The sequence below is a fragment of the Melanaphis sacchari genome, unplaced genomic scaffold, assembly GCF_002803265.2.
Source record: "Melanaphis sacchari strain LSU unplaced genomic scaffold, SCAv2.0 Contig0_pilon_pilon, whole genome shotgun sequence".
NCBI classification, from domain to species: Eukaryota; Metazoa; Arthropoda; class Insecta; order Hemiptera; family Aphididae; genus Melanaphis; species Melanaphis sacchari.
This window is the reverse complement of record NW_020270366.1, coordinates 7,252,745-7,396,923: the sequence shown is the minus strand read 5'-3', so window position 1 is coordinate 7,396,923 and position 144,179 is coordinate 7,252,745. Positions and strand designations below refer to the sequence as shown.

Here is a 144,179-nt window from a genome sequence, read left to right as displayed (position 1 = left end):
ATATGAATTAATAACATACTTGATATTAACTGTTGCATTATGTATTGTTGTATAATTTATTTCGGATTCGGCAGCAAAATAGATTGCCTGTAAACAACGGACACGTGTGTTGTGAGTTTTTTCAGAATCAATAGTCACTCCTGATCGTTATGATTTATCGGGATCATCAAAATAATGGATTCATTTGTAAGACGTGTTAATGACCTATGAATATTATTTTTATTTAAGTTTCAATCGCGTATCGTATATTTAACAGATATAATGCGTAAACCTTGTGGACATTCGTTTCTTGCATACCTATCATACGATATACGAGGACAGCACAGTAAATAACACACGCGTCATCATCGGCCATTTTAAACATACGAGTATTATAATCACGTACACCAGGGTTCGGCAACCCGCGGCCCGCGGGCCGCATGCGGCCCACAAAGCAATTTTTAATGGCCCGCACAAAGGTAGTTAATTTTTGTGTTTTACTTTTGTTCAATAACATTTTTCATATAATTTTTAATATTATATAATTCTTTTTCCTTTATAAATAAAATCTAATCTAACCGTTTCATAATAGCAATACAATTATAAGTATATTATATCATAATATGCAATTTTTTTTTTTAATGTGGCCCTTGATGAACAATTGAAAAAAAAATGGTCCGTGTGGTTAAAAAGGTTGCCGACCCCTGACGTACACGATATAATTATTTTATGCATATTGTGAACATTTCATCTCTTTTCTAGAGTTCATTAAGATATTTGTAATTTTTTTCTGTTTTTATCATTTTATAAAATACCCATATTTTTATGGGTATCGAGTTCATTACGTCACAATTTAAAAAATATTCTATTACCAACAAATGCATTTTATAACAAAATACATTTATAAATACAGAAAATATTTATATAATGCTTATCAATATGTTTTTATTTTTTTAATCTTGATTTTTCTATAATTAGTTTAATTATCTTCATACCTTTTAAAATATTTCCTATCAAAATGAAAAATATTCAATATGATTAAATAATTTATTTTATTCACGTGTCACTCTTTACATTTTTTTTTTTTTGCATATCTAATATTTTATAGTAAAATAGTATCAATAAATGCATATTTTAATGGTTAAATATCATGTTAACTTTTTTGTATAAAAAATAAATAACAATTCTAAGATAAAAAAGTAGTTAACTAGACAACTAGTACTACGTATTCTTAACATTTACAGAAGTTAATATCTAAACAGTCCGGTATACATATGTTTTTAATAAAAAAAAGGTAAAATGAACTTTATGTTCTTAATTTTCACTTGGAATAAAAAATATGTCCCTAAGAATATTTATTTTTAATTTAAGAAATGTACTAAGATTGTTATTAAAAATTGAATTACGTATTATTTACATTGCATAATCAACTTGAACTTATCAATTTAAGTATTTCTAATAGTATTTAGGTTAACGCCAATCACAGTTAAATTTATAGTGAATGTAAAATACACATGTTGTTAAAACCCCATTTCATCATCAATACATATTAAAAATTATTTGACATACATTATTATTTTTAATATGTCCGGTTTTTTCTTTGTTATAACTTATATTGTTAAATTTGTACGTAACTATGAAGTTATGATTTTTTTTTTTTTTAAATCAAAAATATGTTCTTTGATCTAATATGCATAGTTGTATTAATTATTAAGAAATTTTGCTTAAATTAAACATTAAATTTAACATTTTATACAAGCGATTTTGCCTTTAAAACCAAACCGAATCGTTAACATATCATAATATGTTAAACGCAAGCAGTTATATTACAATAGGCCCTAATTATTGTTCTTCAATCAATTATAAAATAATTTAATTCCAAATTTATGTCAAACCAATGTTTATATTACCATATTTTTAAATAATAATAATATAATCTAGAAAATTTAGATATATCTTTAGTAGTTGATTTAATTGAACTATCGAAATATTGATTACATTATTTGGATGGAAATTTATCACGCATTTAATGAATAAATAATATTTTAGTTATAAGTTATAACTATTCAAGTTATAATTTATATTGTATTGTGTTTATAAAATATTATATAAAACATGAACAATATTGTGTTAGAAGTTGTTTAACTAGTTTATTTTATAAATTGAAATTTTCCTTGAACATACAGGTATAAAGTATCATAGTGATGAAATAAAAATGTGTTCATAGTGAATTATTATATAAATTAAGGTGTCTTATATCTACAATATTAATTTTTTTACCAAACCGATAAATACTTGTATAAAATATAAGTAGAGGTAAAAACAAGTAAAATTAAATTAAAATATAACTTTAACATTTATGTAATTTGTTATACACCTAAAATTATTTTACTTTAATAGTTTTGTTAAATTATATTTTGGATGGTTATATTTTGTATTAATTACATGCAATAAATAATGATATAACAAGTGAATGACGAATGTTGTTTAGTTTTAATTTTTAAAGGTCATAATAATATTAAAATACTTTATTATATAATAAAAATTATAAAATGACAATATTTATTAAATATTTATTTAAATAGTTAAAATTTTATCATAATAGAATTCAAATAATTTCATCTCTTGTTATTTTATTTATAATCTTTGTTTTTTCAAAGAAACAATCAGCTAAAAATGTATTCGATTTTTAAATCCTATGTTTCATATTTTTTCAAGGTTTATTATGTCTGACTATCCAAAAATAGAACTCTTCGAACAGTACCGTTAAATAAAATAGTCACGGTCTCTAAAAGTAATCTGTAAGTCTGTAAAGTACTTAATTATACTTACCTAATTATTTACTAAAAAAAAAATAATTAGTTTTATAAATACTATAAAATTTGATGATATAGGCTACACAGTAACAACTGTTTTATTAACTATTTATACATTTTTCATATATTTTTTTAAATTCTTTAATATGATATTTAATGATAATAATAAAAGTACTAAATTTTAAAATAACTTAAATAATAAAAATATAAAGTAGATATACTACAATAAATTAGAATATCTAGTTAATCTAGTTAATGATTGTAATATTCAACGTCTCAACAAACAATTATTAGAATTATTAGAATTCAAGAAGTTCAATTAAAATAATTATTTATATGTTGTCATTTTTAAGTATGTGATAGTTTGAACTTATTTTATTTTGACATAATTAAAATAACTTTACGCTTTTTATTCAAATGGTTATAATATACGATATACATTCCAAACTATAATGGTTAATGTATTTAAAAAAGAAAAAATTACAATATTTTCACAAAGAATACAAAAATAACCTTGTTATTCTGTTAAAATTATACATTGAATTAACAACTTAATAGTTTGTTTCATTTGTAAGGAAAATTTTACTGTCATAAATACCTACTGCTATTATTGAACTTTTTCTGATTATAAAAAATATAATTTTTCTACATACATTTAAAGTACAAAATAGTAAGATTACTCACAATTAAATACTTGACTATGGATAAAACTCGGTGTGCCACAATATGATTTTAATCAACAACAGTTTATAAAATTATAAAACTCGGTAACAAACGTCTACACTTGGTCAACAAGACTCGTGATATAGAACTACAATAAAAATTTAACATTAAAAAAAAAATATTCTTATCGCAGTATCGCACTTAGGTCAATTTATGTGGAACGATTAAAGTAAAAATTAATTCTGAATAGTTTAGATTTTGTATTTATCATTCTCTGTCCACCATAAACAGCTATAGATTATAGACGACTTCGAAACGACTGAATAATATTCTATACAGATCAAAATACAAAGTGGTTCTTAACCTTCAATTCTTATTTACTTAAAATACCATAAAAATAAATTATTTTCTTCGATAACCTAGTCATTGTTGTTTATTTACTTATATGAAAACTTTTTTTCTACGTTTAAGTTATATGTTTATGGATGTGTTAGTTAAAACCCGTATGACTGCATATTCAATTAGACTATTGTATAGATACAACTATAAACTATAGCTAATGACTATGCATACATAAATATTTACATAATATTTAACTCGAGAAAACAACCTATTTGTAATAAGAACATTTTTTTGATTAATAAAAACAAAAATTACAACTAAAAAAAAACCAAAACTGCAAATTTTACAACTCATTACTCAAATGTCAGTAATTTTAGAATCACAATTCACTAATTAAAGTATAAAACCATAAAATCGTTAATTGCAATTTTATAATTATTTTAAAAAATTTGTTGGTTTATCATTTATTTTTTTGTTATTAGTAAGCATGAAAAAAATATTTAAAATTTCAAAGTGGTGGTCAAATAATTGTTTTAAAAATTGTATATTACAAAATAACTATACACTTTCTTGCTGTAGTACAAATATTTATAATACTCAAAATAAATTATACTACAATTTTTTAAAAAAAATAAAAATAAAATAACGTACTATTTCATAGTATATTAACTGTGCACAAAGACGCAAAGAGACTTTTTATACTCGATAAACAATTTTGTAAAAATATACAATCCGATACCGTACTGAGTATTCATTTATAAACACAATAATAATGGATACCTATTACAATAACATCAATATAAAATGCAAATTCATAGTTACTAGGTACCTATTACCTACTTTCACATTAAAATGGAAAAATGTCTGATAATATAATAGCATAACCTAATAGACTATATAAATATATTTATATGTATATAATAATTTATAGGCATTCTTCGTACTTATATTTAATTGCCATTTATCATTATTATTTACAGTTTATTTTAACACTTGTGTTGTATGTGAATTAACTTTAATTAGAAACAATTATATAAGAACACTGGTTTCAAATTAAAATGTTATTCAAGTACAAATATTAATACATTTGATAATAACATTTCTATAAATATAAAACATTTAATTTTTCTATAAGAATTTAGTAAGTATTTTGTTTTAAAAATACATTTTTTTTTATATAAAACGCAATTTAAAATAATTTAGGTATTTAAGTATCTATATTAAAATAATTTGATATTATTGGAGCAAAAATAAATAATAAGTTACTATTTTAATATTTTATATTGTTATTGTTATCATAATTTTTATTATATTTTTATTTCAATGTATATTACTACCTATTACTCCATATTTGTTTTTATACTTTAAATCATTTACACTATTTATAAATTGTATAATAAAAAAAAATTTAACCATTTCTAAAAACAATATAAATATATAAATTAATTTTATATTTGGTTATAACTTATAACTTATAGCCATAATATGTTTTTTACCAAGGAAGTAAATTTAAATATTAGGGGTCCTTGAAATTTGTCCCCGCACATAAGTGATACCAACCAGGCACCAGCTATAGTAGGTATACTCGCTCTATTTACCCCAAGTTTTTAAGGATTAAAAAAACATATCTCCATCACAATATTATATAGGTAGTGACTGTATAGATTTTAAGTCCTTGAAGATAGACAGTAAAGTTGTTTATATTATCTTCACACTTAATAAATTTCACAATCCAGGAAGTTATAGGAAATATAATTGTCACTTTTATAAATACGCACTATGTATTCAAATGCTTATAATGCTTATATTTATGTTTATATTTTAATCAATATAAAAGATAATAATACATAAAACTATGTTATTCCTCTTTTAAATGTATTTAAGTATTATTTGTAGAAAAATATTTATACTTAAATTTTATTTTATAAATTTATTTACTGAAAAATACCTACCAGTTATTTAATTTATTATTATTTCCAAGACCTAAAATTCAAATATATATGAAAATCCCTAAATAATTTTACAATGAATTTTAATAATTTATATGAGTATTACGGTTATTAACTATTAACAATATAAGTTTTAAAAATTTCCAATAATGCTGATTTCTGAACGTGACAAACATGTGTATTTTTTAAAATTGTAAACATCAATCAATTCGAATAGGCCAAGTATTGACCAACCGAGTTTTAGGACTTATAATGTTTGATTACAGTTAAAGCTACTATACGATTTAATTAATCGATTCAATTATATTTTCTACTAATATTCTTACTAATTTGTCATCATAATAAAAAAAAAAATAAAACTACTACCAAACACTCATAATTAGTCCATTCTTTGAGCGGCCCAACCAGATTTTCTCGGTAACTCAACATCCCCATTTGGATATGTTCAATGCGCTTAAACTCTCTAACATTAAACTAATATATAAAGCTAAATTAAACATCATGATTGGTTCTACTGATAACAAATTTGTTATGTTACGCGCGTGAGTCAGAGAAAAAAACACAGTGCACACACATCATTTTACAATAAATATAAATCCGAGTATGTTTATAGAATGTGAGTAGGCATTATTTTTAAATGTCCTCTTAAGAAATATGCTTTTATATCTTAAGTTAAATTGAAATAAACTTTTAACTCGTGTCCTTCTTAGTTGTGAATATTAAAATGATTACCACTAAATAATATATTTTAAAATAAAATAGAATATTCAAATAATGTGTATATTCAAAATGTACTTATTTCTTTGCGTTAATATATTTTTTAAGTATAAAATCTGTTAGGTTAGATTATTTATTTTTTAATTATACCAGTATAGTTGAAAGCTCCTTTATTGTTAAATAAGTAAATTAAATATAGTCAACGGTCAAATATAAAAGATATTAAATACTTAAAAACAGTAAATAAATAAAAACCAAGTATACTTATTAGTTATTATTAGGTATTTAAATTGTATACTTTAGCATACCTTAATATTCATAATTGAATTCGGGCTGTGTTGGACGTCGATCGGACACTGTTCGGTTAGACTGCAGTTTTCAACGACACTGCCTGTACAGATACAAGCTAGTCAGAAGGCCACCGGGTCAATTTCCTGCCACTGTTAAACTGTTAATTGGTGTTGAACTCATAATTTCGTCGAGAATCTAAATAGGTGATTTGAATTCCGTTAAATAGATTCAATGGGAATAGTACCCAAACGACGAATTATAAGTAATGGCAACTTGGGCAAAACCTCAAAGATTAAGGTAGGCATTAGAGGATTAGCCAGAACCATTATAGTGGTATACCACATTGCTGACTGCAGTAACCACCAGTAAGCCATCTTCCAGCACGATTCTATAAAAAAGAATAAATTATTTAATAGTAATATAAATATGAGAACATACTAACATATCAAAATAATTAGAAACTTCGCAGCTTATGTGTACATTGAACTAGGTAGCTATATTATATGAAAACTGTAAAATTACACATATAATAATACTTATTAACCATTAAAAAAATATATACATTATACACATAGGTATTATTTAATAATTCCCATAATTATATTATTACACAAAATATATAACCACGATTGCGGATTAATCGACTTCTTAGATACTTAGTAACCATTGTAATCTAAAATTCATTAATTTTACTGTATAAATTGTTAAATTTGGTCACATAACAATTTAACAAACATAGTGCAGTCATAAAAAAAATATTATCATTTTACTTAATATTTATCTAAAAAAATTAACATGATAAAATTTAAAGATAATTAAATTATTATATCTATTTGGTTTAATTTTAAACATTTCAATTTAATTTTATCGCAAATTCACTAATAATAATGAGTAGGTACACAAAACTAATAATTAATCACAAGTTTAAATTAAAATTATTATTAATTAAATACAAATAATACAAATATAAGTAGATACTGGGTAGTATGAGTTTAATAATTAAATATCAAAGTACCTAAATGTGATAAAAAAAAAAGAAAATACATTTTATCAATTCAGTATACCTTTTCCAATGAAATATAATTTATAATCATAGGTGACCATTATAACTCCTATACAATTTCAGTGGTTATACATTTATTACTAGGTGAATACATTTTTAAATGAAACACTTATATACCTAATTATGTTTTCAATTTAAAAACTAATATAAATGTATTTAAAAAAAGTTAGGAATATGTGCATAGTGACCATGCCATAAACCTGGAAATCCAGACAAAACCGAACCATTGGTAATGCTAGGTACATATAATGATTATTATTATAGCAAAGTATTTTAAACCTTATGATGATGCGTCTTTAACCCATTGAATATCAGTACAGACTCATTTTACAATATATCATTATGTATCTATATGTAATAGGTACGTTTATTCGTTTAAATATTAAATGATTTCTACATTTATAATGTTTAGGACGTCTAAAATTCAGCTCTGTATAGCTAGATACCAAATGCAATATTTAAACGTAGGTACAAAATAAATACAGCCTCTTCATTAACTTTACAAATACTATTAAGATTCATTAGTCATCATTACTAGACACTATAAGATTCTAAATATTGACATCAACAGTAATTATAACCAACATCGAGCAACACAATTTAAATGTGTAAAGCGTGCAATCGAAGTATAATTCGTTCAATTGAGAGAACCAGAAAATTGAATAACGTGATGGGATACCCGCGTGATTATATTTTGTTCATCCCCATTCAATTTAGACAAGTTCTTATACAGAGTCAAATTTAAGGTAGTTCAATAGTTTTGTATTTCTCTAGTAGTAATTTCAAAGGTGTGGCCAACCTTAAATTATCGAATACATTTCAATAGTTAGTCCTATTAAACTAAATTGTGTTTTATCTATGAGTATTAAAAATATTATGTAAATATAATTTTTTAAATAAATATATTCAACATACGTATAATACAAAAACATAATTTTATCAAGAATTGTTTTTTTGAGGGGATGACTTAATTTTGCGTTTCCCGGGAGATGGGAAAAGTCTACCACTATTATACCAAGCTATAAATGTATATGTACATGGTCTAAAAACTACGAGAAGTTATGTCATATACGCGTGTCGGTGACCTGGATTACACCAGACCGTCAAGATATTAAGCAATAAAAGTGGTAAATTAGGTATTATTATTAATCCGGTCAGGCGGCGGCCGTCGTAAGTTGATCGTGGTAAAAGTGAAAGACTGCAGCGCGTATAATAATATAATATTATATAGGTATACCTTCTACAATATAATAGCTACCAACAACAGTTCAAGGACACATGAAACTAGTCCTTGTCATGGGAGGATTGTCTGCCAATATAGACGTCATCATATTATCAGATATCCCCTCTACTCGCAAAAATTAAAAATTTAAACGCATAAGACGATGGACAAAAAATATTATGCCTATCAAGTTGGGTTGTTTTTACAATACCGGTTAATAATTTAGAAAAACACGAAAATGCATCTTTTATACTAACACGAGTATGTGTGAACATTCAATAAGTACTTACCGCTTACAGTATAATACGTGGTCTGTGTGATCGAACGTCGTGCAGTTCAGACGACGGCGGCGGCGGCAGAAGAGCGCGCCCGGTGCGTTTGGGCCAAAGTCTGCTGAGATACTGTGCCGACCGCATGTACCACGCGATGTTACCTCCTATCTGACAAGTCTCGCCGGCTCCGACCACAATACTTTTTTATGTTGCAATTATTAAAATAATAAACCTACATATTAGTATTATTGTTAATATTATATTATATTATCAATATAATAATAATAAAATTTTTACAGTCATCGGAGACTGTATGGTAGGAAAATTTGTCATTTTTATTCATAATCCACATATTATTATTGTTATAATTCAAAGTTTAAGATATTCATTGTCACGGTATAATATTGTCGAAAATAACGATTACGTGCTTGCAAATACTTCATTTGCAAAAAGTTTACTTGTTTCGTTCGTTAACAAAATTAGAATTAAAAATATAAATAAATAAATACATTTTAAGTATTATCATGTTATACAAAATTTTTTATAATTCCTTAAATTCAAAATAACTCATAAACGTAGAATCCAATTTCTAAATTCTTAATAATATAAAATAGGTTACATAAGTGGTATGATTCCCGAAATATTTTGTAATTTTTATTACTTATTAATTTGTTTGCGAATTGTCGTATTTAAATAAATGTATAAATGTATTATATTATACACTAATAATTGAAATATTTTACTTTTTTTAAATGAATACATCAGAGGTCATAGATTGGCAAGTACTATAGGACATAGGTAACAAATTATCTAAAACATAATGATAAATCAATTATATTATATTAAATTTGAAGAATTGTGTAAAAAGCCAAGTGATTAGCTTTTTGTTTGTTGTAGGTCTAAGCATAAACTACTTAAAATATAGTACAAAGTACATTTAAATATTTACATTTATAAAACGTGATTACGGTAAGCTGAATTTAATAGCAGAATTGAATGTAGTTTAAAGTATGAACCATTATAATTTGTTACTAACAAATACATTTGTTCTAGTTAAATTATTTTAATGATTTAGATGCAGATTTCTTTTAAATACAAAATGCTAACAGTAAAATGTTTAAGTATTTTTGTATGTTATTAAATTTTCGCTGTTAATAATATTTATTTTATTTTTAAGCAGATAATCGTAAAAACTCAATTATCGACATCTCATCGTCGACTTCCGCAAACTCGTTATAGTGATTAGTTTTTATCATACGGTTTGTTTATTTTTAGTGTGATTACATTGATTATTCAATAACAAACATAATAATTATTGTTGCACGGTTGGTGTCGACGAATATCGTTATCCTTCGCACACGTACACACATAATTTGCTTTGGCTTGTTGTCCTCCGACGGTAGCTGTAACAACACTAAAACAGTAACGGAATGACGGTCACGGGTCTGTATAGAGCCTGTAATCGAAATTAGGAACGACCGACGGCATACAGGAGGTGATGAGACAGCCGCCGACAAGCGATCGCCATAGGACGCGAGCTGACCGCGGTCAGTGACGACTAGGACGCCAAATAAATTAGCTTACTGCGTGCGGTAACCGCCGAGACTGGGCCGTGGTCATGAAACGTCCCGTGCTATTAGCGGCTAGTTCTGCTCTGCAAAAGGTATATTCGCGCAGATATGCGTTCGAGTGACCGGCCACCAGCACCTGCAGTCGGTGCAGTGTCATGCTGTGAAGACTGGCATTTAGTGTCATTTACCTGTCGTCCGACGCGCCGCTGACACCATTCGCTATCCATCGCATTTTACTGTCGCCCCGCACAGCCCGGCGGTGGCGTTCGAGCACTGACGACTGTCCGCCGAACAGGTTTCCAATCGCTCTGACCAGTACCGAGTACGACGAAGATCAGCGGCAACGGGAGTCGGAACAGTAACACACAGAAGCGGCCGTTATCTGCAAGACGGCGTCTAAACGGGCGTTGAAGCTTACGTGTGGTAGCCGTCGTCGACTTCTGTCCGGACGGAAGAAGATCCGATATCGTCATTATACGTCTGCGATGCCCTGCGAACACGCGTTTCCGATAGACTTGAACTGCCGTGTCGCACTGAACATGTGCTATATCGTTTATTTTCATATCGCTAAAAATGGACCTGCGGCCTTCAGCTCTGGGAAAATACGAAAAAATGAAATATTTAAAAAATCCAAACCTTCCAAAATATTGCTCTTAGAAAACTAATGAATACTCCACCCTACAAGTCAAATCATACTCTACACACAGATTGAAAACTTAAATCAATAAATTATGAAGCAAAAATCTATTATAAAAAATTCTACAACCGATTAACAGTAATCATCCAAATCAATTAATAAAAAACTTGGCCACTCTCACAATACCTGAAAATCCTCCGAGACGTAAAAACTCCCTAAGCGGAAGTGGTGTCGCGATCTTTAAATTAAATTAAATAACAAGCTAAGTGTCATCAATGGGTGGCTTCTTTCTTCAAAAACTCGTGACCTGTCAACTGGTTCTACATGAAAAGTAGTATATAAAATAACATAAAAATATAATATATTTGATGCATAAATAAGTATATAGATTATTTGCTGGTGTGGTGTTAGAAAAATACATACAGATAATACAGGCGAATAGCTTGTAAAGAGATTTATTCATAAACTATAATTATTATTTTTTTTATATTCGTAATAACTAAAGGCAGGTACACACCGGAGCATTTAGATTTAATGTAACGCCGTAATTATGTAACTATAATGCTCTAGTGTATACGCTGTTCATAGGCGCACATAGAGGGGTGCTTGGGAGTGCTTAGCACCCCCAGGCTTCAAATCGGCACCCCCAGTTTCCTGTAAAATTTATTTCAGTATTTTATCAATCATTTGAAAATTATTTCGATTCATTGAGTTGAAATTTTTTTTCCATTACAAATAGACAATATTATGTAGCTTATGAATTCACGATTAATAATGTATTGATTGTATTGTATGAATGCACATTGCACTGTTCCAGTTTTCGTCTAAACGTTGAACATTAACAACAATCATATAATAAAAATTTGCATTATCTAACAGAAAATTAAATCTTGTTTAAAATTAATTAGTGATTAGATATTATTATTATTATTATTATTATTATTATTATTATATATATAATATAAATACATTTTAATATTAATTATAATAATTAAAAATGATTAGAATGCAGTTCACTATGGTATTAGGGGGGTGTGGGGTGCAGCCCCCCATGGATCTGTTTACTGTAAATTATTCCAGCACCCCCTAAATTCATACCCAATGTGCGCTTATGACGGTGTTACTGTATCATTCGTGGGTGCGCGGCTCGCGAAATCGTCAATCCACTCGAGCGTCGGTATTTTGACGAATATCAAAGGAATATTACATTACGATACGACACTAATGTGTACGGTAAACCAGTTGCTCACAGTGAATCACCCTGATCGCTTTACCTCTCTACAGAGCTCTTTTAATAAAAATTGTTTTTTTGTATTAATTTAATTTAAATTTAAAAAATGGATTGGAACAATAAAAAAGTGTTAAAACTCATTGAGTGCTATAAAAATAAATCAGTACTATAATGGTTCCTAAAGGACCCAAAGTACTACAACAACACCGTCGCACACAGAGCACTGATGCTTGTTTGCACTTATCACAAATAGCAAAAATAATGTTGTAATGTAACATAGTCCCGTGTTTTATTTTATTTGTTTGCGTTAAATGAAACTATACTATTATAGCTTATAGGAAAAATCAGGAAAATTAGTGTTGTTATGAAAAAAAACCTAAAAATGTAAAAACAAAATTAAAACCAAGTTAATTTTAATAGGTATAGGTACTACATTAAAATATCCCCATCTATAAAATAATATGTTATATGAGTAATGTGTATATTTATCATTTATGTCTATATTAAACGTTGAAAGTATTATTTTTAAATAATAAAGGTTTGTTTTATCATTATTATATTTTTAACATATTCATGACCAAATTATTTGTCCCCTGTTGGTCTGACAAAAAAAAAAATGTTTGGCCTAAAATATCGACCCAGTTCGCCCAAGGCAGTTACACCATCCCTCAACATTGATCAACACTGCAAAATAGTCGGCAGACACACGAATAGCAATATTAAATTAGGCTTACAACGGTAAGCGACCGTTGTACATTCCGGTCAATGACAGCGTGACGGGATCGCGGGTGTCGTTTACTCAGGTGCAGCCGCACTCGATACATCACTGCGGTGCGATGACTTGGGGTACAGTCACGATGGACAACAGTACTATAGGGCCGTTAACGATACGGATGCAGATAACTGCGAGGCCCTCGGTTTAACGATGAGGGCGATGACCACTTATTAGTGACTAAAAATTGCACAAAATGTGTTTTGTTAGGAAAAAATGTAGATACCCGACCCCTGAACGCTATTTATAATTTAGCTCTATCTGCAGAAATCGAAAATCTTTAAATTATTTTATGGTATTGGGTAATTGGCTTACTAATTTTCACTAAATTTAACTATTGAGTAGACAAGATGAACAAACACTTATTTAAAAAAATGTTGTTTAACTATAGATAGGTACTTATGTATTTTTTAAGTAGACAACTTACACTTGTGGATTAACATATAGATTGATAATAATTAGGGCTAAGAACTTCTAGTTTTTTTATATTTTTTTTAGAAAGATCGTAAAAAAATTCTAGTGATCAATAAATGTGTTTCATAACACCGGGAGATTAAATTTAAAATTTTATTTTGCATATTTTTGTATATTTTGTCATTATTACATATAAATACATATTTGAGTATATTAGAAAAATTAAGAACATATTTGGCAATTTTGGCAATTAGTAACATTTTCCATTTAAAAATAATATTTTTATTATTGACGTTAGATAATTTTTACTAACTGACCGATTAAGTCGATAAAACCAAAACGCGTATAGGTAGTGAACTTCAGTTGTCCGTCATATTTTTATTTCAAAATGAAGGAGATGAAAACAAAGAAAAAAAACAAAAAGATCAAGACAACGAAAAAGTGAAATTTCAAGTACTTATTAATAAACTTATCATAATGTAATTTTATTAATTTTTTTTTATATAAATATTATAATTAAACAAAATAATAAAATAAAATAATTTTTTTAGAGCATATTTTTTGATTTTTAAATGTATAAATGCATGCATGTTTTTAGATTTTTAATTACTAGAAGTAGTCCTCAGCCCTATTAATAATTAATGAGTTATGATATCATTACCAAATTGTATACGTACAAATATTCAAAAATGCATATAATAAACAGAGTTAAAATGGACCACTCTCCCATTAATATTCATTTGCTCACCCTAAGAAATTCCGCGCTTTTCATCTGATACCTCTTAAAAGCTGTAGTGCGGATGCGGTAACCTACCTACTACAATAAGTTTTTTTTTTATTTTAGAGATTTATAAACATGTACATAAAAAAATCAAATAATTTAAAGATATCTCAAGTCACAATTACTAAAGAAGTATCGAACTGTATTGATTTCATACTAAGTGATACTTTTTATTGTAAGTATCTATTAACGTTAATTACAAAAAATATGTACTATAAATACATAGATATAAAATAAAACTAGATTAGTATGGCTCCCCTTGAGAAAATATATAGTTACAATTATATGTAGGTAGATAGGTACTTAACTAAAATACGAATAATTAATATTCCGAACTTCCGACGAATGAACCGAACCAACATCCAAATTGGTAATTCGACTTGTGTGTTAATGAGAAGACGAGATGTGCAATGTGCCATTGTGTTGTAATTTGTAATATCTTGTCTCGACAAAATTTGATTTAAAAAAAAATAAAAAAATAAAAATCCAAACGAAAGACGATTTCAACCAATATGGCACTGTTTGTTTTCCATGAAAAGAGCGCAAAATAATAAGTTGGTCTGACACCGTGGCATCACCATTTATTATCACAGAATAAAATATATTATACTCGTTTTTTGTACGATTATCCTGTGATTATGACTGGCGATTGTCGTGTACTCGTGTGATGCGTGGCCGCCGTGGTGACTGATAAGACGACACTATCTGTGATTTGTGTAAACAATAATAATAAAGTATTGTATGTTTGCATGTATAACAGAAAACAGATTTCCTACTTATGTATTTTATTAGCTCACACTGTTTGGTAGTTAGTGTTCATTTTATTGCACATCATTAATTGTTTGAAAAACGCTGGAGTGGAAATTTGTTATTTCGTTGAACGTTCAGTATCAGAATAGGTATTGTTATCGGTGAACATTTGAAATTACAAATAGTTTCAAATATCGACTGTCTACTGTTTGAGCTATGCGAATCATTGTTGAACGAAATACCACGCTTAGTTTTACTCGATGTCAACGTGCAACGTGACCACCAATGCACTTTAGATGAAAATATTTTCTCAATTTATAGTGCTAGAAGACATATTCTTAAAACCGACAAAATGAGGAGTTAACATTTACTTGATTCCTTCTGGATTTCACCATGTATTTTACCAATTTAAGAATACTGAAGGTACTCTCGTTATACAAGTTTCGCTTGTGTATTGCATTTATTGTTGTACTCAGTTTTTGGCAAATATTTAGAGCTATAACAAACAGTAATAAACAGGTAAATTAATAAGCACAAATATATATTATTTTAATAATTGTCAATATTTGAGATTTTTTTCCTTCTGTTAATATAATACATTATTCATATCTTCTAAAAGATATTATTTGAATTGCAATTTCTCTATTATAGTTACATTAAACTTAATAAATATCTGACATTTTAATATCTTAATAGTTTTGCTGTATTTTAATGATAATATAATATTTTGTGATTTTCAGAAACTAGTTCATTCTCCACGTATTCTGAACAACGACAACTCTTTAATGGAAAACAGTGTTAAAGATTTAACATATCTTCCAGTTGGTATATACTATGAAGCATTGTGCCCAGATTCGAGAAATTTTATACTTCAGCATTTAGTTCCATCTTTTAATAAAGCACCTAACAGTTTTGATATTGAGTTTGTTCCTTATGGGAAAGCCAAGGTAATTATTGAATGATAGTTAATTGGTTGGTTACATAATTATAATTTATGGCAATATAAATAATATTAAAAACACAACAAAAAAAGACATTTTAAATATTTATAATAAAAATTAATATTTGAAAAAATTAAAATGTCGGTTGATTGCAAACTAATGTAAAATCAACCTCTCTAAAATACCATGACTACTTAGGTAGTATTGGCACTTTAATGAACTCTTAATAAATTAATGTTGACAAATACTTAATTGATACATCTATCAACATTAATAAAACATACACGTTTAGTTTCTAGTAATTACTAGCAATGTTAAATATATCATCAAAAATACATCTTCTTCATAACTCTTATACCATAATTTGTGTGCAAATTTATTATAAAAAATTGAAAATTTAATACAATAAATTAGAAAAGAAAACTAAAATTCAAAAATTAAAATAAGCAATGAAATGAAATTAAATACATCTGAGTATAATTAATCTTTTTATAATATTCCAAAAGAAGCGTTTACTTTAAAGTCTAAATACTATTTATTAATAATAAAAATGTTATTATTTAGACACATGAAAATTCTGATGGATCAATCACATTTGCTTGTCAACATGGACCAATCGAATGCCATGCAAATAAAATTCATTCGTGTGCCACTCAACATATAAAAGATAAAATTATTTTAGTCAAGTATGTATCATGTATGATCGATAATAATTATGATCCAGAAATGATTGGAATGTTAGTAAGTAAAAATAAAACTTTATGTTCAATAAAACAAAATTAAAATTAATTAATCTTAATTTGTCTTTTTTAGTGTGCCAAGAAATACAATGTGAATTGGAATAAAATTTATGCTTGTTCAGAAGGAAAAGAAGGTGAACTATTATTAAAGTTAAATGGTGAAGCAACGGATAAACTGTCGCCTCAAGTTTCATTTATCCCAACAATTTTGATTAACCATGTAATTACAATTATTTTCTTAATCAATTATATTAATTGGTGATTAATATTTTATAATTTATCATTAGGAACAACCTAGACAAGCTTCTGTCTTAAAAGATTTTTGGGGTGTTGCTTGCAGTTATTTCCCTCCAGTAAGTTCTTTATAAATTTACCTAATAATTTAAAAATAAAATGTTTAAACTATAACTAAAATTGTCTATTGATGATTTATTTTTAGGAATCAAAACCTGTTGCTTGTTAAATATTGATAACCACCAATTTTTTTTATTGACAATTGAAGGGCTACATTCCAAAACGCACTATTGCCATTTTTATCGAAATCGGGTTAGATATCGATTCTTATGGTAAATATGCTGAGAAATATGAATTTGGAATTGTTTTTTCGATATCACGATTATTTTTTCAGTGGTATCGATCTTAAATTCGGTATTTGTTTCAAAACGTGCTATCGCCTATATTATTAGTTTTCAAAACGTTCTATTGCCACTTTGTTCCATAACGTGCTATTGCCCATAATATAAATATAGAACTCAACTAGTTGTTACGTCAAAACGTCCCATTGCCATATATTATTCCAAAACGCGTTATTGCCAATCTCAAAGCAAAACGTACTATTTCCCATACTAATTACATAGGACATAAATTCTCTATTTTCCAAAACGCGCTATTACTTTTTGATAATTTTAACATAAAATTAATTTCGATTTTACTTTGTTTAAATAAATTTGAGTATTAAATTTGTAAATACGATTAATTCCAATTTTATGTTCATAACTTTATCAACTCGATGAAAAAAAAAAATCATTCCTAACTTCATTTGATGATAAAAAAAAAGTGTTGTTAATTTGGCTGTTTACCGCCAAAAGTTCATTGATAACGTATTATGCATAATATTGCATTAACTTATCACAAAGGATAAAAAACTGATGAAAAATAATTTATTAGTTTTTGAAATACCTTTAAATAAAGAAAAAGATTTTCAAAATGAATCGTCGCTCCAAAAAACTTGTACTTGCTGCTATAAGTGTAAGTATTTTTTCATTATTACATATTATATCTATGAATATAATAAAGTTTGTCATCAACCTATTATCATAATAAAATGTTTTGTTATTGTCAGTAACTACAGTATTTAATTATAAAAAATATTGTTATAATACATTACTAATAAAAAATTGTATATCATATTTTTTTTTGTATCTGGTTAATATTAATAACAGACAATATACTTGTATTTTTCAAACAATAAAATTTTCATAATATTTATTAAATCTAGTATAGTGCGTTTTGAATTAATAATGATTCCATGTATTACAAAATGGACTATTGCCCGACTCAGTCCAAAACGTACTATGTGTTGGCAATAGTTCGTTTTGACACAAGAGATAAATTTAAAACCTTAATTAATTAACTTAAAACTTGATAAACATGAATTTTGACAATTCAAAGCTATTTCTTTTCTTATAATATATTGATAAAAATCATCAATGTAAACTCATACATAGAATTTATACCAAAAACAGTTTTTCTTCTTTCCTGAAAAGTTTGAATTTTGGCAATAGTGCGTTTTGAAATGTCGCCCTTCAATTAAGGTAAACAGTATTTTATTATAAATTATTAACTTATTGTAAGTGAATCTTGTGATATTTAAATTAAACTTAATACTTTTTTTTTTGTTAATTTTTATTTGAATCATAATATTTGTTGTGACCATAATTGATGTATTATATGTACTATATGATATAAACTAAGTATACTATATAAATAAATAATACTACATTATGTACATTTAATATGATAATTATACTGTGCTTAAACTTTTTCACTAAGTATTATATTATAAAATATATTTTATTTGCTCTACAAATTTTCTGTGTAATTTATTTAATAATATATCAGTTTTTTCTTCTAATTTTACTTTTTATATTATTATTTAAATTTCAAATAATTATTAAAAATACTTGACATGATAATATTTAAAAAAAAAAAATCATATTTATGGTCTATTTTTTTTTAACCATATTTTTGATATGTGTATTCTATATCTATCTTAGAAATTCTAATCATAAAAAAAATTATTTATAAATTTTAGTTAACTAGCAAATATATTTAAATTTCAGAGTTAAAATAGTTGTCAGTATCAAATTAAAAAATATATTTAAAAAAAAATTAAGATGTTATTCAGTTATTGACTGAATAAAATTAATGCATTGAATTATCTATCATTTATTTAGTAATTTAAATTAATATTTTCTTATAGAGGATACTATAATAGTTTAAATACATATTTACAAATTTTTTTTTCCGCGTTTATCTTTGGCTTCAGGTCTTAAAGATAAGTCGCACTGTATTGTGGTATTATACTCTAGGATACATATATTCCATCCTCTATTTTTAAACCATACATTATTTGCTACACGATCACACTCCTGTTTCCAAAATTTCTTATCATGTATACCCTTGTTAGACGAATACATACTCTTGGACTTACATTTTTAAATGATTTATTACTAAGAAAAGTAGACTCCTTATTTCCTAAATCTAATTAACTTCAGAATACTACATTGAAACTTGATAAATATTACTCCTTTTTAAATTATGCCATGCATCTCTAATTATTTAATGAATAAACCAGTGGTTTTCAACCGGTGTGCCGCGAACGCCTTTGAAGTACATAATAATATGCTGCGATAAATCTATTAATGGAGTTAATTTTGTATATATATATATATATATGTATTATATGAATTTGTATGCCGCAAAAATGTTGTAGAAGAAGTGTGCTACATTGTTTAAAAGGTTGAAAACCACTGGAATAAATCAATCAGAAGCCTAACGTATCTTGCCAATGTTGACGCTTCCTTCTTTTATTAAAATTTTTACTAACTTATATGCATACTCGTTTATTCATAACTTGTAATACATTTTTATATGTATTTCGTAACTATAATTTAATTGTAATATCTGTACATATTTAATGTTTTCTTTAAAAAAAGCTAGTTCCATAAATATGATAATAAATAAAGGTTTAAATATTTAAAAAATGGCATTACATTCAGTCTTTTTTCTTTGTAATGGTTGAAATATGATAATTTTTAATAAATAAATTTAATTTTTATTTCTTTAACTATATATTTAATTCTTGTTAACTGAATTATCATACATGCATAATAATAACAGTATTGAAAAAAATAATTAAATTTTTAAAGGTATAAAAATTTCAGTTTACTAATTAAGTGATAAAATTATATCATTTTTGGTAAAAATAAAGATTTTTTAGTATTTATAACTTTATATATACACTTAACATAAACTGTTATTATAGATTCCTATATATACCAGTTTGTGGCAGATATTTATATATCATAACTTTTACTATAATATGCATTGCATTATTAATACTTATAATAATACTTTTATAGACATTGAGTGATTTGTATATTTTTATTAAAGTGCCTCTGTGAAAACGAAATACAATGCAATGCATGGAAATAAGAATAAATATTAACTGTTTAAATGTATGAAATATATTAAAACAATTCCAACTCTTCCCATTTTAAAGTATTTCAAAACATATTTGTATACAAAAATAATATTATACCGAAGCATTGTGTTTAATATGTAGCTTATACAGTGTTGGGACTTGTGATGTACTTAAATAAGTTATTAATATATAGGTACCATATTTTACTTTTATTCTTGAATACTCAATTAATTATTAAAATATTCAAGTATTAATTAAACAATTTATGTGGTCAGCTAATATTTTATCATTAAAATAAAACATCTCTGTTAAATTGGGTATATATTAGTTTCCTAGAAAATTTAAGCATTCATTTCACAATTATTTTCTTTGACCGCTATATGAATATAAAGGTACTATAATTGTCCAAATATTAAACACACATTTTAATTTGTAGATTTACTTAGTTTATTTGTAATTGAAATGTATAGATAATCAACATAAATATAGTCAAGTAATATTAATTAATAATTATTTCCCAACAAATATGTATATTGTTTATGATATATCTACCTGTTCCAACAGAATATTTTCTATGCTATTAGGTACTTTGTATTTAAATATAATATTTACTTAGTTGAATGAGAATAATATTTCACTATTAATCTTTTAAAGACTGATTAAATTTATGTTCACAATATTCTCGTGTTATAGACATAATTATAATACAATGTATTATTTATAATATAAACTAACTAAAATTCAAAATAAAGTAGATGGTTAGTAGTTAAAATAATATCAGCATAATTAATATTTATTTTAATTTTTATCTATACAAATATATTGTATAGTATAATAAATTTGTTTTTATATAAGTATATTCATTTATAATATAGGTTGATTCTAAAGTATAATTTTAATGATATAAGAAAAATGAATAACAGTTTTTATACCACTTATGTAACAAAACATATCCGATTTTCACCAAATTCAATCCTTAAGCTAGGTGCAGTATATATAAATAACATACTATACTTAACATGGAAGTTTAAAATTCCTCTAAAAATAAACATATTAAATTTTGAAAACAATACTATTAAATAATAACCATCTCTCATTATATAAATATATATATAGCACCCCTTACTTTACATATTATTTATTATTTTTAATAGAAAATATATGTTTAAAAATAATAAATCGTTATTTGTGAAAATTTAAATAACAATGATTAATTATACAATACAATTTTTAATCTACTAATTTGAAACTTTTTGGCAAACACCAATTATAAATGCAATTGGAAACACAAGTAGTAACTAATTAATTTAGGGATACTTGTATTTGAGTATTGAAGTTTATAATTTCTGTATTATGTGATGATTGTGATAATGTGAGATAATAAATTAATAAGAAATAAAATTAAGTAATAAGTATTTACTAATTTCCTCAAATATTTCTACATTATATTAAAATTCTTCTAATGTGCACTCTGACGTAATTCATTTTTTTTTATTTTTAACTAAAATTTGATAAGCATTTAGTTATAGAAAATTATTTATGATAGGTATATTTGATACAAAAATAGGTAAATATAAAGAAATTAATATCCTGTTTCAGTGAAGTATCAAGTTAAAATATAACCATCATACAATTTATAATTTATTAAAAATTTTTGTCAAGTAGGTACAATATTGCGATATTATGTTTAATATCATATTACTATATAAATAGGTAGTTTAATCTTTATTATAAATTCCCTTTATATTTTAACATGCTATATCTCTAAATAAAAAAAAAAAAATTTGAATTCAAAACATTGTAATTATAATAATTTCTAATAGTTTAACTTAACCACTGTGCTATAAGAATCATTCAATATACAATACTAAATTGGTAGTATAAGTAATAGTTATACATTAATTAATTTATTATAAGATATATAGTATATTTATTTAATATAATATGACAATTAAGTTAAACCACAATTTTTTTGAATAAACATAAATTGGAATGTTACCTACTAATAAATATTTAAATTCATTCAAATTATACTGTAGTTATTATTAATTGTATTTAGTTCCTTTGTAAAATTAATAATTGATTACTTACAGTGTCAGTCCATTGAAATGTATTACCCTTACATTATAATCATTCATCACATACCAAATATTTATAAATTATAATGTACAAATTATAGTTTTAAATAAAAATTTAAATATAGAGCTGGTTGGCTAAGTATTGTTGCAGTAGAGTTAATTTTAACGTAATATAATACATTTAGATTATATTAACTCAAGTTAATATTTAATATTATATATATAAATTAATTAATAAGCACAGTAATTAGTTTACTTTATGAATTCCTAGATCTAATCAATTGTACTAAAAAATAAAACCTAGTACAAGATTGGTTTTTGTTCTTTGGGTTTAAAATAATTTACAAAAATATTTAATTATATTATAATTATTTTTTGTATATTCAATGGTTAGAGTTTATAAATTAACTAATGTATGCTTATTTTACACTTGTCCAACTTCATTAAGTTTACACTAAATGCATTAGATATTAGTATTTTATAGTTTTATTAATAAGACTAAACTATTTGTAACTACAACATATTTTATAAATTTAAAATCTTCTTTTTTTAATATTAAAATATAGTTTGTGTACAAACATACTACTAAAATTTTGAAAATATTTTAATAAATTTATATGTAAGATAGGTGGACGAAGAAACTTCTACATAGATGATTTGATTTGATTTACAATATTTAATTAGTATTTTTGTACTGGGGCCCAGTAGTCTTTTGTATAAAATAAAACAAATGATTGATTTTAAAATTAGGTATTATTAGCTGTAGCCTGTAGGTAATATAGTGTAATTCGTGTAAGTTAAATATTTATAATAGATACTTAACTGATATTATCTATGTTATAATATTCTATAGTATAGTTTAATTAAAATTAAAAAATTGACTGGATAATGTCATCAACATGTAATAATAAATGGTAGATACACTTGTTGATACCATAGCTATTCAATTCATGAAAATTTATTCGATACACCCTATGCGTTTAGGTACAGCACCACAATCAAAACATTAATACTGATTATCCCATCTTTGGTCGACAGTTTATATAATTTATGTAATAATAAAATAATATAAATTAGGTAACTCAATTATAAAATAATAATAATAATAATAATTATAATAAATAACAATAAATTATATTAAAATAAAAAAGGAATATTGGTATTGGGATGTGTACCTATCATAGATAGGTAAGTACTCATAAATAAAATATAGGTACCGAGATATCTGACAACCAAAACGAGAATCATTAATTATTTGTGTTAACTAGTGTTTATAAGATCGACGCTTCTTCGTCCGGTATGTTCGTCAGATACGGATCGCTGTACCAATAATACCGCGGAGATCCTTCCGACACGCAGATCTGTTGTTCCAAAGGTCCAGTCCCCTCTACCCAGTACATCACGTAAAAATTGCACATTTCGTCGTCGCTCGTCGCGCTGTGAACAAATTAAATAATCGTCGGAAAATTAACCACAATGACTGGAATTTTATTTAATGAGTCGTGTCAATCTTACCCAATTCTAGTAACGGTGTTTCGCCTGCTTTCCATTGTGCACCTGGCAGCCTATAGATAATACACATCGAAGGTTTAAATTATACATATATATAATATATAAGATAGACTATAGTCATATTAGCGCCTAGCGGTAGGTAATAGCTGGAATCAAACGGTACTTTTCTTGCCAAGATATATTGTTATGGTACCACGAAATTCAAATCCTAATCATTCGAAATTTTGATGGTAAAATATTTACTAAGCGAATTTTAAGATTATTGCAATACCTACAGTAAAATCGGAAATTATTCAAAACCATATTATTTTTAGGCATCAATAAGAGACTGCGCGGTTATACAGTAATAGAGTTAAATAGACAATCGTCAATAAAAAAAAATACTTACCAATATATCACCAAACTTGACGGTGATATTGTTCTCTATTGGGTAAAACATTTGTGGCGTCATGGGGTCTCTTTTTCCTAGTAGATCCCATTTTTGTACACCATTATTATTTTTTACTCTGTAACCAGCTACAACTTTACCTATTTAAAAAAAAAATCGATTATTATTCTAATGTAGGTATATATGTATTTTTAACATAAAAACAAAATGTATACCAAGCACACACTGTCCTCATATAATACATACGACTTACCAAGTTCATGAGTGTGGACCCTGTACGCAAACGGATGAATGACTTTCCCAGTCTCGTAGAGAGGACACGATGTTTCCATGTGTTCGATTGAATTCGGAGGTATTCTTCCGTTTGTAGCTAGTAAGTATACTCCAGCTTGTTTATCTAATCTATAAAATAAAATTAAAAAATAAAAATACAGTATAATAAAATAATTTAAAATAATTATGATAACCGATAGTGGTTATAAGTCGTTAATATTAAATAAGATAAAATTATAAGAACAATAGATAGCACACGTACACACGCACACACACACAGGATATTAGTTATAAAAAGGCCGGTCACCGCCGGTCAAACAACAGTGTTCTTACCATTTCTTTGTATAGACAATCACAAGCGAGAGTAAAAGACTACGCAGATCGGGTATACAATAAGACGTAAGTGTTGAAGTTGTTCATAGTTAAAATTAAATATATATTAAATAATTCATGTATTGAAAAATTGTAATTAAGTTAATAATTCTACTTAAATAAAGAAAGTTTTGTAATTATTTAATACACACTGTTTACCTTACAACATACTCAAAACATCAATAGAAAAGTCGCTGTCAGAAGAAGAAAGGTAATATACTGATTTGTGATTAATTTAAAGGCTTATAATTGAACCCCGGATATATAAAATATAACATCCTTTTAAATTATTACACATAGTATCTGTAATATATGCACTTATAATAATTAAAAGTAAGAGGAGGGTTCCTATACTTTAGTTTTATGAGCCTAAATGTTATTAAGTATTACTCCTTTAGCAATAAGCACTAAGTTGTAATTTATAACTTATAAATAAAGGTAACCTATTTTTTTAATGTATAATATAGTACTTAAGATATGTTATACAGAATTAAATTAGATTAACGTAAATTAAAATATAATAGATTATCTTACTGTTGTTCTGTGTAATGCAAATATATCCCAGAGTTATCCGTTTCGTCATCTGTAATAAATTGTACATGAAGATTATTTAATTATATATTATTGCAGTGACGTATAATTTAGGACAAATATCTGAGATTTCAAATATTTAGAATTGAGCTCATATTGAATTATGGGTGTGTAATATGAAAAAAATTGAGAGGTTATAAATTCTGTATTACACATATTTAATACTAACCATCAAACATTCTGTGGTAGTGAACCTGTAAAACTAAATAATTGATCTGCGAATCACCTCCGACTTTGAATCCAACACCATCTGGAAGTTTCAAAGTTGGTGCATCACGAGCCCAAGCATACATTATCTGATAAAATTATAAATTATAATGTTAATAATAATAGATAGGTATATTATTCAGTTAAAATAGTGAACACAAACATTAGATCCTGACTTGCATGGGGTGGGATGCATATACGGCTTATGTGTATTTGATGCCATTTGCATTTCTCCACAATTCCTTAAAATTAAAATAAATAAAATAAATTTCGATAGAAATTATTTAAAACAAGCTTGGAGGATGTTGCTTACCAAACGGGATCTTCGCTTCCAGGATCTGAACATCCATAAAGTAACATATGGTGCGATGTATGACCGTGAGCTTTTGGCTCGAAACCGACTGTAAACATTTAAAAAATTGATTGTACAGAAGACACACAAAACAATAATAACTTTAAAATTTTTAAGCTTCAGAAAAATATTTTTTAAATGTTTTCTAACGTAATCGAAATTCTAAATACTAAGTAGTTATAGTTATATTATAACATATGGTACCTATTGTTAGGTTAGTTTACAGATGTATAGAAATAATCCGTATTTGACAATATCAATTAACTAATAAAGGAATACAAGTACTTTTTTTCATGCAAACGAGTAAAATCAAACTAAATACAACTATTATTTCTTACTAAAACTGTTATATACTTACCAATAAAGTAAGACTTGCTTGGGTCTATTCTAATAGGAGTGCACAAATACAAATCCATCTACAAACATTTAAAATAACTGTTAATTTATTATATTTATTAAATTTAGTATATTATTATAAAATAATACTAATTTAGATACATTTACATTTTTTTATAAAATTAATAAAACTAAAAACTAATATAAAATTCGATAATAGATTCAACGTCATAATATTTTAAATTATTAAATAAGGTAATACATTTTTAAATCATTTATTATTTTTATATACAATATGAAAAATTCGGGGACTTAAATTATTTTGTCTGAATTATGCACGTGGTATCAAGTTTAAATATTTATAACTTAAAACCAAAATATATTATACTTTTATTGTCTACATCGTCTACAATATTATAACTTATGAGGGTTTTGTTTGCTCAAGTAAAAATACTGTGTTCAATACTACAATATAACAATATACTATATATTTTAATACTACACTTAACATGTCTATATGAGGGTATAACAACATAAACATAAGTAACAAGATACAAAAATATTTAATGTAATCGATCGTTATAGCTTTTTACTTAATAAAGTAGAAAAATGAATATCGTTAAATATTTCATAGGTTTCATTTCTGAAATTAACATTTATTTAAAGTTAAATAAATTGATCAGTTAACTTACAAAACATTAATGAAAAAATATTCTTTACACCAATTCACCAAGGAAACAATAAAAAATATAAATAAAATCCCGTTATGTTTTGGTCTTGAATTTTTGAATGTTAAATTAGCCAAAGAATATTCAAGAACCTGTGACATTCGACGATCAATCGTCACGCCTAGGATGAAAAAATACAAAATAAATACTTCAAATATCTCAGTAATATTAAATCTTTATAACATTAGTTTAAATTATATTTTTGAAATGATTCGTTTTTTAAATATTTGAAAATTAATTGAATTTATAAGCTAACATTAATTTAAAAAAAATCTAAAATAAATGAGCACGGAAGTAATAATGCGATGTATTAAAACAATGTAAATTCTAATTTTAGTATCTAAGTACGCAATACATTTACAAGTATTGAACAATGAATATAAAAATTAAAATTATAGGTAAATATATCATAATATATTAAATAATACGATATAGTGTGATTAATTCATAGCAATATGTATTTCAACATTGGCGTGCATGCATATATATATAACTTTATTAAAAATGTTACTATTTTTGTTGTTTGTTGGATATAATCTAGCACCTCCCCTAAAAATTCAACTAAATTTCCACCCATGACACGGATTATTACAATTTATTGTAAAATATAAAAAAAAAACTTAGTAGATAGATGGGTATCTTAGTAATAATGAAGATTGGATTAAAACATTGATTGAACAATTTAAATAAAAAAGTGTTTAAAAAATATTTTATGTCTTTTTAAACAGGTTTCTACTGATTAATGATTTGTCAATTATATGTATTCTGGACTAAAATTTGTATTGTTATTTGTTAAGTTGAATTAAATTCCTATTTTTATTTCGACATTTAAATATTTTTTAACTGTGTGAAAACATACAATCGACGTATTCTAGGACTTTTTTAATACTTTTAAGTATAAAATCAGAAATTTAGTATTTAAATATATTTCATACACTTATCAAGTATGACAATATAATTTAGGTAATAAACAATAGCGTGTATAGTGTAATATATTATATTATAAATATACAATATGCCATCTCGAAAATGCGGATAAGATGAGTCGTACTAAATTAACCCAAACACGACGCGGTCGAATCGTACAGGTTCCCGGTCACACGCATCAGCTATAATAGCACCTATGTTATTATATTGTATAATGTAATAATATATTCGTACCGCAACGTATATATATAAACAATATATGTATGCGGCAATAGAAATGTGTTATGGCCGGTTTGCGTGCGGTGTCACGCGTATACTCGGAGCACCTACAATGCGGGTCCCCTCCCCCCACGAAAAACCGCAAAACTAACTATATAATATTATCGTTCTATAATAATTGAAGTACAACGGTGAAAATAATTAAATAGGTACAAAGCTGACCATAAAAAAATCGACAGTGCGACGAAATGCTGTAAAAATAAAATATGTAATGCAACTGGTTTTATTCGACAACAAATAGATACCCATAGTTGAATCTAAACTATTTTATGAGTAGACTCATTATTTTTATATTGGTCATACATTTTAGTATTAAAAATATTATGTTTATTATTATTTATTATACAATTAATTGAATACATTTGGTATTTGATACATACCATACTAATATACTCTAAACATATTTAATGAATACATTTAGTTGGCAGTTGTATTGGTCAGAGAAGCATGAAATTCCAAGGGAGTTATTCTCTTTCCCTCCCTCTGGAGTATACCTGTATTCAACACCATCTTAGTTTATAACTTTAAAGTATGCAATATTTAATTTTTTTGTTATAATAATATTATAAAGTATACATGGTCCGGACAAAAAAAAAAGTCGTACAAGAAAAATTAACGAGGGCCATTTCCCTGCCCACCCCTCAAATACCAACCCAAAAAAAAAAACACCATCCACAGCACTACCCACTCGATTCTTTTTTTTTACATAATTATAGTGCAGCAATATTTATATACAATATACTACTGCAGCCTTGCAAGTCTTCTATTCTGCATAATTACGTAGTGGTGTGACACATTGTCATGTATTTCGTTGAACGTTGAGTAATAGAGAGTATCTGACCGCCATTCTCAAAAACTGTGTAATTAATAATTACGAAGACTGAAAACGAAGTATCATAAATAGATCAATCCCCAGAAAACCGACCAACCGTCGGTTATTTAACTGTTTCACATTATTGAACGTTAATCGTTATTGATAAATGTTGGATCACACAGGATCATGTGTTTTCATAACAGGTTGTACGAGGTCGCACTTATTACGGACGATTTATTATTTTCGCAAACAACTGCAGTCGTTACTGCATTATAACCCTATTGCTTGTGTGCAGAGTAGGTATGTCTCGTAATTCGTAAACATACTTGAGTATTTATCATAGGAATACTAATGAACCAATGACGGAATACTACAATTTACCATACATAGTATTAAGTATTACGATTTTCGTAATTAAAGTGAAATCGTATGATTTATAATTACCGTGGTCTGTGATACTCTAATATTAGTACTAACAATAATAATAGCCATTCGAGTAAACAATCATATCACAAAGTTAGATTAATACTGTGATGTCGTTTATTTTGTCTTTCGTCGACCGACGTAAAGAACATTCTCGCGGAACTAATGCCGTAGAGGCGCACTCACTTACCTTTTTGGGCTGCACATTGGGCATGAGCAGCGAGTACTTGTCCACGCGATACGACTCGGCGGACGGCCATATGGTAGCGACGGAGACGACCGCCAGCAAGACCAGAGATGCCGAGTACTCGACCGACGACGGCATGTCGCTGACGCGCAACAGTGGCGTTAACGTACTAACGGGCGTGACCGGAGCGCGAGCACGCCGGGTGCAAAATACGGTCGCGAAGACCGGTTGTCCGCGGACGACTGCGGAGGACGGCGACGCGCGCTATTTCTACGATGTTGTGCACGGATCCGCCGCCGCACGCCTACGAGACGGTGACCGCGCCACTCACGCGCGCATGACAATCACCTGTATACACCACATCACCGGCACCACTACTACCACCACCGTGGTGGACGGCGACGATGCGAACGGCGTGTCACCCGTCCGTCCACACCGGAACCGCAAGACTGGGGCCGATTTATTAATAATATATATATATATATATTATATTTCGAACAGTCTTCGATATTATTTTTTACAAAAATGACTACGGTGACGATTTATCACAGTGACAATGGTGTTAATGAGACGGAGGTCAGGGCGGCAACGCGACAATAACACACGCGCAAACCGTCGTGGTGTAAAACACACTGTTTTTTTTTTTTTCGTTATATTTTGGCGCGCACTTCGGCTGCACTATACTCTCTCGGGGCCAACGCACCTGAACCACGACCGGTGTACGGGCCAACACTATGGAAACCTCTCTCGCGCGCGCCCGTATTTGCCTGTGTGCGCGCGCGCGAGCGCGCGTGTGTGTGTGTAATTATTTTTTCGGAACACCTACCGCGCTCGACAGCGGTCCCCCCCTCACTTGACTCGTTCGCCACCGCCAACGTCGTCTCCGCCGTCGTCGCCGCCGCCGCATCAGCCCGTCCGCATAATTTTAAGAGACGCAACATGCTCCGTCCAGTCCGTCCATCAGTGGCGGCCTCGCTGATTTACCGCCCGCTATCGATTTTCCCGGTTGCGCGAATCCAACAGTTGTGCGTGGGCGCCATCCCACCGACCGACACGCGCCCTTGCTCGAGATCCGAAAGTGAGACAGCGCCGCTGCCGCCACCGCCAACACCCACAACCCACAAACGGGGAGAGACCCGTACCCCTCTAGCCCTTCCTCAATCGTGACGGGGTGTTCGCAGATCAGCCCTCAGCAGCCGACCTACATTCATGTTGCATACTCAACGGGTACTTCTGCGGCGTAGACGTTTATTACGCGTTTTAACTGATTGAAGCCGCCCCGTTCTAGTTGGTTTCCTGCGAACAGTGACACATTTCCATCGACGGACTAAACGGTAAGTCATCGTCTGACAAAAATACGATGTTCTGAGCATATTTTTATTATCTCTGTGTGTATAATATATATATATATATTAATATTATATTTATTACTGCGATTATATGTTAATATATTATGCTGAGCGCAATCCTCCGTTGACGTCTAAACTGTGATGTATATTATGATTATGCCATCATATTGTGCACTTATCATTTACGCATCATTATTCAAATTTTATCGTTAGGTCCAATACATATAATATCATATTATACATTAAACCGTCTATTGTATATTTATGCAACGTTCGAAAAGTTAGCGGATACCGAATATGATGGCTTTAAAATTTCCATTGTATACTCGCCACAAACAGTGGCGCCCAGACAGGTTAGCAAGGGGTGCAACTGCATGTGCTTTCGTGATGGGTAGGTGGGTAGGTGGGTGGATAGGTATAGTCCCTAGTCCCTATGGTTATAGGTACCTAAATAAAGTATAGGAGTAAAGTATAACAATGCTACACGACAACTCATATGATGTTACAAGTTACTTATAGTTACAAGTTACAACATATTAAATGATAAAGTAATAGAAAAATCATCTGAATCAAGAATAATACAATATTCGAATATTAATGTTGTACGCTGTTTAGCTGATACGCTCGTATATTTAATATTATGAATTATTATATTTTTGTATACAAATCAAAATAACAATACGGGTATTGCTACATGGTGATAAGATACCAATAACATCGTATATTAGGTATTTATTTTTAGAAATGTGTTTCCCTGTTCCCTCAATATAACTAGCCAGCAACCACCCTACCCGGCCAATCCATTGGCTACACGATAATTATTTATTATTATGACCGATAATCGGTTAGTAAATTCCAGTATTCGGTATTCCACACTTTCCACTAGATATTTTAGTGAATTTGTGTTGTTCGTCTGTTGACTGTTTGATCTACGAACTTCAAATAATTTTGTATGCGTCTATGGCAATTTTTTATTGGTGAAATTAACTATCACTTATTATTATTCAATTTTCACAGTTATTTATTAAAATATTACATTACGTTCAATAAAATAACATTTTGTTTTTAAATAAAAAAAATGGGTGGGTGGGTGGGTAACTTTGGATAGTTGCATGTGCTCTCAAAATACCTCTGTGCGCCACTGGCCACAAACATCCTGAAATGCGTAGGTATCATTAATTCTGTACGATATTGATCTGAACGTCAAATATCATACATAATATAATATATATAAAACAAAATATTGTTGTAAGTTTTATCGAAAATAAATTCTATATAAAAACCGGAACGGCGCTTTCTATTTGTATATATATATAACCATACATAACAACAGCGAGTTGTACATCGTACCCGTTATAAACCGAAAATCAGACTCAAAATTCCTATATCCCCGCTACTCTCCCTGTCCATTTACTACCGGTATAATCTACTTAGATTCAATATAGTATGCATACGCACGCACAAACACACAAAATGATATACCAAAGTCTAACGTTATAATATGCCTACACTTTACTCTTTGAAAAAGTCACATCACCATTTTCATATCAAAATTGATGAAATCAAAACTAATTTTTTTAAAGTTATTGTCAATAATAATGAATAAAACTGTATTGACGTATTGTATAATAATTGTATCCTACAGCATATTACCTAAATTACATATACATTGTGTGAACTTTGTACATATGTTAGTTTTTGGAGAGTGTCCAATCGATTATTATATTCTGTGGTCCAATGTTCAAACATCTGTTTATCTGAAATACGTGGATAACCTACAAGGCTACAACTCGAATACTAATAGGGAAGGCGGAAATGAACATCGGGGATATTTTCCTTCCCCTTACAAAAATTCATTAAACCAGGATACACAATTATTTCTAAGTAATTGAATTATTTTCTAAACACTTTTTATCTATATATATATAGATACTACATTGTTAAATGGTTATAGTGTTTTTTCGTTTTACTGATTGATAATTTAGATCAACTTACGGTAATATTCAGTAGCGCCGAGTTATATAAATTTAAGTGAAGCAAAATCAAAATATTTACACACCTACCCACTCACCACTGAGGATATTGTCTACCTCTAATAACTAATAACTTGAGTTATTTATTTAATTATTTAGTATAGGTATTATGTAACGTAAAAACAAAAACACCTACAAATAAAACCACCCACCCTCTTTATTACACGAAGCAGTCGCTTCAGTTCATGTATAGGTTCAGCGCCACTTGTAATACTAATGGTAAAACGAAATGCTTAAATAAAAATAGCAAAAAAAACATATCATGAAATGTACTTATGATACAGACTAACAGATTATTTTTGCTTAGAATCGTTTTTTGTGTAAAATGATGTATAATTAAATTCAAATTTAACATATTAATTGAAATGAACCACTCCACGCTTAATGTACTACAACAAAGCGGTAACAACTTTTCCGTATTTTTTATATTTAAATTTGAAATATGCTCACTTAATAATTATTGATATTGTGTTTAGAATTTCAAATTTTAGTAATTAAATATAATATATTTAACTTTTCTATGGTATATTTATTTTTAAATTAAATAATTAGTTCCATCAGAATAGGGTAGTCACGTATTCAATCATTATACAGTGGCTCAGATTGAGATTGTTTAGTTCTTTAAAATGTATCCAGACCAGTCAGGAATAGAAAGAATACACTGTTACCGCTATGCGTACGCTTATAACCCCTATTAGGTTGGATAAGTCAATAACTTATTTTTATTAACTACTGCATATTTAATGGGAGGCAATATAAAATAATATGTATTAAATATTAATATTATATTAAACGAATGTGTCAAATTACTTAACATAAAGTTATAGTAAAAATAAATTCTTTGTTAATATAATACACGAGTATCTGTAATTATTATTAATTTTTACTAAAATAATTATTGTTCTAGAAGAGTTTAGCAAAAACAAAATTCCCTTTAAGGGGAAGCAATAGTGTAAATATTTCCATGAATATGTGTATGAGTATGACGTTCTACGTAGGCAGTTAAAATGTTTCAACTATTTCAAAACTTCATTCACTTAAAATGCTTAGACAAAGGGTTCACAATATACATCATAAATCATAACTATTAAATTATTACTTTTCTAGGTAATATCTGAAAACCGATACATTTTATAAAATGTCAGTAGTTAGCATGGACTATAGTAAGTTCGAGCAATGTCAACACTACCATTCATCATTTACAAAACTAAATGAACTTCTCAAGTAAGATGATGTAGAAATTAAGTAGTTAGAATTGCATAACATGGTAATTTGTTTATTTAGAGAAGAAACATCGTGTGATATTATTTTAAAGACAACAAACGGAAATGAAATACATGCTCACAAATATGTGTTGTCAAGTTGTAGTGAATATTTTGAAAGAATGTTTATTGGGGGATTTGTAGAGAGCACTAAAGATATTATCCACATTAAAGATATCGACTATAAAATCTTGAAATATTTAGTCGATTATATGTATACTGGTAAACTGATAAAAATCACTAAAAACAATGTTGAAGTAATGATTTGTTATTCATCTAAATGCAGATTCGGTCTTAGGCAGCAGCGGGGCCTCTTCTCTAGGCTTCGCGCTTTTGTATAACATTTTGAGCCTTGCTTTAATGAAATTATACATTACTTTATATTATAAAAAAAGATTTTTACTATAGACGCCTCAATCTATAAAAAATTGGCCCAGGCCTCGCTCCAACCTAAGACCGACTCAGTCTGAATGAATATAATTCTAATATTGTAATGCTATACATTTTATTTTTAAAGGCAATATTGAACGGAGCTGATATTTTTCAAATTAAAAAAGTTCAACGTCGATGCGTTAAATTCTTATCGAAGACATTACGTGACGATAATTGTTTGATGATTAAAAATATAGCTGATTTAAGATTGATCACTGATTTGTCTGATTATTGTTTAAAATATACTCTAAAAAATTTTCTGTTAGTTGAAGTATTATGGTTGTGTATTTTATTTAGGGCATGGATTTTAATTCACAAAAAGTATGACAAATTTCTTAAAAAACTATTTAATAAATTAAAACTGCTATAAATACTTTTATATTTAAAATGTATTTATTTAATTAAATAATGTAGTTCTATTTATAGAGATTTTTTATAACAAAATAATTTAACGTGTTGAACTCGTCGATACGAGTGACAATGAGAATATTTTAGTCTATCTTCTCGATTTCTATTTCTGTACAATATAATTGAGATTATTAATTTTTCCTATAAAATTGATATAACAGCACGACAATCGACCATGAGAATACATTTAGAATGTACATGTATAGTTTATAAAATTTATGAAAAATGATTAAAAATTTTTGAAAAAAATCAAATTTATAAAACAAATTTGTTCATGGAAAACAATATTTTACAGCATTTGAACAAAATTATTATTACATATTTTATTTGCGCAACCGTGCCCTAATTATTATATTACATATTTATATTAATGTATACAATTTAAAAATATTAATGTAAATTTATTTGGTAGATTTATATCCGAACATATATCTTTTATGGGTATAGACATAACATATCTGAAACAATTGTTAGAAAGCGATGATTTGAGTGCTAAATATGAAGAAGATGTTAGTATACTATTATTTAAATAAATCAATCTTATATTATATAGGCGGCATTTGTGGTATGGGGTTAGAGCTACCAGCTACCATCATATACAATAATCTGGAGTTACAATTTTATCAATCTGCTACATTTAAATCAAACAAAATAATTAATACCTACCAACTATACTATCTTTGTTCTAAATAGATACTTACATTAATGTTATGAAATAAAAATAAATCATTTTTAATTTTTTAAAATCATAGATTAATTTTTAATATGATAAACATACTTATTTCAGGTTGTTACACGAACTATCACTAAAGTCCCTTAAACATGATTACTGATTAGTCCATTTATTTTTATTGAATTATTGAATTAATCAATTTTTTTGCGACCCAGCATTAATATTTTTTTTTTTTTGAAAAAAACATTAATCTAAAAATAAATTATCTAATATGGTGAAAATGGTTTGAGGGATACATCACACATAAACTACATGTTAAATATACACCAAATGCCGTGTATAACAACATTATTAATACTTATATTTTTATTACAACTATACGTAATTTAATAGTTTAATGGCTTGGAAAAACTTAACTTTTTTAGGTGTATGAAGTTGTCATAAAATGGGTAAAGCATGATGAAAATGACCGAAAACATTCATTACCAGAACTATTGAATCTTGTTAGGCTGGCATTAATTCAAGAACATATTTTGGAACAAGAAATTAAATCAGAACCACTTATTTATTCGAATCCTGAATGTAAGTTCAAGATGATTTAAAACGATTTAAAAAATTATAACATATAATAAATTGTTTATGAAATATAAACGGTTATATTAACTACTTAGGCTTGAAGATTGTCACAAAAGTAATTGATCATTTTAATTTTAAAAATGGAGATTCATTATCAAAGATAATAAAAAATGTGAAACCAAGGATCGACAGCAAGGTAATTTTATTTAAATATTACATGAATTACTCGACTGACTAACTGAGTGAAACGTACAATGTAATGTAATTTTCTAATAATTTAAAGACAAATTAGAAAACTATTTTAACATATGAATCTATTTTGTGTTTTTAAGCTATAGATATACATATTTCTTTCCAACCGTTACAAATTTCCTTTACAACCAATAAGCAATAAGCAATAACAATGTTGAAATTACAATGTTATTATAACGTTAAAATGCTGCATTATAGTACCATATAGATATAGGTTACCCCTAGCCACTAATGAATAATATAATTTCGTTATCATAGCAACCAAAAAAGAACAAACCCGCAAATCTGAATAACATTTTTTTTTTTATATATATGTTACCGGCATTATGGATAATTCAGGTATTTTGCAAAATGACTAGGTATTATGCATATTGCCGACCGGTTTTAGTCAATGTAAATAAAACTTAGGATTTTCAATATTATTTTATATATAACCTAGGTATTTTTTTAAATACCTAGGCATTATGTAAAATGCCAATTTTTTTTTTGGGCAAAGTAAAAAACAAATTATTTAATGTTATTATATTGTGTATATATATTATTATTATAGCTACTTATTACAACATGTTGTTGAAAAATGACATTTTGATGTGTATAAAACGTTATTTTTTAAGACAAATGCACTTTTTATTTTGAAACTTAGTCTTACAAACGCATTTTAAAAATTCTTGGCCAGTTCCTGTCGACTGTTCTTTTGCGACTGTTCGTAACGCCACTTTTGTGTCTGTTGGGACTTCGTCAATTTGTAGTAGCTTTTTTTGACATACTGTAAACTGACTTCTGGTGTACAACTGGCATACGTTTTAAATACGGCTCAAATATTTACATTTTATATGGTCACCTCTTCTTTAGGCAGTTCTCAACAATTATTGGTATATATTCTTTTTGGTGGTGTAGTCATCGAGACCGACCACTTAAATAGTAGAAGCCTCGTGACTAAACAAGGTGGTACCCAATTTTGTTTATTTTTATCATATTTCTTAATTGACGTTTGGCATTATACGTTATGCCTAAGCAAAGCTTGTATTATATATATTGTCGAGTGATTTTTAGCATTTTACATAATGTCTAGGCATTTAAAAAATACCGGATTATCCATATTGCCGGTAACATATATAATATTCGGAAATCTTGTAAGATTGTCCATTACATTAAATTATTAATATAATTGCGTTATCTTAAAAGTCTCGTTGAAACATTCTTTTAATCATTATTTTAAAAACATTTTTATGATTTAATGCTTTTCTATGCAGTGAAATATCGAGTAGCATGCTACGTGTTTTATCTGTATATATACCTCTTAAAGTCTTATATATAATCTTATGTATGTCAAATATTTTTATTAAATATTGGGTAAATTTTTAAAATGTCATCTGTTGAATTTTTTTTTTTAAATTTTGTATGAATTATAAAATATACTACTACCACATCTTGTACATAATAAAATAATAAAATATTTTATCAAGTCCTCCTCCTTCCCATTGAATATTTCTGAGTGTATCTCTGCTCTACTCCTACCATACATCAAAACTACCCCGATTTTTAAAAACCTTTATAAATATAGATTTTATTATTTATTTATTTATCTAATACATTTTTTATTGTTAATTAAATAGAAATTCAGGAACAAATTTAGGAATCGATCAGAGGTTGTGTGTAAGATACCAGATAGTGAACATAGAAGTGCAATAAATCTTCTTGCTTATTTCGATAACCGCGTTAGTAATAATACTGATATCTCAAAAGTTGAATGGGACAAGAAAATGAATGAAATTAATTTTCTTGAAAATTGGAATGAAAAATGGGAAGATTTGTGTAGTACTGATGAAGAAAGTGACGATGACTAATATGAATATTCAATAAATAAACACAAGTATTTTATGTTCAATTTGAAATTTTGATTAATTAATTATTGTTATACAATACATTAATACAATACAGTGGCGTATTGAGGTTTTTGTCATGGGGATATAATTTTATAAGACAATTACCAATTCGAGGGGGGCTACGCCCCACTCACCTCCCTAAATTTCCAGAAATTATAATAGCTTTCTATAATAAATTAATAGCTATTAAATATACATTCTATGTTTAAATATGTTGCCAAAATTATAATATATAACACATTACTTGAGATTAAATGTTTTATTGATACAAAATCGAATGCTTAAATAAATATGAATAATATGATGACTATAATTATTTGTGTGTGTATATACCCTAAGGGGGGTATTTATCCCCTTGATCACCCCATAAATACGCCACTGATATAATGTAATATACGACTACAAAATGTGTGATAAATAGGAAGTTTAATAGACTTTATGCACTTATCGTATCTATATCTAAGTAAATTTTACTATATTTATAATAGCACTAAATGAGACACCGTTGTACCTCTTCTCGCGTAGGTTATAAATTCATTTATATTGACAATTCAAATAATTTAATATACTTATTACTTACAATTACCTACTAAACATAATTGTTTTTATACTTCAGAAATTACATAAATATATGAATCAAAAATGTTAATCACATAGTATACGTACCTATAGTGATGTTCTAAAATTCAAAAATATTACAAAATTATCTACACAAGAAACTTTTTATAATTTTAGTTAATATTAAATTTAAAATTAAATATTAAGAAGCAAATTATTATTATTTGTTCAGTTATTTCTGATAAATTATTTATCCAGCAAAGATTAATAATAAATTAGTATTTTAAGTTTAAAGTACTTTAAACGCATTTAAACTTTAAACTTAGTGTTCACGATTTATATAATATAAATATACATTAACAATTCTATTGTCATAGCAAATGTTTTTATTTTGTTAAGTTTTAAAATCATATTATATATATAATACATTTATGTTACTATTATAATCAAAAATATTTTCTTTTAATATAATTATTAATTATTAATTATTAATTAATATACTTAATCTTCATTACATTAAAACATTAATGTTTTTTAAGATATACGATATACCTACTATGGGAATATCACTTATTAATTATAATTATACATATACAGTGGTCGCCGCTTATTATAATTACGGTTAATGTTATCAATCGTTTATTGTTATCGAAAAATGTAAGTACGGGCCGGATCTATACTTATATGTGTACATTTTGTCGGTTTTTGTAATTAATACGCCGCATAATATTATCAGTTTGAGTTCATAAAATCATAATTTTGTAACATACTATGAAATTTTTCGTCGAATGTCTCATAATAAAGATAAAATTTGTAATAAAGATATAAATGTTAGTGGTGTACATACATATTATACATATTTATTTATTTACATTTAATTTTTTTTTTTAATTTTAAATTTCCAATTTATACCTACATATTATGTACTTTATTTATAAATAAATAATAATAAATAAAAAAATTATATTTTTATTAACTATGTATTTAACGTAGATTTTATTACTTTTTATAACTTTTTTAACTTTCGTTTAATGTTATCAATCGGATTATATTATCAGTTATGTCCCGTACCAAATAAATTACATTAAGCGGCGACCACTGTATATATTTTTTTTTTATCTGCACTATAGTTAATAAGTGAATACAAATTATATCTTAATTACGTTGCATTATTGTGTAAGGTACTTAAGTACCTATTAATTATATGTATGAAAAAAATGTTGCATTTACTATTATTAAATTATAAAAATACGACTACATCACATCTGTTTATGAATTTTATTATTTTTTTGTAGGTATTCTGTATGAGTTTTATTACGATACATCAGAAACTACGTATCTACCTATATTAAACCTAATTCCTAACATACCTATAACCTACTACACCTAATTTATAAGTATTTATGGTTTATACTTTATATTAAACGATTTATTTAAAATCCAATAACATTATTCTGAACGCCAATATTGTTAAGATTTTCTACACTTTTATGCAAGTCATAACATCTTAAAGGTAAGTACTTACTCCAAACAACATCAAAATAATAATAAAAAAAAAACAGGTAATGCTTTTAGTAAACAATATGTTCACTATAAATACATATCCTAACTAGTTATTTTATCCCTAAATGGATTCATCAAAAAAATGTATACAAAATGCATATATACTTAATGTTACATAGTTACACGAACAAAAATAATATATTACTCGCTTGTTACAATAAGTGGACAAGATAAATAAAATGTATTGATCTGTGTGTACTACTTACACTTTTAATATGGCTACTCAAAATAAGTTTTATATGTTATATTAATATGACTATAGATACATAATAAGTATATAGTACCTACATTATAAAAATAAGAATAATAATATTATATTGTATAATAATAAATAAAATATTATAAAAATTAACATTGGTTCATAATTTTTGGTTATTTAATTGGAATTTTGTACCGAATATATTTTAAATTTTATTTACATAAATATGTGAATATTTTTTAAATTTTGTTTGAAAATTTTACAATTTTTTTTTATTATTGTATTATAAAAATACAATCTGTATACTATATATATAATACGAATTTGTAGTAGGACTAGTAGGTATATTTTTTTTTTACAATTTTTAAGCGGAAAATCTATCAGTTTTGGATGTTTTGATAGGTACTTTCACGTTTTTAGATACATTCACATTCTACTCGTCCGTCCATTTGTACTTCGTAATCAGTAGTCACTGTGTAATAACTGATACATAGTTAGGTACCTAGGTGGGCTAGGTGTTAATTTAGTTATTGGTTGTCAAAGAGATAGATATTATTTTTAATATTTGTACTGATTGATGATAAAAAATGAAAAAAAAACTATTATTACTATTATTATTAATCAAAGCTGATTAACTAATTAAAAACTTAACTAATTAGATTTAATGCATATTGACTTTTTAACTTAACTAGTTGAATTTTAAGTGTAAAATAATCTAATCTAACTCATTAAAACCAATAATAGTAACTAGTTATTTTTGAATTTTATTTTCAAGTTATAATTTATTAATAAATATGATTATTATTGAGTATTTTTAATTTTTAATTTTATGACATATTTTTCGTCATTATTTCTTATCAATTATTTTCATTAGTATTTTCTATCTACTTGAAAATCTTATCAATATTAGCTGTTTAATTTAATTTTTAATTTATCTTCAATAGTTCAAATTTGTTACCCATCTTCTTTATAACTAATTTATGAAATACATTAAATATAAAAAAACTGGTTTTAAAAATTTATATTTTAAATAAAAATTAAATTAACTTAAAACTAACTAAATTAAAAATTTTATAAATTTTAGAAACCAACTTCTATTTTAACTTAGTTCTTGTATTAAAATAATTTAACTTTAACTAGTTGAAAAAAATGACTTGACCAGCTTTATTAATAATATTAAAAACTATAAAACCAACAAGTTTTTTAATGTTTGAACGCACTATAATAATATCATAAGTAACTACAGAAACGTTTTCAATAAAAGTTATGTATAAATTAAGATTCTTTAAGATTTGAAAGAGGGTGTTTTAAATTTATTTTTTGAACCTCTATATATTGATACTATTGATAGGTTTGAAATAAAATTTTGCTTGCGAAAATCGAATATTTTTTTGTTTATTTAAATGGTTGCCATTATTAGTTACGTCATGTCATATAACTATTGTACCTCGTAATTCATAGACTTATGCCATATACAAATGTTTATAAATATGTTTCAAAAAATCAAAAAAATCAAATACTTATGAACACAATTATTACAATGATTCTTTTCATGATTTGTAATTTTTAAACTTTGGATATATTTTAAAAAACAATTCAAGACAAATATCAATCTGAAATTTAGAACAATAATGAATTTAAGTCAGATTTTAAACATTTGTTAAATCTGTCTCCAGTTTTTTGTGTTTACATGAAAAATATATTATCCAGAACCAGAGAAGTCTTGGTTTATTAACGATAATTGATCATTTTTAAATACTAAAAGTCCTCAACCCAAAAATATTATATAAATATAGTAATAATAATAAATGTTTTATAATAGATAGTCAAATGTAATATTTTGAATTAAAATATAATATAGTGTACAAATTATTTTCAAATGCGGTATTATTTTAGGGTGGCATTTTTATGATTATGAGTTAGCACTAGACGGCGAAATGACTAGCTCTGGTACAACATATTACATACATTTTTTTTTCAAACTACACGTATGACGCGTGTAGAATGCATAGAAAAAGATGTACACACCGTCTGTGAATGGTGACGTTATGATTTTTGATTTACTTTTCCAGATGATTAATAAATACCAAACAATAAATAAATAAAACAAATAAAACATTTGAAACTATTTCATATTATTTAATATTTTTAGGCATAATATGTAATTTAAAAAATTTAGTAAAAAAGTAATTTTAATATAATGTAAAGGTTAAGTATAAAAAAAAAAGAATATTATTTTATGACAATATTGATCATTGATCAACATAGGCATTCACCTTCCATAACGCCTTCATCAATTAGTATTTAGTACCATTTACATTTCACGTACCCCTTTAATGCCTAATAATTATTGGAAAACATTTACATACACCTGTATTGACGTTTTGACCAAATATATTCGAGTGTTCATCAATTTATTGTAATTATCTTTTTATACGTTACACATTAACAAAACACACACAATTATTGTCCATATACTCTTATAAAATTTAAATTAATAATATTTTAATTGTTACAGATAAATTTATATAAAATAAAATATATTATAAATTTATTTTATTTTATATAAAATTTAATTTTTTAACTTTGATCAAATGTCAAATCTTTTAAGTAATGAAAAAAAAATATTTCTTATTTAAATGTATTAAATACATACAACTTGGTAATAAGTAAAAAAATAAAAGTACTACTAAAAATGGATATTTTATGGTTTACTTAAACATTGTTATTTTACCAAATAAAATTTATGACAGTACGCATTATAAGAAACCAACATTTAACTTAAAAACTGTAAAAATTACTCTTAAAAATAATCCAGAAAGATGAATAATAATAATCTTGTGGAAGAAAATAATATCCGTATAAACAATTTTTGTTTTACACATAGCCTTAAAGTTTATTTTAGAGCAGAATATAGTAATATCATTACTATTATATTGAAGGAAATTTTCGTTTCTATTAGTAAAACATTGGGTTTCATTTAAAAAATTATGAACGCCTAAAAAACTTTTAGGTATTTTTGGTATTGTTTTTCTCCTAGCATTATATACATTTTTTTGGCATAATTTACATCTCTAAACTGTATTTGGCTATTACATCCATCCAATAAATTTTCTTCCAACGCGAGTTTAATTATTTTTCTCAGTGTTTTACAAGTATCCCCTGTCGTCTTTCGTTTAGCACCAGTACTTAATACTTGCCGTTGAATTATATTTTTGGTTAATGCTTCGTGATTATGTAGTGTTCGTTGGAACGTTATTGTTCTATAAATTAATCATTTTTAAAACGGCAGAGCACTTTTTCTTTTCACACCGCCATTTTTCTTCACCAGGCTTTAAAATTATTTGTTTATTAAATTTGAAATTATTTAAATAAGTCATGAGTGTGCCGCGTTCACTAATTATTTCGGTTAATATGTTTATCTTGAAATCAACAGACGAACTATAATGTGTCTTTGAAAATACTTTATCAAACGCGTTTCTTGCACGATATGACTATACCTATTACATGATATTTATCTTCAGTCACGCCTTGATATGTCGTTTAGATAAAACAATCGACAGTTAATGTGTAGCTATACTAAAAAATAGTTTTAATGTGCGGGTTTTACCATCGGTGGAATTTACATGTTTTAAATTTAACCCAAAAATCGACTACCTATAAATCGATGGAATTACAATCACCAAATCAAACATGACTATACTTTAATCCGTTAAAAATAGTTTACCACAATTCAATTTCTTTTCCCCGATTCATCAAGTCACCAAATCGAAACTTAGCAATTCGTCGAATAACTTGCAAATTCACAATGGTAAAATAATATAAACTAAAATCATTCTGCTCGCCTATAATTTTTTTGCTGAGGAGAACAGTGCAGAATTTTACAACACTTCATTTTAATTATTCGTAGTTCGTGGACTGTGGATAAAAAACAACCCGCTTCCCTAAGGAAATGGTTAACTTCCGTACTCCGTCAATCTATATTAAAAATAGGTAACTAATTAATAATTTTCTAAAAACACGCGCGATTACTACTCAAATGTAGGTATTTTAAACTTTTACAATTCCATGTGCAAGTTGACACTTTCATTTTCATTTTTATTTTCTTTCCTCGCAAATTTTTATAAGCTAATATTATGTTATTATAAATCACGTATTGTCAATAAAAAAAGTTAGGACACATTTTTTTCATAGACATTAGGATCCTAGAGTTTTATCGCGATACTTTCATAATCTCATTAACGATATAATGATATTACAGAGGCTCTATAGCAGGAGTGGCCTACATGAATAGGTTCACAGGCCACATAGATAAATACAATGATACCAAAAGCTAAAATATTTATACATAAATACCATATGATTTAATAATTTTTTATAAGTTAATCCCTAAAAAATTAAAATTCATAATAATATTAAGTTTATTTTGATTTTGTAAATATGACACGAACTTCGTCTGACAATGATGAGAGCCACATATGTCATATGTGGCTCGTGAGCTGCAAGTGGCCACCTATGCTCTATAGTGGCCTAGTGTAATAATTGATCCATTCTATTCAACGTGTACGCAGTATGACTCGTGAACTTAAAAACGGTCGTCCGCGTAACTTCTTTTTTTCCATTGTCTTAATATAAATATAATATAAGTACTAATTAGTATCTAGTAAATTTTCAATATATACTTCTATACTATACACAACAAAATATAAACACACCTATAATTAATTGTTTTGATCTTTACCCGCAGTTCGCTATTCAGCGTTTAAGTTGTTATTTGTAATTTCGTATTATTATTTTTTAATGGTATAGGTATAAAAATAAATTGCTTCATCATAAATATATATTTCTATAAAACTCAGATATTTCTAAAGGTACTTTATTTAAAGCCTTAAAGTAGGGGTGTTTACTTTGAAATTTATAATTTTTGTATCATATTATATAAGCATATATATATATATATCAATTTTTTAACATATTGACACAGTTTATGTTAATGTTAAAAACATATAGTCCAGTTTTAAATCATTTAATAATGTTATTGTAAAAAATGTATACATTTTACTTTATAGAAATAATAACAAATAAATAGATTAGATATAAATAAATTATATGAATTTTTTGATTGTTTCGTTTCAAAAAAATAAAATCTAGTTACTCTAACGATCCACCTTAGTATTACAATTAGTATATACCTACTTATCAGTTTTACTTTAAAATCACGTGTTGTGCAATTAAAAAATGTTTCATTTTATTATAGGTGATGACTACTGACTGCCCGATTGGTATAATAATAGGTAGGTTAATCATTTGCAAACATATACAAATTTAATTCATAAATTAAATCAGTCGCTAACATTTACCTCACTGATTTTTTTTTCAAATTATTCGTGTTGATTTTTTTTGCTATTAGACTGCCTACCTATCTATACTATCAAGATATTTTGTATACACCTATTTATACAGCTATGAAATAAAATAAAACTATTACAAAAGCTATATTTTTATTAAATATTATAGATTAAAATGTATGATTGTATTTTAATTCAATAAATTATATTGAAAGGATGTAAAACTTGCATGTCGATAATTTTCTTTTGGAATTTAACAGCTGTTGTTTATTTTTTATTAATTTATTATTTTAATAATATGTATTCTATTTGGTTAGTATGTAATATTGTAACACAAACTAGTAACGATACAAAAATTAACATAAACTAATAAAATATATTTATTTTAATTAATACTAAATTATGTTTCTCGACAAAACCGAGTTTACTTGCGCTTTATTTTTAATAGCTGGTGCTGTAGCTGGATGGTACATGACGGAAAGTCGCCAAAATGATGTGAGTGATTGCTGGATTGGATATAATATTTAACATAATAATCGTCTGAAAATAATTATGATAATAATAATAATTATTATAATTGTTACGGTATATATAAAATAAGTGAATGATTTAATACACAGAAAATGAGATGTGATGAAGACGTGATCCTTATTATAGAAGACTATGAAGTTGCCATAATTACATCATGTGTTTTAATTCCTATTTTCTTCATAATCGAATAGTCCCAACTGGTTATTTTCGGATTAATTCAGACAGCTATATTATATTCTATTTTATAAACCCAGAAAAAGAAAAATTGTAAAATTTCTAATGATTTTAACGTTCAAATGGTATACGATTAAGGTCAATTATATAAATTAAGGTTGTAAATTTCGATTTGGTAGAACTTTTTACTCATGAAAAATAACTACAAAATTATGATAAAATATTTTTAATGGTTAACCACACTCTAAATCAATCTAAAATTAATTATATTTCTTTAATTTTAAAAGTGTAAAGAAGGGGATTCTGATGACCTACCCACAACCCCCAGCTACAGTTGTGTAAAATTTTATCTAGATAATTATATGAATAAATATATATCTGAATAAAAAATTATTCGACCAAATTTCAAAGATAGTTATTCGAAAAATAAATATATCTAACCTTTCTTTTATTGATATATATTTGTTTTATTTATAATATCTGAATTTATTCTGCAAAAAATACCATTTACAACTGTGTAACTTAAAATAAAATGTCAGTTATTGTTTTTAATATGTTTTTTTTTTAAATTATCAACCATGTTTATTCAAATAATTTTTATTCGAATAATTTATTGTAAACAAAATCATTCGAATAAAATGTTATCTAAATAATCATCTACATAAAATTTTATTCGAACAACGCCATTCTCTACCCCCAACCGATAGTATACTCGCTCAGCCCTCAGTCTGCCGCAGCCGCTACCACCACCACCACCATTACCACCAAAACCACTACTACCCTCCTCCAAATACCATCACCGCCGCCGCAACCATCACCACTACCAATTATTACTTGTTGGTGAAACTATTGAAGTACTGTTGCATGTTGGTCACACCGTAACACTGCCCGCGTTTTCAACACCAACTATAAAATATTGATTAAGCCGTGTTCACACTATACCGTGTCGTGTTGTGTCGTGAAATAATACCATTCTCTTATTGGTCCAACCATGCGGTATAATATAGTTAATACTACTATTTTTACGGTTTCAACTACGGTTACCACGAGATAACCTCATATACCGTGAAGTTGAATTTATCCAACTTTTCAACGTGTGGTTACTGTTTTTAATAGTGATAATAAATTATCACATATAATTATATTCAAAAAAAGATTAATTGGGAATTTGGGAATTACGATATAAGTAAAATATTTAATAATACATCAGTATTCAGTACATCCTAATCATTATTCATTAATCAAATGTTCATATGTACTAAACTACCAAGTTAATACTGAAGTACTGAACACTAAGTAGATACTTTTCACGATATTACCATTTTTTATAAATTTATTTTAAATAGTTAGTACTAATTAATTAGTTTTATAATAATTATAATATTATACTAATTATTATTATTTTATGAATAAATATTTTAGAATATAAATAGTGCAATAACATATTTATTATTCATAATCATTATTTACTGAAAAGGCCTAATTACTCTATTTAACTATGTCATTTGTAACAGTAAGTGCCTAATTTTTTATAGTACCTAGCTATTACTATAGCATTGATCTTTTCACAACTTTTACTTATTACCAAAAAATTTACTAACACTGAACATCGTCTATTTTCTTTATATTATTATATTATATTAATTATAAATTATTTAATTTCATTGTATTAAAAGGGACGATTGTGCAATCAATGTAAAAAGTTTGTAATGAATGATGGCAAAGAACACATTTGCTTAGAAGGTATAATAAGTATATCTAAATATTCCTTAATTTACTAATTTATAAATTTTTACCACAGGCAAATATTATATTTACGGAGATACCAAAAAGAATTGTTTCTAAGAAAAGTTTATTTGATGATCTTTTAAATGAAGATTCTATAGTAAAAACGTCTATTAAATCTGGTTAGGTTAATCAATTAATTGATTATTATAGTTAAAATTGAATTTATTAGTGGTTTATTCTTTGTAATTACCTATTTATTATTATTAGTATAATTTATTAATATAGATAAACTTAATACTTCAAGTAGTACAAACGCCACTAAAAATTATGGAGTTGGTAAAGAAGATATTTCAAAATTAATTGCTATGATAGAAACTAGTAGACCACTTTGGGATCATAGATTATCACTCGGTGAAAGATCAGATAATATAAAAAATAATATGTGGAATGAAGTTTTTAGCCAATTTAATAGTAAAATAGTTGAATAAAATAAATTACAACACTACTTTCCCTACTTTTATTAATATAATGTATTTAATAATTATTAAATATTCTCTTTAAATATAATATTATATTTATAGGTAAATATGCTTTAAAAAATTTAAAAAGTACCTGAAAATACATTAAAGAAAGGTATACAAGGGAAAAAAATCAAGTGCAGGTGGTAACAAAAAACTTTGGGAACATTTTAAAAGCTTACAATTTTTAGATGATGTATTATTGGTTCAAAAACGGTATGTATTTTATGTTTTATTAAAATAATAATCTGCTCATATCAACATTTTAAATATTATATTTTTCATAGCACTACAGATAACATTAGTCCAGCATCAACTAGTTCAATAAATGAATCAATTCCTCCACTAAAACAGTCTAAAAGTAATTTGTTTTTATCAAAAAAATATTCTTGGTAATAATTTGTAAAATTGTAACTTTAACAGAAATTACAATTGAAAATTACATGGGATCTCTGCTTGATGAATTGAAACATAATAGACCCATTATTCCAACTGAATCAAAGAATTTGGCCCGTGAACTCGAAACTACTGATGATCATAAATTTAGTTCATATTTAGCAAGTATCATGTCAGAAATACCAAGACCACAAAAAATAAAATTACATGGAAATATTATAGCCATGGTCATTGAAGAACTAAATAAAATTAATTAAATATACTTATTATTATATATTTATAAATCTACATCCAAAGAAAGAAACTTATGAACTGATTAGACTAAGTACCTGTACATATGTTAAAAATAAATGAAATATTTATTTTAACTGTTATTAAAAGTTGTTTTAATTTTATCTACAGTAACTATAAGCTTTTAGTTGTATATTAAAAAATATGTTATTACATTCTAAACTATTAAACTTAAATGTTCAAGTATTGAAATGCCACAGAACCTTCCGTTGAAAAATAATCAGTTAACTGTGACCGTATCTCTCTGGCATCTCTATCGTAGAAGTTAGATCCCATTTGTCCAACAGGAACTAAACATAATTTAGAACTATTAACCCTTTGGTGTTGGTTTTCATCTGGATGTACATAATATGAATGTATACCTGCAATATATGTATATTTATTATTTAATGTAAAGTTAAAATATTTTAAATATAGGACATAGATACAACATATATACATAAATATATAATATAGGTAATAAAAATCCTATAATAGAGGTGTAGTGCTTGCAACACCTTTAATTAGAGGTGGGTGAGTTGAGTTGTCTATGTAATTTTTTGTACACAAATAATATAGAATTATACTTTGGAATGTTTTAATTGTATAGGTAATAGTAATTCTTATTTTTTAACATGTTGAATAAAGTATTTAATAGATAGAATGTTATATAGATGAATATTATTGAAGGTAGGTTCTTATGTTTTACTACAGCTAACTGATTAAATTGTAATATTTGAAAATAAATAAATAAAATTAATACATAAAAAAGATTAAAAAAATATATGCATATAATTTTCATTATATATTTACACTATCAAAAAAATACAATTTACAAATTAAATCGTATCTAGTTATATTATTAGGTACCTACAACATATTTTACTACCTGTCTGTAATATGTTTTTTTTTTTTAATAATTTGATTTATTATTTATTATTTATTAATCATTATATATTTAACCTGAATCAGTTTCTCTATTTTTGACAAAATTATGCAACACCACAGTAGCTTTAATTATACTATCTATAGTATTTTCACTAGCAATTATAACTCTTTTATATATTCTCCACCTAGAGACTAGAATACCAAATGTATTTTCAATGCAATGACGTGCTCTACTCAATCTGAAATAAAATATTTTTTTGCATTTAATAGAATTTACATAATATATTTCATACTTTATTTAATATTATATATTTAAATGAAATTATTATATAATATATATTATACATAAAATACCTGTAGTTAAAAATTGCTTCTTTCATAGGAAGTTTTGATTTTCCACGTCTTGGATAAGTATGAAGTGGAAATGCTTCATCTGCCACAATATAATAGGGTATACTGGTATAATTCACACTAATAGCAGATAATTTAGGAAAATTCAATGTGTTGTTCAAAATTTTCTTGCCCATTTCACTAGCTTTAAACACTTCACCATCACTACATCTACCTGGCATTCCAATATTGACACAGGTAAAATTACAATTAGCATCACATAGTGCCATAAGAATAGTACTATGGCTCCCCTTATGATTAAAATTAACAGAACCACTTTTTGAAAATGCCTAAAATACATGTCATATTATAGTTAAAACAGATAATATAAACTTTCAAATTATTACATACTTAATGTATTACATGCTTCCCATCTAAAGTTCCAACACAATGAGGCATTTGCCATTTAGATTCAAATTCTTTGGAAATTTTTAACCAGCCATCTACATTTGGTTTAAATAATACCTAAAATGAAAATTCAATAAACCTCATTATAATACAAAACATAATTATTTATAATATAAAAATGTATTTGTTATGCTACCTCATCTTTTAATTTATCCCAAATAGCAGTACAACAATCAAATACTAATTTAGAAATTGTTGATTTTTCAATCCGAAAGTTGAACATAATATCAACCATACTTTCACCAGTGGCTAAATATCTGTAATTAAACAAAAATATATAATATTGTAAAACTTTTATACATAAAAAACTACTTATTAAAATTCTATAAGCATTATAACAATCAACCTTAATGTGGGACCAACAATTTTTCCAACAGATAAAATATCGGCCTTGAAGGTGAACGTTGAAGACTAGAACCCACTATTATTAAAAGATCTTCAAAAGTTGAGGATGACATTCTCGTAAAATAAAAAAATAAAAAAGAATTTGAAAGCTGATGTTCTTTTAACATTGTGTTAAAATGGCCAAGATTTGAACGTTCACATAGCATTGGCCGTACATACCATCTTTAATAAATACAAATGTGTTAATTAACCAATATTATACATCATATAATTATCAACTTACTTTTTCTCAGATTTTAAACTATTTTCCAAAAGATATATAAAACTGGAAATAATACAAATTCGCCTCTTATGTACTCAATGACGTCATCTAAATACGACGTCTTTTAAGTATCTGGTTCATTTTTAGTTAAAACTTAAAACTTAAAAACAAAGAGAATTTGTACATTTTATTAAATTTAAATTTAATATTAATTTCATATCTGATAAAAAAAAACCGCGAAGATTATACCTAGTTTTGATAACAATTGAAGACAGAATTTATTCGTGGTATATAATGGTAGTCCATGATACAACACGACACTGTGCGGTAAAATATGGGTAAAATACACGACACGGTATAGTGTGAACCTAGTTATTGTATGGTTATAGTGATCCGATCAACTGCAACCATGGTTATTATGGAAAAGATCTGAATAATTTATCTTGTGATAACCGATAGGACTTACTCAACACGCTGATCTTCAACAACTTTACTTTTCAGTTTACATTGACCACGTGATTGACTCTCATAACTTGATAACGTAAGAACTAAAAAGTAAAGTGTGAACAATAAGCAAAACAAGTTAGGATAATACTTTTTGTACCTTTATAATATCGAAGCTTGAAAATAAATCTTCAAAATGCTTTTGAGATATTATCGCAGTGAAGAAGGTACTCGGGTTTACACTTTAAAGGTAGCGTATATGTTTCTATTTTGATAATGAATTAGATTTAATTATACTTAATAGTCGGTGGATAGGCTGGTCGTAATTGTGGAAATATTTATTTTTTCAAACCTTATGGTTATGAATTATTTGAATAATACAGCATAAATAATTTACCTAGTCTTACGACTTGATTTACGTAAAACATGGCATACTATTTTTTTATAACCCTTTTACAATTAATACGTTTTCATTTAATTCTAGAAAGTGGATCCTGCTGGCAACCAAACTTTAAGCGCTCATCCAGGTAAATCTTTTATCATTATTATTTTTATTAAAAATTATGTTTAATAAAAATCCTTTAAATTGTATTAGCCCGATTTACACCAACTGATCAACATTCTAAAGAACGGATTCGAATTAAGGAAAGATTTGGACTTCTGCCTACACAAAAACCAGCACCAGTATACTAAGATCATACATCAACACCAAAGAAAATAGTAAAAAAAAAAAATAAAAATGAATTGAATACCCAATTTGTCAACTTTTATTTAATAAAATAAATAATTTTTTATCATATAACATTATCACAGTTTGTTTACAATTAAACCTATAACACACAAGAAATGTAAACATAAATATAACAAATGCTTTAAAGTTTTAAATTAACAATAACCAAAGTTTAAGATAACAATAAGTATACTTAAACTATTAAAAGTTATAAATTTCAGAAAACTTTTGAATTGATTTGGCATTAAGTTTATGAGTAACATCTAAAATGAGGCTGAAAGCTTTTAAATACCTTAATCTATTAAAGATAGGTGTTAATGTGATATTTTTATTTTTTTCTCTGTATACAAGACCTCTGCGGTACGATTGAAGTGATTTTGAAATGTTTGCGTCACAGTCAAGTTTAATATCTCGAAGACAGTAATGCAGTTGTTTATTGTAATCCTAAAAAAACATAAATAATATAATACCTACTTCATATATTTAAATTAATTCAATACTACTTCAGATGAATTCCATACTGAACATAAACCAACCATAGCTTGTAACCGAGTTTCTAGTAATAGATTAGATAGAATAAACTGAGACAAGTTATTTGATGTCAATTCAGTATTATATGGAAATACATAACTTTCAGCTTTCCTAAATAAACCAAAAAATAAAATGTATTAAAAGTTTTTTCTAATGAAAATAAGATGACTAATAATACTTTTTAGCAGGAAAAATTATAATTGAAGGATATGTTTGTACAGTCAAATGCCAACTTAAATCATTATCGCTAGCATTGAAACGAAAAAATTTGAGATCTTTGACATTTCGCATTAAACGAGCAACACTTAGTAACACATGTGCAACAACTTGACAATACGCACAAAATGGAGTGTAAAAGTACACTACAACATTCTATAAAAGAAAAAAAAATATAACAATTTATTTGAATATAAATATTATAAATAATTAGTAAATATTACGTCAGTGTTGTTAAAAACAGCATCATTAAATGTTTCAGAATTTAATGTTTTAATGTATATTGTTTCTTTGTCTTCCCCTTTTCCTTGATACAAATGAAAATTAATATCAAGGTCAGCGGATGATCGTAAATGTCGTTTAGCCCGGTTTTCAAGAAAATCTATTAATAATTTAGCCATTGTATCTTTTGTAACATGACTAGATTTTGGTAATGTATGAACCATTTCTGACTAGAAAAACAAACATTAAAAAAAATTTAAGTCACTTAGTTATTAAAAATTAAGGCATATTATTATTATTATTATTTTAAATCTATAGAAAAAATGCAAAATAAGCTATAATATATACTAAGAATAAGTAAGACATTGAAGGGACTTTTAAGAAATTGCTTATAAGTAACGCTCAATGAAACACTTATTTAAAAATAACGTATTAGATAAGTGACAAAATAAGATACAAAATATATTACACATTACGAACATAATTAATTTTTAAAATCAAATAAAATGATTTACTAATAGTAAATATTGAATATAATATAACTATAAGATTGAAGTTTCTGTATAAAAATATTATTTGAATTGTTTCATAGTTTTTTGATTAATACTGATTGAGTAGTTATAAGTATATAAAGATTTCTTGCAATTACAATATCTATTCTATTCTTAAAAATATAACTCAGATAAAAATCAGTTTTACGTAGTCCCTCTCTAACAAGTAACAACATAAAATATTGAGATAGGAATAAAGAAAATTTTTTTTTATTAAAAATCTATCCACGGAATCTAAAATCATTAGAGATTTTTAAATCATTGTTAAACACACCATACTTCCATTTAGAAATGTAAATAATTTTCTTGTTATATATGATAAAGAAAAAACTAACATTCTAATAAATATGGAGAAAACGTCCAAATCAATAGTACATGGTCATAAACAATGAATAATCCTATTCAATAGAAAACTTAATAAACCAACCTTTTCCAATGTTTTGCTCAGCTAATCATACAACTTCTGAAATAATATTTATAAGTAAATAATTACTTTACAAAAAAGTACTTGGACATAACTTGTCTTAAAAAACCTACTAAAAAAGACATATTTATAAAGTTATTCCAAGACTCATTGTATTTGATCTTAATTAGAAAAAAACCTAATATACTTCCGATTTTAAGACCAAATTTCTTACTTTCTATAAACTATATTATCTCATAAACCTCACACTATTCAAAAAATAGGGAAAAATCATTCTTAAAAAGAATCTACCTTATTCTAATACAAAATCATCTTATTAATCACTGAGTTAGTTTTAAAATAAATAAATTAAAATCATCCCACACAAAGAAAATAAAAGGGTTTTAGTTTTTTTTTTACTAGTTCAAAAAAAAACCTTAATTATAGTTTTATTTCTATCATTTTTAATGTTTATTTGAAGCTTAAATCAGTTCTTGTGTACTAATTATATGAATAAACATACTAGTAGTAATTTTGTTTTTTAATTTTTACAAAAAATTGAAATTAAATATAAATAAAACATGGGTTTGTAGTACTTATTATTAAAGCTCATTGGTCATTCATATTACAGCAATATAAACATTATTAATAATAATTAATAAACATATCTTAAAAACTGATTTTACTGTTAATAAACTAATTTAAGGGTAATAATTTTTTTTTTTTTTTTTAATACTTTAGTTTTATTTTCTTATTTAAGATTAAAAAAACCATATTTAATTAGTTATATAGTTAGTTATACATAACTACATTTTAATATGGATGTTTAGAAAATATTATATTTACTAACAGACAGACATATTATGTGAAAGTTATTAATCTCTTTTATTTTCAATATTGATATAAATAAATGTTATTATTAATTTAATTATTTATTAATATCTCAATAAAAGAACTAAATATATTTAAACATATTGTAGTGGTATAAGAAGTTATAATAAAAGTGGAACTTACTATTATATTAAAAACTGTTTTCATCACTTTATTAATCATATTCAGACATGTTGGGTATGTAGTGATATAAAATTTGTAAGAAATTCTAAGTACAAAGCCTAGTTTTTACAATACTAAAACTAATTTTGAAGTGATTGACAATTTTTAGTTATTTTTCCTTAGTTTTAAAGAAATTATAACAACTCTTTTCAATTTATAAAGTTGTAATGAATTCCTACCAAAAATAATACCATCAATAAACCAATACATTTCTCTTTTTAGTTTTAAATTTTATTTTTGTATCTACACTAAAACCTATTATAACAAATATCATCCTATAGCAGATAGTTTTCACAAATTTTGAATGAGAAAATGCACAAATAGTGGAACATATATATAGTAATAAAAAAACGATAACTATAATTAAATCAATAAAATTATGAAATAACAATTATTTCACATGAGAAAAAAATTAATTAATCTCAACTTAAATACATTCTAAGTAACTCTCACATTTACTTGAACTGGAAATCAGAAACTATCAATACAAAATTAGAGATCATATGTTCTAGAGAAAATTCATGTTGGGACATATTTTAAGCACAAACAATTTGTTGTATATTTAATTTTTCAATATAATATATCAAAAAATACCTTCATATCATAAATCACAACTGCAGTTTTTTCACGATAATGGTTTAAGTTTATGCCAAAAACTTTTGCAGTATGATAATGATGATTTGAATCCAAAGCTAGAAATGTCATACTTTTGTTTACTAAGCACGCTGATCTTAATGCATCAGTAGTGTTATATATAAAAGCTTCATCAGGTCTGGAAAATCTATAGATGAATACATACATTAAAATTAAAACATAATTATATTTTTATAATTTAAAATTATAAATAAGTTTGCATATAAAATATATATTATCATTGATACTTGCCTAAAATATTTGTTAGCAAGTAAATTTCTGTAACATTTGGTTTCTTTTAATTGTTCAACAAAGTTCTCTGTACTCATGTGATTTGATAAGTTAATTTTAGCTCTAATCAAAAACAAAAATTAAAGGTGATTGTCTATATTTAAAAAAATAGAACATCTTACATTTTCTTACTAGACTTATCCAAATCATTTGAACAATAACTTATTTTATGATCAAAAAATATACTTTTAGACATTTTACATAGAGCTTTATTAAAATAATTAACTTCTGTGCTTGTATCAAAGTTAAAATTATCTTGATTTTCTACTTTAATTGTAGCGTTATGTTTTTTAAGAATACTGGCCATCTTATCAGGATACTTATTCATTATTATCTCTTGACATTGTTTCACATATGCTGGTCGCTTATTATAAAATGCTAAAAAATATAATCTTTAGTTTAATAATTAAATTACATCAAAACCTAAGATATCTATTTTAAGTAATAGAATTATTTACGAACATTTTATTTCTTTTATTAAATATTTTGTGATATAGCTTGCTGGTATAGAAACTTTCTGACAGTTGAAGTATTCAATACTCAGTAATTGAAGCTAAAACATAAAATTTGCTTTACTATTAATCTCCATACAACCAAAACAATATTGATTACCATTGAATAAATTGGGTTAAAATCCAAATAAGGGTTATGGGGTGTAAACAATAACATGGTTGGACCACTTTTAAAACTATTATCTAGTATAAGAGATCTACTGCGTGCAATAGAAGGTACCCATTGTGTTGTTAATCTGGTCTCTTGTATTACCCATTTTCCAAGTGTTTCATGATTGACAAATGATTCATTAAAAGCCTTAACAAATTTAAAAACAATTTATATTTTATTTAAAACATCTGTCCTATTTTAAAATGTTATTTAGTATATTTACCAACGTATAGTTCCATAGAAGTAACTTAATCAATGGTTCTTTACTACTTAATGGCCAAGTAGCAACACACCATTTAACATACATTTGCAATGGATCTGTTTTTAAGTGGTTAATTGCTGCATCCAAAACAATTTTGTACAAATCCCATCCTTGAGTAATTTTAAAATCTACAGACGCCACTAAAACACTCTGTTAAACAAACATCACAATATATTAAGTAAAACTTAAATATTTTGATTAAATATACATTTAATAAATACTTACATGATATTGTTGATGGACTTTTAACAAATCTAATTTGTTATTCAATAATTTTACAGGGCGTTTCATATTATCTATAAAACGTGTTATATATGCTGCATCATTTGGAGGTCCTGTATAATAAATTCCTACTTTGGTGTAATCGTAAGCAACTATCATAGGATATACTTTATTGCCTTTAAGTACTTTACTGCAAACACTTTCTGGTTGCCAACAATTAATAGCAGCAAAATATACCTAAAATTAATAAATTTGATAATACACATTACACATTCAATTCATTGTTATATTAATTTATCTAAATTACTTCTTCTTTGTTGTTTTCACATGCCTCAATGAACGCTTCTTGGGAATCAATAGAATCAGCATCCCATGGTGCATAGAACATTACAACTGCTATATCGGACACAGTAGCTTTTTCTAATACAGCTTTTAAATTACCTGTGTAAAAATCTTTTACACACGAATTAGCAGGGAAAAATGGTTTTGGTTTTGGGTATTTGATACCGTAATCATTTTGTCTACATTAATGAAAATAAAAAAAAAGGATTTTATAATAAATATAAATGAATTTAAAGACTCTATAATTATCAAGCTTACATATTTATTATTGTTGCATATGTAGTGCACGTAACAAACAGTGCAAACAGCAACTCTTTCCCCAGCCCTTTGATAAACATTTTTAATTGTTTGTACCAATTCAACGGTTGTCGCCTAGCCTCACCCGGCTGTTCCTTGATGGCTTCTTCTTCCACTACAGTTTTCATTATTTAACCTCATTGGATCCGGTGGATTTCAAGACTGTCACTTAACACACCGAGCCGTCAATGCTAGTCGACACTAGGTCTCTTGATTCGATTACAACAATAACTACGAATACTTAGATGGATTTCAGCCGTAGGTGTAGTTGGTGAACAACATTAGGTCAAATGATATTTATGATAAATTACGGAACTAAATACTAATTCAAAATTTAAATCATTGAATACAGTATCGTATAATATGTAAATATGTAATACGTGTATCTTAATTCGTAACGTAACTGGAGCGGCAGAGCTAAACACTGAACAACCGATAGCACAACTATAGCAATGATAATTTTGTCGTACGTTAGCTAACTGTGATAATACTGTATGGTATAATGATAAATATTAACGGTTAACTGATAAGCAATGGTCGTTGACCGCCACGATTAAAGACAATATTATGATATTTTATTGTACTTTAGAGTTTCGTCTACTATAATGTACACATCTAATGTGAAATGTTTATAGTCTACAATAAACATTTATACCTTATAAAAATATGAAACGTTTAACATACTTAGAAGTTAGAACTAAACGGACGTATAAATTGTGCGCAAATATTTAATTTGAGTCTCAAGAATAGCTTAATTATAACTTATGGTATATATTTTTGTATCAAAAGACAGATATTTCACGAATATATTGCGTTCAATAAACATTAATATTACTATTGCCTACACATTTTTTGATTTATTGATCCTAAATTAGGGTGACCATATTAAGAAAATAAAAAAACGGGACATCTGAAACGTCTAATGTAGATTGTAGGTAGTTACAAATATTTGCCAATGAATATTTTTGGTACAAAACCATTATTCCAATAATTATGATTATTTAAAACAGCAATGTAAATAAAAGTGACGAAGAATGTCTTATTGTTCTTTCAAAACTTGTTATTTCACAAACATCAACATAAAACCTTCCAAGTGTTATTGGCTTACAACATTGTAATGTGATGATGATTATAAATGTATAATACGATGAACGAATCGGTTTGTTACAATATTTACGCCTTACGGACTTACGGTACTAAGCTAAGCTCGTTAACAGTACCTTAATAAACTCGCTAAGACTAACTGATACTTTATTATATAAGTATCTAAACCTGTGGTTACTGGTTATACACCTTTTATATCATTTTTTAGGTTTATATTAAATTTAAATGACAACTGGCGGCAGTATCAGAGTGTCTATCAGCTTGAGTCATTCCCACTTTTGCCTATATTCACAATTCACATTCCACGCTTATCATCACATTAATAGTAAATTACTACCTGCAAGGCTGCAAATCGTACTATACAGACAAACATTATAAATTTAGTTATAAAATATTTTGGGTATTTATTACATTAACTTGACTACCAGGTCAAAAATCCAAACAAGGAAAGCGGCCCACTAGGTGGAACTAGGTAGGGAAGTTCAGTGGTCTTAAATTGAAACTTGAAAGATTTAATGTTATATGGTCATATTTATAGTTAACTTAATTTCAATAGACCAATAATTGATTGGAAATAATAAAATAAGTTAATTAAAGAAACTTTATAAACTATATAGGTAATTATTTTCAGCAGGATAAAAAAAATAAAAAAATACGTACTTACACAAGCACAATACCTACATAAATACGTTTAAAATTCATAATTCACGAGTACCTGTTTATAATATTATAAATTAATAAATTAGAATATTATACAATATATTACAAAATGGCTAAAAAAAAATCAATGATGTATTATCTAATGTATTATAGTAAATTAGTAGGTATAATAGTATCTCACCTCCTGTCACGGATTCAGAGGAGTGAATTGATAGGGGTGCCTCTCATTGACGTATCAAAACGTGTTATTTAATATTTAATGTCGTTAATAATATCACATTACAATAGTTTGTATTACCCTAAGACCTAAGTATTGTTATACCATTATTTAAAGTTCTAAATTTTTGTCTTTTATTTTTATTGCATAAAAAATGAATAGATTGTCGAAAATATTATTATTGTGACCAACTAAGCGACGACAACTGTCGCGGATGACTATTCGACTACCAGTCGGCTCGCGGCGATTCGTAGAATTTTGTCCTAAAAATATCTTCCATATTCGTCAAAAATATATCTATATTAATTATTAATTGCTTTTCAGTTCACGGAAGCCGCACAATAGTAAAATAGTTGTGTTTACTGTCGACCACTGAAATACAGGATACCCATAATGCTGTCGACATTGTGTCATTCGACAACCGTCAATACACACGTCGTATATATTATAATACATATTTATAAATAATTATGATTCATCCATCCAGTTAATGTATGATGGATCCGCTCCCGATCAATTATCTATAATATTACATCGAAATCAATGTATAATCATGTAGAGTGGCTCTACAAGTGGTCGGCATGACAGCAGATTATATGGTACCTTAAACATTTTAATAAATAGAATTGGGATTTTAAAGCCTTTAAAAAAATGCATTAAAATAATTATCTTAAACATCAAAAACAAAAGACAAATTTCTCGAGTACTTTCAAAATTTCAGTTTTTGATATCGATGTTTAAAAATAAAAAAAAGTTGTAGATTTATTAATACACTATGATTATTAGAAAAAAAAGTAACAAAAAAATGTGGAACGCTTCACGATTTTGCGTGTCATCCTTGCGCAGGGGCCATGCTAATCTTCTCTGTATCGTTCCAATTTTAGTATATGTACTGCCGAAGCAAGTACATTTGCTTAGTACATTTTATTTGTATATATACTACACACTTTGTTAATACAACCACTAGTGAGAGTCAGTTGCAATTGTTCTGTAAATACCGAATTGTATATTGGTGTACGCACCGCACTAAAGCAATCTTACCGACAGATTGCAGCACCATGATATTCCTTTTTTATCAGTTGCTTAATTATTTCTAGATCTACGATATCGTTAGCGTAGCTCGTAAGTCGATTTGAACGTTTGTGAATAATATTAAATTTGCCGTAACAATGTAACTTTGGCAAATAAACGTTAAACTTAGGATTTCTTATATTTATCAGAGGTCCAGGCTTAAAAAGTTTAAAACAGAGATCGGCAAGCTTCAAATACTTGATTAGTTGTTTTTATATTGTTCTACTGTAATTACGATATTAATACTATTAATTTATCAGTTTATTTTTAATTTTTATTATATATTTTCATATTATTGCACCAAGACCGAAGTATTACAGATTTATCAGATTTACAAGCTTACATGCATGTTAAGGCAATTTCAAGATGCAAAGAAAATATAAATAATAAGATACATAATGTTTACTGCTCAGATGTTTTTTAAAATGATGAATACAAGATGTATTTTGATAAGCTTGTTATGTTTGTCTCTTTTCTAATAAGCAAAAATGTCTTCTGAAATAATTTATAATGTCGGTCTCTGTAGTATTGAAATTTGACCATATATCCACATATTCCATTTATTATATTTTTGATGATAAAAATCACTTAGGTATATCAGTATATGATACGTAAGTACCTAATCTGTTATATTAAGAATTTGCCATTATTAATTAGAGACTAAAATGAATATTAACAACTTTATTTTTAAATTTGTAAGATTATAAAATTTTTCACTTTTTGCACGATGACAGTATTTTGTTAACCCAGGTCCATATAATAATAATAATAAAACGTGATATTCCTTTATTCGTGTTAATGAAATAATAGATCATTTGCGGAAAAAAAAAATTAAAATAATTTATTTTTATAACTTGATAATTTTAATAAAACATTCTAAAATTGAGTATTTAACATGTATTTACTTATTAATATTTAATATCTATATTTTTCAATCACAAATGTTACTATTTCTATTCATTTAGAAAAAATATGTTAAGTGTAGGTATATTGTATATTTAACTTAATTAAATTAAATTATTTATTAAGTAAATTATATATTATATTTATTTGTTTGACAATTAGAAAAATAAAAACTTCATAAATATTTATATCATAAATTCATAACATTAAATATCAAAATAAATCAATTTTTTATAAAACATATATAAAAGATAATTCAACAAAAACACAATTTAATACAAAATATTACATAAAAAGTAGGGATAACAATTTTTTATTTCAACTAACATTTAAGTTTAAAATTTAAATTGATCAGTTATATCTAACACTAAATTTGTCAAATTTGGATATTCTTTCTTAGTGCCCAGGTCATTTAATACTTTGTAGACTAATAAGTATAGAAAAAAGTAGTATAAAAATTAAATACTGTTATTGAGTTATTTACCCCGATTGAATTGAATAATTCGACAACAATGTTTTTTTCAACGAGATTATCTAAAAGTTTTCCAGCATAATTTCTTATATTTTGATTTTCTTCTAGTACTACAAGAATCATTGAAACAACAAAAGTTATAGAATTGTAGCGAATCAAAGTATTATACATTTTTAATAAATGTATAACTTCCTGTAAATATAGAAATTAGATTATACATTAGCAAATAGTTTATAGAAAGTATTATAAGATACATACATCAATTTTCTTGTGTCTCACAAAATTAAAAAGAACATCATAACATTCATCAAAAATCTACACTGCCATTATATAATATGAATTTAATGTATATATATTTTTCATTTGTGATGGTAACTCACTAAATTTTATATAATTTCTTCCTATAAACTTAATGGGTTCTGCAAATACAATAAAAAATGTTTTAATTATTAAGTTATGTAAAATGTATTAATGATATAATATTTCTTAAATAAATATATATATAAATTGTTAAATACTATATATTATTTATATTTATAAAGTATAATTTATTTCTTATGTCTTAAAATACAATAAAAACTATTTAAACATTTTTTTCTTTAGTTATTTATAGACATTTATTTTAGACTAATGAATGATTGAATATTGAACATAACATTTCTCATAACTCATGAGTTACTCTAACAGTTATAAAATATTAAAAATAGTTACACATCATTTTTTTATTTGATATAATTATTCAAAATTACGAAAATTTATAAATAATTTTCTAGTTTAAAGTTTGAAAACTTTTTGATTTAAGTAGATAAGGCTTGAAAATTAAATAAAATGTTTTATATAGGTAATTAATAAATTGTGATAAATGTTATGTGTGGGTCAGAGCATAAAACAAATAATGAGCTGACATTCTTTTAATAAGAGCTAGTAATTGAATAATATAATGATAAGTTAATAAATATAATTTGTTTTGGTAAAAATAACATATTGTACTAGAAATATTAAAGAAAATTACTTATAACAGTTATAACCAATAAAATATATTATAAAATATTCTTAAAAATATAATGTAGACTGACAGATAGATTTAGATAGATATTCAGTATCATTTTCAAAAAATCATAAACAATTCTGATATACCTATCTATTACTAATATACTATAAGTGTTCAACGATGAGGTAAACTCAATACTTATTATACAGCCATTTTTAAAATTGTTTTAAAACTAAAAATAAGTAATTATTAGTAATTACCCTCATTAATCCAATCCTCAGAATGTATTTCTTGTATTTTGAGTATTAACAATTTTAGTGTTGATGACATTTTATAATTATCTAGAGACAATAAAAGCCTATTTACTGGTTTGTTCAAATCATATGTCTGGAAAAAAAATTAATATGTATTTAACAATTTCTTAAGAGAATTTTTTTATTATTACTTTTGATAATATTGGACCTATTAATTGAAGTATTATACATAAACAATGCAATTGCAATTCATCATTTTCATTACTTAAAATTGTAATGCATGATAATATATATTTTCCTGGAATAGCAACCTTTCTATACAGTTCACTGATAAATCTATTAAAATTAATAATTTCTATAAAATAAATGAAAAATCAATTAATTACTTGTAATACTAATTTAAAACACACCTGCAGTTGGATATAACTTTTTGACTAAACTCAAATTGATAATTATTTAAAGTTCTTATAAAGTTCTTTAGTTCCTGATAAACAAATAGTTATTATTAAACCTCACCTTTAAAAACGAGTAAACATATTTTAAATCACATTTTTTTATTAGTTGGTACAGCCAGTACAGGAATAAAACAAAATATTATATAGAAACATAGAATAAGAAATAAGTAAATAAGTAGGTAATATACAAGAACTAAGGATGGTAATAATAATAATAATTACAGAATAGATAAAATTCATCTATATATCTAATAATCATAATAAAATTAAAAATAGATAATAAAATAACTATTTAGTATTTACCATATCATTGTTTTTCATCTTTTGTTTTAATTTGTCTAATTTTTGTTGGTTTTTTGTTAAAGTATAAAATACTTCAAAGCATTTTTTTAATATAACTTTTTGAAATGTAATTTTAGTATTTGTAAGTTTATTAAATGTTGAGTCATTAATCATACTTGCACATATATGGGCATATATGTGTGTATAATTTTGTCTTTTTAAAGCCTAGATAAATATAATAATAATATACAAGTAAAATTAATCATAATTGATATATACAAACTTGATCAAATATTATATCTGTTATTTCTTCGAGTAGTTTTACATTATTGGTAAAGCGATAATTTTTTGAGTCATGTTAGCTAAGTTGACAGTATTTAAATGATGAACAATCGATCTTACAATATTTAACACTTCCTAGAAGTTATACAAATTATAAATATATGAAGAGATTAAATAACACTTTGTTGCATAAATAATTAATAAAATTATTCTATCTCTATTTGTATACACTTGTACAATAGTTAATATTTTAATATTTATACTGATTTTATAAATATAATATGATGTTTATCCAGGCAGAAGAAAGTAGAAAGAAGCAATTTAGAGACATAACCTGTCAACAAATGTCTACCATTTAATCTTGGTATTGATTACTGTTTCATTCAGGTTAAAATGAAATGTTTGAATGAGTTATAATAAATAAATTGTCTGAATTAATAAATGTTACTACAGAGTTATTTATTTGTTCCATGACATTTTTTTTTTAATTAGATCAATTACCTATACAAAAACTCAACTGAAAATAAAATAAAATAAATTAGAATACATACATTTAAGATATGCTTTGAATATAGCTGATGTAAGAATATTCAAAATCCTTATTCTGTAAGTTTACCTAACTAAAGAAACTAGATAAAAATTACAATATATTAAAATATTTTCAAGTTAGATTATTAATAATATTTTGTTTATTTATTTTCCCATCACAATAGGAATAAATATAAACAAATTACAATTTTTTTTTAATCTTTTATTTAGAAGTTGATTATTATAAAACTTAGTATATTAAAATAATATTTAATATTTTTAACTTAAATACATAAGTACATTAAATTATTAATGTAATAAAATGTATTAAATTAATTGATGTTGTAATAATCTAAAGCTGTATGCCTCTATAGATGTCTTTCATCATTTATAGTTAAATTCACTGTTCAGAAGTCGACATTATAACTAATATGGTAGACTACTATAGTCGTTTTAATTTTTAATTCATTCTATTATACATGCAATATGTATATAAATGTAAATATTAAATATTAATATATTATCAATAATATAATTATATATGTCACAACGATTAAAGTAATTTTATAGAGTTCACATCCCCCTTGTAATAATATGTCTTTTTAAGCCTAGTTTAATCTTATTAGAGTTTCTATTCAGATTTGAAAGTATGTATTTTATTTCATACACTAGATTATTTAGATTATTAAAATTTTAAAATCTATACTAAGGTTTAAATCTTATAGTAGGTATGTTATAACTTATTATATCAAGTTTAATGAACAGTAATCAGTATACGCAGTGTGCCTGTACTATTGAAGTAGGTAGGTACTTAGTTATTGATATTTTATAAAAAAATATTTATTGTATATTATAATTATTTACTATGAATTTATTACTAGATTTAATTAATTTAAATTAATGATACTATATATGATTGGAAATCTTTATAATTAAATCATTATTTATTTTTATTTAAATTTTGGTATAGAATATTTTTTGTTTTTCAACAGATGTCATTAAGATAGACTTGTAAATCATATTTGAATAATTTATCTATTTTGATAAGAAATCAAGTAACTGAAATAAATAAATATTAGTTTATTTATTTATTAGTATTTAGTATTTATTAATATTACCTAAGTTTAAGTTTTAATGATCTATTCATGATTTATTGCGTCCGCCGTGACTCGTGTTTATCTTATTAATTATTATTATTTTTTTTTTCGTCAAGTATTCTTGTTTTTTTGGTATCTTGTCTATCGGGCAGAGACAAAGGACAAAATATGTCATGCATAATATATAATATATAGGCAATAATATTCCATTAATTTATTATTTTGTTCACGCTGACTAGGTAAAATAATAATAATAGATTTTATTTTATTAAAATTTTTATGAAATAATTCTATGTAATTGTGTTTTTGGAAAAATATATACCTTTTGATAAATTTACTGGTACCTACAAAATTAGTTTTTTCTTTAACTGTATAATATTTTTAATGAACCTAAGAGAATATTTGTGGAAGGGGGAATTATGAATAACTTTATAGGAATGTAGCATATCAAACATTATGCAATTATATAAATTAATACAAATATTTTTTAAGTATTTTTCAAAAAATATGAGTGTTACTAAGAGTATAAAAGACGTTTGATCTACCTAGTCTGCTTATTCAAAAGTGTATTAGCCTTATTTGTATAGTTTTGTTGTAATATTAATGTAGGTATGTACTTGTACTATATAAATTATAAATATATTCCTGTATCATCTATGCCTATATATACTATATTGTTGTATGTAAAATTAATAATTATTGTGTAAGAGCATATCGTCGGTTCATACCGAATGGCGAATGATGTATTTAAATGAACAAAGAAAAAAATAAAATGAACCCCCGTGGTTGTGTAATTCCGATTTGTAAGGGATACATAATTTAATAATTTATTAGTATATTATATTAGAACTAAACTAAAATAATTAATGTAATAGATTAGCAAAATTTTGGCACTTGGCCATAAACGGTGTTAAATGACAGCTACCAAGACATAATTTTAATTTAAATGATTGATTTTCGGAAAATATTAATTTTCATTAAAATCGTATTTGATTGATATAAATGTTTTAATATTATAATATTTATTAGCATTAGAAAAATGTGTAATTGTATTCATGTCAGCGATGTATGTATCTCTGCAATATTTTTGTATAGAGACCTTAGATGGCTTAGATTTATAATTGCGTCATTAATAAGGTGGTATGATATAAATTCGTATTATTGCAAGACATTTTTAGAAAATTTTTTATTTTTACTGTCATAAAATTATTTTTTAGTGTATATCATAGTAAAATCTATATTTTCTTTACACAAAACTAAACAAAGAAGAAGATATAATTAATTTATGTAAAAAAACAAATTAATAAAGTTTTAATGAGATTTTGTTTTAAAAGAAAAAAAATCATATGTATTTATATGTAATAATAAAATCTTGATTTAAATAACAATTCAAAATTAATCAGTATAAAATAGTAAAAAATTATAATTAATATTATTACGAGGAATATTGTAATAAACACTTAGAATGTCATTAATTATCTATTGCCATTATTGCAATTTACCTAGGTAAGTACATAGTTAATAGTTTGAATTATTTTAATCTATCATCATTATAGACTTGCTAGATTAAAACATTTAGCGCTATTTTCTTAAAAATCTAAATATTATTTTGTTATGTTTTGCTATCGATAATTAGATTACATTTTAACAATACAATTAATATGAACAAATGAAAATAATAAGTACCTATGGTAATAATCATAATAATGGTTTAAATTAATCAAATGTTTAAAAAAATTTGATCTAAATATCATCATCATCATTTACATATATGTATACCTAGTAGGTAGTACCTACCTACTGTAAATCAGTATAGGTGCCTAGGTTGAAATTTTTTTATTAAAAATACAAACCGTGTACAAATAGTGACATGTTTTTATAACAATATACATATGAAATAAACTATATATAAACCTATATTATAAGTTATAATAATTAATGTTTATTAACATAGAAATGTAAGTGCGTGTTTACAGAACATTGGTAATGTATATTATCGTCATTCATCATTGTATCATATTTATGGCGTTTTTTCCATTTTAACGAATCCATACGGTATTAGGAATAATTATGTAAATAAAATTGTCATAGTTATGAAATGGGTGAATTTATTACAGTGCGAAATTTAAAGTTAAATATTATGGAAATTCTGCATTACATATATAAATGCACGCATGTCGTATACGACGTAGGTACCTTACACGATATAAGTAATTGATTCATTATGTTATTATAACGTTAAATATTTTTCCAACTTATTTCATTATACTTACCTTCTACTTAAATATTTTTTTATTTTTCGTAGCTTTACAGTAGTACGGAAAGAAGTTGAACAGTCCAGTATATATTTTATAAGGACTATTCTTCTACATACAGTATAACTTTGTTCAGGGGCGGACCCAGGGGGGGTTTGGGAGGTCAGCTGACCCACCGTATTTTTTTTTCAGTAAAATGTGGCCTCTCAAAATGACAAACTACATAAATATGTACAATACTACGATAATCAAAAATAGAAATAATATAAACTAATAATATGGTGTTATAAGTAATTTATATAAAATGTACACAGACTCAAGAACATTTCTATGAAAATATAATTGTAAATGTATAAATATAAATATAATATATTATGAATATTATGATATATGATGTATAGAAATTAGAAAGATATGAAAAACCCATTCAATTTGAATTAATTAATAATATCAAAGTTTATAAGTCAGTTTTAAATTGACAATTGTATTAAAAAATTAGTTATGACTTATGCTTTATCTCTTTTAGTTATAGTATTTACTATATTAATATATGTAATATAAATAAGGTTGATTGAACCTTCTACACAGTGGCCTCTCATAAGTGAGGCAGACCCACAGTACTAAAATCCTGGGTTCGCCACTGACTTTGTTCTTATATTATGTTATATAACATAATATATTAAACTGCTGTCTTATCTCGTTTTAATATTAGTAGCTTAGCCACTTATCGTAGTGATTGTTTTTAGATTAATCGTATTGACGGAATCGACGCGAAATCCCATTTTATTTACAAAATCAAAAAGACAAAACGATTAAGTTCTGTGATAATTTTATTTTACTTAACATGTGTTATATTTTATTATCATTATTATATATCATGTACAATTCATTTGACCTCATTAACCATTTGTTTTAATAATTTTAATTTACTATCAAATTTGAATTTAAATAATAATAATTATACTATTAAGTATTTTATATAGTATTTACATGTATTTTTATCGAACTTAGGCTGAAATTTTACACAAGATGCTACCTTCTCTTTATGTAAATATATTTTAGATCCGCGTTTGACACTTGCTGGATCGATTCATAAATTAATTAATATATTTGAGTAGAAATATGTAGTTTATAAGCGCTATTGTTTCTGTAAACAAATTTTCATAAGTTTTAGATGTTTTTCACATCTCATTAATCGTTTTTATATGGCACACTGATGCGCAAAAAAATCATCATAATTAAATGCATATTGTCGTTTACAGACACAATGACTTAATTTTTTAACAATCTAAATAATTTCAAAGTATAAGTAGTGAGTATAATCAATCATAAGTACTTACTGGCACCTAAAGACTGACGTAAATCATCAATATTAAGTTTGAACCGATATCATTAAGCTGCTTAACACAGGCTGCAGCTAAGACATTTAATAAAGTTATAATTATCTAATATACAAAACTATTATTTTAGGAACAATTAATTTTTGATTTTTCTGGTGCAGTGATACTTAAATTAACCGTTTAGATATAGATTTCAAAACAAATTATATGCCACTATAAAGTTGCAATTCGTTAAGTATTGAACAAATTTAGTTACAAAATATTTTATTATTCAATAACGTATATCAAAATAAAACCAAAATGATTTTTTTTTTGCATGTTAAGCTGTTCTGGCAATGTGCCTAGGTTGCTGTTGATACGAGTTCTATAACATAGTCAAAAGTGAATTACTCGAAAGCCGTTCGTCTAGGGGACGGTAAAGGCGTTGACTATAATAAATATATTGTATATCGCTGCGTCGTTTTTATAGCTACAAGTGGCAGTGGACGAAATCCATTTCTGGAGGTGTACTAAATAAAACCATTCAACTTCAGAGACCGACACATTACTCGCACTTGGAAATCACACACCTAGAAAGTTTTAAAAACTAAAAACGATTTACAACATTATTTATTATTAATATTAACATAGACCTGCTCGGGCCATGTCGTCGGACTGCCGGCGAAAAACCAAAGAACCTTCACCTAGAGAAATCCTTCCTCGTTCAGCAACTGTACATTACATTATAAGTAGATAGGTATATGTTGGTACGCGTCCAATTATCCCGCGGGACCACGGTAAGCGGTTACGGCCGACCACAACCTCGACGACCACGCACCTACCCGGGACGTCAGCTGCTGTCTTGTCGGCGGGGGGAGGTAGGGATGTGCGCGGTGGCGGCATGTGTGCGATCCGGGGGCCGGCCGGCCGACCGTTCGCGGTTTGCGAAGCGGTGCGCGCCAGACCTTTCGTTCGTTCAGTCGTCGACTTGCCACCGCCGCCGACAACTGTGTAGGTACTTCTTTAGCTTTGTGTTGCCGGCGTTTTCGCGTCTCGCAGTTTCATAACAAGTTCGACGACAATTTATTATATAATATAAAATATTTTACTCGTCGATAGCCGGCTGAAAATCAGAATCGATAGGTCGTGTTGTGTGTATCTGCTACCGTCGCGTCATGTCGTCGCAGCCACCACGCCGAAGGTTCGTTATCGGACTGTTTTTGATCGCCGCTGTCATTCAGGTGTTGTACCGCCCCGCCCAGTGTTCGTCGCTGATGAAATATTTGGCTACCGAGTACAATTTGTCCAATGTGAGTACCTAACTACCTGAGTAGCAATAATACTTGTATTACATCGTAAATTTAATCCTCAAGTCCCTAACCGTTTGCCTCGCATTAACTCGTACATACATAGTTACATGTATGTATATAACATGATTGACGATAACAATAGTTATTACTATTATAAATTATGATACGAGTATATTATATTATCTTTCTTGTGACCAAAAAGATATTTTATACTTATTATTTTTTTACTTTTATATCTTTTTAATTGGTACATAATAATATTACTGCCTATTAATCAAATTTTTTTCAGCGGTTAGTTGTCTTATATTTTTACTATATAAATTAAAATTAAAAATTGGTACATGTCTGGCCTTCCGGGAAAATGTAAGGACGAATCGGCCAAAGTACCGTTGCAGAATATGTAAAACCATTGAAAAAGCAATGTTGAATGTATATACGTGTATTGATTTGATAAGTACCTTTATATAGCGTAGTTTCCTACTTAGTATACAATATTATATACTTAAACAAGCCGATCCAATTATTAAAGACTTTTAGAGCCGGATTTATAGTTGGGTAATAAAGTTTTAACTAAATTGAGAATGAAGTGCAGATATATCTACCTAACACTTTTCAGTAGTTTTGTCATCCTCCCCTCGCGCCTACAGGTAGTCAATTTTCACATAATTATTGAGCATATTATTTTGAAATATTTTCATATCCTACCTACAAATAGGTTAGTACTTTGAAAACCTAAGTAACTTATTAAATTTTATTATAGAAGCTAAATGAATAATCGTACTTTAACTGCATTTTATCGTTTTATATAATTATTAAAACTGAGTAAAACGAATCAAGTAACCAAAATTATTATACAAATTGAAAATGTTATAGCATTATGAGAATATGAGATAAAAAGTTGGTATGTATTTTAGGTATTATGGTATTATTAATATAATTTTAATTAGTCAAGTTTTATGATTACAAAATTGGATTAAATTTATTTTATACGGTATAGTTAATGTCCACCTTAATACAACTTTGAATTAATTCTTTAAATAAAAAGTGGCAAAAAAATTGCGATCTTGTGAGTTATTTAGAATTTCTTGGATCACTTCCATAAATGTTTAGTTAAGACCTTAACCATGAAACTGTATTGATTTCTAGTTAATACTCACCCGCGTACATGGGGATGGAATTGATAACGAACACTGGCAATCTAAAATAACCAAATTATCAATAAGCGACTATGATTGTATTATAAATTTATATAAAAATAATTGCATTTATTTACATTTAATAATTTGTATGAAGTATACAATAATATTTTATAATCAAATATATACGAAATTAAATTTACCTAAAATTGTATGTTCACAATATGAGTAGGTACATACTGTTCATCTTAATTGCATTAGTATTTAGTTATATGGATTGTTATACTTAAATAAGACTTTTTTTTACTAAGGAGAGTTTTAAATTAGGTTATAAAGATTATAAATCATTCTTAATTTAATCTTATATACTTAGAAAATTAAAATTTCAAAACTTAAATAGTTGAATATTGAATTATTTATAAATGATAATTTGATAAAAAGTTGTACTAGAATTAATTTACAAAAATTATATAATCAATTGTTATTAGATAAATACTTGATTTAAAAAATATATTCTAGCGATGTTGTGTCAACCATAGGATTGTGTATTGTTAGGCTCCAACTAAAAAGTACCAAAACTATACTGCATCCAATTTAACTAATTTATCAACTCAGGAAATCATGAATTTGTATTAGGTGCATTTGATGTAACACATCACGCGATGTAAAATTACTGCTGTTGACTGCGGAAATGACACAAAATAGTTTACTGTATTCATAATGATATTTTGTTTATACTTGTTCACTTGCGTTTTTAAATAATTAGTGTATTCATTAGTATATTTCTAGGAATATATTTTCTGTTTAACTTTTACTAGTTATACGTATACATTTTAGTCCTGTATTATATTCCTTCACTACAATTTGGTAGGTATGTTAAACCTATTTAAACCTTAAATAATAGTCTATTAATAAGTTATTGTCGCTTATAATATTATCCTAAAAAGTTTTAAAAATATTTTTTTGATTTATATATGCTTATTTAGCAATAATAGAGGTACCTACCTATATGTACTTATTGGAAATTTAATAAGAAATAATAATCAAAATTAGTTACTTTGATATTTGTATCTAAACTAATAAAATAAACCTAATATTTATTAGCTATGAAATTAAGTTTTTAAATTTAATACCTATTTGTAATATTGATGTATATAAACTATTGAATACTTATAGGCAGTTAATGTAATATTAAGATGTATGAAAATTTAGAACACTATTGAAATGTTTGGTGTATAATGCATAATATAATGGCTATTTAATAGTTTTCATATGTACCTACTTTAAGGTCGATTTTTATGGAGTATAATATTTTCTTAATTTTTGTTTATATTTAATATATGAATATGTATTAAAATATATTAATGATTTCATCCTAGTGTAAAATTTTAAATTTTACAGTAAAAACAAAAATCTATTATATATATGAAAAATGTAATTTATTATTTTTAAAGTCTATTTTTTAAATATTACATTAACATTATTTATTAATCTATAAATAACAATAGGATGAATAATATTTGCGTGCGCAATGTAGATTTGTACAAATTATATGCATAATTTTCTAATTGAAAATAGACCTAACGGTCAAATATAAAAACAACACATTTTTAAATAGGTATGTATGAATAAATATTAATATACGGTGACGTAATAAATAATAAGATATTATTGATTATTATCATAATAATCTCAAATCTGGCTGTTTTTAATTTTAGTAATTATTGTTTGAAAAATCTGTAAGCTAAAAGTAAAAAAGGTATTGTTTTCTTTTACCTAATATAATACTTTATTTTAAAACAAAGTATATGTTCAAAAGATTTATATTTTAATATTTATTAAACATTTTTCTAAATGTATAATTCGATGATTTAATTATATTATTTATGAAAAAAAATTTTGTGAATAATATACAAAAATAACAAACATAAAATGTAAGAAATATTGAATAACATTATATCAATTATTTTAATTTTGAATAATTCTTATATGTCATAAATGATAGAATTCAAATAATGTCGTATAAGCAAATCGTCTTCAAGTATAGTTTGAATTTGTATTATTTTATGAACTGGACGATTTATTAAATTATTTAATTAAAAGTAACGACAATAGAAGAAATATATTTTAAAAATTAATACTTATATAACTATATTGAAAACCTGATTACTGTTTATTAACAGTCAATGCAATAGGTATTTTTAAATAAAAATAACAGGTAAAGAAAACTATTTAAAAGTTTATAACTTTGATAAAAATTAATTCCATTAATTAACTTTTGTATAATTTTCGCTTATTATAAGCAACATAATATTATGAAAATAAAAAAAGCATATGTTTATAATATTTATTTAATTGCTGTAATGTGTATACATAAATTTAATATCATGTATTATGTTAAGAAATATTAGATTAATAAGAATATACATATACAATATACTAATTTAAAATATACAGACTAGTTGATGAGTGACTTATTGTAATGATGGACATTGTTATAAATTTAATATTTCTAATAAAAATATATGTACCTAAATATAAGTAGGTAAGGTACTACGGGTACTCCCGACTCCGGGAACTAAAGAAATTTAAGTTTATTTCTAGTCCAAAGTCATATTTTGTTTACACACTATAAAAGTATAAACATGCCTAGCTGAATATATTATATATATAGAATAATTGGATTTTGTCCAAAATGTCAAAAAAAAAAACTTGAAAGTAATCATAATATTAACGACAATAATTATATACGTGGGTGAATGACAGTGGAACGAATCCGCGTTGATAGTTATATCAAGGTCAATGAAGTATAGATACTAGATAGTATGATTTTTTCACCTTTTCGTCACATTATTTTTATTTTTATCTACATAGAAAAGGATGATACCATAAAAAAATAAATACAATTATTTTCTATATCTTGCATTATTTTATTTGTAAGTAGATGCTTTTCACCTATTTTTTTATTTATCATATATCACCTACTTTCTTGGTCATCTAAAGAACATTTAAATAGGTATGTTCAGTTATTATGCAGTTCTAGGCTATTGGGTGTGAGGTGTTTAAAATATATTAATTACGGTAAACACTTTTGGAATTGGATTTTTAATTTTTTTAGTAAAAATATTTTAATAATTAACCATTAATATTTAATTCAAAGATTAATTGTTAATTAATTAATATTAAAAAATATATACGTTTTTTGTCTATGGTGTGAAAATATAAAATCAATGAATTATGTAAATATTTAATTTTTATTACAAAGTTTAATTACAGTTAAACCAGATTTCAATTAAAATTTAGTATTATTTGAATTATGAATAATTTAAATTTTAAGTGGGATGAATTTAACACAAAAATCGTTCGGTTATTTTAATAATGGAATCAAATGCAATGAAGCATTGACAAACAAGAGTGTTTATAAATTACACGATATTGCATGGGGGTAACCATTAATATTTTTAGAGGGCCACATTAGGAATTTTCAAAATTTTTGCAGACCATCAAAATTCCGATTGACGTGTTGTATCAGCAATTGCTGATGGTAACACGGACAGTCACCATAAACAAAATGTAGAAATAATAATACGGGTGATAAGATATGCTCTATCATCTTTTAGTACGTCAATTCAATCTCTTTCCATTGATAAAAACTAAAAATATAGAAAAAAAAATACAACAGAAATCACAGGAATTGCACCCTCAGACTCATACTTCCCAATCAAATAGTATATTCATGATTTGTATTTAAAATATTAAAAAATAAATTATATATTATATTATACAAAAAAAAAAAAAAAAAAATATCGAATAAGATATGATAGTTCTAAAATATAATAAAAACGACTGAGGAAAATTAATTTGATATAGATTATATTATTAACTATAGGTACGTTTTAAATAAATGGTGGACTTCCTAGATCTTTCTCGGGATTTGTGCCTGAGTATTAATACCTACTAAGTATAGTATCAATATAATTTATCAATATTTTATAAAAGTTTGTGAATAATATATTTTGCTACTAAAGGTTTAAATTTTACATAATAAACTATATAATTTCAACTGATGTCAATATGCAACACTAACCGATGTGTAAGTATAAATTAATTGTAAGTATATATTATTATCATAATATTATTTTGGAATAGATTATTATTGTTAGATTCTACATGACTCGAACAACAGTTTGTTTTCTTTTATTTTGTATACGTAACATAATATATCACATATTATATGTATATTGTTGTTTTTTGCGATGGATTTCTTTTCAACGATACTTACAAACGTATAATATCTTGTTATGTAAATGGGTAATAGGTGTGAAATGTTTGTTGTACGACGTGTGCATTTTTCATAGGCATATACTTATGAATTATAATAGTTTTGTATACCTACACATTTTTTTTAAAGTATTGTATAATCACCCAAGATAAATTTGCATAGATATTTAAGCTATCACTGATGGTTTAGGTGTATATTAAATATTGAATAAATTATATAAATAGATTAGTAATCGTAACGTGTTTATCACTCGTTAAAGCTTTTGAAATCCTATAAAGTTAATTAATATATAGACTATAGAGTAAACTATAAGACTATAAGGTATATACGAATATATGTTATATATATATATTATATAGCATGCTTTATTGACTTAACAAAAATATATCAAAGAGTTACATTTATAATAATTAGGACTAAGATTTATACGCAACAATATATTTTTTTGCAACTTTTGATTATTGCTTTTATCAGTTATGTTTACAAATAACCTCATAATGAATTAAACAGTGGTGTTTTTACTTTGCATATTTTCGCATATTTTGGACAAAATGCATAATTATGCATATTTTGAATACAATTAATATTATTGCATATTTCGACTATAAAAACGCAAAAAATGCATGTTTTTTGGTGTATTTCGTTATTAGAAGTTTTTATCGAGTGACAGTGTATGTGTTGTTCAAAAATATTTATAAAAGAACATTTTAAGGTCTAACAGAAGATCGTTCAGTTTTTAAAATTGAAAACACAATGACATTGTTTTTTGTATTACATATGAATAACATGAATAGTTAAGAATAATATTTTATTAATTTTAAAATATATGATTTTTTAGAGTGTATATTTCATATTTTTTGGCGTTTATAATAATAATTGCATATTTTTGTATATTTTTAACAAACCAAATGCATATTTTACAATTTTTTATTACATATAAATCCTAGCTCTAATAATATATTATGTATTATATACAACATTTGTATGTTTACCTTAACTCGATGAAAATCAATAATTATATTTATTGTTCCGCGTAAATATTATTTCAAAAGTTTAATTATTAATTTCTAATAAGTGCACTTTTGATTGTTTACTTGATATATATAAGTTTTTAAGTTAAGATAGAAAATGAGTATAGAGTATTATACATATCGTATATTATTTACTATTAGCGGACGAGTTGGTATTTGCGATGAAAAATACATTGAATTATCCCATCCTGTACAATATAAATATAATATTTTACGAAGACCCCCTAACGAACAGCCCTTCTGCGTGCAATATATTTGACATACTAACTGGACGATGACCACGATTTAGCTATATGATAAACACTTCCGGTATAATACTCGTCGCTATATTTATTGTTGCATATATTATTATAAGTAAGATCTTGTGCTGCGATTGATACGTTACATCGAGTTTACGTACAGACTCGTGCGTTGAGGATAAAAATGGAAAAAGGATTCTCGAGTATTTTAACGTTAGGCACAATACATTATACATACGCGTTTAAACATTTATAAAACACGCGTAATACCTTGTGAGTGTGCAATTCTGTTACGTGCACTACTGCAGATTAAAGTATTTACTGTTCACAATACCTCCTTAGATCGGGATATCAGACTATTCTTGTACACAGTATTATAATATTACATCTCACGCACACACTTTGTAAGTTTTATAAATCCTCCAGTCGGATATTGTTGGCCAGACGTTTACTATTGCGGAAAAAGGCGCGTTTCTCACCATTGGCGAGCGGGCGTTTCTTGAGTCCGTCCGCTCGTCAACCGTGACTGATGTTTCCTCTCCCGAGACGTTAAATCGTTCTCGTTGTCCACGGCGACGCAAAAAAATTATTCGCCTGCCTAGACAATTTCTTTATTTTCTGCGAATATCATGCAATATAAAATCAATTGCAATTGGGGTTTAAAGTATATACAGTATAGAAATATTTCAAGAAGCAATCTACGATGTTTTTCATTGTAATCTGTAGATCATTAAGTTTTCCAAATGTATTTAAATATTGAATGAGCGTACCTATTTACGCGCGTTATGTTTCGACCGAATAACGTTTGTTTTTACTATCTTTTACTATCTTTCAGTTGTAAAATAAGCATTTATTATAAGAATTTTCGACACTTTTTCAAGTAGGTATAATATTATTCGTATACAATTATAATATTTTGTTATTATTATTGCATGATGATAACGGCCGTGGCCGCATTTGTGTACCGCATACAAAACCTTGCACTCGTTGCATCCTCTTAGACATTTTATTTTAAGAGTATGAACAACAAGTGCATTGCTGTTCTTATTACACTAACGTAATTATTTTCATTGCTGGGACAGCTTGCATTAATATAATATACAGTGCAAGTTTTAATACGTATATATCATTAATATACAGGGTTATTTTGCACTGTGAAGTTTCGATAAGGGATATTAAAGACTATATTTTTTAAGACATAGATTTTAAAATACCATTTAAGAACAGTTATGTATTTTCATGAAGATAAAAAGTATTTTTATTTTTTTCCAAACGAGATAATATTTTATTTTTTGGAAATTTTTAAGACGATAATTTATTTTGATAATCATATTGTTGTATTTAAATCGAAATTTAAATAGTAGTTTTTAGTATGCTTGAATATATGATATTTCAGTATTATTAAATTTATGAAACAATCGGAATTTTAAATAATTTACTATTACGAGTAGTAAGGTTAAAATGGAAAGATAGGTGAGAATATTTTGTGAATCACTCTGTATATAGAGTTACTGAACGAGAACATAAGTATATAACTACCGAGTACTTATGTGTATGTGTGTGTATACGATCAATCGACAAAGTTGCGATGTATTGTGGGTGTGGGAGTCGTAGATTTTAATCGTGTGCGCGCGCGCCTGGGTGCCTGATCGTTGATACACGCGTATATTATAGTATAATATTAGTATATTATATTATTATATATTATGTTCACCGCATGGCGACAAAGACCCCGACATCGAGCCTACAATAAAAATAAAATAAAACGCAACCAAGCAATACGCCGCTAACACGAGCTTCGGTTTTAATATCTCTCCCGTTTTTTGTTTTGTTTATTTGATTTTTTTTTTTAACGAATTTGTGTTTTTTTTTTTTATCGTCGACTGCATAAAATGAAAAACGTGGTCATTTTCACCCTTCCATATTATTACATTAAGAGCCAAGAGGAGCATTCCCGATTACTTTTTTTCCAATAATCTTACTTTTTTGCATAGACCAGTCATCCTATAGCACCCTGATGGCTAAATGTTGTAATTTTATTTTTTTTTTGAATTAGTAACCAACATATAATTATTTGTGATCGTAAAATTAGAATTTGTAAGCTGAAACGTAGAAGTAACCTAATAAATGTTTTTTTTATACCGGAAACTTTGACTTCAAACCAAACTAGAAAATATAATTTTATTTGTCATTTTTTTAAAAATCATTTTTACATAACTATCAAATTCAATATTCACTTTCTTAAATCAATCAGTTTCTTGGTATACAAAGTTGTATTTATCATCCTTATTCAATAGGTTATTGACTTATTTAAAATTAAAATGTTGTTTTATAGCTAAAAAACTTAGGTAACTGTCAAATTAAAAATCAAACTTCTTGTGATTAATGTACACACATAATTTATTTTGGTAAAATACAAGCTATAACAAGAAAAAAACGATTTCAAACTTCATATTGTAAAACTAAAAATGTCTACCTTTATTTTTCAGTTTCCAATTTCCCGAAAATTTATAATTTTTTTTTTTAAATCATTTACTTTTAGGTAATGATAAGAATTCTACAATTATATGATTATTTCTTTTTTATATTACTTCTCTTTCATGGTTATAAATTATAATTCATAGACATATGTAAATTTATCGAAGGCATAATAAAAATGTCTATTTATTGTCATGAGTTAATTTGCCTTATAATGGTAGAAATAAAAATATAGCTCCTTCAGATTTTCTTTCCAAAATTATTTTTATAACGATAAAACCGTGGAAATAAAGGCAATTTTTAAGTAAAGTTTACACATTGAGCCCGTGCTTTCAATTAAAGTAATATTTGTAATATTTATAAAATAGTGAGCTAACAAATAAATTCTATTTTTATATATCTCTTTAGTGGATCTATCTTAATAATTTCTAATACAGTTTTAGCAGTTATATTTGATGTGTTGGATAAAAAATGATGGTAGGTAGTGTTAATTTTCTATTACACTAATAGCTAATACAGATATTATCTACAAGTTTGTAGAACCTGTATTAATTAACATAATTTTATCATGATCTAGTTCGATAAAGGTTTGTTACTGAAGCTAGAACTATTTTTTAATAACACTATTTCATTAATAGATTATCTTTTATTTAAATTAATATTTTAAATCCTGAATCCTTTTCCAAAAAGGATTTAGACGAACAAGATTTTGGTTTCAATCCTTGATTTTTACAGTTTTCCATTGCAGTTGTAGTTATTTAACATCATTTATACTTCAGTTTTTGGCATAAATTATTGTTGAGACATAATTTTTTAACTGTAAAATACAATGATTATCCTATAATAATTAGTTAGTTTTTCAACAAAATTATCAATATTGATTGACATGGTGTCATTATTAAATACTGTGTGTTTTAGGTTATTAAAATTACAGTTATTTTCATTCTATTGCTTGATGAAGTTTTTCTCCATAGCAAAATATTCTGACCATAATACTAAACTAGCAAGGGAAAAGTTTCAAAGAAACTATTTCAGAAATATACTATGTATTGACAAATTATCTTTCGATATATAAAAATAGATTTTTCTTTTCTTTAAACGAACTCAATAAATTATAATTATTTTCTTGGTTTAAGACTTACAGTTTAATTATTTCACAATTTAGTTACGTCTGTATGATTATGTACTCGTAATGTTGAGATAAATAATAAAAATAAGTTAAATTTTATTATAATAATCCGACAGTATGCAACTTCCCCTATAAGAATGATGTATTTATTAGAAATGTAATTATATACTTAAATATGTATATAATTTAAAGATAACTGAGATTTAATATATTATCTAAATGAGATCCAAAGCTATACTTAGTTATTTTCATGATGAGATTTTCGGGTTGGCTCCATTTCCATTTTCTACGAATACCGTTACATATATAGTTGCAAATATAATTTTAGCCTTTTAGTTGTATTATTATTTATCATCACATACATTTACATTCCAATACTTTTTTTTATACTCTATTGACTAGTTTTATGATTTATCATACGTAACATACATATCTAAGCATTAAATTGAAAAGTTAAAATTAAAAATTGTATAAATGTTTAATTAGATATTAGGTAATCACTAGTCAGGTACATACAATTTTGGTTATTTTTAATGTTTCACTAATCCTTTTATATTCTCGTTTTTTTACATTCCAATTGAAATATGAAACTATATTTCGGGATGAACTTTGATTTTTATAAAATTATTTTAAGTGTTTTCATAACATATTATGATTTATGATCATATAATTTTATTATTAGGTATCAATATTAGTTATTTTTCATACATAAGAAATTTCTTAAAAATGATTGATGTTGGAAATTTGATATAGCGGTATTCGATACTATATTATTTTCCACGGAATTAGACCCAATATCCAAGGTTAAAAAAGAAGACTACTAAATGGAACCCTTTAGTTGGGCATTGAATGCTAATACCTTTAAAATTCTAAAACTATTGTAAAAGTCAGCTATTTTCTGAAGACTTAAAAAAATGACCTATTTTTAATTTTTCATTGAATAAAAGATTATGCATAGATACTAGAACATGATACAATAACTATAATTTATTTATTTCAAAAATGGTTATTGTTAAATATTTTAAAGATTGTGGTATAAAATAGTTATCAAGCACCTAGCTAGTAATTACATTTTTATTCGAATACTTATAGTGACATACATTTTGTATACCTATTGATTTATTTATAATAAAATAAGTACCTAAAGTATTAAAAATAAAAAAAATCTGAATTCATAGCCAAAAAATAAATTTAAATTTAAATATTATTGAAGTTCTTCAAAATAGTTATGTTGATTGTTGATACAACATAATAAAACATTGTTAAAGACATTGAATAAATAATATTAGAACAAAACTTGTTTTAATTTATTCGCTCAAAATTTAAATTAATATAATTCAACAATATTTATATTTACTATGATATATAAACTAAGATAGAATAATTTGTAAGTTTTAAAAGCCCATAAAAAACGTTCCGATAAAACAAGCACTATTGGCTATTTGAATGCATCTGAAAAATATTTTATCTTGGGTTTTAAAGAAAAATTGTAATTTTTATTTGATTTTCTATATTATACATTCGTAGACAATTAAACAACCATAATAAATGTGAGTTACATTTTGTTTAATAAAAGACTTTTTAATTACTAGAAAATCGTAAGAATATGTTCCTATAAAACAATGTGATATTTTCCTTATTTTATTCGTTCTTAATTTAAACGCGTATATGGATATTGTATATATAAACTGTACTAAGTTTTATACATAGCTATACTATATTTACATAATTACAGTATTTTGTATTTATCTCTTATGTAAATTTATTATTTTTTAGTCTCATTATAATTATTACCAACATGCGAAGTTTTTTTTTGTATTATCTACCACACCTTCATATTTTACGCTACCGTATTTTTAAGTTTTACAAATATCTCATAAAAAAAAGTTTTTATTCGTGAGATCCTAATGCAGGTAGCAATACTATAACGTAATGTCTATTTTATATAATTATAAGTATAAACTGTAAATACTAGTAGTATGTATATATTTTTTAGAAAATTCACAGACATGTTTATGCGATGATTTAAGGATTAAGAAATATTAGATTCATACAATAAAATAATTTTTAAGTGCTCCTATATTTTATATAAATACATATGATATAGCCATATAGGTATAAAGTTACCGTATTACTGTATACATTATTTTAATTAAAAGTCTTCAGTTAAAACTGAAACTTTTAACTAAGGTTATTAAATCTTATAGTTATACTATTCTAAAATGATAAAATTTATATAGAAGCAAAAAGAAATATTTATTAAGTATAAACTAATAAAAAAAAATAAAAATAAAAAAAATAGAAACAAAAATTTTAATATTATACTATTTGACAAATGTTTTTATGTGATATTGCGTTTAAATATCTATTCATTTTTACTATGTATCCAATTATAAAATAGATAAGTGTCGTAAGAATATATTTTTAATTTTTATATTAATTGTTATTTTGTTATCATATTTATATACATTCATTTTAAACAATAGATTTTAATTCTATAATAGAAGTTTAGAAATAGACTACCTATTTATGAAAAGACATTCAATGCATAATATATCTATATATATATAATGACAATAGTGTGTGTTACAATATCGTAGCTTAGTAGTTGTTCTTCGACATAATATTGAATATTATTTGGAATAGAAGTTGTTTTACGACCTGTGTCGCACAGGAAATGGTTCGTTCACATCTATAATAATAGTATCGCTCTTCCGTGAACGGCCCTGTTGATAAAGTGACGGCAACTCAATTCACATTCATACAAAACAATAGATATTACTCGAGACCCCGATCCTCAAGCTCTTTTTATGTTATGAAATAATGTTATATACAAAGTATATTTGTGGATGCGTGTGTGACTATCTGAGTGACTAAGAATAATTGTAAGTTTCAAAGATTTAAAAAAAATATTTAGAATTATACTCCATTTAATTTTAATTTTATTAACATAAAATAAATTATTTATATTGAAGAACATAAAGTTATTAGCGTTAAAAAATATTTTAACTGATTTTAAGTTGCTTTAAAAAGGGGAAATTCTAAATTATTTCTAGTGTAGATTAATAATAAAATCTTAATTAATAGGTTTAGAAAAATGAATGCTAGGTTTGTTTTTTAAATTAATTAATTAGAAAAATAAGTTCAGTAGAAACAAATAATATTTACCTTTTAAAAGATATTAAAACTAATATTTATTATTTTTATATAAGCAGGGCGATTTATCGGAGCATGCTTAATGTTATTTTTTCTTTAATAATTTATTTATAAAAATTTTATACTTGGAATTTTCAGGTATACTTAATAGTTATGAACGTTGTTTTTGACTATTTAAATTTTTGTATCGTTTAGAAAGTGTCCTGTGATGATATAATAAAATTCTTTTTTAATATAAGAACCAATATTTTTATTAATAATTATTAAGTATATATTTTTTTGAAAATTTTGATGAATCTAAATCAAAACTTGAATGAGTAATTTCTGAGTTACTAAAATGTATATATAAAAATCTAAAGCTAATACTGTTTAGTTAATAAAATGTTTTAAAATAAATAATATTGATACCTATATTAGTATTAATAACTAATATGTTAGAATCATCATAATTCCCTTTATACCAATATTTTCAGGCCCCAATATCTTTAAACCAATTTTTATGGACCTTTATTCATAATACACAAAAATAAATAATTCATTTAATACTCGTATTTGTTTGAATTCCGATTTATAAATAGGTTCATCTACTTTAAAAAAACATTTATCAGATAAAAAATTTGTAAAAAAAGTTTAATTTTAATTTAATAAGAGAAATTGGTATTGCTTAAAGATTAAGGAAACTCCTTAAATTGCAAAAAGTTTAATCAGATGTTTGAAAATTAAGTATTGAAGTATATTTTAAAGTTATAAAATTCAGGATTTGAATAAACTTATAATTAAGGAAAAATTGGCGGTATGAATTATATAACAATAAAAGAATTAAAAATAAATAGATAAATTGGTATCTCGAATCATAATAATATTTTATGAAATTAATAAAAATTGTTTTTAAATCATTGCTTTTATTCAAATGAAAGAAAAACATTTTTATAAAATGTAGGTACACAATTTTATTTTTCTTGAAATTTTTTTTATTTATAGTGTTAAATGTATTTGAATAATGACATTTTTTATTATTAATAAATTATAATAAGGGTCAAAATAATAATAAAGACGACAAAATTATATTTAATTTTATTTCGTATAAATAAGTAATATGGGAGTGTATAAAATTAAATATTTTAAGTATTTGTTTTATGAATTTATATTATTATCTTTATACTTATATTAATTAATTTTTTATTTACATTATAATATTTTATAATAAAAGACTGGAAATTATAAGCACGTTTTTAACAAAGCAACGACTATTCTATAAACGGTCAATGTGAAAAGATATTTAATAATGATACTATAATATAATTTTATTTTTCAAAAAAAATAAAAATTGTATGAAATAATATTTTGAATTGCATTAGAAATTATATTTTATTATTAAAAAATTATAAAAAAACAACTTCTTAATTATACCTAGTTAAAAGCTTAAAGTTTATTTTTATTTTTTTTGTATACTTATATAATATATATATCTGTGGTATACTAAATAAATTGGCTAAACAACCATTAAAAGATTATTTTAAATATAGGTATATATTATACATATTATAAAAATTATGAAAAATTTAGAATAAGTTGTTTGTATTTAAGTTTCTCAACTTAAACACTCTTAATCATTTATATGGTCATATTTAATAGTGAAATATAAAAATATAAAAGTCGTATTTATTTATAATGAATTAAAAATACAATTAAATGTAATATAATGAACTCTAAAATATTTTATGAAATCAGTTTAATTTTTTTAACTTGTTTTATAAAATTAACAAAATCAATAGTAGGACCTAAAATATTAGCACATTTATTGTGTTTGGTTAAATGGATAAAATATATCATATTTACATTTTTCTTACAGATTAAAATAATTATTATAGATAGTTTAGAAAAATGCATAGAATATTATGGAAATATTTGAGCAAAACGGATTGTTTATGTATCACGTTTCCCTACTTTTTGTTTTTTATAAAAAAATAAATTAAACAATATTATTTTTTTCTAATACATTAAATAATTATCAAACTTGTGCTATTTTATGTTTTATGGATTTTAAAATAATTATATAATGTGCCATTTCAATGTGTGTTATTTGTTTTTATTTAACATGGGAAATATAGATAGTTTTTAAAGAGTTGTACACTATTTGCAGTAAAATCAAAACTTTAATTAATTAAAATAAGAAAAACCTATTGGTTATTGACAAATTCATCCTTCTGAGAAGAATTATAAACAAAATCATAAATTAAACTTCTAAATCTACAGGTTTATTTTTTAACCATCAACAAAAGCAATTTATTTGTTTTTTCAGATGTATAAATTAAAATAAAACAGCATTAATACACATTACACACACAAAATAGATTTGAACTTATTTTTGGTGCGTTATTTATCTTCTATCAATCGCTTCTCAATTTATTCATTTCATCGTTTCTAGTGAGCTGCTATATGCATACAATAAAAACATTCACAATATATCATCAAGAAAGTGGATTATACGATTGTTTATTTTTTTTTCGTTGTATACACAGACACACGTAATATATATTATATACATTATGTTTGAACTACCTAGGTTTATAGGTTATAGATGAGGCTGCATATTGGTCTCTAGGTTCTAAACCAATTCACAGAGAAGGGTTTAACTAGAATCTCGATATAGGCGTAGAGAAAAAAATATAATAGATCATGGTATAACACGAATAAAATTCTCGCACCGTCTTCTATCAACTACTGAGGTGACCTCTGATAAGAATATTAATCGTCGGTTCCGTATAAGGTGAGTTATTTTATTGTTGTGGTGGTAGATGGTAGTATAATTTTAAATATTGTGTCTTTGTTGTCGGCTTGAAACAGATTAGTATTTAATGATCCAGCGATGATGAAAAAACCACGTAAAAAGATATTTAACACCGAAAAGGAGGAATTACGGATTGGTGTGTCGACAGCTCTAGCTACGAATTAACCGGAACACGATATAATATTTTATTTTATACCCGTCAATTTTCAACAAAGTCTTCTTATGCGTGCAGCGGTACAGTGCATTTTACTAGATTTATCATGTACAGCATCTCACGGAGAGTGATTAGAGTTGAAATAATCCATTCACTGTGAATATTAGAGCTGTGTGATATAGCCGTGTACGATATCAATGTGTAATGGTCCATCCACTTTAGATTACGTTATAATAATAATAATAATAATACTGTAATAGTGTTATGTAAACGTAATATCGACAAGTACTCCATGTTCTTAAGGTTGAACATTGCGTAGAAACCTTAAACAGTCGTGAACTCTTATAATATATCTGTACAAAGTGTGTGCATAGTCATTATTATAGTGTTTATAGTTTAGTCTAAACGAGTAGTATTTTAATTATGAAATATATATTTATTGATTAAAAAGAGCTTTTTAAGACTAATACAAAATAAGTTTGCTTTACAATGCAACGTTATAGTATTATACACTGATGTGTATAATTTGAGATTTGTAAACTACGTTAAAAAATCTAAATGTATTCTATGTACACAATTATTATATTATCAAGTACAAATTTTTAAGGGTTTATTTATTTAGACGTAGAACACGAGAGTCATCAACTGAGGCGATATAGTTTGAAAATTCGACGGAAGATTAAGGTCGTATATTATATGTGCGACATTGGAATTGCATTTGACATTTAAAGAGGAGGGGAAAAATCATTCTTGGGTTATATCACATAAAATTTGATGATGTGACGTGTATTGTTCACCCTATGGATGAGTTGTCAGTGGGACGATATGGCGTCAAGGAGTGTACAAATGACGCATGCGCAACGATATGGATCGACCCAGTCTGTCAGTTAACAGTAGTCGAATTAAGACAAATATCACAAGTCTTACTAGCTCATGTTAATAAAGAGATCATTTATGATCCATTTGGATCATATTTTTACATATTGTTACAAAGAGCTTGCATTTTTTTGAACTAATTTTTTAATGTTTTTATTGTTTTTAACAGCAATATACAGTCTTTAAACTGTAGTAGTGTGGGAAATATTGGGCATAAATAAAAAATACTATGATTTTTAAACAATTTCCTATTTCCGAAAATGCATTGCTTAATTTTTTGGTAAAAGTTTATTTTAATTTTTCAATTTTTTCATTAAAAGTTTATAGTTATCATAATTTTAGGAGTTAAGTTACTATATATTTACCTAAATGCACATTTGAAAGAAGAGAAGAACTACTAATGTATGAAAATGTAAATTTCACAGCCATTATTAGGTGTTTAAAATTTGGTATAAATGGGTTATGTTTATCACTCAATATCTATCTATTAATTCAAAACTTATAGAAATTGTTTTCTTTATATAATGTAGCAATGTATGTCGACGTTTATGATATGGAAATTGTCAGTTGAGCTATTAAAAAATCTAAACGTATCTTATACCCACAGATATTATATTATCAGATACACATTTTTAATGATTTATTAATTTAAACGTAGAGCATATAATAGAGAATAATTAGTTAAAATATGTGAAAATAATAATATTCATTAAACCCTAAGGCTAAGGCACACGTCCATTCGATATGGAATATTTCTACAACTGCAGACTACAGTTATGATTTTATGAAATCTTTTTATTATTAATGCATTAATGCAGTATGTAAAAGATTATAATATAAACATTAAGCTATTGCTGCTAAAAATAAACCTATCATTCTCTTTTACATGGAATAAAAACCCTTTAATTTTGCTATTTTTAGTGATGTCAACCAGTGCATTATTTATAATACTTAGTTAAATTTTGTACATTACTTGACACTGTAGTGAAAACTATACTGTGTGATTATTTTAACAGTATAACAGTATATATTATCTCGAAAAACACTGGTTAACATTTTTGTAAATATTTTTGTACATCATTTAAAGTTTAAACTACATATTTTTTATCATTATCTCATAAATTTTTGAGTTTTTTAATTTTTAATTAAATAATTTTATATTTAAAACATCTTTCTGAGACTTTCAATGAGTATAAATTAAATTTTTTATGGGTAGTTAATAATTAGTATTTAAAGTTTAAATAATTGGTATAATAAATCAATGCTTTATGAGATTAAAATTTCAAATACTAGCGAGTTAAAAAAATAAATACTTAGTGATGTAGCATATTTTAAATTCTAAAGTAAAGTATTAAAAAAATGTCTTTACCCACATGCTGCACCCCCCTAAAACATAATAAATAATTCAAATTGTATGCTAATTTAGAATTTTTGCTATGGATATACTTTGATAATTAGTAGTATTTTCATCCAAATAAATTTTAATTTTTAAATTTAAAACAGATTACTAGAGCTAAGCAATTGTATTAGGTCAATGTTGTTAACCACGTTACTGTGAATGCTTACAAGATTATTTGAACTAATGAAAGTTAAATCTACAGGTACTTAAAAATTCTTAGAAAAACACTCTGATTAAAAATATCAAATTAAAAATGAAAGTTGTCTTTAAAAAAAAAAAAAATTAAAACATTATGATAAAAAATAAAACAAAATAATTTTTTTTGACATATGTTGTTTTATAATGATTTCAGATTATATAAAAAATTTAAAATATATTAGATGCTTTATATTAAATAAACAATCTGTATATGTGTATTTAATAAATTGTACGCATTAATTTTAGACACATTCAAAAAATGAAAAACTGTTAGTTATCTTATCCGCAAATAAAATTTGCTCTGTGTTATGAATTGTTTCCTTGACCCTCTCTCATATACCTATCGTATAATGGACGTTTCACTATATTGCATTAATGTAACTAATTAAAAATCGTTTTGTTTTATAACTAATGAGTAAATACATTATTATAACATTTATAACGACGCTTATAAGTATTTTTTGTTATTGGGATATACTATATTTAATAATAGTAAATAGAACATGACGTGTATACTAGCCATAAGCAAATGATATTTCATTAAATTAATGATTCGTTTATGATGCGTGGACGCCACTGTAATCGTTTAAATGTAATTACGTCGTGTTTTTTTTTCTTTTAATTTATCTTAAATCTTAATACAGTCCATTATAAATTATACATTGGATATTGGTTGTTATTAAAGATTATTTATAAATCAGCCTAACAAAATTATTGTCGAGTTAATTAATTACATAATAAACAAATTTACATTATGCGATATTACGAGTAGTAGTAATAATTCTTCTTATTAATTTAAGTATACATTTTTTTTTTTTTTTTAACGGATCTATTATGGAATAATTATGATATTATCTTAGTAATTAATGTTATAACTTATAAGTATTAATTGTTCTTCTGTATACTTAATTTGAGTTCGAATGTAAAGATTTTCTTGTTCGCTTGTAAATTTTTATAATACACATTTTGGAAAACACTTTATTATTTATTAGGATAAATCAATTGTATAAAGCTATTTAGCATTACCCAGAGTGTACCACCAGAAGGTGGCTTTTATTACTCTCCAAAAACGTATTATGTATTTGCACATTAGTAAGAATTTCTCATTTATCACAATACTGTGTTAAGAATTATATTATAAATCAAAAAAAAAAAAAAAAAAAAAAACAATTAATATAGAAAATATAAACCGTCAAAATATAATTATTAAATTTGTTATTTATTTCAAAATAATTTAAAGTAAGTGTTTAATAAAGTGTGTTCTATAAAAATGTGGTTAAAAAGTGCTATACTATTTTTGGGTGAAAAGAAAAAAGTCATTTTTGTGCAAACAGGGTAAGACCCTAGACTGGGGAATCCAAAAAGGGAAAACGTGAGTTGAGTTGCTGGATATTTAATCGCTTCAATTAAACATGAGTTGGGTCCACGGCGTTATAAGATACAAATAATTTTAATTATAGATATTGTAAAAAGGGTGGTTCTTATTTGTTAAAAAAGTGTTTATCGTTACATGACACTCCTTAGATAGTAAAAAATTTGCGGAATTTAAAATATAGTCCTTAAGACTTAAGTATTATGTATGAATAATTTCATTAATAAAAGAAAATCTTGCTGGATACCTTATTAAATAATTCAGTATACATAGTCAGTTGATATAAAAATGTATCCTTAATCTTTTTTTAATGTTTTGTTTATGTGGATTATATTTATTAATATTACAAATTATCTTATTAAATGCTTTTTTTTAAAAAATACTAAAAACAAAATATATAATTTAAATAATATTTACTTACATATAAATTATTTATGAAACCTTACGCTACTTTTAAACATACACATTGTGACTTGCTATTAGATTAAATACCCATGGTTTGTCAAACACTTTATTAGTTTATTATAGGCACTATTATAGAGTATAGAGTATAGAATATTTTGAATACTAATGTAATCAATATCTGTATATTAATGCAGTGTACGGAAAATCAAAGTGTAAAGAAGTCTTATTGAAGTAAAATGAATTACCTACACTATTATAGATACCTATATTGATCAACGTTGTAATTATTTTGTACATGAATTATGAGTAGACGATTAATAAATCCAATTAGTTATACTCCGTGTCTAATACTAGTAATACTTAATAATATATTAACACATGTATATTATGTGTATTTTACTCATTACTATAGCTAGGGTGATTTTTATTCTCAATATCCTATTGAGACCGCTATCTATGGGTGTTGTACGGAAATATAGAGCTATAGATTAGAATGACTGACGGCACAACATCGAAATTTATCATAAGCATTATTGATTTCTTTATATTAACTATTTTCTTATATTTTGAGAATATTAAATATAAGTAATCATATAAATTATCCATTAATAATTAAAAATTATTTTAAAATAACAGTTATTTATCTGAGGCACAAAATTGAAAATACAAAATGTTTCTATTTTTTGCTTTTTACCTACTATTATATTTTTTTAAATACATTCTATTTATAAACATATTATTTATTATACATGCCAATGAAAACTTTTGTAAAATTTTAAATTAAATTTTATAAATTATTTGAAATGTTAACAAAAATTATCCTTGTGTATTATACTAAATAATATTATTTTTGAATCTTTGTTGTGTCTTTAAATATAATTTAATTGTATAGGTTATTAAATATATAATTTTGATAAGATATTTTAATTATCTTTGTATTAGATAAAAATTATGGATATATGACTTAAATTTGTGTTATTGGTTCAATATTTCATTACTTACAAATGTCCTTTGATGTCTATACTAAGTATTTATTTTAATAAAATAGCATCATTTTTATTTAAATTTTCATCTAGTAATAATGGTCTTTGGGGAGAATAGTATAATTATTGCTTAAATATGTTTATTATTAGAAAATTAATTCATTTATTCGTGCTCGTTGTTTGGCTAAACAATAGTAAGCCAATAATAATACATTTGTATTTAGTTTAAACGTTGCTTACGTTATGTAATTTTTTGATAACCGTTATTACTAAAACGGCACTCTTCAGAGATAACTTTTTTTTCTTTGTTTAAGCTGAGAACATTTCAAAGATTTGATAATATTAGAACAGGAAATTATCCGAAAAGAAAAGTAATTACGAATTAATCTTATGTAAATGTTGCCATGGACTGAAGTTAATTAAATTTAATTAATTATAATTTAAATTAACTGTGTTTCATAATAATCCATTAGATTTAGAGCGTCTATTCAACTTTCTATAATAGGTATTTCGTTAAATTAAAAGTCGTGGTGATTGAACTCGGGGGATGTATCTTTATCTGATGAATATTGGCCAGACCACTTAAAAATATGATAATAATCGTGGAATAATTTGTGTGTATAAGCAGTGTTATATTGTTATGAATATTATTTGTAACTATTACTTGTCGATTTAAGTACAAATAAATAATTTAAAAATATTTTATGTTCAACAAAACTTGAATAATACATTTTACGTTAATATTATTATTATTATTTTATGACCTTTATTTTCGCCCAATGTTCACGAGGGCGTTGGTCGCGGTATGCCTAGCCGGCCGGAACATTGTTTCCTTCTGATATTACGTATACCGTGACGTTGCTACTGGGTCCAATGAATGTTCACGAAAAAAATATATATTATATGCATGTAATAATTTACATTAAACAATAGGATATGACAAGGAACATATTGACCCATCTTCTATTGTCAGTTAAACTACTCTATTGTTAATGATAATTATAATGTAGTTAAAAATATTCATATTATTCGCCAATAAACATTTAATTTCTGGAGAAAGATTTTCGTATTATTAGACTTTAAATGATAAATTATTCTTAAGGGATATTTTTAAATAAATATTTGTATGTAAATATCATATATTAACTTGAATACTGTAAATGACATTGCGTTTTTAAATAATATAATAAATATTTTATAAAACTCAAAATACTTTTAATGGATATATGAATTAGTGTAATTAATAATTAGTAATTATATAGGTAGTTATTTTTTTTAAATAAAATTGAATTGGAGTAGGTTATACAAATTTAAAGTATAAAATATATAATATATTTTTAATAGAGAAAAATCTTATTCTTATGTTTTAAATTTAAAAATCTTAAGCTTATGTTAAAATTTAAGTTTTTATAATTTAAAACGATTTTTGCATTACACACTATAAAACATAATATGTATCAATAAACATAAAAAATACGAATAAGTGAAACATTTAACATTTTTTAATATAAGTATTTTATAATTGATTGAAAACATTTTTGTACTTATTTTAACACTATAAACTATACAGTATAAATTACTTTATCTAAATTTTATTTATTTTTTATCTTAAAATTAAATTTATTCTTGTAAAATTGTGATGTATACATTTATACATTTTTTCCTTGTCTAAATAAAAAATAATATTAAGTAAAGTATTAATTATATAATTTGGGGTATTTTTATCAAATACATCTCTTATGAACATAATTATTTTTGAATCGGTTGTATTTTGTATAAAAGGAAAAACTTATCTTTTTTATGTTTTAAACAAAAATAGTATAAATATATTATACTGTTCTTTAATAAAAATAAAAATAGAAAATATAGATAGTTTATCGCAATTTCTATATAATATAAGTTATAACTTATTCTTACCTTCACGTAACAAAAAAATATTTTTTTTTAATTAAACAACTATACAGTATAAAAATATTAATTTTTTAAATTAAATTTATAAAGTAACTAAAAAAAAAAAAATAAGTTGTATATTGACAAATATTATCAAAAAAATATTTTGCTAGGCGATTTAATGAATGAATGATTTAGCATTATATAACAATATATTAATACATTAATCAATATTAAATGTCCACACGAATGATGCATGTTTTAAACATACCTATGGTTTATAATATTTAATGTATATATTAGTATTAACGGTTTTTGATGACGTCATTCTATAACTACTTCAATTTGAATTGTTTACACGTTTTTAGATAGTTGGTTGAACCCATATTTAACCGTTTATTAAATTAAATGTTAACTTCTAATCGTATATTAGTTATTAATGTTATAATATTATCTGCGTTTCATTGTATCCTTAGTATTTATTTTTCAAATAATATATTACCTATTATTAAAGTGGAGCATTAGGTATAGGTAAGTTCTTTATTTAACACGCTGCTGTATTTAATGGGTTTTTAAACTTCTTTTTACGAGCACGGAACACCTATAGGTAGGTACCATCAAATATGATTTAATATTAGCAGCTAGCAATGCCTTAAAAGCATGTCTTAAAATCTATTATCATTCTATTAGTGACGGCTGGATTTTATTTGGTGAATAATTCAAATAATTCAATCACGAACAATGCGATAAAAGGGGCAACACGCTTTGTCCATATTAAAATAGCATGATAAAAAGTGCCGGTATTTCACACAAAACTATCTGTGGCATATCTAATAACAGTAATGAATATAACAATAATATTTTATTAAATTTGTGCACTCTAGGTATAAGAATAAAATTAGGGAAAGAATAAATTTTAAACGTATTAAAAGGAGTTTATATTTTATTTTATACTTATTGAAGAAGATATTGAAACATTAATATTCATTATTTTTCGTTAAATGCAATAAAATATTTTTTAGTGATAAATTAGTATGTGAATGTATGTATTTATGTACTTCTGTTAGTGCTATGTTTATTTTTTTCCTTCCTCTGTTTATCAATCCAAAAACATGAAAAAGTTTTGAATATATCTCGTGTAATTGAATATGAATAATATATATAAGTACTTTTGGTATATAAAAGATGGCATCAGGATTTGATCTTTTTCATTATATATATCCACCTATATAGTTGTCGTGGAGATGCCATGTTTCTCTGTTTGTTCAAAATTTCAGAATATTTATAAACAAGTCTATAAACTATTGAGAGATACATATCAATTTTAAAATGAGAGAAGAATTATCAAGTACCTAGATAAAAAATTATTATTATTATTATTATGTACCTAAATTATTTTAAGTTTTAGTAACGTTTGACGTTATAATATCATAATATAAATAGATTTTTATTTTTCCCGAAGATTGAGTAAGATAGAAATAAGACAATGATAAAGTTAAAGAATACTTAGTACAAATAATAAATATATTTATATATGGTTTAAATTATTTACTATAAACTTTTGTTTGTTAGTATTACAATGATTTTAATCAAATCTTTAAAATTGTAAATTTTAACTTAGGTTATAAACTATCATTATAATATTAGATACTTTCCTAATTATTAATTAATTATTAATATTAAATTTTACTTAATTTTTTATTATTATTTTTTTTTTAATGTATCTATTTAATATTATATGCATACTTAAGTTTATTTTAAATTAAGTTACATAGGTATTATTGCTTATTATGTATAGAATATAATTATTCGTATAATTTAAAGCTTAAATAAATAGTTATTCATATATGTGTATAATTTGTTGCGTATCTTTAAATATACAAGGCGTGTATAATATTGTGTGAACATAAAACCATAAATAGTTTAACTCATAAACATGATATTATATTTGTATTATGTATAGTTAACAACAAAATTATAGCAAATATTGTATTTTTCAAGGTTAAATTGTGTTCATTCATATTTGATAGTGAAGAATTATGTCAGGAAATTATAATTTTAATAACACACGTAATGTTTTATACATAGTTTGTAGTATATAAAATATTACAATACTAAATATACAGTTCATAATGGGTTGCGTTTAACTTCGATGATACAGTAAAAACAAATATAAAAAAGGGATAAGTATTTTCGATCTTATTGCTACAATATATAGCAAAAAAACACTAAAGGGTACTTAAAGCCTCTTCTTATAGTAAAGTATGTGCAAATTGCTGAGGTTAGGTAAGTGGTAAAATTTTCTAAGTGTCACAACTAAAATATATTTTTCTTTCAAAAGCACAATGTATTTTTTTCATTCTTTCTTCTGTATTATATTATAATAACATCGCAATATTTTCATAAAGAAAATATAAAATTGATAAATAACATAAAAATGTATTTTAGATTTTTTGATATTAGCATAATATTATCATCTTAAATATTATTTTACAAGAGCTTAGAACAGTATAATCAAATTTATTTTAATATTTATTTTTAAATTAGACCGTGTTACCTATGTTAATTTTGGAATAAGGAAATACTACCTATGTTTAACAACAGTGTGATTAATTGTATGATATTTAGCATAAACAGATAAGTAAATAATATATTTAAATTCATTTTTGAATGAATAGTTATCAAAATAAGAAGTGTATAAAGTATCTTATTAAAAGAATACAAAAGGGAATGTTTATTTATTTTTTAATTGAATCAAAAGTTATGAAAATATAACGATGAACATTAAAAAAAAAATAAAATAAAAACAAACTAAAATATTTAGGTATAGTCGGTTGATAATACATAAACAATTAATTAAATGTATCATGAAAATGAAGTTTAATTATTTTTTTTTACCATAAGCTACCTGAAACTGCGTTGTTATAAATGTGTTATTTAGCTATGCTCATAGCTATATATTTTTTTTGTTTATTGTGTATACTTGTATATAATAATATTATATACCTATTTTGTTCGTTACAAATCTTTTTTTTTTTTTTTATTATCAATTGTTTTTCAATGTAAACTCCAAATTACAAGATCGAAGATGATTTTACACAATCCATTATCTTGAATACGAAATGGCATTGAATTTTACTTCTTAAAAAGCATTAATAAAAACCGTAAAATCCTGTTGAACGTACGGTTATGATGTAGCCGATGTAGGGTTATATATAGGTATTATAAATATATAAATATTATAAATATGTATAATAATATCATCGTTGTCGTTGTATACCGCGTACGACTTACTGGGATAATACGATAGATATTATTTAACGTCGGTTCGTAACCTATAAAGCATGTAGGTATAACGATAATAATATTTTATGGAGTTTTTGGGATAAAGAAAATCGTTCGTATTTTCTATTAGATCCCTAGGTACGGTTTTTTTGCTTCACCGTCGAGGCATACTGCCATAGTTAGGTGCCTCTGTACGCGCAAATCAAGACTATCGCCACGTCGCCGGGGCTAAGAGACAATCAATAATCTCGGCGTCTTAATCAAAACACGACCTCCAATCACATCGGCGGCGGACACACGATACGTCGGGCTGGCGACCGCGGTAAATTCGAAATAATAAAATATATTCACCCGCGACACCGCCGCCATAACGACCACCGCCACTTTAACCGTTGCCGCCACAACGACGACGACGACGACCATCATCGCCATCGCTAGTCGTTACCACCCCACCCGCCGCCGGTCAGTTACTTCGGTTCGGTGAGCGGCGCGGGGGACCGTTGCAGTGCGCCGCGTCGGTGGCGGGAAATATTGATCCGGATGGACTGGCCCGCCTGCCGCGCGTAGTTTCGCCGGGCGCCGTCAGCAGACGCTGTACCGATCTTGCGGCAACAGCACCGGCGTACCATCCCGCGGTTTTTTCCCTGTTTCTACCAGTCTGTCCGTTACCGCCTTACAGGTATCACTCGTCTTTGTCGTCGCTCGGTAGTGCCCGTGCGCTGTAGTTTGTTTCTCGAGCAGTTTCAAATAAGTATGTTTATTGACGGGAATTAGTTACGGTTTTTTTTTTTTTTTTAAACTTAATTTTCCTACTTACCATTTCTATCGTTGTTATATTATTATAGTATTAATAGTTGTAACGTTTTCCGTAGAAAAGTTATAAAGATTTTCCAGTGTCCCATTTTTTTTCCGAGTGACGTTTTCTTTTCTTTTAAAAATGAAATCTTCCACTATCACGGGCTTTGCGTCCGCGGTCCTCCTAGTACTGCTGTGCGGTTCAACAATCGCGTTGAGCTTCAACGGCAACGACAAGACGGTCATTGATACGTTAGCGTGGACCAGCGATCTATCTGAGGTAAAAAAATCATTATTATAACCTACCATTTTATGTAGAATAGCAATAATATTATTGTGCGCGTAGAACGGTTTATTATTAACCGGTGTAATTTGTTGGCGCGCGAATCTCTTGTGCAGATCGGCGGCAAACAGGTTTTCGATCAGTATACAGAAAATTAAATCACTCGTAGGGGGGTACATGTAATAGATAACTATTAGTAAAATATTAAACGCTAAATGAGAAATCTAATTTATAGTATATGAATACGCGAGATGTATAATATAGTAAGTAGTAGATAGAAACGGTTCTTTCGAAATCCCCCGTCTGTATTGCGACTATTGCGAGTAGACTAACAGCTAACGATCAGCCTCCTTTCATGCGATTACCCCTTCCCCTGCTATTTCTTTTTGAGTGGCTGTGGTTTTACATTATTTTTGTTCGCGCAACGATTACTCAGATTCTCAGGCATCCAAGTCATCGTCATTCGTCATACCAGAAAAATAATTTCTCAGGAGTTAGGACACGACATCTAGACATTACCCTATGTTTTATGAATTATGTCAATACCTTCTAATCTTCTAATCATTTGTTGTATTGTTTCGTACACGTGATATCGATAACCAAATGTGAATGATAGGTAACGATACCGGGACGTTGGGAAGGAAAATCCTCGCGGAACGTTTAACCACTTAACCTACTTTTCTTAGTCGTCTAATCATAATATGATGTTTTATAATATTACCATGCGATTTGTTGTCATTATTTCGTGGGCCTACCACAGGAACTTACAACCGAAATTATAGCGGCTGATTATAACTAAATATTTATTATCTACTGTTATGCGAACATACAGCTGCTGCCGCGCCACATCGGAAAATCGCTGTTCTCGCAGTGGAGTCGTCGTCTTCGTGTAGGTTACCCACTAAATATGCTTGACGGAGACGCAATAAACCGGTATTCGCCATTACTACAATGCCCCCCTCCTACCTAACCACTGATGGACCGTGACCAGGCACATAATACTATATTGTATTATTTACGCCGGATCTGTTGTTGCACTGCGTGCAGCGTCTATCGTCCGCCAGGTGTTTTTGGAGGACGAACAAAAAAAAAAATCAAATTTCAAGTCGTGTGTGTAGGTAGGTAGATAGGCAGGTAGTGATCGTGTATGCTATATAATATATTATGTGTACCGTACCCGGTGGATGTACAAAAGACCTTCGCCAAATCGTCACCGCCCCTAAGCACAGTAACCTGATAATCTTACGCTCCAAAAAGAAAAGGAGAAAAAACACCCCATTGTGTGTGTATTACTTATATGTTATATGACTATACCAGCAATATATTGTAATGTAGAGATGCCGGCATGCATGAGGTTAATGCATCTCCGTCTTTATCTTATTCAACGCATGCCATACATGAGATCAGTATAATGTGTTTAAAATCTACTATACCTATTTATTTGAATGTGGTACATTTTAACAGTGGTCAAATAAGTAAGAAAATTTTAAAATTTCATGAATAGTTTTTAATGTTATGTTTCATTCACTTAACAATCTTTATTTCTAAAACTATCAATGATTTTCTAAATATTTATTTTATATAGCTACTAATTTTTTTAGTCTTTATGAAATGTAAATGTACAATTATAAATATTATTGAATATTCGAATCATATAAAGGTTTTAAATATTTGTTTTTATTTGTTTAATATGCGTATCTAACGAGGTATCTAACTTTATGATCTATGGTTCATTATGTGACCATTCAATAAATATAAATTAATGACTAGTCGCGCACTTGTTTCGATGTTAAAAGGCTATGATATTTGTTATTGGTCATATTTTTACTTTAATTTAATGTTGTTCGTTTGATTCTAGGATCAACTATTAAAGTATAATAATGTGTATTATGGATTCTACTGAGATTTAGAAATATAGATATTCTTGCTAGTATGAAAAAAAAACCGTTTGCTATGTACATCTGCTTTATGATTTTAATTTTTTTTTTTTTTTTTTTAATAATAGTTAATACAATTTTTACTAAATATGTTGTGTCAAAAGTTAAGTATTCTGAATTTATGTAGATGATATCAATTTTCTTATTTTGACTATAGAGAAATAGTAAATAATAATATTAATCTATACCTAAGTATTACTTTTATATATAAGACGTACTTCTAACATTAGTGTATATCTTTTAATTAGAAGTTTATTATCGTGATCGTTATTTAATTTTTCTACTGTAGTTATTAAACGTTTGATACTACTTATGTCTCGTTACATAATTGTTCGATATATTTGTTGTGTTGGTATTATAATATTGCTGTAAATCAGCAATGTATCCTAACACTTTGTAAACCCTGTTGATCTCGGCCTATTGTTATTATATTTCGGCAGGTGTTACCAGGTGACCACCTGGCAATATTATATCCTGCAATTCAACTCTTCTAAAACTTCTGTGTATGTGACATTAACCTTGAGTATAGAACATTCATACCAATTTAAGGGAGGGGCGTCTTATACACCTACATAAATTTATAGCATAGAGTGTGGACTAAAATATATTATACAATTTTTCCTTCATGAATTCTTGTTCAATTTCGGCGCATCTACTTAAAATGTTATTCTAGGTACGTTCTTAGTATGTACTTTATTATTATAAAGCGATGATTTAGGAAAAAGTTTCTTTATATTAGGTTTATAAATCGTGTTTATTGTAATAATGATATCTATCGTTTAAGTCACTATTTAACAGATATTTTATATTATAAGTAAGTAGGTATGTTTAGTAATTAATTTTTTTTCCAAAACTGAATATGATTAATGACAATATTCAATCATGTTTTCTTTGACAAGTATAAAAGTATGATCGTGATTTTGTTACTTTTTTCATGAAAGTTAAAAAAGAAAATATTTACTTGTGAGTTATGACTTATTTGAACCTACTAGAAATCATATTATTATATTATAATACGATGTAAAATATAATGGTTAAATATTCAATTTGATATAATTGTAGAATTTTTTTTTATTTTAAATAACTAAACAAAATTACGTTTTGTATTTTATAAGCCTTGATCACTTTGTATGTTTAGCACTCAATCCTTACTAATTGAAGCTTTGCAACTCACTACGTAGTTGTAGTGTATCTCTTTTAAGGCTGGTATAGTTTGATAATACTATTCTATAACTTTAAGGGCATAGCTGAAAATCAAGTGATATTATTGAGGATAGGAAGTTAAACACTTAAAATATAATAAAAAAATATATAAGATTTTTTTTAAAGCATATAATGTATTTATGTATAAATACTTGTATATCGTTTTTAACGTGAGATAGTACCAAATTTAAATAGGTACTATAGTAAGTTTATAGTTATCACTTGATATCTTTGATCATATAAAAATGGTCACTATGATATTGAATGTTTATTGTAATAATTATTATATCTATTCAAACTGTACCAATAATCAAGCGGAATTTTATTGGTCGATAGAATACAGTAAAAAAATCATTTAAATATTCAATCAATAGAACAAATTAAGTTATTTTACCAAAGAAGAATATAGTATATTTTCATATCGCTCCTGACAAAAACGAAGCATGATTTTACAAATTTTATACTTATAAGTTAAAGTTTTAGTTTATAAATATTTATAATATTTATAAAATATTTAAATAGTATTATCATCTCTCATGGGTGTAATTCTGTGACAACTGAATGCAACTTGTTGGAACAGCAGTTTAGAGCATTACATGCTATATTACGGTGCTGGTTCAAATATTGCTGTCATGATTCGTATATTCTCTGAATGCACGTCACCACTGGGTGAACCATATTCGAAAATATCTTAAGGTTACACAATAAATCGTGAATCTCCACTATTGAGTCTAGATTCATAGCTTTGTTTCATTTAGATTTCTTAGTGTTTTTATTTAATAATTTTTATAGTACATGACTGGTAATCTATTTTGTATATTAAATATTATTAAACAAACGGTAAAAAACTAGAAATATAGCTGTTCAATGATGCGTAGTTTTGTGGTTGTTTGCGAGTGCATTGGCCGCAATACCACTGACAATACAATAGTTTTTGTTTTTGGGCGATATTTTGATTATACGATTAACTTATTGGATAGAAAGTTAAAAAAAAATAGAAGATATCCATCCAGTAAATCCAAACCTCATATAGGTATAACCATGTAATATTTTAAAAATAAAACATCTCATTTTTATTTGAATATATATCGATTTTTAACCTCTAGAAAATTCAATAACTTGTTACAAAACGTTAAATCATCGGTATTCTAGTCGAATAAGAAAATCGATGAATAATTAATTTACACTAGAGAGATTAGCAATTGCACCATAAAAAAATTTCATTTCAATTCATGGAATGAATTTAGTGTTTGTGTAACAAAAATATATATATTATTATACCTACATATAATCTTTATTCTTTAGTAATCAACTTTAATAAAATATGAAAGAAATTTGATAATAACAATTATTTTAAAATTTTTTTATTTACTAAAACGTATAACTTTTATGAAAGAGACTTTAATAAGACACAACGAAAAAGATTAAGTGTAAGTATGACATAAAATATCAGTTATAAAACAAAGTTTTTATTAATTAAAGTATAACGACATATGCATGTGTATATTTGTTATTACGCGTATGTATAATGTTATGTACCTAGCAATACCAACTGTGCTATAAAGTAAAATATTTAAACAATATATGTGTGTGTGTGTGTGTGTGTGTGTGTGTGTGGATGTGTCAGGTGCGTATATATACGTATTACAGGATTGGCAATAAGTCGAGAAGAGTCATCATTGAAATAAAACGTGTTATTTTTGATCTGCTTAAATTATAATCTATATTATATTATAATTTTAAGTATTAAACATTTATACACATTCCTTAACACGTTCTGTTTTAAATCGTGTTTTTGTAATATTACGATTGATTTGTAATTTTTATCCGGTTGGGACGAGCGTTTGTTGTGAACAATTTTATGTCGTACTTATAGGTTTAAGTATACCTAATATTATTATGGATGCCAAAAATTGCAGCTTTTCAGCTATTATAATATATTTGTGTACAAGTTTTCTTCGTATAATAATTCCACATTTAATTCAAAACCGAAAGTACACAGCTCAAGCCCCCATCATTTGTTTGATACACATTGTATACACCTTTGTACACTGTACGCACAAGTATATAGACAAGAATAAAATGTATTCATAAGTATGTATATTATAATATATTTGCGCTATTCACTTTATCTGGGGGTTACCGCCGTCGTCGCCGAGAATTGTGTGCGTGTGTTGTAATACAGTATTGTAAAAATATTGATCACGCGCGCGCGCACCCCGAAAACACTGCGACGGTGGTGGAATTGGGCCGTGGGCGACGGCAGCTTTGGTGTGACGGGCGGAGTAACAGGGTTAAAGAACCCTCAGGGGAAGGGCTCGATAGCACCATAGGGGTAGAAATCCGGCGCCACGGCCGACTTTTATTACGTTCGGCGGCCACGAGGCGTATCGTACTGCGTGTGGAGAACCGATTCTCTTCACCATCATCGCCGGATGATAGGTATATTTATAATGGTAAGCCACTGCGCTGCGTGCTGTGTATTTATGCGTGGCTACTGACGTTTGGCCGTTGTAATTATTCTATGTGCGTATTATTTTACCACCCCTCTCAGCTACCACCAACGATCAACTCTGCTACCTTTCCCGATCAAGCTAGTTAAAATTCTTATGCCCTTTGGCTTATATATAAACAATTAATCCCGAGGAAATTTTATTTTACCTTTGAAACTTTGCTCACGTTGTACTTAAACGCATGTACAGAGTCATTGATACATAATTACTTTTATTTTATCATTCGTCAAATGTTATATTTTTTTAATTTATTATTATAACAATTTGTTATCATACTTATATTCAACTCAACGAGTGTATAAATTGATTTATTTATAAATTATTATGCGTAATTATTTGTCCATATCTCTTTTCATATGCAAAAGTGCTTGCACTATAAATGTTTGAGACGTTATAAATCGCGTTGGTTTTATGTGAATCATCTCTTTTTATGATAAAAAAAAAAAAACTGTTAAAATTTTTAAAATTTTAAAATCAATTAATTGATTGTATGGAATATAGTTAAAAGGACACATACTATATTTCACAATCTCTTCGTGAAACATGTTTGATTGTGTCATTTCTAAACTTTAAATGTATAATACTATAATGATAAAGTTATTCAAGTTTTTTTTATTAGATTTCAACAAAAAATCTTGACCAAATTAGTCTTATGAGTACAAACATAGTATTACAATATAATATTTTTATTAAATTATTTAAGACAATCTAAGTTAAATTTTCTAGAGAAAACAAATGTTTAAAAACGCCTGTATTATTTTCAGTTATGAAATATAAATTTAATTTTAATAAGGAAAACGAGCCTCTTTGAGTTAATCAAACATTAACATTCAATACATTTTTTATAATATTCTTAACTAGTTATGGTAATTGTTATTCACTTTAAACTTGATTTGGATAATTTTTATATACACAATTAATTAACTCTGAAATAAAACAAGTAAGCAAGTATAATGGTTATGATGTGAGTATTAATTTTCATAAAATAAAAACATAACAGACAACGAGTATCTAGATTTAATAAATTAATGTTCATAAAAACTAAAATAAATATTTATTAAAACATTGTAAATTACTTTAATAATATTAGATACGTGACAAAAAAATAGTATCATGTTTTGAATAAAAAAGAATTTATCATTTTTTTGATACTAAAAGTTTTTGTTTTAATATACATTCATTAAATGAAATATTTTAAAATAATTAAAAAAACATTTTAGTTGCTGTCTACATAAATTAATTTCAAAAATAAAATATTTTTAATATTGTTATTATTATTGTGTTATGATTTTTTTAAACACAAATATAATATGATTATATTATTATTTATATTGGTTAAGCTATGAAAAGTGTAGTTAGTATCAAATATTTAATAATGCTAAATAGTTAATATGTATAAATTAATAAACAAATAAATATACAGCGTACAGATTTTAACAGATTTTAGATTAGTTAGGTATGACAAAAGTTCTGATGAATGTAACATTTATCGTATGTTTGTATAACTTATAATTTATTAAATGATCTCATATATAATAATGGTATCACTTAAATTGAGGAGTGATTATTTTCATAAAGAATAACAGTTTAATGTTAAAATAACCAAAGATTCTTGCTGATTGGCGATTTCAATATTTATGTTTTTTGAGTACGTACTCGTAGATATGATCATTATTTTGTATAATTCAAAATGATACAAAATTGAAAATACACAGTCCTAAAAGTAGTTACATTCTAACCATAAGATAGTTTTAACACATTTTCAAATTTCAAATTTACTAAATCGATCAGAAGTATTTGAAGCTGGTCAAGTTACTATTTATTAATAATACTAGAATTTTACTTATTTATTTCTCATGCCTGTAAATATCATAAATAAATTGTCTTTCGCTTTCTAAATTACTTAAAACAAAAAAAATCCTCTAAAATATCATTACTTTGAAAATCAGTATGTCACGGTCGTTGATATTATCCAAGAGTTCCCACGAATGTTTTGCTGAACATAGCGCAGTTACCAGTAATTTAAAAAAAAAAAAATCATATGAATGTGATAAGGTGAATTGCTCTTTTTATATCCTTGCTTTTTAAGTTATGTCTCCCTTGATACGTGCATAAAAATTTAGTTCATTTTTTCAATAGACGTCCCAACACTAACGAATCAACAGTAAGTAGAACACGAATCGTTGCTATTGTTGTGTAAAGTATAATATTTATTGTATTATGTACATATATTAATTTGGACCCGTATTTCATTTCTTTTGTGTGGATAAGTTTTATATGTCGCCGTGTAATTTTTCATCGTTTTTATTTAAAAAATAGATACGTTTTGATGGGGAGATAGCAAAAATAGGTTGCTGTTAGTTTATGTGGTAGAAATGTAACAGAGTTAAACGATTTATATCAGGTTGAATTTATTGTTCTTGTAATTGAGTTTATTATCTGTAATTGATATTTAATGATACATCGTAGTAACTAGTAGTTTGTATAATAGCTATCATTTAGATTCTATTGTTTCTTTCAACACGATAAATTTGACAAGAATTGGGAAAATTATTTTCACCTTTACTTTGTTGAATGGGAAGTGAACACTTGAAATATTTCTAATCTGAAAATATTTTTAAAAATCACCATGCGTATAAAATAATATTTTTTTATATTTGAATACAATTTTATTATTGCATATGTTCAAAAAGATTTTGAAAAAGTATACTTAAAATATTTTATATTGGTATGCTTGTATACATAATTTGTATACATCTATTGTCGTTCTCACTTCTCTGTTTAGAAATATTATGTGTTTGAAAATCTACTGGATATATCATGTATAATACTGTTTTGATTGAATTAAATTAAATGTTTTTGTTCCTGTTTTTATTTTTTAAATATGCTATTATAATAAAATACCTCTATTTTGGTATTAAATGCAATGCCGAGACCGGATTAGTATCGTCCTATTAAAATACATTGTAAAAAAAAAAAAAGAAATACATATAATAATAGTGACTAGAATCATAAACTTGATTTGACGCTGTATTCAATTCAAAAGATACGGGTCCTTTTCTGTGCCCTTTAACAAACGAATAAAGAATATTAGTCAGTGTCCCACGGTATATAAATATCCAATAAATATAATTATATAGTGATGTCTTAGAGTTCATGAGTCAGAATTACAAAAATAGTATTAAAGTTATTATTTATTTAAATTTTATTGATTTAAGATTTATATCTAACGGCAATTGTAATATTAATATATAAATTAAAATTTTTTGTCGTCAATAATTAAAATATTTTTTTAGTTATTACTATTACTAAGCATACTTATATAAAAAGCAAATATTTTTTTAAAGACACTTATTTTATTTTGTTAACGTATTTTTTTATTACCTTACAAATCATTTACATATTTACAGTTTCTTAAATTACTATTTAAATGTATTGGATATATTTTATTAAATTGTTTAAAGGATATAATACGCATTCACGTATATATGCAATTACTTTATGTCGGTTTACCTGTGCTGTCTTGGTCATTATATTTTATGTATATTTATAATTTAGTGTAGTTTTTATACTATAACCAAAATTATTGTGGTGTTTTAGATTTATACTATTTTACATTTTTACTAGGTATTACATTCTATAATTCTTTCATTTATATCTTGCTTCTAATTGATTGTGTGATAATATACATTTTTTTTTAGTTACTATTATTCTTTTAAAAATGCATTGATAATTATACCATTATTTTTGTATATATATTTTACTAAACAAGGATTCTTTTTTATGATAAAATAAAATAGTTATATTAATAAATGTTTAAATAACTATTTAAAAATGTCAAAAATGTAATAATTACGTTTAGTACAATACATTTAAAATATAAATAACACCTTAGATAATAACGATAATTAGCTTAATAAACTTATGAGTGAATCATTATTATACAGTTATAAATTCATTTATTAGAAAATAATTATTTTAATTTTGGTAATAACTAATAACTAATTAACTAATTTACTAATTTATATGTTTAAGAAGTAATTATATTTTAAGTTAAAAAAAAATCACTGTATTATTTTAATAGATGTCACGTATTGATACGGTCTAATAGAGTGTAAATGTTTGATGAGTAATTAAAAGTAAAATATGTATAGAAGATTTATAGTAGAAGGGTGGACTCTATTTGAACCTATGATCTTGATTCAGATGATTAATTGTGCATCGAAAATCGTCTTTTAATTGTAGGATGATCATACAGAGGCAATGACAAAGGATTTTCAACCGTGGTAAAATGAGTTCAACGAGCCACTGTCGTTCCGTTTGATGTACTTCAAGGTGTATTATTTTATAATAAAACAATTTATACAATTCAAAGTATTTTTGTTTATATCTTATTAGCGTAGTGGTATCCATATCTAGCTATTATTGCAAATTTTAATTTGCTTCTGGAATATATTTTAGTTAAAAATTAAAGCTAAAATAAAATATTAGGTACTTAAAATTTCTGATCTAAAAATTTAAGATTAGACATCTATACAGATAGTTATCAGACTTTATGACAGTGATCAGTCATCTACATATTATAAGTAATATTTGATAATATAATAGTTTTTTATTTATTTAAAAATAAAAATTCATAAAATTGAAAGTTTTTTTGAAATTAATATAAAATAAATTTATCAGAAAAGTTGACTACTCGAACGATATTTTATAATTATTTATTAATGTGGTGATATTTTTTAAATCAAAAAAAAAAAAAAAAAAAAAAAAAAAAATGTTTGCTTGTAGAAAATAACATTTTATAACTTATAACTATTAAATTAAATTGTACATCATACTAAATGATAATGGTAGTTAATACGTTATACAATATTTCAAAATTCGTGTGACATCGTGTAAAGAATAATATAGTTAAATTAACCATCGGTTCACATATAAAAAATAGAATATTGTCTAGAAGTATTTATATGCAGGACTAGCACATATTTATGGTTGTTTCTATTGAAATTTAAAATTGTTTAATAATGTTTTATAAAATTCAATTCATAAAATAAATAGCATGTATATTTTATAATTTGGTAGTATAATTTATTGTATTCGACTATGTTTTAAATATTTTTAGTAATTTTATGTAGACTTTATTTATGTATTATACTATGACTTTGAACTTTATAACGTGACTGATTAGTGATTAATAATGCTAAAATGTTATTAGGATGCCATTCTGTTGTATACATTATTGTTCTATCCTTTATTATTTTACGTGACCCTGTGTATATTAATAATCTTGTAGTGGACTATTATTTATTTGGTTAGTTTTCTATAGGTCTTAATCCAGTATTTTAATGCAAATATTTTGACTTATATTTTATTATCCTCTCAATCATTAATAATATTATTAAGTGCTTGTGTGTTTTTATTTTATTTATAATTATGAATTAATATTATTGATATACAATTATTATAATTATAAACGTATGCTGTTTAATTCATTAATTTAGTATTTTTAAGAAATATTTTTTTATGGTGTAGTATAATAATGTATGTATTAACCTATTATATATACATTATCTAATACGTATGTAATTTGATTTTTTTTTGTTAAGTTAAGTAAATAATCTTAGTTTTTTCTATTTTTAAGTTATTTATTATAATAACAATGATAATACAATTTAGACTAGTTATTTTATTAGGTATAATGAAACAATTTAAGTTTCATTTATAATATTATTTTTATTTATTGGAACTAGATTAATAGGTAGCATTGATTTATTATAAAATACCTTCTAAAATACTAAATTGTAATTAAAATACAACATTTACCATTTACATTGCTAGTACCTTATAATATGAATGAATGAACAACAGACATATTAAAAACACTTATACCTAACAGGACACGCGGACATCACTTCGTATATTGGAATTTCATTAATCATCCATCATTACAAACAACTTTAACGCAATTACTATATGTTCGTCCGACCAATGGTTTCCGTATTTAGGTCGCTAAACGGTTTTTATAAACGATAGTATAAATGAAAATTGATGTATTGTTTCTTTTTATTTAAATAAAACAATGTTTATACATACATTGTATATACATATACTCTATATGGTCGTCATGGTAACACTCAATGCCCCTAACGTTCACATAATTCCTATTAGAAGGGTCATTTGAATGTGTTTTTGGCGCCCTCTTTAATTTTCCCCTGCTTGGCCAACAAAATGTATGCGTGGACGTTCAAGTAATAAGTAATAACTAATAAGTCATGTCAATTATATAAAAGAAAAATTTTACTTAGATTATCATAGTTGCCGAGATTGCTTTGATTTTTTTGGCCGATTATTCTCACTTATTAGTACTTAGTAGAAGAATATAGTTATGTAGTAAAGTTTTACTTTGTTGTTTCACTATATTTTACTGTGGTAATAAAGAGTAGAAATTATTACAACATAATAAAATGGTATGAGTTTTATGAGTCATAAGTGAACCAAATTAACGTTAACATTATGTTTATTTTTTTGTGTTTTTTACATTTTAATATGGTGCTCTTATTTGTATCTATTTAAACGTATTTAAATATGTATATACTATATATTTTCTAGAAAAATATACTATTTTAAATTATTCGCATCAATATCATATTAATAAATACAAATTAATCATAATATTTCTCTATTTATAGTATGTATGTTAAATATTAAATTTAGCATAAAATATAAGAGATACATTTTATATTTATATTATTAGAAACATACTAAAATATATTAAAAGCTTATTTACAATTATTGAGTTTTATTAAAATTTTTGTTTTGATTATCTATGTATAATAATAATGGCATTTTTACTAATATTAATATTAGTATAATATTACTGACACTATGTAGGTTAATTTATTGAAAATTAATTATCTTTTAAACAATCTTTTGTTGATTTTAATATGTATATTTAAACCATAATATTTATCGAAAAAAAAATAAGTTAGATTTGCTTAGGTTTTTGGTAGTATTTTTAAACTAATAAACTTATGTTTACTTGTTGAATAGATAGTTTGAATTTAGGTCGTAGTTGTAATCTGCGTCATGAAAATATATCATGATTCATGAATAACGGGTTTGGGTATAATAATTTTAACGGAAATTTAAAAGCTATTTTAATTGTATTATCATATACGAGTACCTATATTTAAATAAAATAATATTGTCTCTTAAAATTAGTTTGTGAACCATTTCTATTAAAATGTTTTTGTAATTTACTAAAACTAGGTAATAGTGCATTTATCTTTTATTATGTTTATCGTATACTATATATTATATGATATAAATATTTAAGTTTTGTTATAATAATTATTTTCATAAAGACACTTTAAGTAAATTTGAATAAATTGTGTGATGTTAATGTTTTGATGACCTATAATTTATGTTATTATTTGAAATTCTTGAGTTTTAATTATAAAAAAAAAAAAACATTCATATAAGGTGAGTATAGGTGTGTGCCTCAATGTAGTTGAGCGTTTAGCGCTGTTTCCTGCATATAATGTGGGACACATACGCTAACTAACCGGTTCGAATGTATATTGTTGGGAAAAATCGATTGATTATTATTAACTACGATGCAAGGTCAAGTTTATATTATGTTTCTTTAAAATGAGCTATTTTAATGTTACTTTTATTTTTATAAGATAAATAACGAATAGTTTAATTCACTTGTAGGTCTCTGGCAATTTAATCACTTTCACTACGAAAGTCTTAGTTGTGACCCACTAGGCATAGTAGACAATATATTAATATAGTTTTAAACAGTTACTATTGCGTCAATATAATAAGTATTATGAAATTATAATGATGTTATACTCTAATCTCACGTAAATAGGAAGAAAATTAATGTTCTATGCAATTTTCCAATGTATTATACTTCATAAGCCGTTTTTTCGTCTTTAAGTTGTTTATTTGTGACGATAAACTTTATACCACAAAAACGGGTCACTATGCTGATACATCATAATAATAGTTAAAGTGTTAACTTCCTTTTATCTTTCTTACTTCCAATACAGTGAAGATAAATTCCTGTATTTGTCGTTTTTATCTGTGTGTGAAACGTTTACTCACAAAATGTCGAGAGGCTTGAGTTTTGTTATTAACACTTTATGAAGATTATAAATAGATGGTAGGTTATAAATTATAATATCATCATGTTAGTTATACCTTTTGTATAAAACTTCTCAATCGTTTCTCTGTAAAAAAAAAAAAGTAAACTATAAAATACCATCATTGTACGTGCTCAGCTGTTATGACACCCTTGATATTCTTTGAAAGGTTGCTATGATCTTGATTATTACTGAATCTTTTGATCTTTTGTTGGTTTTATTGTTAAATTTAAAAAAATATATTTACTTTGTTTGTGTACATACACTATACACCTAAGTAATATATTCTTTACAACTTAAATAAACCTTAACAGGTTTTTTTAAAATTCCAATTAAAATTGAAAAATCGTAGTAAAAACTATTCATCAAATGATTAAATATATTATAAACCATGTAATAATTAAAAAAAAAAAGTATTTATTAATGTTTAATAGTTAAATAAGGTTTATGTTGTATTTTATTAAACATTAAATTAATATAATATTTCATATTTCAAAAGTTATCCTCTAAAATTGTATGGTGTCAATACACCATGGGGTTGTCATCTTAAATATACAATTGAATTATTTGTCTTCAAATTCAATTAATAAAAAATCTGTACTTTTTAATTTTCTTATGCAGAATATGACTGATTATTAAGTAAAATTTATACTGTTTAGGTTTATTTTTAAATTACCTTTTTCAATGATTAAATAATGATCAGAGTAAATAACACATTTAATTAGTAATTATTAATTGACTAGTTTTTTAATGTAAAAATATAAAAATATAATTTTTCAAATCATTAAGTATTGTACTTAAGCACACATAATTAACTAATTAATAGTTCTACCTATAATATTTTCTTACTAAACTTTATTAACTATAAAGTATTTTATTTATGTTTGTAATTTTAATTTTAGTAATATAATTTAAAAATTATTTATTAAGATTAAAAATACTTTTCTAATAACAAGAATTTATGCATAAAAACCTATTAGCTATGTATAGCTATTTAAAATATATTAGTTTTATCAAAATAAAAAGTATGTTTGTGATTAATTGACTGATATGTTTTCAAAATCAATATTTTATGGTTCATATAATGTTCGTTTTCTGTATTAATACAACAGTTTCAGATCTGCTCTTTATTCAAATGCTTAAATACATTGATCTTAGATTTCTAAAAAACATAAAATGTTACGGGATCTAAACAATATAAAATAATAATTAGTTCGTGCGATGTCAAGCTATATTTATATATTAATTGCACAAATTCACTTTTAATTTATCTCGTAATTTTGTGGGGCTTATACTTAGAACCATTTGGAATCTTGTCGCACGGTTGTTACAACTAGCTAAAGCTTTTTTTCATTTATGTGCACAACAAAATGTATATTATTCTTAACGCGTTACACGCAAACACATAGGATACACACATATATGTATATATATACATATTACATTGCACGGAGGTCGTACCGAAGCCCCCTAAACGTTTCCCAGCTAAATCGATAGCTAACCCCGGAAACTTAGGGATCTATGTTGGAACAAAAAAAAAAAAAAAAAAACTGGGAGGGCCAGTTTTATTACCCAATAGGGTAATCGTAACGACTACTGGCGTAGAATTATCAACGGGACAATAATATAGACGATCTATAGTTAGTACAGCGTAAAAAAAAGTAATAATAAATAATAATAGTGGGCATAGGGGAGAATGTACTTGGAAAAATAAGCAATGTAAATTCAAGCCGAATATTATATTCAGAGCTGCTCGCTGGTTATAAGTTATATCTAAACGTATCTAAAAAAAGTGTTGCATTGTATTAATATTTCTCATTCGTTTCTCAGTGCTTGACTATAGTTTAATTTTAAACGATAAAAGTGGTAGAATTATACTGCTAAATCCAGTCTTCAATGTATATTATCATGAATCACAACGTAACTGTAGTTTTGATTGTGCAATAAATATTTTATTTTTAATGAATGTCACGTATTAGTGTATACAATTGGAAAAAAAGTCGTGATTAAAACGAAGGACTACATTTTTCTAGAATTATCCTTTATCTTTTCGATTATCACGAAAATGTGTCATAACATTTTATTAATTATCAATTTCTTTGTTTCGTTATTCATTTTGATACAAATTGTTCATAAGATTATGCAAATATATATATTATTAATTTATTATAAATTGAATTTATTTTTAGCTATTATATCGCTAAATTTAATTCACAAAATTCAAAGTATTTAGTTTTATATAATACTAAAGGAATTTCAATAATTTCTAGAAAAGCATCATACATGAAAAAGTAGTAAAGTTTTTTTTACGCGATTGAATAATAAAATAAAATATTAAAACTCATTTGATATGTTTCTGTGTATAAATTGTAAATAAATTAAAATTAAACTGTATATTAATATTGAGTAATACATAATAAAATACATGTAGGTATTACTCCGCTTAGAATCTAAAAATTCTATCTCTATATTTATTTGTAAATTTGTAGAAACTCACATATTATCTTATACTCAAAATGTAATAGCATTTCAGAGCATGTGTCATGCATAGCTGTAAATTGGTGATTCATCACATTAATCAATAATAATTTTTTTTGACCTTGCTAGTTTCCTGGATTTAAAAAAAAATGTATCAATTAAGTGCATAGTTAGCTTAGTTTAATATTCATAGTCAATAGTCATTGCTTTAAAAAAGAAAAAAAATGTAATATTACATTCAAGTATAGAAAAGAAAATAAGTCCTTTACGATTTTTTTTTTTTTTTAAGTGTATTTAATGTTCATTAATTATAAGATTGAATTTTTTTTCTTAAATTTAAACTTCATTGGATGTTTTTGCAGTGCTTAAGTTTTTGTATTGTTTGACAGATTTCAATTATAACGGCAACATTCCATCCCATTTATGTACTTAATAATAATTGTTAACAAACTCATGTGACCTCGACAAGTAAAAATCAACCACGCCTTTCAAATATTCTTATTCACTACCGGTACTTCAAATCAATTTCCTATTTAAAATTGTATATATCTTAGATACATTATATTCATATAATCTATTATAATTTTTACTGTGTTAGATCTTTCTTTACAGTTTTTATATTTTCAAAACTTTTGAATATACATATATATATATTTTAATGAAATGTATGTATTTCTTAACAACTAAAAATTAAGAATTCAATTGGATTTCTAAGCTTATCTGTTATTTATTGTTGCAAATCAAATCAAATGTTTTTATTTTGCAATTGCCTTCTATGCCATTCAAAAATGTCAAACGTGTTAAAACAAATAAGTATTTTAAATAATATTAAATGCGTTTATTTATTTAATTGTTATTTCTAATAGCCGAATAGAGTAAAAAAATAAGCATAATAATGTTTGACAAATATTTACAAGCTTTTAAGAACAATACACGATAAATACAAACATTTGAAATAAAAACATTTATTTTCCCTTTTTAACTGTGATATATCTTTGTATTGTCAAATTTAAGCAAAATTACATTTGTTCGTATAATCTGTTACGTTGTTTTACCTAAATTACACAGTGCACACAAAACAAAATAATACAAATTATTAAAAGTGAACTCCCATAAGTATTTTTTTGTTTTAGACGTATTATCTTAGTCAAAGAACTAGCTTTGACTACGAAATAAAAAAGTGTCATATAATCATGAATAATTTTTATAATGGTTATATTGATTAGTATTTTTCCGAAATTGGCGGTATTCAAAAAAGTATTGTAGTGTATTAGTATTGTAAAATAAATTAAATATCAACATCAATGTTATTTGATACTTGTGTACAAGTATTAAAATTATAATTATATATTCTAATGTACATAAAATAGTATAACGTGCACACTGATTTTTCCAAGATCAAGGGCTTATATGAAACTCTTAGAATTGTCTGTTAGACTTTCATTTTCTATGGCTGGTACTTATCGATTTAATGTTAGGGTTAGGGTTTTTTACATGTTTTCCTGTTTGCCCTACAAGGGGTTCCCAGCTTGTTGTTTATATTGCAGCGCAGGAGGCATAGATATGAAATCATTGGCTTAATATTTATATAATACAGATTATAGATTTTAGATTAAAAGCTATTTATTCGATTATTTTAAACAATACGGCGAGGATAAAAAAAAGAGATGAATTATAAAGCTAATAAAAGATAGGTCATGGATGTTATCTATGATTTTTGAACGAGAACTGTACTATGCGAAATCTGATGCTTTTATATTATACCTTGACATTTAGTTATAATATTTTAATAAATACATTATTTTTAATGAGCATTATTATGTGGTAGGTATATTGTTTATTTGTAACTTATATACTGAATCGAGTTTCGATATATCAAGTATTATAGATCTTTGTTTTGTGAGATTAACACAATTTATAGTTTGGAGAATTAAATTTTAGCATTTTATGTTACTAAAAAATGAATTGATAAAATATTTTGAGAGAGTCAAAAAATTTACTTGACTAACGGACTTCTAAAGCATTGTTTCTTTTAATTTTGTTTTACAATGGCAGTACTTATACTTCAAACCCATCTCAAAAAATTGGCCTGTCAACACCACTATAGGTGGTGCTTAGGCTGCGGGAACATTAGTCATATTTTCATTCACTTTGTCTGTTAAGCCTTAAAAAAAAAAAATATATAATTTAGATAATGGTCTATAGCTGTTTAATTATTATTATTTACTATGTTTTCGTATATGCACGCAACAACTAAGATGGGGTTGCGTGCCTAATAATAATCAATTTTTTGGTTTGGTGTTATTTAATAAAGATCCAAGATATGCCTAAAAATACAAATAACTGTTGTTGATTGTAAGTTTTCAAAACTGATTTTTGTGTGTAATGTGTTGTTTAATATTTATTGATGTAAAGTTTTGAATTGTTTTATAATTTTTTTTGACCTGGGATAAATTACATACTTATACACAAAAATAACTTCGCCCATATATTTTGTTCGTTTAATCATTTAATAAATTATTAATTACGCATCAATATTAATTTTTGAAATGTTTTAGATTTTATCTGTTTTAATTGATGTTAGACAATCAAAAATCATACATTATTGTGACTTATTCAATCTCAACCATTTTAGTTTAATTAATATTTTTTTTTAACTGAATATACTTACTTAAATTATAGTTATTTTCATCATAAGAAAATATGTATATACCTATTTAACGTGTACATTTTTACCTACGTCAGTTTTAATCGAATTTGACATATTGAAACTATGCCCCTCATAAACTATAAACGAATGATTTATAATGCAAAATAATTTTAACTAACTATTTTCCATTTTAATCGTATAGATAACATTACAGTATCACTTTCCATATGTCGTTATTATTGCATTATCTTACTCTTTATTAAGAAGTGTAAGATGAATATATTGAATACAATAGACAATAATATACAATTATAGTAGATATAAATAATTTTATATTATTTTCAATATCTATATGTATTCTGTATTCAGATTATAGAAAACATATCTCTTCCGCGATTTACGCGTCTTATAGGTATATAAGTATATTTAAGATTATAATGAGGATAGTGTTAAAGCTCATGAGCTATCGGCCAATATCGTTTTATATTTTAGTGCAAATCCTATGAACAATTCAAGTTATAACTTATAACAATCGTATATTTTTTCAAGATCAGAATTACCCAAAAATTAGATCACTAAATAATGTTATATCGAAAATTCTCTTAGATGTTCCAATAACTAAGGCTTCTTTTGATTAAACAAATTTTAAGAAAAAAAATTATATAAAGAAGAAACTAAATACAAAAACAATAAAAGTAGTTGTCTCACATCTATTAATTATACATTATAAAAATTGATTTCAAAAATAAACTATATTACCCCGTTAATTTTTTCCTGTTAATAATTATAAACATACTAATTCTTTGTATTTAATGACTAATCTTGCCAAAGTCACTTTTTCTTATTAATTCTATTCATAAATATATTTATTTAATATTTAATTTTAATCTTTATATCTATATATTTTGTATGTATCATTGGTCCTATGTATAATATTATGATTGCATAACGTGTACTATACTACCAGAAACACATCAAAATGAAAAAAAAGGAAGAAAAAAAAATATTTTTCACTTGTCTATATAGTTATCATATCTTAATATTTTAATATAACTTATCGTATTAATATTCAATATTGTTTGGTTATATATACAAAATGTCTTCATGTTTTTATAAGAAATTTTCATATGTATGACAAAATTGTTTTAATTTCAAAACCGTTCGTCTTGGCAAAATTTAGTATTCAATTATATAATTAAAAGTATTTAAAAAATAATCGTATAGTTGTGATTGAAAGAAACCCGTCTTGTCATTACTTATTAAATATAATGAATAACACGCTGTTCATGCTGCGATTCGTTGTTGGATAATAAATAACTCAGGAATTGTTAAAATACATTTAGTAGAAACCTATTTTTAATTTTCTTTATTAAAACTTACTGTTTCAATAACCAATAAGACTAGAAGTAAATAAAGTTGTAGTGTAGTGCTTCATGCGTAAATACCAGTAATCAAACCTCACACCTTAAATATTATTATTGTGATGATTTGAAGTAATATTACGTCTTCCATTACCTATAATGTAATAGTATTTTTTTTTATCTACAATTTAATTTCTGTATTGTTTCAGATCTACAGTATTATTGAGAGGAATCAAATTGCAAACACAACGATACATTTGAGAAGTGTTACTGTGTTTGCTCCGCACAACGAAGCGTTTTTGAAGTCGACTAAACAAGAAAATGACGATGAATATTTACCGTGCTACCATATAAGTGAGTAACAGCAGTTATTTTTTTAGCAATTTCCTACTACAATTTAGGATGAGTAAATAATATATGAAATCCATCGTATATAAACAGCCCCAAAGGATATGGTTGGTTGGGTAGTACTCGTTAATAAGACTCAGAACTACATTTTAATCCCTACTGGGAATTAAGATAATAAAAATGTATTTTGCATTTTTTTTCTAATATGTAAATGTATGTATATATTTTTAAGTAGTTATTATTATTTTTATGAAAGAAAATGACTGCATTTAGATTATTTATTGAGTGCCTATCTATATTGTGTTTATTTTTGATTCTTTTAGTACACATTTATTTTAAATTGATTTAAGTTTAGGTTTTGATAAAATATTTCTTTTATACAATAACATGTTTGTTAGATGTTGCCTATGTTAACAATCATGTAAATAATTGTCAATTTAAAATAAATTAATACATTTCTATAATGTTCAAACATTAAAAAAAAAAAAAAAAATAGTAATAATAACTAATAAGTACTCTGTTTAACTATTAGATTTCACTACATTACCTAATATAAACGTTATATAATTTAAAGTTAGACCAATATTATGATTATACTCGAGGGTGGTTCATTAATATTGGGAAGGAAATAATATATTTTATTTTTTTATAAATTATAAACAATGATATTCAGTTTTAACAAAATGGGGAGGTAGATGTAGATGAAAGGAAGTGTATTAGGATGTTACGGTGCATTAACTTACCAGTGTCACGGGCTTTGGGCTTAATAACGACAGTATACCGAAGTTCTGACCACCTTGACTAGTGGTTTTAAACGCGTTTGTCCGTTAAAACCACGACAGTCGAATTGCATCGCCCATAAAATTTTCTTTTTATAGTTAAGCATCGTTGTAAGCGCACATGGTAAATGTACACTATCATTAATGTCTACGCGACGTCATCTTTCTATGTTACGAACAAAGTCAATCACTGGTTGACCACAAGTATACCTACATTACATACGAGCATATAACCGGGTATATCTACTTCCCTGTTTTATATCGACATGTCAATAAATACATTCAGTTATGTAGAAACATCTAAATGGAATTTAATATTTTTTAAAGCATTAAAAAAAATAGAAGTACCTGCTACTACTTCATCTACATGCCGTGAGTGTCTGACCAAATAGATAAAAATATAATATAATATAATGTATAATAATTACACTTTAATTGTCTTTATAGACGCATATAAACATAATATATTAATACGAGTTTTCAATGAACTATTTCTTAAATATTTTTCAGGATATATTTTCTAACGAATTTGGTTTATGCTTAAAAAAAAGTGTGTAGCTACTTACGAAAATATATTAGTTTTGTTTTTGTGTTAAATTATGTATCTCATTTATTTAAATATATAGCATTACGATTGAAATGCTAAATTTATCTTCCAGTACCGCTGCCTTAAAGTATTGTTTTGTGAATATAATTTATTCTGTACGTGTTTTTTTTTTTTTTATATAACAGTTGTGCTCTACCTATTTATTTTACGAGGCCTAATACCGCATAGTATTGTTATTGTATAATAATAATTATTTTTAGTTTTTTTTTTTTCCTTCATTCTTTGCGACTATATTTCTCAAGGAACTTAAGAATTTCATTATTTGACACGGTGCGAGTACGCTTATTAGAAATTAAAATGTTTTAGATGGATACTGCACATGCAAGTAATTTTGTACCATTATGAATAAACGCTGTTAGTATTTTCTATTCTAAGGTTATTGAGCGTGTGGCCTGGGTATAGGACACGCGATTTTCTCGATTCATTTGTTTGGACCACACTGTGTTGTTTTTCACATTCTTTACCTGATTTATAATTATACACCTTTGTCGTTTTGTAAAATAAAAACTATTGTTCATTTTAATATATGGACGAATTTATTCTAAAATTTTTATAAAATATGTAGTTATAATTTATAAAATATTTTGTTCAAACAGAAATCGAAACTTTAAAATTTGATCAAATATCAATTCATTTATAAGTTTAACAAAGCAAGTTTGATAAACATATTATATATATATATATATATATATATATATATATATATATATATATACTAGACCTACTTCGAAGTATAATTTGATTTAAATTAGTATATAAATATATGGTAATAAAATAAATCGAACCACTATCCCTTGAATATATTTGCTTAATTGAGTCTAAAATGAAATGTAACAAATAGTACCTAATGCAATATTGCTCTATAAAATTCAATATGTATTCAAATTTACACAACAGCAGTAAATTAATTTAAACAACACAAACAAGTAGAGCGATCAATAATATAAAATATTATAAAAACATTAGCGTACATAGTTATTAAATATTATTATGATAATAAAACATAAAGTAACTCAAAGATATTGAAATAAAATGCTCTTATATAATATTTAAAAATAAATTACGAATTAAATAATACACGGATAGCCTTTTTATATTTCATGACTCACGAATACAAGAAAACGATTTATTTGTTACAATAATTTCCTTATAGTCGTTATAAAACGATTTTTTAATATAATAAATTCATTGTTACTTAATTGATTATTTTAAATAAAAAAATTTAATGAATTTTAAAGCACCAGAATCAGCATCATTTTGTTTGAAATCTTCTAACGATATTGTTTTTTATCCTAGTTTTTAAAAGTTGTAATTTTTAATTTTGTGATTTTTCATGATAAATAACTTAATAACATTTTCATTTCAAAATATGAATAATCCAGTTACCTAGTATTATCTATATTTCCTTTTATTATTAAATTTTTTTTTTAGTTGTAAACAAAATCATTTTTGTAGCTATTAATTTTTTTGGTTTAATAAAATAAGTAGCTAATGTTAATTTATATTTACAGCAAATGTACCAATGAAACTAGAACAATTGGGAAAGTCTGTATTTTCTGAATTAGATGGTAATCCACCCATGTGGATTACAAAAAAAAGTTCAGAAGAGATATACGTTAACCAGGCTAAAGTTGTCTATAATTTGGCTAATTATGAACACAATAATACATTTGGAAAACCTCAAGTAAGAATAAGTTAGATAACTATAATTCTTTAATTTCAAAAAATATATTTATTAAATTTTATTTATTAATAGGTGTTGCACGTAATTGACCAAGTTTTACAACCTTTGCGAATGAAGAAAAATAGTCCTCAAAATGTTTACAATCCTAATGCATGGGAATTCATGGAAAATGCGGAATACTTGGATTTAGATAGTTATCACACTAAGTAATTATATACTACGTAATAAAAAATGCTTCAGATTAATTATAAAGTCATCTCTAGCTTAAAAATTAATTATTTTCATTGAGAGAACCAACCACGCATTTTATTTGTTCCCGTTAGTATTTTCTTTTTTTTTAATAATTAATTGAAGTATGAAATTATTATCATTGTGATATAAAAAGTCATAGTCATAACAATTTTAAATATTTTTTAATTTATCTATTATACTTAATATAAAAATATTTAAGTTTTGATTATAATGTTATTCAAAAATTTGAATGCTAATTTAAGCAAATTTATTAAAACTTAAATTTTTTATTTCCTTTAAATACCCATTTATTTGACGTATATCGTCATATAAGTACTTGAGAGTTCTGTCACTGGATAACACCTCCCTTTCATACTATTATTATCTTGTTAATTATTCTCCGTATCATATATTACTCGTACATTTGTTTATTGTACACATACTGCAAATTAGAAAATGACACAACTTGTTTAATTATTATTATACTTAATTATTTTATTAATCAACTTCAAAACTTCTGTTTAAGAATAAAATCATGTTTCTTTTCTTTTGATCACGATTATTACAATAGAATAAACCTTTTAATAAACACAAACCTATAGACTTTTTTAAGTTTTATTTTATGGTTAAAATTATTTACAGTTTTCATTAAGATTCCCATTAGAAATATTAATGTCTGATGTTCACTTATACTCTATTCAAACTTCGAAACAAATAACAAAATAATAGTTATCATTTGTAGGTTATTTTATCCATATATTTTTATATTCAAAACAAAATATTTTTTCATAGTTATTTACTATAATATTGTTCAGCATTTTTTTTATTGATCATAAAAACCATTTTACTATATAATAGTCAATCAAATTTATTATTATTTTCATGTAAACATTTTATAATATTTTTATATATATAATTGACTTACTACTAAATACGCATTTTGTTATTTGTAGAACTTAAAAAACTACTTTGAAAATTTAAATTTAAATTAAGTTTAAACTAAGTAATTTTAAAATATTAACAAAATAAGTCTTGCGCATAAAATTAATTTTTAGAAATTACAGTTGTATATTATGTAGATAGATATTTACGTACGGGCGTCGTCTAAAAATTGTCTCCGAGTTGAAAAGCAGACCGCTTTGTCTTATACGACTCATTTCCTCTCGTACTGTTTCTTTTAATTACATTTAATCGTTTTCGCTTTAGTTCTTTACACCCACTTCCATAACATGTTTAATTACCTCATTGAGGGGTCTCCATACCACCTCGGTCAGGGGCATACCACGCATTTTTACCCGTACATCCTGTTTATCATTGGCAAATCGTTAAATTTAGATTATACCCGTTCTTTTATACTTATCAGCATAATAATTGTGTGCCTAATTTAAGTATTAAACTTCATCAGAGAAATAAATTATCAAATTCAAATGACATTTTAAAACTAATAATATTTTACAAATTAAGTATAGAAAAAAAAATTAACATGTATCTTTTCTTTTCGTAACTAATATTTAATAAAAAAATAACACTTCACTAAATAGCTATTTTCTTAATTTAAAATAAAAAAAATTGGTTAGTTAGAGTTATGAAAGTATACATATATATATATTAAATGTAAAAAAAAATATATTCTCAAGTTTATAAAATTATAAAATAATTTTAAAGTTGTAAAATAGTAAAAATATTTTTCTTTGATTTTAATTCTGCTGTAATTAATCATTAGGTTATGGTTTTTGTAATTTTGAATGCGACAATAATTTGAAACGTGTTAATAATTTACTTAAAAACGTAATGTAGTTAAATTTATTTAAAATTGTATTAAAATATTTTTTAAAAATACATAGATTCACCGATAATATTAAGTGATAAGAATAGCGTCCAAAGTAAAAAATATTTTTAAAATATTAGTACTTTATCTGTTAATTTATATTTTGTGTTTTGATTATACATAATTTTTTTTAGTACTTTTTTGCAACGAGTACAAACTCTGGATAAGAAGAGCGTATTCTCCAATCAAGGTGGACATACATTTTTTATACCAGTAGATGAAGTTGCCAATGTAAGTATTATAATAGATTTATAGATAGTATGTAATTTATTCCACATTGTGTTTGTGGTTCAAAAAATAATATTGTTATTTGTAAACATGAATTTCTTTATTAAGTTAATAAATATTTTTAAAAGATAGACTGAAATATAATAATATGTATAGCTCACAGTTCCGTTATATTATTTTTGAGTGTTCAATAAAATAAACTACCATTTTTATTATAATAATATAGGTAACACGATCAAAAATTATCATTTTAAAAGTTATTTCATTCTTGAGTATGTCTACTAAATTATGACGATAAAATATTGTATTATTCATCATGACTGTCTCTTTTAGTTTTATATTTGTATTTACATTTCAAAATTAAAAATAAAAGTTTTCTTAAATACTTGAATATGAATTTTATTGATATTACTAACTCTCTACAACTATTATTTTTAATGAATTCGATATAAAGTTTATAGTATAATTAAATATTATTCATATTACTTTACAAAAGTAATTTCAAGTATCTCTATTGTCTTCAATCGTGTAGGTCTTAGCTTTCACCGTTTGGTAAACATTGTTATATAGGATGCTGAATCTTATTTTCGTAGATAATAATTTACTCGTCATTTATCGATGTAATGTTATCCTATGTTGTTGTATATATCGTGACCAAATTATATTTTCAAGAGTGAATTGTTATAATCAGTATTTTTAATGATTGTAATCAATTTGATTTTTTAAGAGAATTCATTTCTAAACCTGAATGACATTGTAGCGGTGAAATTATATTTTATTTTGTATTTTTAATTTCGGGAATAATAAAATGTTGTTACATCTTTCCGACTTGGAATATTATTATTTTTCATGTTAATTATTTTTAAAATTTTTAAATGAACAATTAATTTTAAATATTACAAACAATTAATATAAAGATAAAATAAACTATAAATTATTAAATCTAAAATATATCATTTATATATCTATCTACACTTTTTATTTTATGACAATCAGAGCTGTTAAAGATTATTTTACTAGATAGTTAATCTATATTAATTAATTTATCGGTTTTATTAAATTTTTAATTATATTTAGTATCCAAAAGTAAGACCTGAAAAAATCGATGTGAAAGTGATTGACGCCCACATCGTTCCAGATAATGTTTTATTTTTGGGTCCAACCAATGAAGACGAGCAATTCAAAACATTGGCGTTTACTGACATGCTTAAAGTATTAGCATCTTTTTCTAAAGCTGATGAAGGGGATAAAATTAAATGTGAGTTAAGCTAAAATTACTAAAATGCAAATGAAATTTACGAATTAAAAATGTAATTTTTATATTGTATGTGTTTTATGGGGTTTTCTTATTACGTAAATACTATATTGCTATTTTATACGCTGTTTACATTTTTATAACAAACATAATTGATTATATAGTTACTTAGAAAAGTTTTTAAAATTGTATTTTTATTATTTTTAAAAATGTTATTTTTATTAAAATCCATGGTGTTTTTTAAATATATGTTATTATTATTTTTTAGATTACGTAAGCAGTGACACTGTTGTTGGTGATGGTGTTCATCCAACTGGAGCTGTAGTAGCAGAAATTGTTAAAGCAAATATACCTGTCAGAAATGGCGTGGTTCATTTGATTAGTAGACCATTGATGATAGTCGATAACACTGTTAAACAATTCATTGAGGTCAGTTAATATTTATATTTTATTTAGAAGTACTTTGAAATTATAAAATTTTAATTTTATTTTGTTTCATATTTGATGCTACTGAATATAATAAAAGCAGTCGTATAAGGTATGCATATTTTATTGTTAAAATTATTTTATTTTTAAACTTAAATTTCTTTTTAAACTCATGTACAGTATATACAATCATATTAGTACGTAATTATTTACTATGCTAAGGTATTATTTATTAATTATAATTTAATAACCTTAGTAACTTACTCATCTTATTCATTTTTTACTTTCGAGAATGAATAAATTGTCTTGAATAATTACATATTTCAAGTTTAAATTTAAATGGTTAAAAATAGAATAAAGATAGAAATAAGTTTGATAGTTCGATTACGAGTTATTATAAATTATAACATATTAATAGGTTTTTCAATAATATGAACTTCACTGTTTCCAAAAAAAATAAAAAGATAAATAATTTGAATACAGATTTATGTTAAGTTAAATAATACATAATACAAAGCAGTTTGTTCTTCTGATAGATTTAAAATACTCAGCATTATGTAAAATTAACCTAATTTACGGTATATTTACTGAGTACTCAATCGTCTGTTTATATAATATCCGTATTCCGTATACAATAAATTGTAACTTTAATTGTATGTATTTGACAAACATACATGTTTAAATAAACTGTTTTATTATTTGAAAATAATATCATTGTTGTTATTTCTTTATGTATATTTATTTTTTTAAATAAGATCCTTTAAAATAATTAATACAATACAATGTTTACATTTTTTTTCTAAATGCGCATAGAATTAGGTTTTCGTATATTTTTCAGATCTTTTAAACTACTAAATTGAATTTGTTTAATTTATATATAATATTACTAAAAAATAAAAATAAAATAATAATAATAATAATAAAGTGGCATATTTATCTTTAAACAGTTGAAATTAAATTCACAAGAATTTTTACGTAATATAGGTATATTTTTCATTTATGATGGTGTTTATTTCATTGTAGTCACTTTTTATTTATCTTATTCCAAATTTCAAAAATATTTGAGACCATAAAATAATCATAAAGTGTGACCAAATGTAATAAGTAATATATTATTTTGTTATTCATGTTATCAGGATAGAGAAGACAGTGTTTTACACAGATTCTACGAGGAGATTATGAATTCCGGTGGTGATTTTTTGGAAAAACTCGGTGCCATGCCAAATGTTACGCTTTTTGCACCTTCTAATGCAGCACTCAACGACCCATCTATCCAATCATATTTGACAAATCGTACTTACATCAGGTCTTTACTTGACTTGCATATTGTTAGTAGACGTCTCTCCATCGATGATATTGTTGCTGAATCCATTGATAAGGTATGTGATCTACAGTTTAAAAATTATAGGTACCTATACGGCTATACGTTATTTGACTTTAAGTATTTTGCTTATTTTCTACTATGTTTTTTTGTATTAAATTCTGTTTTGCAACGTAGATTTTTTACTATTAGTATTGGTAATTTACGTAATTTTACTAATTTTAGTATATTTGATTATAATATATTTCATTTTCGGTAAAATATATCTTTCAATTATTTTCAAACAGTTCAAATATTTTCAGTATTTTCAAATCATCAAATAGTTGATTTTAATCAACTATGTATACTTATTAAAAATAGTTTAATTTATTCGTTCATTTCTAACATTATAATTTCTGATCTATCTACTTACCACTTACCAGGTAGTTATTACTGACTTTATCTGACTAGGTAGTCACTTGCGTATATATAAACAAGTTTTACTAGAAAAAAATTTCTCATTTAAGTTTTGAAACTATATTTTTATTTCATACACTTAATTATTATATTATACCTTATTTTGACAATTAAAAAAATTGGTATGTAGTTATATTATTAATCGCGTCTTTAGTGTCTATAGGAACAATTGATGATTACAACTAATTTTAAAAATTATTAAAATCTACTTAATACTTATACTAAATTAAGATATCATATCATTTGCATACTTCCATAAATTTTATTGACATTTTTTAACAAAAATAATTTTACCATCACTTATTTAAATTTATAATAATATATTACACTTAATAGTAGACAATTATGTTGTATTTGTTTTATTGTATAATAGGATAATGTGCATGATTTTAATTTTTTTTCTATCTACAATGGATTAGCGTCTTCAGGTTTCTACAGAAGTGCCTCGCAAGGATCTGTTCTTCAACGTAGTCACCAATGGTAAGAACCGCACATTGACCCTGGAGGGTGGCGGTGTTAACGCTACCGTAATCCAGGCTAACTTAGCAGCTACAAACGGCATAATACACATCATTGACCACGTACTGGGTATTCCATCATCGACTGTCGACCGCAAACTGGCCACTGACCCCACGCTCAAGTAAGTTACCGTGATAACAGCTATGTAACGTTTCTCATGTAGTAAAAATCGTATACACCATTAAAGTATAATATTATTGTTAAATGCTCAAAAAAAAAAAAAAAATATGTTTGTTCTATACATATTAATTAGTATAGCATAATATATGACCTACAAGTGATGTAGTTAATGAAATTATAAGTTATAAATTATAATCAAGGTTTTTAATATTAATTTATTATAGTGAAACTAACTATCTCGGCCAAGTTTCCTTGCTTAACGATCAACTAGGCGATGTTCAAAAAAGATTCACTTATTTTGTGCCCAGAGACTTTGCTTGGAAAAGATTGGCAATCGATAACCCGTCAGCATACAAAAAATTGTTCATGCCTGAATACTCGAACGTTGTAAGTAAATAATATATAATATATATATATATATATATAGGAGCAAACAATTTTATTTTATGTGAAGTAATGAATGTTTGCAGTACTATTATATAATTTTTGTTTAACTTCCATATGTCTAATTTTATTGTGTAGGCTCGTCAGATTTTGGAACGCCATTTGATCATTGCAGATAAAGCATTTACAATGGACGATTTTAAGAGAGAAGCCAATAATAATTACAATTTGTCTGTCAAACTTCCTACTGTACGTGATGTTTCCATGTATATACAAATCAGAGAAGCTGCTGAAGGTACAAAATCCATTAAAAACTGAATATTACTTAAAAATGAATGATTAGTAATTATGATGCTTCCATTATAATACATTTTTTTGCTTATTGAAATTTCTCAATCATTAGTTATTTTTTGAACAATTATATAGTACGTAATTATATTATTTTTAAATCACGATTTCTTCCCCTTACACAAAACAATTATTATTTATTTCATTGATTTTTTACATTGAATATGTTTTGTTGATAAAACATTATTTACTTTTATTCAAAATATTGTTGTTTTTAGTGTTAAATTGTGTATTCAATTGGTACGTTGAAATTCATACTTAATAACCAAATTTATCTGAAATTGATTTATTACACATAGTAAAATAGAAAGTTCAAATATTCGGTTTTTACAGACAGTAAAACAATTTTATTATTCTAGCATACCTAATATAATAATATATGATGTAACACTATTACAGTATTTATATTTTATTATAATAAACAGTAAACACATTTTATTTACGAGTATAATATATTATATATCAAGACGCGTGCATGTATCATCTTATACATTTTATTCTGAGTTATCACCGAGTTCCACCACATCTAGTTATTATTTTTGAATACTTTACTAAATTTATAGTAAGTAATAATTTTTCGGCCAGCTACAAATACTTGCACCAAATTAGTCCTTTATCACTGTTAATTCCATCTACTTGATCATCAATAAAGTAAAATATATTTTTAAATATTTTAGTATATGTTAAATTGTACTTGGTATAATAGATAAATACCAGATAGGAAAAACATGATTTTCATGTTCAATTTTAGAAGAGACTTAAGTTATACCTAGTACAATTTCTTCACGTATAGTAAAATAAAATGTAAGTTAATACATTTATATTTTACTTTAGCAATAATTTGGTACTAATATACGGCAATCAATAAAACAAAACTGATTCAGCACACTTATTTGTGAAAGGCTATAAGATTATTATTATTATAAATTCATTTAAATACTTAGCGATCTGGTAGGAACTCCATAAAAATATATAACAAAGTGTGAGATAACACAAAAGTCTTGATTATAGGTGATTATTTTAGCAAACAAAACTTATTTAGAAAAAATGTTTATATTATAACAGAATATTTGTTGAGAATGCTTAATAAAAAAGAAAAAAAGAAATTTTTTACGTGTAGTTAATAAGTTATGATTATTTAAAATTTAGATGAATGAAATAGTGGTGTGGCACAGGAATTGTAAAATGTTGGTTTTCTACTCCGCACAATTCATTTTTAATTGTTTATAAATTATGATTATTTAACTACTTGTCTGAAATTTGATTATTATACATCAATATAATATTCTGCTTAAAAATATAAAATAAAAAATCATGTAATACAAATAATTTCAAAAACGTTAATAGTTTTAAAATAACAGGCATGCTTGAAAAAAATAACCCCGTATACTACGATAAGTCTTTGCTATTTATAATAATTTCTATGGTGAATAATTTACTATAATAATGATTATACTGTAGGCTCACATCATTATAATATGAATTCAGTTTTATACTAAATCTTATGATTCTTTGATAAACATACTTCAAGTATTTTTGTATGGTTTAGTATATAAATAAAATGTACTTATCTTTAATATTTTAATTTATCCTATTAATTATTTTATGTCAAATATTTTTTTTTTCAAATTATATAAATATTAAAATGAAAATTATTTTTTTAGGTTACTCAATTGAATGGCGTGGTGAATGGATACATGTACACCGTTCTGATGTCCGTTGCACCAATGGTATCATACACGTAATCGATAAAGTTTTGATTACTGACAACGACATTGAAGTGAATGCTGCTATTGCTACTAAGTCGATAACTGCATTGGTGTTGATTATGGCCCAATGTCTTGTGTTCTATTATTTCAACTAGTCAATTCTTCTCAGCAGGCGTGTCTTGTATGTGGAATACCCTAAGATACGTTTAACAGTTGGTCATAAGGTTCCCATCCTGTTGTTTCCACTAAATACTAAGACCTACTGATAACATTTACATTTTCAAATATTATCCTCTTTCCCCATACGACACGTTTGGTTTTTATAAAGTGAAAATTAGTTCTCATTTGAATTGTATCCAATTCTAAAACGAACAATGTATTTTTATTTCCTATAACATTTAAGTTTTTTTTTAAGTAATTTCCCTTCAAGATTTTTTTATTATAAGCTTGTGCCTGATTAGTTTTATATACATAAATACATAATATATATCTCGTGTATATATAGTATATACATGTCATGTTAATGTGTAATTTTATTTCATTCTTAACATCTGATAAAATCTTATTATTTCAATATTTTTTCTTTGATGTGGATAGTAGTATAGTTATTTTTATCCAAGAAAGAGGAATAATTTTGATTACATTTCAAACAATATTTGCTTTTAAAGCTGCACATCATCAACACATTTGAACAAATGCGTTAATTTGATTATACCATATTACTAAAAAAATTTTAAATGTATTCCCTATGACATTTCCCTATTCCTTTATTTAAAAATATAAAATTTTACATAAGAATTTTAGTATAAAAATTGGAATGGGTAAAAGTCAATGTGATTTATTAAAATCAAAAGGAAACGCATAAATGAGTCTGACAAAACAAGATTTCGAGTATTTCACATGTTAGGAAAATAATTTTTTTTTTAGATCAAAATATTGATTTGTAAATACTGAACATGGTATAACTATAGGACTTAATAGTATTAAAAAAAAAAAATTATATTTAATTATGTATGCCTTACGATAGTTCAAAGTAAATAATTTGTTATTCGTTAAATATTATTTAAAAAAAAAAGACAAAACTAGAATTAATAATGATACATAACCGATGTAGGTTCATCTTAATCATATTCTATTGATATATATTATAAGTTATATATTTATACATGTGTAAATTGTAATTTGAGAATCATTTAATAGGAGAATTAATATATAATAGAAAATAATCTTGTTGAATTTATACAAAAATTTTACGAAAATATATTAATCTCGTCCTTTCATTGAATAACTATAATATTATAACAATAATGATAATTAATAATATTATATTATATTATACTATAATACTCAATGAAAACTGATAATTAGTGCATTAATGCTTGGTGTCTATTTATATTTTCTACTGCTGTTGAAGTGGAAAATATAAACCAAAATTGTAGTTTTTTTTTTTACTTAAGAAAACGATTGTTCATATATTTAATGGCTAAGAAACGAAATTAAGAGTAAAGAGAATTATTTGGTAATTTTGATATTGTATAGAAGAAAAAAACTGTGACTGCTTCATCTAAATAAGATTGTAAATGGATGCAAATTTTCGGTGAAAAAAAAACAACCATATTTGTTTATATTTTATTAACAATATAATAAATGTAAATACTAGATTTATGTGTTAAACAATTTACTTTTTTTTTTTTTTGTAATGATGGTTGAAGTCCCACTGCTATTATTTTTCTGTGTACCATAATTTTATTATTTTTTATTTTTTCCTTATTCATATTAAACATAATATCAACGACCTGCACCAACTAATAATATTCCATATTATATTCATTATGATGTAATATGTATAATTCTTTTTTTTTTAGTTGCATTATCCATTTAATAAGTGTATTCAGTGTTTTGGCACCAAGGCTTGTAGCCAATGATTGAATTTTGGTCAGTTATATTATTATGTGTTTGCGCCAAGTTTTTAACATTACACTTTTAAATTATAATACCTTTAATGTATATTTTTTTTTTCAAGTGCTCGCAATGTTATCTTTATAATTATCTAACTACGTACATAATATAATATGTAATCTTGTTTTTTTTTTTTTTGAAACAAATAAAGTATTGATATTACAACAATAATAAAATAGAAATATTACATGAGCTTCAGTTCGTTCTGTTAAATTACTTGAAAAAATTCTTTCATTCTATTGAATTTCTTGGTTAAATTCAATTTCAATATGCATTGAAGAACAATAAATAAAATATGTAAACTTATTAAATGCACATAACATATGTGGTTATAGCTAAAACATCATTGTGTCAAAGGTTTAAAAAAATAAATTGTAATATTAATTCAAAAGTGTAGGTATTTACTTTGAATTAATATAATCCAGTTCTCTTATGATTATCTAAATAATTAGGTATACCATGTTATTTAATCATTAAAATTTACAAAACAGTAAAATGCAGAACATCACCCAATGTTAGTGCTCATATTAAACTATAAATATAAAGTTATATTTACTGAAATTAAATTATTAAAATATACTTAATACACAAAATAATTAAAAAGTTTTAAGTATTTACATAGGTACATGAATTGCCTATCTTAGATTTTTAAATAATATAAAATCACGACAAATTAAATACTTTGATAAATTGATAGTTTTTATGTACATTCATCTTACAAATACAATTATTAACAAAGACAATATTATAATGTAACTTTATTTGAAATACCTATTTTAGTAATGACATGAATTTAATAGAGATACCTGTTGATACTTACTTAAAGACTAAGGTGGATGCATTTATCCAATGAGTTGTATAATCCCACTTTTGGGTTATAATTGATGCTTTGTAGGATACTACTTTTTTTTCTTATCTCATTTTGGCGCTTATGTCTTCCACTACAAAATACAATTTATTTAATTAATTTTTAACGTTCAAATAATTTTGTATTATTTTTGTTGCGTCCCTTATCATACAATATTAACTAATAACTGAACTACATTTAACAATATTAGACAACAGTCAATAATCAGTGATCTATTGAATGCGAAAATACTGAATTGAAGATAATATTGAATAGTATTGGTAGGTGTATTTTATATTACTGATCACTGCAATAATGCAGATGTATTTAATCTATTATTTATAATAATAGTAGTAATAGAGAGTAAACGTATTAAATTCTATCTATAATCGCACATGTTTAAAATGAACCAAGTTAAATATAAAACTATATTTAAGTTATTATCATGATAGTGATATTATATTAACCGTCATAAATGTTATATTAATTATTATTCTATAATAAGCTCACGGGATAATGACGGCCACTTAATAGCTTGTGACTTCGAGAAAAAGCCCATTTATATACCACACTGAACTTTTTTTTCTCAAATCAGAAATACATTCTTATCATCGAGCTTTGAATTATAACAGTTATTTTGTATAAAATTAATAATAATACGTTTGAAGCTTGAAATTTTGTTTTCAAAATATAACCTAAAGGTCCTAGGAAATAAATATTGAACAAGTTAGGAATGTATACAAGTTCAAATTATACTTAGTTCGAAATCTATATTTTAGTAAAATGACGACTTAAATAACTTTTTAATCATATAGTCAATGAATATTTGTTTGATAAAAGGTTAGTAACAAAATTGATACAAAATAGACAATAAAAATAAATATAAATATCCATTTTATTACCTAGGTACTGAATTTTTTTTTTTTTTATTTAATAGAATGAATTCAATTATTTTTTAGGGCCATTATTAAATATGTTAAACGGAGCATGTATTAAAAAATTATGGATTTTATAATAATTATGTAATACGTTTTTCGTGTTTATCATCTATTCTCAAAGCAGTAAAAAAGATTACTTAGTTGCCAAATAACAAAAAAAAAAAAACCAATGGGAGCACCAATCGAACGCAACATGTAAATAATGAATATGGCTTCGATAGGTTTTGTGGTTTCTGACTTCCTGAGATTATTGAGCGTTGAAAAACGTATAAACATTTATATACCTATAAATAGATAAGTATATACTAAAGTACTATTATAGTATTTTATTATATACTACGATGTTATGGATAAAAATTCAACATACCGAGTTCATATTTTCATTACAGTTGCATACTCAAATGTGAGGTGCTGTGGTACACTCAACACTTTCTGTAAAAGCAGAGCAGTAACCTACTTGACCACTTTGTTTTATGTTGTTTAATTTTCAAATAAAGTCTGGGCATGCCTAAAGATAAAACATAAGCATAAATTATAATAATGATAAACGAGTAAAATAATTTTGGTTTCGTTATATATATATATATATATATATATATTTTTTTTTGTAGTAATTATAATGATTTGCATAAAATTAATCAAATTGAATCTATTTGGATATTCAATACAAATTAATAAAATAATTATTTTATTAAAAAACAATTAAGTTTACATGACTAATTTGCTTATCTTCATAATCTTTTAATAGAATCTGATTTGATTAGCAAGTCATTTTTTATGTAAGAAAATCTGAAGTTTGGCATCGTGTTACTCTTAAAACTTCAAATTCATGGTTTTTATGTATCGTTTCTCTTTATAAAAATCGATAAAATATCTTTGAATCTGAAACATGATTATTAGCGTTTGCCTTTTAATTAATTTCAATATGTTTTAGGTAAAACCATGCATAGCCATATTCAGTGGCGCCGAACTTCTAAAAATGTACTCAGGCCAAATGAAAATACAACGGCCCCAAGCCACCCCAGCGGCCACAAACCTACTCCTACGTACCTACCTAATAACTAATTTAATTCATTATTTTTATATTCCATTTCTGTAGCTATTAGAATTCAACTGAGACAGAGAAGTCTCTGAACTAGGTACCTAAATAAATAAGTATTACTAGTGTTAGGTAATATAATGTTTTTTATTTTCATCAAGTATTCGAGTATATTATGTTGATTAAAATATTGCTAAAACGTCCAGCCCCCCCTCTGATCGCCGGCCCCCTTTTAAAAATTTGATTAGGCCGTAACCTGATCTAAACACAGGACTTGACGCCATTGACTATATTAATGTATCCTATAGAATTTCTGCAATTCTCAAATAAATATGTACATTAGCACATTGCCATAACCTAACCGTCTTCTTCACGTATTGTTATTTGTTATTGATAAACCTAAACTATTATCTCATTTTAAATCTTCATTCTATCGTTAATATTTACTATTATCATGAACTAATAGTGAAAATATTATGAAGTAATTCATACCATCTTATTTCAAATAATAACAATAACAACCATGAATTTTTATTAGGTACTAGGTAGGTATTGTTAACATTTACAGTTATATAGTATTATAATAATTAATCAGAGTAAATATTTATAACTAAATATGCAACATAATAAAACTTAAACTAAAAAAAAAGTATAATAGATTATTTAGATACTACGAGTAGGTAGGTACATAAATTATGTTGATGACCATCATATAAATAATTCATTATAAGTAACAAACATTACCTAATTGTGAGTTAAAATCAACTTAAAGATTCTAAAAGTGGATATAATGATATAAATTATAATATATTTATTTTATCCTTAAAAAATAATTCTATAAGAAATGATATAAAGATTTATTAGTAAAAACAATTTTTCTGAGTATATACCTAATCTAATAATTCTAATGCAAATAATAATTAAGTTTATTTCAATTTATTACCCATAAAATTAAATTAAAAAAAAAAAAAAATTATTTCTCAGTTTAATTAAATGTTATTGGAAATATAATTTGTTCTAATCAAAAGTAATATTCATGTTAAGTTGCAGGCACTTAAACTGAGTTTAAATAAAGTGTGTCTTTTGAACATAATTTATAAGATATTATTAATTTTAAAGTTGGAAAATCACAAATAAAACATTGTTATTAAGTACCTATCTATTAATAGGAAGTAAGAAGTAAACAGCTTTACTAGGTTTCTGTTTTATAATATTTTGTTAGTGCAAGGAAAACAGTTAAAGATTACCAAAAAATTTAAACTACTTTCGTTTTCATAAACATGTTTTTCAATATATTGTTAATAATTTTAATTATGTTTGAATTTCTTAACTTCTTTAATATTGTAAAATAATGTTATTATGCCAATTTAATAATAATTTAATTAAATAATTAAGGTTATTGTAAGTTAAAATATGGATAAATTGTAATACGTATTTTAGTTAATAATTCAAGAGACCTAAAAGCAAAAATTGAAAAGATATTTTTACACTTATTACCAGTAAATGTTTACGTTTAAATAATTTGTGTATTTCGACAAATTTAATGAAATGTCTGTTTCAAGAAACTCCCGCTCTAGTGAGAATTAATTAGAAGTTGAAAGGTTTAAATCAAATTATATTTTAATTAAAAAAATTTATTTAAGCAACACATTTAATAGGTAGTTATTAATTTTTGTTTTAAATACTTACATAAAACAATAATTTAGTATACTTTTGAATTATACTTTAAGTGTTAATTAGTTGTTGTTTGTTTATATTAATGTCTTATATTGTATTTTGCCTCTTTATTTCAAAAACTAAAAAGTCTAATTTTAAATGTTGTTATAATAGTATTATCATTTTATAAACATTTAAGCTAAAAATTTTCTTCTTTAGAACAACTATAGAACTTAATGCAATTTAACAATAAATTATGACTTCACTCATCAATTTCTGTTGACGGTATCTACTGTTGTTTGCTGTATTATCTGTATTATATTTAATTAAATTGTGTTAACAATGTGTAGTATTCATCTAAAAATTTAATAATCGTAATGGATGAATCATACTTAAATTTTTTACTATTTCATAATTTACCTGACCATGTAAAGTGGATTATTTGAATAATTATTACATGTTGATCATGATGCACCAGAGATGATAATTTGCATTCCATTCGGCCAATTAAATTTTCGGGTGCCAATTGAATGCACAAACGTCGTATGAGTCAAATACCTATTTTTTTTATACCTATGTATACTTCCGGTGTGTCGAGAATTGCATCCGGTTTCCAATGGTTCCATCAACGGTATACGTTCATCATACAGTGCTGCAGTGTCCAGTGTATTCGAAATGAGATCACAGGTCAACTGAAATCCAATATTTTATTGCAATTTTTTGTCAGGAAATTCGTTTTACAACAGCAGTTATAATAAATCCAGAGTCAGTATAGATTGTCCGGTAAATGATACGATACAAAGAAAATACTTTTTTCAAACGGATTGCTCAATGAATAGAAAATAGTTTTTGAATGTACAATGTGACATAGGTAGGTATATATTTTTTTTCTTTTATAATTATACCTCTTATGTGTAGACAGTATATAAAGGATCACAAATTGTTGTACAAGAAACACAGTTATGTTATAAATAATCATCATATATTACCATTTTTTTTAATTGAATAGTATTATTTTACCTTTAAATCACCAGTGATCGAAATTTGTGGCTAAACCAGGTTTCTGGAACCTTTTCATGTCAATGAGCCACTTTTTCAAATAATTGCAAAATCATGATTTTCAAGGAAATGCACAGGTTAAAATAAAAAAAAATAAAAAAAAAAACATACCATAGTACAAAAAATAACTGATATATTTTATTAAACAATTGCATCAGAAATTGACAGGCATTAAAAAAATAATAAAAAGTCTTAAATTTAGAAAAACTTTATTTTGTTATAATATAATCGAATTTTAATTTATATTTATGGGTCTCCATATTGATACGTATTCCAAAGAGCCGCAGATTGCATGTTAAAAAGCCCTGCGGCAAGTTTCCGATCTCTGGGCTAAACCATAGTATACGTCATACAAAGTTGTGAAAAATTTTATCTAGATAACTAATAATTAATATGTATTCAAATAATTTTCAAACATTAAATTAATAGAAATATGTGTTATAGAAATTATAAAAAAAAAAGTATTTTCTGCCAATTTTTCAGAATGATTATAATTCTTCTAGTAAGTCTATCTGTATGCAGTATGTACTTCAATAGTAACTATATGTATCAATGTTGAAGATGTTATTATTATGCTTAGTATAAAGTTGTGCAAAATATTATTCGATTACATTTTTATTCAAATAATTGTGGAAAAATCGTCCGAATAATTATTTATTCGAATAAAATGTTATCTAAATAATCATCCAAATAAAATTTCATTCGAATAACGCCTTAATCTGACATCATATATTATTGTGTGATACATGAAAAAATGTTTAAGGACCTTAGTCCTCTACATTATTTAAAAGCGTAATATAAGGTGTCAGAATAACTTTTATAATACAATATAATATCATAAATTGGTTTAATAAAGTCATAATGTATTTTAAATGTTATCAATAATTATGAATGTACATTTTTCGAATAATTATTTCGAGAATCGAATACTTTTACTTTTTTTCTATGTAGTTATTATTGTGAAATCATGCTACAAAAAAAAAAATAACAATAATAATAATAATAATAATAAAATATGTTTGAATTTTAATTTATTAATACTTATTTATATCTTAAATATTTCCGAACAGAATATTCAAAAGATTTTGATGAATTTATGGTGTAATGTAACAGGCAATGATGACGTTTAACAGTCCTAAAAGTAGAGAAGGCTTCCTCCCCCTCCCCGGGTGAAAATGTTTTATACATAAATATCTCACTTTTTACTTTCTGTTGACCATTTATAGGTAGGTACATGAGAGCTAATTTTAGGCAACATAAACGTTTTATTATTTGATCACTATAGTATGTATGAATATAGTATATGATGGCTATAAGCTTTATATCGTAAATACGTATTTACACGAGTCTGATGAATAAATGAACCAATAAGTTTTATCATTGAAATTCGATTTACATGTTTCGCATGTATAAAGCATAATGTCTAAACATTTTTTTCATTTCAATTATATTTAAACTTTATTTTCCTCGTGCTTTCTTTGATACATTTTTAAAAGCATATAAAATACAACTGATTTAGTTAATTCAGCTACCACAGCAATTTTTCGCGGATCAATGAAAAATATGATTTTTGTAATAAACATGCATATCATTTTTTTGGTATTACATTAAATGTATATTATACTATTTTAAAATTTTTTATTTTTTTTTAAATTTTTTACTAAAATCTAAGGTCATCAATTAAAATATTTATGCGAACATACTGTACCTATAGAGCTACTGATAACTTACAAAAATTAGTTTTATTATCAGCTAGAAGTAAATTAAAAACCTGGATAATATTTATGTGTATTGTAGAACATAATTCAATAGTAAAAATATTTAGTGTATCAAATTAATAGGTGTTTGATTTCATACATGGCTAACCAACAGCACTTGCTGTGAACCAATATAGATAAGAGTTTACGATTAATTGTAAAATAAAAAAAAAAATTCGAAATGTATTGGGTTTCTGGTATGAAATAAAAACAATGATATTGATTAAATACAATTGGTCAAGGTAAATGATATTTTAGTAGTAATAATAATAATAGGCAGGAAAAGTCTATTAGAAAAATTCAAATATCCAACTGTTATCTAAATTGTTTTCATTCAAGGTCGGTCATGGTCAAAAATAGTCTTTATGATTACTTTAGTGATACATAGATACACGCACACACACACACACACACATATATATATTTATAAATTATAACTTTTGTAATTGACAAAAATACATAATACCAGTCGAGGCTAATAATTGATGTTTTGAATCTTTGTACCTCTATCATCGTATTATACAGGGAAGGTCGTTTTAAGTAATCAGTGTCGGGATAATCCATACATATTTTTTGAATTAAAAAATAAATATGTATACTATATAAATATAAAAAGCATCTGAAGGTTAATGACATAGTATTTATTTTGCAATAAGAAATAATATAGTTTAATAGTTTATTTGGTTTCGTATTACAAATATTAAGGAATTTCCAAGTCTTTTTATTGAATGAATAATGAAGGATAAAATAAATTTATTATATTGTTTATAAATTTGTATGCTTGCCAGATATTTGTCACGACATTCGTATAGTTATTGGAGAGTTTACCATGATAAACTTCTGTCGTCATCTGTCCTTGCTCCTAGACAGTGGACTCACACATTTTAGATTTAAACAAACAAGTTCAAATTGTTCATTTTAACTTCCAAAATGTTATTTATTTATTTCAATATTAACGTATTTAATGTATTACGTCAACTTCAAAAATAAAAAAATAAAACAAAAATTATATTTACTACTTTTACCGGTGATTCAGTTTATCAAGAGAAAATATTTATAGGTTAAGAATTAATGAAAAATATATTAACAATGATGTGTTTTATTTAAATTTTCACTATTTTTTTCAGAAAAAAAATTGTTCAAAAAGTTGCATGTAAGTGCATGACCTTACTATCAATAAATATTATTTTCTTTTAATAGTATTTATACATTTTAGATGTTAAATAGTTTATTATGTTTTTTTTTTATAGCAGTCATCGAATTAACGCAAAATATTTATTTTTTTAATTTTTAAATTTAAGGGTAGTTTTTGGTAGCACAATTGATTTTATTGTTACTTTAGGGGATCAAAATGAAGAGAAATCATGTTTATTTTAGAAAAAATTAACTAAAATGTGTGTGGTTAAAATATTAAAGTATTTGTTATTTTATTTAACAATATAAAATAAAATTGTTCATAAATAATTTATGAAAAAAATTTAAATTATTTTAAATTATTTGTTACACAATAGCTTAAATACATTTAAAATACAGTCAATTTTTTTAAACAGTAGTTAAGTTCAAATTTTAACAAAAAATAGTGATTTTTCCTCTATCAATTTTAGTCATTTTATTGTAATTAAAAAAATATTTGTCCTAAATGTATAGAATCTTAAAAATTTAACATTAAGTATA

At 25.4% G+C, this 144,179-nt stretch overlaps 7 protein-coding genes, 1 long non-coding RNA gene, 1 other non-coding gene and 3 pseudogenes across 13 annotated transcripts in view; 5 read left to right on the top strand and 7 right to left on the bottom strand.

Moving 5' to 3' along the window:
• LOC112596787 overlaps positions 1–9,480 on the bottom strand; it is a 12,232-nt gene extending 2,752 nt beyond the window's left edge. Inside the window, exons 1-2 of one of the 2 annotated variants that reach the window (XM_025342589.1) lie at positions 9,333–9,480; positions 6,775–7,145 (exon numbers count right to left, since the gene is read on the bottom strand). In XM_025342589.1, the coding sequence (XP_025198374.1) occupies positions 6,775–6,786 (12 nt within the window). In that variant the 5' untranslated portion in view covers positions 6,787–7,145; positions 9,333–9,480. Of the gene's footprint in view, positions 1–3,479; positions 3,783–6,774; positions 7,146–9,332 lie in introns of those variants that run through there. The other variant, XM_025342598.1, reaches the window with a different exon arrangement.
• Positions 9,481–10,438: 958 nt separating this feature from the next.
• On the bottom strand, positions 10,439–12,416 carry LOC112594200. Its single transcript, XR_003114643.1, has 3 exons — positions 11,709–12,416; positions 11,074–11,479; positions 10,439–11,021 (listed from the first exon to the last, which is right to left on the bottom strand). It is a non-coding gene; the product is annotated as an uncharacterized LOC112594200 (long non-coding RNA).
• Positions 12,417–15,425: 3,009 nt separating this feature from the next.
• Positions 15,426–17,698, top strand: LOC112591965 (GILT-like protein 1). Its single transcript, XM_025335933.1, has 6 exons — positions 15,426–15,989; positions 16,211–16,417; positions 16,976–17,152; positions 17,225–17,371; positions 17,439–17,504; positions 17,591–17,698. Exons 1-6 carry the CDS (start codon positions 15,864–15,866, stop codon positions 17,612–17,614), a joined length of 747 nt encoding a protein of 248 aa, XP_025191718.1. The 5' UTR covers positions 15,426–15,863; the 3' UTR covers positions 17,615–17,698.
• A 6,326-nt stretch (positions 17,699–24,024) lies between these two features.
• Positions 24,025–31,065, bottom strand: LOC112592178 (peptidylglycine alpha-hydroxylating monooxygenase). Its single transcript, XM_025336219.1, has 10 exons — positions 30,328–31,065; positions 26,989–27,046; positions 26,592–26,679; positions 26,442–26,520; positions 26,241–26,367; positions 26,015–26,063; positions 25,089–25,237; positions 24,836–24,975; positions 24,451–24,500; positions 24,025–24,372 (listed from the first exon to the last, which is right to left on the bottom strand). The coding sequence occupies exons 1-10, from the start codon at positions 30,460–30,462 to the stop codon at positions 24,207–24,209; spliced, it is 1,041 nt and encodes a 346-aa protein (XP_025192004.1). The 5' UTR covers positions 30,463–31,065; the 3' UTR covers positions 24,025–24,206.
• A 150-nt stretch (positions 31,066–31,215) lies between these two features.
• Positions 31,216–39,197, top strand: LOC112592098 (kelch-like protein 17). Its single transcript, XM_025336108.1, has 8 exons — positions 31,216–31,658; positions 34,814–34,930; positions 34,991–35,225; positions 35,486–35,661; positions 36,221–36,317; positions 36,907–37,063; positions 37,153–37,253; positions 38,926–39,197. Exons 2-8 carry the CDS (start codon positions 34,845–34,847, stop codon positions 39,154–39,156), a joined length of 1,083 nt encoding a protein of 360 aa, XP_025191893.1. The 5' UTR covers positions 31,216–31,658; positions 34,814–34,844; the 3' UTR covers positions 39,157–39,197.
• A 10,169-nt stretch (positions 39,198–49,366) lies between these two features.
• Positions 49,367–50,554, top strand: LOC112598924 (annotated as a pseudogene).
• A 50-nt stretch (positions 50,555–50,604) lies between these two features.
• LOC112603533 lies at positions 50,605–52,645 on the bottom strand (annotated as a pseudogene).
• A 639-nt stretch (positions 52,646–53,284) lies between these two features.
• Positions 53,285–54,004, top strand: LOC112603539 (H/ACA ribonucleoprotein complex subunit 3). The gene is made up of 3 exons (XM_025352159.1): positions 53,285–53,467; positions 53,702–53,744; positions 53,813–54,004. The coding sequence occupies exons 1-3, from the start codon at positions 53,414–53,416 to the stop codon at positions 53,908–53,910; spliced, it is 195 nt and encodes a 64-aa protein (XP_025207944.1). The 5' UTR covers positions 53,285–53,413; the 3' UTR covers positions 53,911–54,004.
• Positions 54,005–54,083: 79 nt separating this feature from the next.
• On the bottom strand, positions 54,084–60,069 carry LOC112603525 (thioredoxin domain-containing protein 11). Its single transcript, XM_025352135.1, has 13 exons — positions 59,595–60,069; positions 59,302–59,515; positions 58,998–59,231; positions 58,734–58,922; positions 58,460–58,657; positions 58,310–58,400; positions 57,970–58,225; positions 57,809–57,910; positions 57,518–57,704; positions 54,919–55,146; positions 54,657–54,850; positions 54,451–54,589; positions 54,084–54,391 (listed from the first exon to the last, which is right to left on the bottom strand). Exons 1-13 carry the CDS (start codon positions 59,759–59,761, stop codon positions 54,149–54,151), a joined length of 2,442 nt encoding a protein of 813 aa, XP_025207920.1. The 5' UTR covers positions 59,762–60,069; the 3' UTR covers positions 54,084–54,148.
• A 2,346-nt stretch (positions 60,070–62,415) lies between these two features.
• On the bottom strand, positions 62,416–62,522 carry LOC112601941. The gene has a single exon (XR_003115071.1). It is a non-coding gene; the product is annotated as a U6 spliceosomal RNA (small nuclear RNA).
• A 1,401-nt stretch (positions 62,523–63,923) lies between these two features.
• Positions 63,924–66,796, bottom strand: LOC112598879 (annotated as a pseudogene).
• Positions 66,797–72,512: 5,716 nt separating this feature from the next.
• On the top strand, positions 72,513–133,683 carry LOC112592446 (fasciclin-1). Of its 4 annotated transcripts, XM_025336502.1 has the most exons (14): positions 100,225–100,388; positions 100,510–100,712; positions 121,217–121,361; positions 124,253–124,425; positions 124,498–124,631; positions 126,619–126,715; positions 127,790–127,970; positions 128,236–128,396; positions 128,494–128,505; positions 129,530–129,772; positions 130,590–130,810; positions 131,034–131,196; positions 131,332–131,488; positions 133,206–133,683. In XM_025336502.1, exons 2-14 carry the CDS (start codon positions 100,575–100,577, stop codon positions 133,403–133,405), a joined length of 2,025 nt encoding a protein of 674 aa, XP_025192287.1. In that variant the 5' UTR covers positions 100,225–100,388; positions 100,510–100,574; the 3' UTR covers positions 133,406–133,683. The 4 variants fall into 4 exon arrangements, with proteins under 4 accessions (XP_025192297.1, XP_025192287.1, XP_025192308.1 ...); XM_025336512.1 differs by lacking the exons at positions 100,225–100,388; positions 100,510–100,712 and adding an exon at positions 72,513–72,833; XM_025336523.1 differs by having other exon boundaries at positions 100,225–100,712; positions 130,599–130,810.
• The last annotated feature ends 10,496 nt before the right edge of the window (positions 133,684–144,179 follow it).

Coding starts and splice junctions, on each gene's coding strand:
- LOC112591965 (XM_025335933.1), top strand. CDS start 15,864: ATGTATTTTACCAATTTAAGAATACTGAAGGTACTCTCGTTATACAAG. Junction 17,372..17,438: donor CAACAATTTTGATTAACCAT/GTAATTACAATT, acceptor ATTTATCATTAG/GAACAACCTAGACAAGCTTC. Junction 17,505..17,590: donor CTTGCAGTTATTTCCCTCCA/GTAAGTTCTTTA, acceptor ATTTATTTTTAG/GAATCAAAACCTGTTGCTTG.
- LOC112592178 (XM_025336219.1), bottom strand. CDS start 30,462: ATGCCGTCGTCGGTCGAGTACTCGGCATCTCTGGTCTTGCTGGCGGTC. Junction 24,501..24,835: donor TCAAGTTTGGTGATATATTG/GTAAGTATTTTT, acceptor TATTATCTATAG/GCTGCCAGGTGCACAATGGA. Junction 24,373..24,450: donor AACACCGTTACTAGAATTGG/GTAAGATTGACA, acceptor ATTTGTTCACAG/CGCGACGAGCGACGACGAAA.
- LOC112592098 (XM_025336108.1), top strand. CDS start 34,845: ATGTCAGTAGTTAGCATGGACTATAGTAAGTTCGAGCAATGTCAACAC. Junction 35,226..35,485: donor TCACTAAAAACAATGTTGAA/GTAATGATTTGT, acceptor TTATTTTTAAAG/GCAATATTGAACGGAGCTGA. Junction 37,064..37,152: donor TATTTATTCGAATCCTGAAT/GTAAGTTCAAGA, acceptor TTAACTACTTAG/GCTTGAAGATTGTCACAAAA.
- LOC112603539 (XM_025352159.1), top strand. CDS start 53,414: ATGCTTTTGAGATATTATCGCAGTGAAGAAGGTACTCGGGTTTACACT. Junction 53,468..53,701: donor CTCGGGTTTACACTTTAAAG/GTAGCGTATATG, acceptor ATTTAATTCTAG/AAAGTGGATCCTGCTGGCAA. Junction 53,745..53,812: donor AACTTTAAGCGCTCATCCAG/GTAAATCTTTTA, acceptor AAATTGTATTAG/CCCGATTTACACCAACTGAT.
- LOC112603525 (XM_025352135.1), bottom strand. CDS start 59,761: ATGAAAACTGTAGTGGAAGAAGAAGCCATCAAGGAACAGCCGGGTGAG. Junction 59,516..59,594: donor TATGCAACAATAATAAATAT/GTAAGCTTGATA, acceptor TCATTAATGTAG/ACAAAATGATTACGGTATCA. Junction 58,401..58,459: donor TTAACCCAATTTATTCAATG/GTAATCAATATT, acceptor TTTATGTTTTAG/CTTCAATTACTGAGTATTGA.
- LOC112592446 (XM_025336502.1), top strand. CDS start 100,575: ATGAAATCTTCCACTATCACGGGCTTTGCGTCCGCGGTCCTCCTAGTA. Junction 121,362..124,252: donor TTTACCGTGCTACCATATAA/GTGAGTAACAGC, acceptor TTATATTTACAG/CAAATGTACCAATGAAACTA. Junction 131,197..131,331: donor TGCCTGAATACTCGAACGTT/GTAAGTAAATAA, acceptor TTTATTGTGTAG/GCTCGTCAGATTTTGGAACG.